Source organism: Lytechinus pictus, chromosome 16 (genome assembly GCF_037042905.1).
Source record: "Lytechinus pictus isolate F3 Inbred chromosome 16, Lp3.0, whole genome shotgun sequence".
Classification (NCBI taxonomy): Eukaryota; Metazoa; Echinodermata; class Echinoidea; order Temnopleuroida; family Toxopneustidae; genus Lytechinus; species Lytechinus pictus.
This window is the reverse complement of record NC_087260.1, coordinates 5,131,451-5,275,629: the sequence shown is the minus strand read 5'-3', so window position 1 is coordinate 5,275,629 and position 144,179 is coordinate 5,131,451. Positions and strand designations below refer to the sequence as shown.

At 36.1% G+C, this 144,179-nt stretch overlaps 5 protein-coding genes and 1 long non-coding RNA gene across 6 annotated transcripts in view; 4 read left to right on the top strand and 2 right to left on the bottom strand.

Annotated features, from left to right (window-relative positions):
* Positions 1-1,924, top strand: part of LOC129278965 (uncharacterized) — a 4,735-nt gene extending 2,811 nt beyond the window's left edge. The window contains exon 2 of the mRNA XM_064111227.1: positions 1-1,924. This exon is cut by the window's left edge and continues 674 nt beyond it. Coding sequence (XP_063967297.1) covers positions 1-1,023 — 1,023 coding nt within the window. The 3' untranslated portion in view covers positions 1,024-1,924.
* A 13,285-nt stretch (positions 1,925-15,209) lies between these two features.
* Positions 15,210-21,113, bottom strand: LOC135157051 (uncharacterized). Its single transcript, XR_010296132.1, has 3 exons — positions 20,912-21,113; positions 16,844-16,960; positions 15,210-16,308 (listed from the first exon to the last, which is right to left on the bottom strand). It is a non-coding gene; the product is annotated as an uncharacterized LOC135157051 (long non-coding RNA).
* A 12,505-nt stretch (positions 21,114-33,618) lies between these two features.
* On the top strand, positions 33,619-40,171 carry LOC135157046 (uncharacterized). The gene is made up of 2 exons (XM_064111482.1): positions 33,619-36,864; positions 38,580-40,171. The coding sequence occupies exon 1, from the start codon at positions 33,859-33,861 to the stop codon at positions 34,903-34,905; it is 1,047 nt and encodes a 348-aa protein (XP_063967552.1). The 5' UTR covers positions 33,619-33,858; the 3' UTR covers positions 34,906-36,864; positions 38,580-40,171.
* A 9,938-nt stretch (positions 40,172-50,109) lies between these two features.
* On the top strand, positions 50,110-53,063 carry LOC129279254 (uncharacterized). Its single transcript, XM_064111017.1, has 2 exons — positions 50,110-51,497; positions 52,790-53,063. Exons 1-2 carry the CDS (start codon positions 50,110-50,112, stop codon positions 53,061-53,063), a joined length of 1,662 nt encoding a protein of 553 aa, XP_063967087.1.
* Positions 53,064-63,742: 10,679 nt separating this feature from the next.
* On the top strand, positions 63,743-74,668 carry LOC129279144 (uncharacterized). The gene is made up of 2 exons (XM_064111405.1): positions 63,743-64,065; positions 69,585-74,668. The coding sequence occupies exon 2, from the start codon at positions 69,617-69,619 to the stop codon at positions 71,291-71,293; it is 1,677 nt and encodes a 558-aa protein (XP_063967475.1). The 5' UTR covers positions 63,743-64,065; positions 69,585-69,616; the 3' UTR covers positions 71,294-74,668.
* Positions 74,669-80,060: 5,392 nt separating this feature from the next.
* LOC129278970 (DNA polymerase alpha catalytic subunit-like) lies at positions 80,061-141,194 on the bottom strand. Its single transcript, XM_064111648.1, has 38 exons — positions 140,902-141,194; positions 135,829-135,950; positions 133,044-133,140; positions 132,612-132,695; positions 131,516-131,556; positions 130,393-130,533; positions 129,149-129,204; positions 128,626-128,873; positions 126,977-127,115; positions 125,213-125,400; positions 124,427-124,539; positions 123,512-123,625; positions 122,877-122,951; positions 121,571-121,709; positions 120,629-120,783; positions 120,066-120,150; positions 119,117-119,178; positions 118,455-118,544; positions 117,628-117,744; positions 115,428-115,615; positions 114,736-114,865; positions 112,810-112,929; positions 112,138-112,225; positions 111,067-111,176; positions 109,593-109,745; positions 108,234-108,356; positions 106,496-106,528; positions 98,168-98,260; positions 97,520-97,608; positions 96,907-97,023; positions 95,212-95,344; positions 93,769-93,903; positions 93,055-93,229; positions 91,999-92,177; positions 90,288-90,416; positions 88,569-88,685; positions 82,744-82,831; positions 80,061-81,185 (listed from the first exon to the last, which is right to left on the bottom strand). The coding sequence occupies exons 1-38, from the start codon at positions 140,930-140,932 to the stop codon at positions 81,043-81,045; spliced, it is 4,440 nt and encodes a 1,479-aa protein (XP_063967718.1). The 5' UTR covers positions 140,933-141,194; the 3' UTR covers positions 80,061-81,042.
* Between the last annotated feature and the right edge of the window lie 2,985 nt (positions 141,195-144,179).

Sequence of the window (144,179 nt, the reverse complement as noted above, 5' to 3'; positions counted from 1 at the left end):
ACACGTATAAACAAACATGATGAAACATTGGTGAATGAAGCTCCTCAAGTACTTGCATCTATCGATGAATATATAAGTTTGAACGTTCATCAAGATGTTAGCGTCTATCTTGACCGAATACATAGTGAAGTGGAGAGAGTGAAGTTTGTAGAGGGGGAAATAGGTGGAGAATACTATTGTAGAATTGATGGGTATATCGGGAAATGGGAACTTGTCAAGTCAATCCACATTCCATCGGTTGTTAATATGCCGTGGGTGCGTGGTTTGATCAGTGATGATGAGATATGTGTGGAAGACGCAAAGAACCATGACATGTATGTTACAAACATCAACACTCGACGCACACAGAAAGTCATTGATGGAGTTGGTAACATGGACATTACGTCATGTGCCACCATAAACAGAAACGTAATAGTATGTGGGAAGTGGATATGGGGTTGCACGGGTGATAGGCTGGATGGATTCATCAGTCTCTATGACAGACAATGGAAGATGATTAGAGACATCAGCATACCAAGGAATAAAGGCGGTAATAGGGTGCATGTTCATGTCGACATGGATGGGATGATCCTCGCTGCTCAGTTCGGTCAGTCTAACATCTACGTCATAAACCCTGATGATGACAAGGTTGTACACACTGTCACGATGCAGGATATAGTGTGTGGTGAAATGCAGGCCTTGTCATCAGGTGATATCGTTGTGAAGAAAGGTCTTAACAAATACACTGTCATCTCCCGTTCTGGAGAAAAGAAGGCTGTCATACACTGTGATGAGTGGATGAAATCAGATTGTCGCGTTGACAAACTGACAGACACAATCTACATTACTTACCTAGTCGCGGGTAAAACCTGCGCAGTTGATCAGGCGTCAGGTGATGGTATCATCCAGGCAAGGAGGATCGTGGAATACGTGAGATCAGATCGCTCTCTGTACTTCAGCCCTTGTCTTGTTACTCCTTCTGGTAACCTTGTAGGCTGGGATGGAGACAAGCTTTTTCTTTACAAGAAGACATTTATCTTGTAAATCATAAAGACTCTCAATAGCGAGTGATGATTGCTGTGTTTAAAAGGAAATTATAGACCTGTCAAATCAGTCACTTTCAATGGTGTTTATTTTCCAATTGCTCTCCAAAAGAATAATATAGCTAGTGCTTTTTTTATATCAGTATAAATCAGCAGTCATTCTCCAAATTATATTTCAGTTCAATGAATGCCCTAGATCTCAAATGTCATAGTTTTCCCGTAAACTGAATATTTAAATTTGATAACCCTTTGCCCACTAGGTAGTCCTGTATTGGATATACAGAATTCAGTAGCCAAGGCGTTTAGAATTTAAATTGTTTGAAACTTAACCCTATCGCCTAAATGCTTTCTTGTTAAAGGGGAAGTCCTCCCTGACGAAAGGTTTGGTACAAAATTAGCAGAAAAAATGAATAAAAAAAGTATTAGTGGGTGAAGGTTTGAGGAAAATAAATTTGGATTTGTGACGTCATAAACGTGCAGATGCCCCGTAAGTTATGTAACGTAAAACTCATAAATTTCATTTTTTATAATTGTTCGTGATGACTCTTTTATTTTATTTTTTTTAGGAACGTGTGTGAAAGATTTGTTTGCTAATAATACTGAATGTACAGTAAAAAAACATTTTCAATTTTCTTGAGAAAATGAAATTTTTATTGATGAAATTCTAACAAATTTTTCATTTGTTGATGGATTTTTATAATTGAAATTCTAATAACTTTTTAATTCTTTCGACAATACTTGTATTATTTTCTGCCATTTTTACAATAAACTTTTTGGGCAGGGCGAACTTCCCCTTTAAATCTCATTTGGTGATATTCTCCCATCAAGGTTAAATCGGTTATTTATTTTATGAGGTTATATTCCCCATCCCTTTATCGGGTTGAATTCATTTTTATTCTGTCAAAGAATAAAAAAATATATATATAATAATATGGGAAAGAAGAAAAGTTATGTAAAATTTAAGATTAAATGGGTCGTTGTATGTCTCGAAAGCGATTAAAAAAATCCTAAATCACAAAGCTTTGGCCAAGATTTAATGCATCAATTGTTCGTCCGGTGCAAATCTTCTGACGATCTGCTATCCTGGTCCACCAACTTTCGACAAAATAGCCTCTCAGCTCTCCATTGTGATTTGACTTACATTTTCAAAGGAACTGGCAATGCCGAATCTATGGGTTGTCAAGTAAAACAAAAGTAATGACCGACATTTTGGAGCAAACCCTGAATTACCTCGATTTGTGGTGAAGTCACTTTTTTTTTGCTTGTCAATTTATCGGTCAAACCGCATCCTTGGAAAAAAGCTAGATCCGCCCCTGATTTTGTGCGCTGTAGAGAGCAGCTCTGTAGCAAAGGCGAAAACTCTCTATTAGCGGAAGTGAAGAGAACATGGGAGGTGCATTAACAGGTAATGCATTCAATATATTACCTTGTACATTTCTAAACTAAAGTTTTAGACGAAGGCAAATGTGAGCTTTTCAGAATTGTAATCATTATTCGTACAAGAATGAAATGAGTTGAAATATTGGTGTAATGATTCATATTTTGATCATGATTGATAAATTAGAACATGTCAAGGCGTAATCCAAAAACAAAATCCATTCTTCACTACTCGACTTTATGAAATTGATTTTGTTTTGGCAAAGAATGTATAGAGTTTTGTATATTGCATAAACGAACTTTAACTCTGAATTGATTTAAAGGGATGCTCCGGGATGAAAATATATTTGTATAAATAAAAAGAATAAAATTTACAAAGCAAAATGGTGAAAATTTCATCAAAATCGGATAACAAATAACGAAGTTATTGAATTTTAAAGATTTGCATTATTCCGGTGAAACGGTTCTAGGCAGTGGCGTACCTAGGATTTTCCAAAGAAGGGGGGGGGGGCAAATTCGTCCGCCAAAAAAATGACAAGCAAAAAAAAGGTAATCAACCTCAAATAAAGGACATTTCGCACCAGAAAAAAAAAATGAAAATGAGGGGGGCCACTCTTGACTCGTCAGGGGGGGGGGGCAGGGATACGTCCCTTGCATGTGTTGTGACTCGTCAGGGGGGGGGGGCAGTCTGCCCCCTGCCCCCCCCCCCTTAGGCACGCTAATGGTTCTAGGTATGTCTTCACGAATATTCATTAGGTGGGCTGATGATGTCACATCGCCATTTTCTTTTTTCTTATGTTATTACATGAAATCACAATCGTTTCATGTCTTCATAAATGTGTAAATGACGGGTCTCCATTAATATGAAATAAGTTGCAGCAAGAAATAACTAATTCACTTCATCAGATGTTTTAGATCTTGGTAGAACAAAATTAATAAACCTAATTCCATGTAATAAAACACGAAAGAACAAGTGGGGATATGACATCACTGGCCCACTTAATGAATATGCATGAACACATGCCGAGAGAGGTTTCACGGGAATATGCAAATTTTTAAAATTCAATAACTTCGTTATTTGTTACGTTATCCGATTTGATCAAATTTTCAGCATTGTGCTTGGAGAATTTTACTGTATTCATTGATATATAAATAAGTTCAGCCCGGAGCATCCCTTTAATCATGTATATTCCTTACAGTGTACATAGCGTATCATAACTCATGTATAACATATAGTATTAGCAATATAAGAATCTCTTTAAAATGCTTCATGGCGTTGTTTATGAAACTGATGTTTTAGGTGTTTTTTGTATAGGAATATATTAATGATAATAATCATCAAGTCAAAGAAATCTATAAGATTTATTGTTACAATGTTCAGCATTGTACAGCTTCATGTCTTGTTCTTTGAACTATTTGGTCGCTCATTATTTTGTATAGTTGGGGGAAAAAAATCGGATTTACTCACTTACTTGTAATTTATGTTACTCGCTTCTTCAGGCCCATCACAGCTAATCCTATTTTTTTCTATTTCCTTTCATTAGCCCTATATTGTACAAAGCGTATTATTATAATTATTATCAATAATTTGTGATGTTGCCAATCATATTATATCCACGTTATCTTTTCTCTTAATATATTTCATTCCGTTGTGTTTAAAATTGTAGTGCCTGAGGTATTTTGTAGTGTTATGGTCGTAAGGAATATATTGTAGATAATAATAATCAAGTTTGCAGAGAATCACGACTATTAGATGTATTGTTACAATCATCTGCATTTTGCAGATTCATTTCAGCTTAGGTTTAAGTCTATTATTCTTTGAGCTATCCGATCGCATATTATTTTCTATAGTACTATGTAAAGGATTCAAAACCCTCTACTGAAAGGAAACACCCAGCTGTGTTTCTTCACTTTTTTTTTTCAATATTTTGTTTGATCTTGTATACATTTGTATGGCTACAGCTATCCAAAGCTTTCTTCATGGAAATAGATATGTATATATACACAGGTAATCTGATGGAATTATGTTATAATGTTCATTTGGTGGATTGGAATGAATGTAATGTCATATTAATTACATTTTCGTTTTAGAGATTAATATTGCAAGATGAGTAAATAATTTACTTTGGATTTTTTAAACAATATCTGTCTTCGTTAGGTATTTTATTCATGCATTTTCCTTATATTCTTTGCAAAATATGTAACCACTTGCTCTTGAATATACAGGGTGTTTCTAAAAAAAAATAACCGAATATGCATATACAGTACAATATATATATATATATATATATATATATATATATATACAATATATATATATATATATATACATATATATATATCGTTTTCATTATATGCTGTGCAAAAATGCGTAACCGCTTGCTCTTGAATACACGGTATGTAAACAAAATGTTGTTGATCTATTTCAAATAAGTCGAAAGGAATTTAAATCTACTTGAGAGTAGAAGGCATTTACGTAAAAAATACGAAGGAGGGAAACGTTTATCTGGGTCCCGTCTTACAAAGAATCTGATCCGATATATCTGTAGTATGCATAATGTCTGTTCAAGATGATTCATTAATATGACATTGTCTTGAACAAATCGGCGTGTTCCTCTTTGTTTCCTAGGAGGTTATGACGCTAAGAGATGTCCATAGTCTATTCTGATCGAATCAATTAAATTCTCTGTAAGAGGGGACCCAGGATTGCCTTACACAGATTTAATGCGAAAGATTTATCAACCAATTCGTAGTTGTATACACACAGCTAATCTAAATACCCTCCATTATTCAATCTGAATTGATGTTATTGTTTAATGTAGTTCAGTAATCTTAAAGGGGAATGAAACCTTTGGAACAAATAGGCTTGTGTCAAAACAGAAAAATCAAAGAATAAGAAAAAGAAAGATTGAGAAAATTCGGACAAATAATGAGAAAGTAATGAGCATTTGATTATTGCAATCATTAATGTTATGGAGATCCTCCTATTGGCAATGCGACAAGGATGTGTGATGTCACATGTGAACAACTTTTCCCGGCAACTTTCCCTTTGATGGAATCTAAAATACCCCCAAAATGTCTCTGTTTGCTTTTTCTTAAGGTGATACAAACTCTTTATCCATGATGTATCTTTTTTAAATCTGTATTACATGCCCTCCTATAGAAAGAACACATAATCTACTGATAGATGTGATAAAAGAGGCAGTTTAAGTGAAATATATATTAAAGTAATGGGGACAGTTGTTCACAAGTGACATCACACATCATTGTCCCATCGCCAATGTGAGGATCTCCATAGCATTAGTGATCACAATATTCAAATGCTCATAACTTTCTCATTATTCATAAACTTTTCTTAAACTTTCGTTGATCTGTTTCTTTGATTTTTCTGTTTTCACACAAGCTATCTTGTTCCAAAGGTTTCATTCTCCTTTAATTGTAGCAAAGTGAAATTTGTAGCTAAGTTCAATGTGTGAGTGACCGGGTCAGTGATTATGGTGACGGGGAATGTTTTTTTTTTAATGTACACGGAATATTAATGGGATCTATATTTGAGTATTTTTTCAGCATATGGAAAATTAAATTAGAAGCTAAAATATCATCATGGTTTTATCTGCAGTTCTCATTTTTTATCTAAAAGTAATCAGAATTCATTGAAATAAATTTCATGATGGGGGAAAGATTGAAAACGAAGATGAAAGAAATGAAGTGGAGAAGAAGAAAGAGAAGGAGGAGAAGAAGAAGAAGAAGAAGGAGGAGGAGGAAAAGAAAAAGGATGAGGAGAAGAAGGAGAAGAAGAAAAAGAAGAAGAAGAAGAAGGAAAGGAAAAGAAGGAGAAGAAAAAGAAGGAGGAGGAGAAGAATATAAAGAAGAAGAAGAAGAAGGAGGAGGAGGAGGAGGAGAAGAAGAAGAAGAAGAAGGAAAAGAAGAAGGAGAAAAAAAAGAAGGAGTAGGGGAAGAAGAAAAAGAAGGAGGAAAAGAAGATAAAGAGGAAGAAAAGGAAGAAGAAGAATACACTTAAGACACATTGTGAACACACTGAAGTTGAACACAATACGGACACATTGTGAACACACTGCAGACTAACTGGACACAATATGGACACACTGGGAATACATTGAAGACAGTGTGAACACACTGTGAACTCACTGTGTACACACTACAATTGGGACCCACTCTGTATACACTGCGGATACACTGAAAACACTGAACACATTGCAAACACGCACTGGAAGACATTGTGAACACTCAGCGTACACAATGCTGACACACTGAATATACTGTGGACATACTGTGTACGCACAGCGGGCACACTGTGAACACGTTCTGCGATACCGTGTTTTCTTCAGGAGGGAATTAAGCTAGACAACGAGGAAGAGGGAGAAATAGCGAGAAAAAGGGGAAGAGAAAAATACAGAAAATAGGTGATAGGATCGAGAGGGTTGGAGAGACGGGAGCGAACCCATCACAATAAGTTATTAAAAATTAACATATCAATGTGGTTTCATCTGCAGTTCTAGCTCTTAATCTATATGATCAAAATTCGTTTAAATAAATAGAATGGTGAATGGTTGAATAAAAAGATGAAAGATTTGGAGAAAAAGAAGGAGTAGACGGGAGGAGGAGCAGAAAAGAAGGAGGAGAAGAGAAGGAGAAAGAAGAAGAAGAATATGGTGATGAAGAGGAAGAAGAATGTGTAGAAGGAGGAGTAGGAGAAGAATTAGATATATTTTAAATAAGGGCAAAGAAAATGCGGAAGAGGAAGGAGTAGAGGTAGGAGGAGGGAAATAAGATAATGATGAAAATGAAGGAGATGAAGAAGAAGATGAGGAGGAGGATGAATAGGAGAGAGTAGAGGGAAGGGGAGAAGAAGGTATTGAAGGTATTGAAGCAGAAGATAATTAGGAAGATGAAGAAGCAGTAGAGAGAGGAGAATAACTATAAAAAGATGATGAAGAGGAGGATGAAGGGGTAAGGGGAGAAGAAGGAAATCAATAAGGGAGAGAGTACACGATGCTGGAAAGAAAACGGCGTCCCGCAATGCGTCTCACAGTGCGTTCACAGTGCGTTCACAGTGTGTTCAGAGTGTATTCAGAATGTATCCCTCAGTGCATTCATAGTTTGTCCCACACGGTGTTCACAGAGTGGAACATATTGTGTAATCATCTTCAAAACACACTTTTTTTTTCTTTTTTGTGTGTGTGATAGCCCTGTTTTATTTTTTAGGTGATACGCCATCAGCGTATCACCTCTTGTGATTGTCAGAATCTTTATTTATTTATTCTTTATTCTTCTTTCTTTCTTCCTGATTTTGTTCGCCCACTTTCGTTAAGTTTTCATCATTCAATTAACATGAAAATTTCCATGATCAATGACATTCATCAGAAGAATCGACGTCAAGCTTTTCATGATAATCAGTATTGCATGACGTCACGTAGGCGCCATTTTGTTTTTTTCACCTTGAGTCATGTAATTGACCATATCTTCCTAACTAAACGTCATTTTTGAAATTCTTTCGGTAGGCATTAAATTCAGGTTAATATCTACCGCCGAGTTGCATTCATGACCGCGTGCGCGTCAAAATTAAAAAATGCTCAAAATTCAACTTTGATCAAACGAGAGTACATTTCAGACAATTTTGAGCATTTTGAAAATTCCGTGCGTGCGCGTCCGCGCGCGCGTAGCGCGTGCGGAACGCAGAAACCTCGTTTTTCTTACATTTTTGGAATCCTGATACTTTTTTTAACAAGTTGCAAAAATTTTCAACTGAAAGTGACTTTCCATTATGTCACAGGCGCGCGTCAAAGTGTAAAAATCCGCGCGCGCGTCTATGGCCAATAACACACAAAATCATGCCTATCTTAATTCCGCCATAGCTCCTCAAAACGCCAAGATACCCCCAAATTTTATTACATATTCTAAAAGCCTATGAGTTGTAGATATGAATTCATGCATCATTTGGGCTGATCGGACATTGTGACGTCATCATATCATCTTCTAATAAAAAAAACGAATTTTTAAATTTTGACGTCACGAATTTCAAATTCATTTGCGGTTATCTCGCTTATTGTTGGTCGATTCTCTCCAAATGTTGATATGTTATAAGCTCAATTAATTCTCCTATGAAATACTTTGTCAGATTTTCGTTTAGAGGACGTCTTCATGGTCAAATTTTCAATTAAAGACCAAGTGTCAAAATTTTCACTATTTGCGTGTTAAGTCTATGGAAGGTGAACTTTTTTCAAAACAGGAATCAAAGGACAAACTCTTCCTGCTGTAGTAGTCTCATCTCCAGACTTGACGTGGCTAATGAATTAAAGTACTATACTAAGGTCATCTTTGGTATTTAAATGATGGTCAAATTTCAGATCTCTCTTTATTTTGTGTCTTAGAAACCATATGTCCAAATGAGCCAAAAATTTGCACGGATATAGAACATAACCAGACAATCATATCTCATAATTTCATAGAAGGCCGTCTTGGGTATGGAAATGAGTATCAAAATTCAAATACTAGTATCGCATTGTTTTCTAGCTCACAAATCATTAGTCTGCGTCTGGCGCTGATGGCGTATCACCTAACTTGTCTCAGTGACAAGTTCAGTTCTAGTTTATCTTCCTCTCTCTCTTCTGCCTTGTATAATGATTATTGCTACCATAACGGATGTATGGAATGCTCCATTGTTGATGCCATTTGTTGTGCCTTTGCTCATATAAGCAAGTCTCTATTTAAAGCTATATTTTAATGTTAATGGAAATTCACCTACTCAGTTTTATTGTATGATTGCTTTTTGTTTGTAATCAATTTCTTATGTCTTTGTAATTTACTTTTTATGTACATTTCAACCTGCCTTGAACCAGTATAGGTTCATGGACCTGGTTTCGCTTGTTACTCTTTCATTGTTTCACTTTGTTTATTTGTATGCTGCTTTTCTTTGAAATAAAGAAATGGTTACAATCATAATGTGAATCACATCTTCAATAGTCCACATTGTGAACACACCGTAGACACACTGAACACATTATAAACTTACTTTGAACACACTACGGATAAAATGTGACACACTGTGAATATAATGTGGACGAATGATGAACACAGTGCGGACCCACAGTGAATGCACTGTGAATTAACTGCAAATACAGTGCGGACACACATTTGACAGACAGCAGACACACTGAATACGCTATGCAATACTGCGGTCTATTCAGGAGGAAGGTTAGACAAGGGGGAAACAGAGAGAGGAAGAAAAAGGGGAGAAGAGAGGAAGAAAGAAAGACAAAGGATGCCGAGAGAGAAAGAGGAGAGAGAGAGTAAGAAAGAAAGAGAAGGGGAGAGAGAGGGAGAGCAAGAGGTCGATGTTTTGCACAAGTTATTATATCCGGTGAATAATAAAATATTTTTCCGGGGAATGGCCTCATCGGGTAATGGCAAATTAAGTAATGAATACCCTTAACTTTAAAACATGACCAAAGCCTCAATATCAGCACCGCAATATGTCTTGATGAAATATAAGGCCTATCATCATCATTACCATAAGTATCACCATTATCGTCATTATCATCATCATCGCCATCTCCATCATCATTATAACTATCATCACCATCATCGACACAATTATCAACACAATCACCAAATGCAAAGTAAACATTCTTATGTTTAAAACTTGTATTTATTGGAGAATACATCAATTTCATTCCAGAATCATTAATGATAATAATACCAACATGCTTATACAGTGCGTATCAAAAAAGTTTACACTTTGAAAAAATCCTGTAAAATTATACATTTGTAATATCCTGACGATTTTTCCACATTTTAACATTGGTACAAATCCATTTAAGCAAATGACGATATAACTGTGGAAAAATATTTCCGCTTGAGTGAGCACCACTTACTTTTGAAAATTTAGTGAAAAATGATTTGCGCAGAACTTTGAAATAGTTATGCAAATAAAGGTAGACCTTAATCATGAAGAAAACGTGGAATTTAGCTAGTAAAATTGATTTGAAGATATTTTTACCTTTTTAAACTTTTTCCCTTGCCCAAAACACTTCGAAGAGTGCATTACGCCCCACCCCACTCCCCCACACACCGAGGCCATCGTGACGATATTTGCTTTACACTGAGCTGTGATTTACATGAAATGGCTTAGGCTTGATTTTGATTTTGTTAATCATTGTCAAGCTTGGGAAAAGTGTGTAAAAACAAGTATTACATGAAAAATGAAATGTAAACCCACTTTAAATGATAAAAACTCAGTGAAAAAATGATGGAGATGTCTGATATAAACTTTTGTTCAGATTCAGTTATGTCCTCAGATCCAGCTGGCACAACAACGGTAAAGATTGTGCTTACTAAATGTTGACATTTCAATTTGGGTGGCAAAATTGTTACAAAATGCTTGAATGTATCCGTTTTATATCAATTGACTATAAGTGCGAGGGAAATGTATGAGAAATGTTTCGCAGGGTAAGTTTGATTTCGCCCTTTCCCATTGATACAGCTTTCGTCATGTTTTGATACAGCGTGAAAACAAGTATTTCTGCGAGCTTTACAAAAATGGACAGTGCTCACTCAAATGTAACATTATGTCAAAACTTTTACTTTCATTGGATAGATGAGACCCAAACCCAAGATTATATGTGAAAAAATTACCCACATGTTGTATATATTTGAATTTGTCCTCAGATGTTCGTTATATTACCTTTCAGTTGTGTAAATTATTTGTTTTTGCAATCCTACAACAGTAAGGTACAGATTCTGCGTGCATTATGAATTGTCATTAATGAGTCCAAAGTATTACAAATCAAAAGGGTTATCGAAGTGATCTTCTCTGATACACATTGTATTTACATTAATGATAATATATTACCTCAGTCAATAGAATATCGTTAATACTAGTAAACATAATTGTATTAACTAAACAAATCCGCGCTTAGCACCATTGACTTGTTTCAAGAAACGCAACGTCTATAGCTTCATTTGTCTTCAGAGAACAAGACTTCAAACAGGTAAGTTGAATTGTTTCAGTACATTCAATATGGTCACGTTATGTGTTACAATTATGTGTGTACATGTATTGGGGCATGTGGAGTTGAGTGTGAGTGAGTGAGTGTGTGTGTCTGTGAGTGAGATAGAGAGAGGGAGGGTGGGGGGGTTCAATAAAAGAAATTTATATACATTTCAAATTGATACAAATGCCAATTCCAATTTCCCCGTCGAATATCCAAGGCCCGGATCTAGGGCAAACATCTATTAGCAGGTCTGCAGCGTAGGTAGGCTTATTTTAATATAGTGAATAACTTGAATCAATTTAGTTAATAGAAGACATTTTATTACATCAAAAAGGGCCATGGAACAGTTCGGAGAGTGCGGGTCAGCCGGGGGGGGGGGGTCATGCGAAAATTCAGGTAGAGATAGTCTTCATTCGACTGATGCGTTTTTGAATTTTACACATGTTTATTGAAAAAAAAAACAGTTTGTGTGTGGGGAGGGGGGGGGGGGGCTAAGATTTCCTATCCCCTCCGGGTTCCGCTGCCCCTACCATGATAAAAAACCATCACAATTTAAATCATCATCTTTAAACCGAAGTTGCATTTTTATTTGCCTTGTTTTATTTCAGTATAAATCACTTAAAGAATTATACACTGTTTCTTCGTTAATTATGTTTAAAATAAAACATCAGGGATGACATTATACTCTATCAAGCTGGCGATACGCATTATTTTATTTCTGTTGTCTAATTTTTCCATGTTTTCCATAGGTTATCAGTGAGGGCTCCGTAGGTGGTGAGGAAATTTTCATTTGCAAATATATATCATTACCGCACAAGTCCGATACAAATTGTGCAGACATAAGCATTCGTTAATATACAGACACAGCTCCAATGCTTAATTTTCGTTTTGATTTTAAAAGTTAGCTTGCTTAGATTTTCTAAAGGTCCGGTAAAAGCTATACATTCTCTGTCCTCGCCATGGCGTCTAAGTTCCCAACAAAAGAGAAAGGAAATGCCAAACTTCGTACAAGAAAAGGTCATGACATGACATGGTCATGTGACAAGCATGGTGAGCCAATCACATTTTATTGTAAACAACACAAAATTCCTATCTGTCATAAATGTGCGACCAAAGATCACCAGAAACCATGTGAGCTAGAAGACATCGAGGATGTCATCTTTGAAAGGCGGGGAAATCTGGAGGAGAAACAGCCCTTGATAGAGGAAACGAAATTACTACTTCAGAAGGTCCAATCTAACATAAATGCCGCTTCTTCTTCTTCAAGGAAGCATCTTGAGACAGTCAACAATAAACTCCAAGAGACATTCGAAGACAAGTTAAACCCTTATAAAAAAAATTGAATGGTATACCATTGAAATACCATACACCATACACCATTGAAACACCATTGATATACCATTGGAATACCATTCGCACAGCACCCATCATACACCAATGGTATACCATTCAAGCCCCAATGGTATACCATTCAAACTAATTTAAATAATTGGGACGTTACTATTACCATATTCATGAGCACCATTTACCATTCATATACCATTGATCAAACACCATTCACCATTGATCTACCATGGCCACTATAGACAGGTTTACCATTGACCACCATTCAGCCACCATTCACTGGCCTACCATTTACCATTCAGCCACCGTTCACTGGACACCATTGGTCTACCATTCACCTTACACCATTCACCATACACCGTTGACCTACCATTCACCGTACACCATTCGCGTACCATTCACCGTACACCATTCACGTACCATTCACCATACACCATTCGCCTACCATTCACCGTACACCATTCGCGTACCATTCACCGTACACCATTCGCGTACCATTCACCATAAACCATTCGCCTACCATTCACCATACACCGTACACCTACCATTCACCGTACACCATTCGCGTACCATTCATCGTACACCATTCACCTACCATTCACCATACACCGTTCACCATTGCCCTACCATTCACCATACACCATTGACCTACCAATCACCGTACACCATTGGCTTACCATACACCGTTGACCTACCATTTACCGTACACCATTGGCCTACCGTTCACTGTACACCATTGTCATACCATACACTCTATACCATTGGTCAACCATTCAATTTACACCATTGGCCATACATTATAGACCACAAGTGTACTGTGAATGGTAGACCAATGGTTTACACTGAATGATAGACAGTAGACCAAAGGTGTACAATGTATAGTAGGCCAATAAAGTACAGTGAATGGTAGACCAATGGTGAACAGCATATATAGCTTGGGTTAATGGTAGGTTTGGTAATGGATTAAGTATGCACAAGAAAAAAATGATGAAAACAGTTATTTCAAGAACGTCAAATGTTTTTACTATAAGAAGTTTAAGTACAGCATAAATGGAACACAGCATTCACAAGTATAGACTTTATAATTAAAGCACATAAGTTATGAATATATATGACTTTGCTCCTCGTTGACATCTATACTCTGTCAATCTTGGTATCTAAAATAAACATGTATCAAGACAGAATTTAATTGAAAAACACAACATATGAATAACATTTCCAAGAATAAACATGTTCTCTCTGATGGCTTTTTACGTGGATTGAGTACTTGGCAAAACCACTGTTCTGCAAACAAACCTGATACTTGTAATACAATAACCTTGATTTTAAATCTGTTGTGTGTAATTGCTTTCACACAGCTACTTCAATGACATTAATAAAATATTTTTTTTACTAATAAGTTCAAGTACAAAAGAGTGGAACCCAGTATTGACAAGTACATGTATGGCATAAAAGCACCAGCATTATGAATACATGTGACTGCACGACTCTACAAGAGGTCAATGATTGCACTCCACATAGATATTATGTTAATCTTCCTATAAACAAATCTAAATGTAAGACAGAGTTTGGACAACAAACTGATGAACACCAAATTTCGAAGATTAAACTCAAAATGTGTGATAGCCTTCACATGGCCAAATGATTAAAGGTAAAGAGTACCAAACTTAGAGGAAATAAATATCCCCAAAAGGGGGGAAAATAGTACCCCCATAAAAATAGAACCTCCTAATATTTCTCTATTTTCTTTTCACCTAAAAGATATATCAAATGGCGTGTTTCTACATAGAATCGTTAAAAGGTATTACCCGCGTAAGTATCCAGAATCCCGGAAAACTTTCCTGTAGAATTTTGTAGAAACAGACGCGATGCGGTTTATTGATAAACTGCTTCAAGCAAAATATGGTTTCTCATAACCATCTCTGAGAGGTGGTTATTGCCATGTTAATCCGTTTAACTTTTCTGTAAAAACACACGGCAAAATAGCGTATCGTGTCTGGCGGAAGTGCTTAATCCCAAAAGTGCAATTTCGCAGTACATAAATTTGCACATTCTGGCCTTTTCGATCTCACCAGCTGATCGTGCAACACGTATACCTGCTACATTGAGTGAGATCTACCACAAATTTGGAATATTTTCCTAAGAAGATGCAATTTTGGACATATGTACAATGCAACGTGAGGTTATAGGTTGAATTTTCCGATATCCGCCGTATTTGCAACGCGAAAAGCGAGTTAATCAGATTAATTGGTTTGTAGAAGCAGGTTGGTTTAAGGGCGATAAGGTTTTTCGAGTCCGGAAAAGATAAATCCTTTTTTAATGATTTTCTGTAGAAACATGCCAAAAGTTTATCATAAATACATTAAAGATACTTAAAGGAATAAATAATATCTATATAAAAAATAGAATATATAGAATAATAGAATAATAAAGAATATATCATGAAAATAGAAAAAAAAACAAGAAAAATAGCGACATCTTTTTTTAATATTTTGCAAATCATATAGAAAATAATTCTTAGTAGCACATCTATTTTTTAACTATTTCCCATAGTTCAAATATACAAGATTCCCACTTATTTATTTTTTGTCTATTTTTGTTGTGTTGAATCAGATGAATAACTCAACTATGTGTGAGAAATAATATAATTTTTGTCTTACACAGTATATCAGTAGTCAATCGTAATTTTTTACAACCTAGCTTGGACAAAATTTGAATTCATATAATACAAAAAAATATATAAATTGGGATCTTGTATATTCATGAGGACTTGCAGAGAACAGTTTTATAAAAAAATAACAACTTTAATTCGTCATAATTTTGTTAATCCTCATTCAATTTTGATGAAATTTTCAGTGTTTTTTTTTGTCTGATGTACTCTTTGAATTTAAATCACATAACTTTCAGTCTAGAGTACCTAGCCCTTCAATCAAATGGGTTGGACGACCGGTTACATTTTACATATAACATAGTTATAAGGAGAATGAAGGGTCCATAGAAAGAAAGCATGAGGAAAGGGAAGATTTAGGTAGGAAGAGAATTAATCAGAAAAGCATAATGTTGACAATTTCGTTAAAATCTGATAACAAAGTCTTTGATTTGAAGGTTTAGCAACATTTTGGGAAAAATTACTGGAATGTGCACATGATCGTCAGGAATATGTGTTAGGCTTATGTTATAAAATGAAATCATAATAATTTCATATTTTCGTACACGTGTGTATGATATGTCCCACGTAGCATAAAATGATTTCAAGCAATGCATGTGTTTACATTAAATAAATCTTCACTCCACTTTTTAGTTCTTGGAGGTCAAAATATGAATAAACATGACTTCTTGTTATAAAATACAAAAGAACAAGTGGGAGTATGACATCAGCTTGTTAACTGTGGGTGCGTCGTGGTCTAGTGGTTCTGACTCTCACCTTTCAACAGAGTGTCGTGGGTTTGAATCCTAGCAATGGTGTTTTCCTTCAGCAACACATTTATCCACTGTGCTGCACTCGACCAAGGTGAAGTGAATGCGTACCCGGCAAGATTAATATCTTGCAGCTGTAATAAGGAATATGGGATGAAAACAATGCAAAGGACAGTATGTCAGCTACGGGTTCAAAACATCAATGCTCGTGCGTGCAAGCTTTCTTGAGAAATTGATATATTTTTCTAAAATATCGAGAAATTTGCATAATACACTACCCTTCAATTGAATAGTACCAATTAGCAAATATCAACAAAACATTTTGTACAATATGATAAAGAAATTCATGTTTAACCATAGATTAGCAGAAAATAACCCGTTATATTAATGGGAGGTTGCCCAAATGATGACAAATACCATACCACATGCATACCTGGGGCCAAAGTGTCCAATCCCCCCCCCCCGCCAGCATATTGATTTTTTTCCAGGGGGGGGGGGGTGTTAGAAAGGACGTGTAATCCTATAAATGGGGATGACATTTGGTCTTTTTCAGTATTTTTACCATTCCTCACAATTTTTTTTCCAGCTATGACACTGCAGGAGTACAATCTGTTTTATTTAATGAAGCTTTGCAATTTTTTCCACTGAAGTGAATTCTTACACAATTACCTTTCACAAACTCCAGTTGTTTTCTTGTAAACGGTTTTCTGTGTTCAACACCTGTAGTTTCCTTCCCAGATAATCCTGGACCATCTATATTATCATCCAGTGTATCCGTCGTCCAATCTTAAATGAAATAAAATCAATTTAAGTGTTGGAAAATATGCATGTGCAGATAAAAACAAAAATATAATACTAATATAGTAAAACTTTCTTTAAGCTCCAAAATGCAATGATTCACTCATATACAGCATAATGATAATTTTTATTTCAACATATGCAGCAAATTCACTTGAAAATATGTTTGAAATTGATGTCACAGAAATAAAATTCCCCCACCAAAGATTTTCTGTGTGTGCATGCTGGAAATATATAGATCAATATAACACAGTTACTCTGCTGCGTAACGTGTTTTGATCAGCAATCATGTAGATATGCAAGAGAAAATTATCTAATAGAAAAAGAATGATCTGAAGTCATATTTCCAGAGCAGCAGTTTTCAAAAGGTAGGCCTAATCAATTAATTGATAACATTCAATATGATTTTCTTTTCTTGGTATTGACAATCACAGTAACGGATCCAGATGGGCCCAATTGACCTGTGCCCCCCCCCCCCCTTGAGAACAATAGTCAATGGCCCGAATTCAAAAAGGTGGTTTTGAAAACCCCGGTTGAGTCTATGTTTTATGGAGATTTCCTGTATAAATTAAGCTTATTTACAGCGTATATCAAAATATGTCCAATGTTGATGCGCGCTTTTGTCACAGTGCGCCAAATTGACGCCTGTTGCCGTGGTTATCCACGCTATTTTAATCACGATTCCACTGTTTTGAATTAATGGCCCGAATTCACAAAGGTGGTTTTGAAAACCCACGGTTGAATCCATGGTTTATGTAGATTTCCTATATAAATTACGCTAATTTAGCGCGTATCGGGCGCGTGTATAACAAATGTCCAATGCTGATGCGCGCTTTTGTCACAATGCGCCAAATTGACGCTTGTTACCATGGTAAGATACGCTATTTTATTCATGAGTCCAGTGTTTGAAGAGTGGACTCATTATTCAAAACAGTGGACTCATGAATAAAATAGCGTGGATAACCACGGCAACAGGCGTCGATTTGGCGCACTGTGACAAAAGCGCGCATCAGCATTGGACATTTTTTAATATACGCAGTAAATAAGCGTAATTTATACAGAAAATCTGCATAAACCATGGACTCAACCGTGGGTTTTCAAAACCACCTTTGTGAATTCGGGCCAATGAGTCCACTCTTCAAACAGTGGACTCATGAATAAAATAGCATATCTAACCATGGTAACAGGCGTCAATTTGGCGCACTGCGACAAAAGCGTGCATCAGAATTGGACATTTTTTATACACGCGCCAGATACGTGCTAAATTAAGCGTAATTTATACAGGAAATCTGCATACACCATGGACTCAACCATGGGTTTTCAAAACCACCTTTGTGAATTCGGGCCTATGTGTTTAATGTAAATATGGATTCTTTACACAAGTGTGTCCCTCCTTTTGAAAAATACAGCAAATATTTCTAACGGAAATATATACCGTGTTTACACTTAATCGGCTTTTTCATAGCGTGTAAAACACGATTAACTTGCATCGGCTCGCGGTTCAGAATCAGCAATTTGCACCACCAAAGTAGTAGGTTCAGAACCGCGAGCCGATGCAGAATCGGCTTTTTTACTACGTGTAAACAGAAAGCCGATTCTGCATCGGCAATTGGTGCGCATTTCATTCACTTTACCATTGTGACATAATTGTAAGCGCACGGATCCAGCGTTGTCTTTATTATGGCGTATTTTGTTGGTCAATACACAGGTCAATACACAGTATGCCCACCATTTTTCCGAACATCACGATCGGGAACGGCGGTATTTTGGCTCCATTCCCGATATTATTGTAATGGTGGGAGCCATGCCGGGGTGGAATTCAGACACCAGTGAGTTGGGGGGATTTTCCCCAGGCCAAGCCGGTCCGGGTTGAGAGCCAAAACAGCGAAGATCAGAAGCTGTTATGTCTCCCAAAAATACTAAATAAATACCAAGATAATGTGACCATTTACCACTATTCATGAACCAAGCTCATCTATTTTCTCGAATAATCTAACTTAATTCATCCTTTACATGAATTTCAGCCACTTTGAGCAGTGGAAACAGCATTATTTTAGCTTTGATCTCGACGTCTTAGTTAAAATTCTTAGTCAAATTTTGCCAAACGAACGCAGAGGGCAGAAACACTGTTGACTTCGTGTTTGCGCGTTGTAATCGCTAACTTCAGCAAATATCCAAATAAATATACGGTGGAGTGAGACCCTACATCTGATAACTCGAATGATGAAATCATGGTGGAAGCTGGAATAAAGATGTTCCTGATGCTCAGTGAATTGATTCGGACAAATATTTAGGTTAAATTAGTTTGCTAACATCGCAGGGTACGAAAGTGCATTAGGGATTAGCGGGGCCAGGTTTTTCTTAGGGCTGCAGCAGCATTGTTGAGCGGTGGCTCTGAGTTCCGGGCCGATCCAGGACCCATAATTTTTTTTGCTAAACCTTCCGGTCCGGGCTCAAGCCAGATTATCTTTGCAGGCCCCAACATTAAACATTACGTTATCGTTCAAATTCTCAGTCAGACATCACTTTGCTTGGCTTTGCCATTATTTATAAGGACTGAAGTTAGCGACCAAAAGATTTGCCTGCGGCAGTTTGCATGATTTGGTTACGAACTTCAGTCCATATCAAAATTACGGCAAAGCAACGCATGAGGATTCAAACAATGACGTAGAGATCGAAGCCGATATACAGCTGTTCCCGATATTCGGAAAAGCGGTGGGCATATGGACATTCAAATGCAATTCAGACTTGATATGACATTTGAGAACAACATTTGGTGGTGAATTTTGCTCGAAGTTGGTTGGTGCGAAATTAGCGCCCAATCCCACGGAAAAATCCCAAGGAAAAAATTCAGAAATTGTGATTTTAGTCAGCTGGCATGGCTGAGTTCAGATTAGTATAGGCCCTTTTTGGGGGGGATACATTTACATATACTATGTAAACTACGAATTTTGTTTACAAACGTCAAAAACTATGCCAATTTTTATATTTGAACAAATTATATCGTATTCATATGTAATAAATATTCTAAAAAACCTTAGGCCTAACCAAGAAGAAAATATCACATAACTCACTAATACCAAAATCCCGCCATGTTTTCAGAACACTTCTTGATTTATCATGGAATATTTCTCTGCCTCGATTTCTAAAATATGTTAATTCCAAACAGTTGTAGGTTTTCTCTGAATAATTATTGCAGTCTCTCTAGAAAAATTGAATAGGAATCGTTTGTCACTCTCTCCAGTCACAGTTCCGCACACAAAGTGCACATTTTACCATTGAAATTGCATGCACAATAAGTGGTGCGTAGCTTTTTAGGGCCTGCGTAGCCTTTAATGCTTTATTTTATGTTTTAAAATTTAGGACACCTTACCATGTTTCACCTTAATACTACCATGTCCATGTCATCTTAATTTACCAACATTATCTACCAACAACAACAAATTATAGGCCTCATTCCAGAGCAATATTTTTCGGCAAGGTTTCCATTTCAGTGAAACAATGTCAATGTTGTGCAGTAACCAATGGCCTAATTGACACTTTTACAGTCAATGTCATGACAGTACTGCACTGTACAGCATTAATTTAACAAGTCATTCATTCATAAATTCATACCGCCGGTATTCAGAGATGGTTTTGTAAAACATTGAAAATAGATATCAGGCCATACGAGCGAATTACTACTCAATGACAATAATGCTCGGCTCAGCTCACCTCAGCCTATACAAAGTCAAAGCATATTAACGCACCCCATAATCCATTTCGCCAGAGACAGGCGTGTCCCGGCCCGCGCCAACGGGGCAGTGGCGGTACGGTGGCAGTGAAACCCCGTGGCAGTACAACGACATCTAACAGTAACACTAACAGTAACATTCTAGAAAATCAGGCCGAGCCACTAACTACGAAAACAATATCAAAGAAAATTGTTATCTAACTTACTGTTTAGCGTATTCTGCGAATGAATTTGAAGTCGTTGTCCGAATCTGACCTGTGTTCCTTTAGTTTATGATGAATTATAGACGGACTTCTGAACAGCAAAACAGTGGTTGATCGGGTTCTTTTTTCAAATATTGCAATTGGCGGTTACATGCGTACGTGCGCGCGCGCGTGCGAGAACAACACTTACATACTAGAGCGAGCTAGCTAGCAGCGCAGCCAACACATCCCGATATTGGGGGGGGGGGTAAATCAAGACCAAATCAGGGGGAGGGGGCTTCTTAGCCAAGATACATCCCGATATGGGGGAGGAGTGAATTGCATGTAAGACCAAATCAGGGGTGTCTTTTTCTTGATTGGTTCTGGGTTGGCAATTATCCATGCAGTCAATTTTTGCCACTGCTTATCCTTTGAAAGGATCTATGAAAAAAATAATTTTGCTCAATTTTTTCTGTTCTATAATTCCATGTCTTTCTTTTTTTTCTTTCCATTGTCTTTTTTTCTTTTTCCTTCTTTTTTTCTGTTCAGTCTTTCTTCTTTTCTTTGTCTTAGTCTTTTTCTTTTCTTTTTTTAAATTTATTTTTCTGTTTTTCGATATATATATTTTTTACTTATTTCTTTTTTCCTTTTCTCTCTTTGTTTAATTTCGCTTTTGTTTTTATTGCAATTGAGAATTTCGTTCATTAGATTTTTTTCTGTTACATATTGTACTAGCCTGGCGGCAGGGAATTTTTATACTGGGGGGGGGGGGCAAGACAATAACAGACAAATCATTTCAATTAAGCAAGTAATGGTCGGCCTAGAATAGCTCTCCTCTTTATAAACACCATCCATGAGTGAGAAAAAATAATTAAAACACAATTTGTAAAGAAAAAAAAAGAGGAACGGTTTATGATCAAAAGCAGTAGTAGCGATATATAAATTGGCCGGGAGGGGGCTTTGGTCGTTGCAGACCAAAATCAGGGTTTGCCGATGGGAATTTCAATAGGGGTTGGGGGAGGAAGACAACCAACAGTGAATTCTTTTTAAGCAAAATAATGACCTATGGGACATTGCAAGAAACTTGCAATTGAACGCAGGTCAATTTCAAACTCCAAAATCAATTGAAAGTCTTACTTTTCATTGCAAACTTGCAACTGATTTATTGTTTCTTCCATCAATAAATCTATAAATTGGTTTACTTTAGATGAAATTAGTCTATCACTTGTAAATTTGCAACCGAATTTTGGGCTTGACTGCAAATATTTCCTTGCAACACCCCATAGCTCTCTTTATAAAAAGTGGCCATAATTAAATAAGAAAATTAATTTAAAAATAGAACAAAACTTTCAAGAAGGGGGGGGGGGGCGTTACATAAAAAAAACTGTATACCGTACAGATAGGAGAGGTGGTGTGCCGTTCAAATTATACCAAGAAACAAAAAGAGAAAAGAAAGGATGGTGAAATGTACAATTTTTTTATTTAGTACGATACACATCTTGTTCATGCTCTTTAAAACTTGCATGTTTTAATTTCAAGATTTTAACGGTAAATGATGATTATATTCTTCCCTTTCGGGAGCGGCTGTGAAATAATTTGTCCGTTGATATTAAGGTACAATAAAATCCTTTTTATCAAATAAGATTTCATTGACTCCTTTTATTTTTGCACTCAATGCATCAGATATAAATTTAGAAGGTAATATGTACAATTGTAAAATATAACAAATTAATAGTATTGTATTTTAAGCACTGGTTCAATGATATTTAAACACATATAGGCCTTTTACTGAATAAAGACAAAGACAATTTAAAAGAATGCAACAGACCATGTTTGCCATCATGAGCGAATGGGCCTGATTTGGGGAAGCTGCTCGCATAAAAGTCACAACTCAAAAATTTTAATAATTCTAATTTTTAATCTTTGATTTTGTTTTTCTTTAAATCTTCGGAATTATGTTATTGGGTAATGCAATTGGGCATACCATTCACCATTAACATAAATAGCATTCATTAGGCACACACCACTAAGCCACAATTGTGTTACAATTATCCAACAACTATCCATTAATTATACCACTATATAGGCACATGCTACTGAGACGGTTCCATGACATTTGCTCCGGCGACAATTGCTCCGATGGAAAATCTACACATTAAGCAAAACATAAAACCTAACGTCCAAAACTAAATAAACCCTAATCGTAATCATTACAATATTCTGAACCAAAAACTCTATCACAATCCTAACTCTAATCCTATGCCTTCTGAGATATTAAGGCCGGAGCAATTGTCGCAGGAGCAGATGTCGTGTCACCACTGAGACACCATATTGGGCATATGGTATACCATTACACATATACCACTGAGACTATTGGACACCACTGAGACACCATTGGGTATATGGTATACCATTCACCATACCAATCATATCATTATAGAGGCACATACTACTGAGACACCATTGAATACGACTGAGACACCATTGGGTATATGGTATACCATTCACCATACCAATCATACCATTACTACTGAGAGTCTGAGACACCATTGTATACCACTGAGACACCATTGGGTATGGTATACCATTCATCATACCAATCATACCATTAGAGGCACATACTACTGAGACACCATTGTATACCACTGAGACACCATTGGGTATGGTATACCATTCATCATACCAATCATACCATTAGAGGCACATACTACTGAGACACCATTGTATACCACTGAGACACCATTGGTATATGGTATACCATTCACCATACAACTCATACCATTAGAGGCACATACTACTGAGACACCATTGAATACCACTGAGACACCATTGGGTATATGGTATACCATTCATCATACCAATCATACCATTAGAGGCACATACTACTGAGACACCATTGTATACCACTGAGACACCATTGGGTATGGTATACCATTCATCATACCAATCATACCATTAGACACATACCACTGAGACACCATTGGGTATATGGTATACCATTTACCATTAAATAAACTACCAATTACCATTAAGAACTTACCATTGAAACACCACTTAACCCTTTGCGTGCGGGCCCGCGAAACCGGATACCTCTCCCTGCGGCGGAGTCGTTTTTGTACATTGCTGGTTTTTGGTTCTGTGGCGGTGTTTTCCTAATCTATTGCTAATTGTGCCAAACTGAAGTATTTTCAGGATTTTTAATAAATGTAAAGATGAAAGATCAGACATTTTTCTTTCTAGAATTAAAGGTCTCGCTTCTCAAATCAACTGAATAGTTAAGAAATTTACGAGGAAAAAGTCGTGTTATTTTGTCAAATCTTCGCTTTTTCCCAAGTCAATAGGCACTGTGTACAAAAATGCGTAAGGGCAATCAGCACGCGCGGACAAGTCGGGTTCGATCGATACCGCTTTGTTGTCTGCTCTAGTGCTTTCTTCATTGCCTATTGTAACGCTACTCATGAATGGTCTCTTTACCCCCTTGTATTCAGGTCATTTGCAAAGTGTATAATTACGACGATAATCCGTTTTGGGTGAAATCACAGCATACCAAATACCTTTATTTTCCAGAATGAATAAAAAAGGGTGAATATATTCCCTTGCAAGTACGATGATGATGCTGCGCAACGAAAGTCCGAAACTATTTTGTGATTTTTGGCTTCTGGGCTTCAAGACGGTGGCCTCAATGTTTCACTAAAAATCGCCTTTGGTTTCTTCTTTTCATAAATTACAGTTTGTAATAGAAAATAATTTTGTTGCTGAAGATTGCATACCAGTGTTCGATTTGTTTTCCTGTTGCAATTTCAAAGAGCGAAGGGGGTAAATGTGACTCAAATCTGAAATAATACCTCCCAACGCTCTCCTCGTCTCGTTCTACGTTTCATTTTTCTATCTCCCTTTCCCCCCAAAATAACCATGCTACCGATTACTGTTCGTCACAATGAGAGAAAGTACATTATTTTTATCTATTGAAATTTTAGCATCTAAGTGTTTTATGTGTATCAAAATACCCCGGGAGATTTAGGGTTAAGCGCCTGCATGTTTTAAATAAGTAAACATTTACTTTTTTGATTGTTACTGTCGTAATATGAAAAGCAGTATTCCTAAGAGCTTTTTGTATCGCTAAATACGAGAAGCATTTACTAGGTCATCCTGACGAAATACACTAATCTTCCTTTTATTCAGGGTGTTGGCTATTAGTCCCCTGCTCTTTTTTTATAAGGAATTTGTTTGAGCGTCCGCCATGACTTTCTTTTGTTCATTTTTAAAAGAGCAGAGGATAAACGGTGTTCTTAATTCCTTTATTTTCTGTTTGTTTCCTTTGAAGGCAAAAATAAGAGCAATATCGGATGAGAGAACGAGAGAAAGCGGGGGGGGGGGGGGGTTCAAAAGTTTTCCAGGGGCCCGTTTTATATAAAATTTGTTTACAAATTTTCAATAACACTTGAAAGCTATATCATTCTATTTGACTGGCGGATGGTAAATTTGTTTAAATTATTGCGCATTTTTCAATATAACATGTGCATGTATAATGTATTTATAAAACGGTACCAATTAGGGATTTCCTCGTTTTCCCTTTCTCTGGTTTCTAACCTGTAACTGAATGTATTATCTACCGCTTTCATTCCCTTATATCTGTCGTCTTTCTATATCCCCTCCTTTCTACACCTTTTTTCTCTGAGTTCTTCTCATTTGAATTATATCTGTATCGTCTTCTTTCTTCCCGATTTGGATTACGAGGTATATACCCGCCCCCACCCCCCCCCCTCAATCCTTTCTTTCTGATTTTTTCTTCTCAGTACCTGTCATTTTACATTACATCTAACATCTCCCCCCCCTCTCTTTTCATCGGTAACGGTTCCGAAAGAATGCCTCGTTTTTGCCAACTTGTATTGATCGGAGGTGGTTGCATTTGTGGGCATCTCGTCCTATTGCATCGTGGTCATCATGTCGAAAATTTTGGTGTTTTTTCCCCGTTTCTCAAATAATGTCCCGAAAAGCCTTCTAAAATTACTATTGTAACTGTCATTTCACAATAAACTCTATATCATCTTCCATTTTCTATATTGATAACGTGGGTAGATATCTTTCGCAAAAGTCAATATGATGATGATGATCATCATCATCGCATAAAAATGCACGACTAAACTATTTTCTTGTGAACCTGGGGCTTAGGGTTATGGCAAGACAGAGGCCCAATCTTTCATTAAAAGTAATTTTCTTTTTTAGATTTTTTCATAAATTATATGTTTCATTTAATTCGATTTCCCACGCAGATATTATAGTAATAAAATAATTTTGTTCCTGAAGTTTGCGCATCGGTATTCGATTTGTAATATCCTGAAATTATTTCAAAGAGTTAAACGAATAAAAGTGACTAAAATTGTAAGTCTGAAATCGTACCTCCCAACTCTCTTCTTGTCACTTTCTACGTTTCTTTATCTTACTATTCCCTCAAAAAGAGCAAAGCAATTACTGAAAGTAAAAGGAAGTATTTTTTCTTGAATAAATTATAGCATCCACAATCATAAGTGTTTTTTTTTATTTGTTCTTTCGTTTTGTTCTATTGTCTCCTTCATTTCACAACCGATAATAAATCATTAAAAAAACATTCACAATAGTTAGAATTCATTATTGTCTCTATCGTTTTAATCGTTCAATCTAATAGTACAGAGGCGGCAGAGTTGGTAGGAAGTTTCAGTCCTCACCGTCCTCACCCCTTTCAGCAAACATGTACAAAAAATCCAAAGTCTATATAAATTTCTGATTTTTTTTTCGGCCGGTCCACTCCCTCCCACATTCAGTCACGGAAACAATTTTTTTCCCTCTATGAATATTTTCTACCACGCTTTCGCCAGTTAAAAAAATGAGAAAGAAATTGGCAAAAAAGTAGGAAAATCAATAAAATTTGGGTTTTTTTTTTGGGGGGGGTTGTAGGTTACACATGAATAAAAGTTTGTAGGATTGAGAGGATTATATCGGGTGACACGCCATACAAACGCGTTTTCTTTATAGGGGGTGCATTCTAGCGTAATTTATCATCCTGTATCATTCTATTTCCTCCATTTCGCGCGAGCAAACTTTTAGTTCATTATTGGTTTTATCATTTGAAGTAATTATGTTTCCGTCAACTTTTCAATGCAAAAGCTTTCATCTGGGTGAGAAAAGGAAATAAGATGAAGAGCTTCTAAAACCTATCCTATTATAAATTCATTCTGTAAAATGACATGAATTAACAAATTGTATTTTTTTTAGCCGCTTCATCCCCGTCTCACAGCTCAACACCTGCACCATAAAAAAACATTGCTGTCCCTGTATAACATCTTTTTCCAAACATTTTGGTTTAGATGCTAACCATGGTAAGCGCCCAAAATGCGATTTTTTTTGTCGTAACGGGGGAAAAAAGGGCCCCCCTTTTTTTTTTAAAACAGAAAATCGGAGGAGACAAACAAGCAACATGAGAGTGTAGGTCAGAACATTTCCATCGGGGGGGGGGGGGGGGGGGGGTCAAACAAGAACGATGATAAAAGTCATCAGTTTGGCAAGGGTCTGAGGACCGAGTTGCAACAAACAAACATTGTGGGATTTTTTTTAAAGTAATCTAACCAAAAAATAAGTCATATTGTAATTCGTTTAAGTAGATATTCATGGAATTTTAGCAAAAGCGCACTTGTCTGTTCCCCATTTATCTCTGTCTCTCATTCTCTCTCGTCCTCCCTGACATTTGCACATATTTTTTTCGATAATTTCCCTAAATAATTATTCATTCATCCTTATATGCATCATCACCCAGGGGAAGCACCTTTTTGCAATATGAATCACTGACGGATGTCATAAGCACCTGTGTTGTCGGTAATGAGACATTTTTTTTTAGATACGGTATGTTGGTCGAAAAAAAGGATTCATAAAAGCTTTTTGTATTGCTAAGTACGAAAAGCGTTCAATGGGTCATCCTGCCGATAAACAGTAATCTTCCTTTTGTTCGGGGCGTTGACCATCTGTATCCTGCTCTTTTCAGAAGGAATTTGTTTGAGTGGCCGCCCAGACATTCTTTTGTTCGGGTAGTGCCAATATCATGAACTACATGGACGTTCCCCTTTTGAAAAGAGCAGAAGATGAATGGTGTGCTAAACTGCTTTCTTTTCTCCTTTTTTTCAGAATAGTAGACAAAAATAATGAGAAGAAGAGGGATGATGGGGAGGGAAAAAGTTCAAAAGTGCACCGAGATAAGCTCAAAGTACTAAGACGTTACAAGCTTTTTGCTTTTCTGAAAATGCAATCGATCGATGAAACCAAGGAGATATCATTCTATCTAGAGTGATATCTTCTTGATTAAACAAATAAGACGGAAATGGTGAATAAACGCGTAGCTTATTACGTGTCGATCTTGCAGAAAAGATGTTAGCGTATATCTATCAGAACAACAATATGGATCAAATCACGTGATCAGAACAAATCACGTGATCAGGCCTTATGCGCGCGCGTACGTGCTCGTCACAAAATTTGTCCTCCCCGTCCGACTCCAACGAAAAAATCGGGTAAAGTTGAAATGATTTCCTATTTTCGGGATTTTTCCCCACGTAGCTGTATATTTTTTTCAATCTGTTATCGAAATAGGTTTATGAAGGAAATAGTGGCAGAGGTTTTAGTACATAACAATTACGAAAAAGCTGAAAAACTTAATTGAATTAAACCAAACATTTCTCGGCTTCTGTAGAAGCCCGTCGTAGCTAAGTGAACGACTCGCTGGGCTTCTGTGGAAGCCCGTCGCACGCAAAGGGTTAAATACCATTCGCGTACCATTTACCATTCAGATCACCATTCAACTACCATAAACTACCACTTACCATTAATAGTGGAGCGGTTATGTGACAAAAAATGGCCAAGATGCTCGGATCTTGCAGAAAGTGTGAAATTTGGGATACATGGGTATTTTTGGGCGCTGATTTCAAAAATTGCCGGCCCCAAGCGATTGGACCATCGGGTCGGCCGCCATTTTGAAATCCAAGATGGCCGCCATGAAATATCATTAAATGTCAATTTCTGGAGTTTTACATGGCATGTGACACTGAAATTTGGCATATAGGGGTATTTTGAGGCACTGATTTCAAATATTGCCGCCCATCAGCAATTTGACCATTTGGTCGGCGGCAAAATGGCCGCCATCTTGAAATCCAAGATGGCCGCCATGATATATTATTGCAATCATTTTCTCGAGTTTTATATGAACTGCGGTATTGAAATTTGGCATATGGGCTTAATTTGGGGTGCTGATTTCAAATATTGCCGGCCCCAAGTGATTTGACCATCGGGTCAGCCGCCATTTTGAAATCCAAGATGGCCGCTATTTTGAAATCATTAATGTCATTTTCTTGAGTTTTACATGACGTGTGACACTGAAATTTGGTATGTTGGGGTATATTTAGGCACTAATTTCAAATATTGCCGGCCCCCAGCAATTTGACCACTTGGTCAGCGGCTAAATGGCCGCCATTTTGAAATCCAAGATGGCCGCCATGAAAAATCATTAAATGTCATTTTCTTGAGTTTTACATGATATGTGACACTGAAATTTGGTATGTTGGGGTATTTTTAGGCACTGATTTCAAATATTACCGGCCCCCTCCCAGCAATTTGACCACTTGGTCAGTGGCTAAAGGGCCGCCATTTTGAAATCCAAGATGGCCGCCATGAAAAATTATTAAATGTCATTTTCTTGAGTTTTACATGATATGTGACACTGAAATTTGGCATAAAGGCTTAATTCGGGATGCTGATTTCAAATATAGCCGGCCTCAAGCGATTTGACCATCGGGTCAGCCGCCATTTGAAATTAAAATGGCCGCCATGAAAAATCATTGAACTCATTTTCTTGAATAATATGTGCCCCTGAAATTTGTAGCATATCGGTATCTTGGTGAGTTCATTTAAAAAATTGCTGGCTCCAAGCAATCTGACAATTGGTCGGCGGAAAAATGGCCCACATCTTGAATTCTAAGCTGGCTGCCTTAGAAATATTGCAATTATTTCGTTGAGTTTTATATGATCTGCGGTATTGCACTTTGACAAATAGAAGTAGTGTGGGGAGCTTATTTTAGATATTGCTGGCCCTCAGCGATCTGATCCCCCGAGTCAGGGTTATACGGGCCAAAGATATTCATTCGAGCCAAGCCATTTAATTCTCAGTTTTTATTTTTTGATATTGCCGATTGACAAAAATGAATGAATATGATTGATAATCTAACACTGATTCTAGGGAGGGTAACTTTGCTGAACTTCCTTTTTTTTAATTGGGAAGATATATCACCACTTTGGAACTATCTTTATACTGGCGGGAGAAGTATTGCCATTTTACTGTATCAAGTGATGAATTTGATCCTGTCAGGTGTAGTCTTCATAAATGCCGATTTATTTTTAAAATGAGCTGGTCGAGGTACCCTTTTCTGGTCAGATATGGAATGCCAGACATATATCCTATCCACTGGACAGGTAGTAAACATTCAATTCTCGAATTTCATCCTTATTTTTTTTAGAGCGCCTATGGGAAATGTTTTAGGCCGTGATACCTCAGCTGCAAAATGGCAGCCATCTTGAAATCCAAGATGGCTGCCATAAAAAAAATCAAAAAAAAAAATCAAGTATCATAATTATAACGTAGGTATTATTTTGAAATTTGGCATCTTGGGGTATTGAAATTTCCCCCCGGTAATCTGTCCAATAGATATGCTGCAAAATGGCCACCATCTTGAAATCTAGAGAGGATCGACTGTCATGAAAATTCATTAAAATAATTTTCTTGAGTTTTAAATAATTTGAGGCACTGCATTTTAGACATACAGGCAGGTTTTGGCCTGCTGGTTTTAGAATATTGCTGCCCCAGTGATTGATCCACCGGGTCAGCTGAAAATGACCGCCACTTTGAAATCTAAGGTGGGTAATACGAAATATCTTTCAAAAATGTTTTCCTGAATTCTACATTACCTGTGACACTGTAGATTGGTATGAAGCAAAAACTTGTATTGTATGTTAATTTCAAATATGGATAGATAATGAACATATAACACATCTGCCATTTTAAATTCCCATATGACCCATCATGACACAAAGGACATGATTACCTAGCTTAGTTCTAAATATTGATTATTGTGGGGGAAAATAAGTACAATATGATAGCACGAATCAAAATTCATGTATGGTATAACTGATGGTAATCCATTTATTATTGATATCAATCATTTATATGCTAGGCGGTTGAAAGTGAATCTTACAGATCTCCAGGAATTACTTTTGAACGATTCAATTGAAAACCATCGCGTGTTTGACAATCTGACAATGGGAGCATGTTCGCCTCACAATCGGGAGATCAAGCTCCGAAATCATCAGACCAAACGATGTTAAAAGAGGGGAGTTGCTTCTACCCTGTTTGGCGGTCAACGAATTAAAGGGGAAGGTCACCCTGACAAAAAGTTTATTGAAACAATAACAGAATAAATAATGAAAAAAATATTGAAGGTTTGAGGAAATTAATTCCATCAAATATTTAAAAAGCTATTGGAATTTTATTTAGTGTATTTGTGACGTGAGATGCAAGCAGTTCCCCCATGTTTCTTATAGTACAAAAATCAATGAAATGTAGCCTCCTAAAAAATTGAAAGTGTTTTTCATTGAACCCTCAGTATATCAACAAACAAATGATTTCACACCCGCTCCAGAAAGAAAAAAAATTACCCATGATGAACCATTTATGCATTTTATATCACACAACATAATGGGGCAGCTGCTCGTACAGTATATGACGTCACAAATCAAAAACTTAAAATTCTGATATCTTAAATGGATTTTTTATATCATATTTTCTTGTGTTTTTACAACAAACTTTTATCCGGGGTGAACTTCCCTTTTTAAGGAATAGAGCAATGTCCGATGTGGCACTGCTAAGTTGCTGCCGGGCTCACGATCTACAAGGTATGGGCAAAATAAATTTTCGGAGCATTTCTGTTACTGAATTCTATTTTGAACAATAAAATATGTATTATTATCATCCATCATTAACATTAATTTCATCATCATCATCATACCACTATATAACCATCAGTACTTCAAGTCTGGAGCAGTTTTCTTCATGTCGATTTGTAATAAAATATCACAATTATTGGAGCAATATTCTGAAACCAGCAGGCCAAAAACCTGCCTGTATGTCTAAAATGCAGTGCCTCAAATTATTTAAAACCAAGAAAATGATTTTAATGAATTTTCATGACAGTCGATCCTCTCTAGATTTCAAGATGGTGGCCATTTTGCAGTATATCTATTGGACAGATTACTGGGGGCAATTTCAATATCCCTAGATGCCAAATTTTAAAATAATACATTACGTGATACTAGATAAAGTGATTTTTTTCAATGATCTTTTTTAATGGCAGCCATCTTGGATTTCAAGATGGCTGACATTTTGCTTCTGACTCAGGGGATCAGATCGCTGAGGGCCAGCAATATTTGAAATAAGCACCCCGCACTCCGTCAATATGTCAAAGTGCAATACTGCAGATCATATAAAACTCAAAGAAATAATTTACAGCCTCTCAACAGAAAATGATTGTTCCGGATGGTTATTATTCAACCAAAGCCACTTCAAATGTGTAACTGCAGAAGAAGCTAGCTGGTTTGTGTATTCATGGTGCTTCATACTTACGTAACATCTATATCAGCAATTAAGGGTGCCAAAGTATTATAATCCTTGCATCGGACAAAGATGTGGTTGTGTTGGATTTGTTTTCAGTGCCAATACAATGGGTTTTACTCACCATTATAATGTTGTACATCATTCAAACTTGGTAACCATATTGGAATTCAAAATGGCATCTATTTATTATGTTTTTTTTCATTGATCAAAGATGCAAAGATCAAGTGTTTCTCCAAATTCAAAGTGTTAAAGGCCATACGTAAGACTTGAGCAAATTATCTTTCATGGCGGCCATCTTGAATTTTAAAATGGCGGCCGACGCGATGGTCAAATCACTTGGAGCCGGCAATATTTGAAATCAGCACCCCAAATTAAGCCTATATGCCAAATTTCAGTGTCACATATCATGTAAAACTCATGAAAATGACATTTAATGATTTTTCATGGCGGCCATCTTGGATTTCAAAATGGCGGCCATTTAGCCGCTGACCAAGTGGTCAAATTGCTGGGGGCCGGCAATATTTGAAATCAGTGCCTAAATATACCCCAACATACCAAATTTCAGTGTCACACGTCATGTAAAACTCAAGAAAATGACATTAATGATTTCAAAATGGCGGCCATCTTGGATTTCAAAATGGCGGCCGACCCGATGGTCAAATCACTTGGGGCCGGCAATATTTGAAATCAGTGCCTCAAAATACCCCTATATGCCAAATTTCAGTGTCACATGTCATGTAAAACTCAAGAAATTGACATTTAATTATTTATCATGGCGGCCATCTTGGATTTCAAAATGGCGGCCGACCCGATGGTCAAATCGCTTGGGGCCGGCAATTTTTGAAATCAGCGCCCAAAAATACCCCTGTATGCCAACTTTCACACTTTCTGCCAGATTCGAGCATCTTTTTCACATATCTACTGGACTATAAGAACTTACCATTGAAACACCACTGAGATACCATTCGCGTACCATTTACCAATCAGATCACCATTCAACTACCATTCGCCACCATTCAAATACCATTGGCGATTTTTATAAGGGAAGGATGTGAAAGAAAGAGAAGCAAACTTGATTAGGGTGATTAACGAGGAGGCGGATGAAGAAATACGGAAAATAAATGAGAAGAGAGAAAAACGCATCAAGGATTGCAACATCGATATCGAAAAGGAACAAACTACCATCAAAGAGAGAGAAACAAGACTTTTAGCAGATACAAAGACAATCAATGACGTAGTTACTAAGAAGATTAACGATCTTACTAATAAGAATAAGCATGCGCTTAACACTATGAAGAATATTAAATCAACCATCACACGTATAAAGCAACAAGATGAAACATTGGTGAATGAAGCTCCTCAAGTACTTGCATCTATCGATGAAAATGTGAGTTTGAACTTTCATCAAGATGTTAGCGACTGTCTTGACCGAATACAGAGTGAAGTGGAGAGAGTGACATTTGAAGAGGGGGAAGCAGGTGGAGAATACTATTGTAGAATTGATATCGGCAAATGGGAACTTGTCAAGTCAATCCACATTCCATCGGTTGTTAATGAACCGTGGGTGCCTGGTTTGATAAGTGATGATAAGATATGTGTGGAAAACCAAAGGAGCAATGATATGTATATTACATGCATCAGCACTGCACACACACAGAAAGTCATTGATGGAGTTACAAACATGGACATTACGTCATGTGCCCCCATAAACAGTAACGTAATAGTATGTGGGAAGTGGAGATGTGATTGGAAGGGTGACAGGTTGGATGGATTCATCACTCTTTATGACAGACAATGGAAGAAGATTAGAGACATCAGCATACCAAGGAATGGAGGCGGTAATAGTGTGTATGTTGATGTCGACAGGGATGGGATGATCCTCGCTGCTGAGTGCAGTCAGTCTAACATCTACGTCATAAACCCTGATGATGGTAAGATTGTACACACTATTACGATGCAGGGTAAGAGGGTGTTTTGTGAGATACAAGCCTTGTCATCAGGTGATATCGTGCATGTGAAGACAAGTTTTAACAAATACACTGTCATCTCACGATCAGGAGAAGAGAAGGCTGTCATACACTGTGATGACTGGGAGGAATCAAAATGTGGCATTGACAAACTGACAGACACACTGTACATCACTTATCGAGTCGCGGGTAATTCCTACGCAGTTGATCAGGTGTCACGTGATGGTATCATCCAGGCAAAGAGGATCGTGGAATACGTGAGATCAGATCGCTCTCTCTACTTCAGCCCTTGTCTTGTTACTCCTTATGGTAACCTTGTAGGCTGTGATGGAGACAAGCTTCTTCTATACAAGAAGACATTTATCTTGTAACTCATCAAGACACTCAACGATCGAGTGATGTTTGATGTGTATAGAAAATTATAGGCCTGTCATTGACCACCAGCAGTGAAAATAATAATATAAAATTGTTATTTCATCTGATGAAAAGGCTTGTATTTCATTTAACCCCATCAACACCACCTTATATAAATATTACGAGTTAAAATGTAATGTTAAGGCCAGAAAACTACAGACATTAAGAGTTATACTAATTTTTTTGTATACTGTAATATGTAAGGGGGTGTAGTACTGCACACGGGATGTATAATAATGTTCGTACATTAACACAATACAAAATATCTAAAAAGTTAGAACGAATGAGGGAGAGAAAATGAAGAGAAACTCATAATACCGACTGGAGAGGAATAGATAAAGGAAGAATAGAGGAATAAGAATAGATCAAAAATGAAGAAGGGGGAGAAAGCAATGTGATGCATTAACAGGTAGTACATTAAATTCAATTCAAAGCAATTCAATTCGATTCAATTCAATCATGTTTTTTTTTGTATAAAAACAATACATGTTACACAGCCAGAAGGCTGAAATCAGCATGTTTACAATAACATGTTCACAAGTCATACATGGATAAAATGAACAATTACAATTTAAACAGGTACATGTAAGGATTTGTAATGTACATAGATAATAAATATTTTTTAAAGAGCTGGTGTACATAAAAATTCATTAAATATAATAAAATAGAATAGAAAAAAAACTATGTAATATGTAAATTCAATATTAAAAAGTGATGAATATTAGACAATTAAAAATTCAAATATTAATTGGATTGAAATTGAGACTAAAACAATGGCAAAAATTTGAGTTGATTTCAAGGCTATGAAAGTAAAAAATTATTCATAAGTTAGTAAATCAATGAAATATGGTATTGCACTTTTTCTAAAACGATCTGTTTTGCAATTTATCTGATCAAAGCTTGAAACACTTTTTAATGAGATTTTAACGTTCTTCTTTTTTGGTAGCCAATTATTACAGTGAGGATTTTTAAAGAGAGATTTAGCAATCTCCATACAATGATAAACATTTCTTAACTCAAGTTTAAACGAAGGCTAATATGTTCGAAGTTGTAATCCTCCTTCATCATGTTCATACAAGAATGCTAAAGGAGATGAATCTTTGTAGCGTCTTTTTTTTTTAAATCTTGTATTTATATCCTCAGGTTGACAAAGATTGATTCATATTTTGATCATGATTGATGACAAGGCGGAATCCAGAAACAAAATTAATTATACACAACTTTATGAAATTTATTTTCATTTTGCAAATGATTTTTATAGTAACATGTACGCTCAACAACATCTCGCTATTACTGATTCACATTGTAGCACTGTGATTTGTAGTTTTCTCTTTCTTTATTTAAAAAAAAAGATTCACCGATCACCATTTAGTCCTGCAGTGTATTGTAGCGTATCATAGTTTGTAACACTTTTCAATGGCAAGCATAATTATATCCACGTTAAATGTCTCATTACATTGTATATAAAACTGTATCCCCAGAGTTATCTAGTGTTATCTTCACAGGAAATGTAATATTGATGATAACATTCAAGTTATCGAAAAACTCCTATTGGATTTACTGTTACAGTCATTAGCATTTTACAGATTCATTTTAACTGAGGTTAATGTATATTGATTGTTGACTATTCGATTGCTAATTATTTTCATAATTATTTTATTTGTTATAAAATTTCTTTACTGGAACAAAAATCAGCTTTATTTGCTTACTGGTATTTATTTCAATATTTTTTTTTTGCTATCGTCTTCTTCACATATTCATACTCGAAGCTAATCGAATTTTCATTCTATTCATTACATTAGTTCAGCATTGTACAAAGCGTATCTTAGATATTATTATCAATAATTGTTTATGTTGGCAAGCATAATTACATCCATGTATTCATTTAAATGTTTCATTTCATCAAACTGTATTGCCTAGGGCAGTTTATAATCACTCGCGTCGCGTGCGGGCTCGTAATCACTCGCGTTTGGAATTTTTGGCGATTTTTTTTATTTCGGTGCGATTTTTTTTTAACGGTGTCTTCAATGGGACAGACATGCAGGGAAAATAAAATGAAATTGAAATTCGAGTTTCGTTTTAAGCCGGCAATTAAGTGCCTTAAAATAAAATGTACTCGACTACTGTTTTAACATAACAAACAAGCAAATCAGCCATGTGGCTCAACTAACTTAGAATAGATCCGGACTTCTACTGTGTCTTATATACGAGGACTCCGAGTCGGAACTTGCCATATCTGCCACATCGATATAGGCGGCCGGACCCGGCCGCGGTCGGACACGACGTGCATCGGTAGCATGGAGCAAGCTAACGTGAGTCGAGCTGAGTTAGATCCCACGTTATATATGAGGCGCCGATTGTACCAATATTATATAGAACAATTATTTGTTATATAATCATTATTCATTAAATAATAACTATTATATAAAATAACATTTCTAATTATTTATATATAATTCCAAGTAATACTTCATTACTTGTAAATAATAATAGTTCGACATTCCATTATCTATAAATAATGATTATTTGTTTTTCATTATCTATAAATAATAATTTTTGTGTTTCATTATTTATAAATAATGACACTGCATACTTCATTATTTATGAATAATTGCAATTCGTTTTTTTATTATTTATAAATAAGTTTGTCGAGTTTTCTATTATTTGTAAATGATAATTATCTATTAACAATGCCAGTGCACATTTCTTTATTTATAAATAATTTGTTGAGTTTCCCATTATTTATAAATAATGAAAATTCATTGTGTTTCATTATTTATAAATAACATTTTTGTTTGAATATCCCATTATTTATAAATAATCATTATTCATAAACGATTTTTACAGTTTGCCATTATATACAAATAATCGTTATTCATATACAAATAACCATTATTTATAAATAATGAAAAACAAATAATCATTATTTATAAATAATGAAAAACAAATAATCATTATTTATAAATAATGAAAAACAAATTATCATTATTCATAAATAATGAAAAACAAATAATCATTATTTATAAATAATGGAATGTCGAACTATTATTATTTACAAGTAATGAAGTATTACTTGGAATTATATATAAATAATTAGAAATGTTATTTTATATAATAGTTATTATTTAATGAATAATGATTATATAACAAATAATTGTTCTATATAATATTGGTACAATCGGCGCCTCATATATAACGTGGGATCTAACCCAGCTCGACTCACGTTAGCTTGCTCCATGCTACCGATGCACGTCGTGTCCGACCGCGGCCGGGTCCGGCCGCCTATATCGATGTGGCAGATATGGCAAGTTCCGACTCGGAGTCCTCGTATATAAGACACAGTAGAAGTCCGGATCTATTCTAAGTTAGTTGAGCCACATGGCTGATTTGCTTGTTTGTTATGTTAAAACAGTAGTCGAGTACATCTTATTTAAGGCACTTAATTGCCGGCTTAAAACAAAACTCGAATTTCAATTTCATTTTATTTTCCCAGCGTGTTTGTCCCATTGAAGACACCGTTAGAAAAAAAATCGCACCGAAATGAAAAAAAAATCGCCAAAAATAAAAAACGCGTGTGATTACCAACGCGACGCGAGTGATTACGAACGCGAGTGAATATAATAAGCCTTGCCTAGGGTATCTTGTGTTATGGTCACAAGAAATATTTTGTATATAATATCTTTCAAGTTATCAAAGACTTCTATTGGATTTATTGTTACAATCATCAGCATTTCACAGATTCATATCAGCTGAGATTTGTATGTATTGTTCTTTGAGCTATTCGGTTACTCATTATTTTCTGTAGTACACATGATTCAAACGTCTTTACTGAAAAGAAATAAACAGCTTTGTTTCCATGCTTGTGTTTTCAAGATTTTTGTTCATTCTTCTTCACATTTGTATGCCTACAGCTATTCAAAAGTTGCTTCATAAATATGCATGTATGTACAGATAATCTGATCAAATTCTTCTATAATGCTTGAATAATGCTCATGTTGATGAGTATGAATGTAATGATCCACTTTACATGTTCGTTTTTAGATGTCAATATTACAAAATAAGAAGATAATGTACTTCAGGTTTTTTTTTAAATCTGTCTTAGTTATGTCTTTAGTATATTTTTTTCATTATACTCTGTTCAAAATATGTAACCATTTGCTCATGAATATATATAACGCGTGAAAAAAAAAGACACCTCACAAATTCCCATTTCAAGGGAAATATATTTCATGAACACATACATGTAATTATCTTATATGGCCTGAAATAGTATCTTCTCCTAAATAATTCCATACCCTATTTATGTGGTATGTCTTCACACTGGATAATCAGGAGGTATAATTTACTGTGATATAAAGTTAGATTTGCGCCAAAATAAGGCATGGCTGCAAAGAATAAATCCAGACGCCAAAATGATGTCACTGTCCTAAATGGGTTAGTAAATACATTTGAAAATCCATTCTCAATTAAATTTACTAGTGAATTAATTCTAAAAAGTTTTTGTTGAACGATTCTAATTTTAATTATTGAAAAAAAAGTCTTTTGCAATTGTTTTAATGTAACCCTATTGGCCTTGTAGGATAATGACATCTGGATTCATTAATTGCAGTCATGCCTTACTTTGGCGCAATTTAAAAGTTACATACCAACTGATTAACCAAAGCAATATTGTATCAAATTATTTGGGAGAAGATAAACTCTTTCCGGACTAATGTAACGATTATGTATTCATGATATATCTAAATCGGGGATTTGAGAGGCGTCAGTTTTTTGTTTACTCACACGTAATTAAGAAAATGCTTGTTGATATATAGATTTTAAAAAACGTCAAACGGAATTTAAATCTACCTGTGAGTAGAAAGCAGTCGTGTAAAAAAATAAGAAGGATGGAATTGTATATCTGGGGACTAATCTTATAAAGAGTTGCGATTGATCCGATCATTCACAACTATGGGAAGCCAGCAACCCGAACATCAAATATTCATATGTCTGTCCAAAGTGCTTTTGATATGAATATGACGTATATTTATGGATCCATCATTATCTTAACAAATCAGTGCAGTCCTCTTTATTTCCAACGGGAGGTTTTGTAATTTTCCTGTATGAACAGTTATGACACTGATGGCTTTCCATAGTTGATACTGATCTGATCAATCACAACTTTTTTTTAAGGTGGATAACCTGTCACGAAAGTTAACAATAAACGCGAAAGATTTCTTAATCTACAACTGTTCCATTTGTGTTGGTTTCATTTTTTATTGGTCTAATTCAAATTTGTCCAATTACCAACTCGTCTACTATCATTTGGCCTATCATCAATTCGTCCACCTTCCACATGGTGTAATTGCCATTACGTCCACTCACCATTTCGTCTAATAATCAGTTGGTTTGCAATAGCCATTCAGTCGATATGTCGTTTGGGCTAGTAAGACTAGTTAGTTTGGCGAAATGCATGAAAATAAAATGGATATTGTACCAACATGATCATGATACGAATTAGTAATTGAGTAATGACTGGGCCAAATGGTTATTGGACCAAATTGTTGTAAGACGAAATGTTGACGTAATGAATGGCATTGAACCTAGTGAAGGTACACCTTGTAATGAGTGGACGTGTGGGTAGTAGACGAATGGGCAATTTACCTCAGTATGCACTTTAATGAAATACCGTTCATTAACCAAATAAAGTAATGAGAAGAAGAAAAAAGAGAATAAAGGATGCGAGTGAGAGTGCGTATGTAAGAGACAGAAAGGACGGATATCCCTGCCGGAAATAACAACGTGTCCAACAATGTGTCTTACAGTGTGTACCACAGTGTGTTTCCTTATGATCGGGCAAATTCACTATCTTATTATGATGAAAGATTACACAGCTTAGAACTCCCACCATTGTATAACAGACTGGTCTACCTATCTACTGCCTTTGTTGTAAAATCGTTGTTTAGAACTTACGACATACCTACTCATATCTTACTCAGGCCAAGAACTATGAACTCTCACAAGTTACTCTTCATCCATGAATTTGCACGATGTAATGCCCTGAAATTGTCGTTTCTTTACTTTCCCCAGATTCTGGGAATCTATCCCTTCAGAGATCAGAGATCTTTGCCTTGGTGTATCTGTCTCTCCTTTCCTTAATGCTCTACGTGAACACTTATTCTCCATGCCTCCAATTGAAAATGCGTTTTAATGAGACATGCAGAGTATTGTTTTCGTCTTGTCTCCGTTTAGACCTCTAATTTCTCTATCTTTCCCCTTCTTCATTCGTCTTACTTTTCTCAGTTTTTCTCACTCTGTGCAGGCTAAAGGGCTATGTATTTAGCCTTATATTCTTAGCTTAAATATTGTGCCCTTTGTTATGCATTTTGTTAATTACCGTACTGTTATGCAGTTATTTGGTCTTGTACTGTTCATAATGTTTATTCCTGTATGCTAGTTTATCAACTGTATTCATGGTAGTAGAATTTGCATTTTTGTATGTCATGATTCGTCTCTTTTATTGCCCCTCTCTCTTTCTTTTCATTCTACCCCAGTTCTCTAAACTCTTTGTTCCCCATTCTCCTCCTCCTCCTCTTCTTCTTCTTCTTTTCTTTCTTCTTCTTCTCTCTCCCTCCCCACTTCTCTCTCTTTCTCTCTCTCTCTCTCTCTGAGTATTGTATACATGCATATGACAATTATTTTGATACTATATACTGTTGTGTTACTTTGTAGCATGATCATTGTTGTCACGTTCGACTATATTGCTTATTGCTTATTCTCTGCTTATGTAACATTGAAGTTCTCACAATATATGCAACTCCATCTCCATAGGCTTGACTATCTGATAATATCATAAAGTTGTTTATTTAAATACATTAACACTTCATATTGACTGGATATTATAATTGCACATGGAAACAAGCACTATTTATTAATAAGTTCTTTGTTTTAATAAGTAATGCATCTAAACATATATTGCCATTTTATCTGATTTTATTTTTGTATATTTGTAAACCGACTAGTGAGGAGAGCTTCATAACAGAAACTAGTTTTTCTTTTAGTCATCCTCAGGCACTAGTCGGTGGTAATTTATTCCTTTTGTATATATTCTTATTGTCTTTTGCCTGGAAATAAAATAAATAAAATAAATACAGTGTGCCTCTGTCACGTGGGAAGTTACTTTTTTTTAATTATTTATCTACTGCTGCTTGACGCCAAATAAGGAATACGTAAAACTGAGGATTACAGTTAGTAGAAGATTTAATCATATCTCTTCAATCTTTCTGATGTTCTCTTTTGATGGTTTTACAATAATTTGTACATGAAAATATACATGGATAAAACAAAATACAACTTAACTTAACGGTAATCGTTGACTCTAGCCCCCATCATCTCATCTGGCCTGACATGCCCCACTCGGCCCTGGTGGTCGGTCCAGTTCCTGGCCTCCGCAGCTAGCGATGTCTCTTCCACTCGGCCTCGGCCTCCGCAGACTGTGTTGCCCCTCGATGAGTAACCCCCAGATTAGAGAGATGTGGCTTCAACGAATTAGTGGACGAGATCGAGCCCCCAATGATGACATGAGTTTTGACGAATCATGTCGGTGGAGAACCGATGGGAGCTGGGGTCGTTATCTCGTCACCGACGTAGTCCCTCAGTTTTAACTTAGACTGCCTATACGAACATCTGTGGTCTATGCTAGCTGAGGTGGTTCTCCCTGAATTACTGAAACTAACCTCCTAATATACCCTACCGTTACTAGGAATAACTGTACAATTTATATAACGTAATTCAAAGAATTTCAATAGCAGATGAGTGAATAAAGCAACACATTCTTAATAACAAAAGGCTTCCTGTGCATCTGTACATCTACATTCTTCAATGCTAAAGCACAGTATTAACTATTTATGACACCTGTATGAAGATGCTTAGCTAGTACGAAATATTTTGAACACTTGAACAAAATATGGCATCCACCTGATCTTGTACTGGGGGGGGGGGGGGGGTATCAAACGTTTTCAACGCTTGCTTTTGAAACATTCAAAACATGTGTCCATATACAATTGTCTATAGGCCTACCATAAGCTGGACCGAGTAAATATTTTAAACACATGTCTGAACTCAACTGAAATACTCTATAATTAAATTTCTTTCCTGACAGCCTCATAGTGTGTCAGTGTGTCACAGTGAGTTTAAATTGTGTTCACAGTTACCTTGTGTCTCACAGTGACAGTGTGTACCACAGTGTGTTTACAGTGTGTCTCATAGTATGTCAGTGTGTCACAGTGAGTTTACACTGTGTTCACAGCTAACTTGTGCGTCACAGTGACAGCGTGATTACACGGTGTGTTCACAGTGTGGAACAGATTGTTTCTTGGTGTGTCTCACAGTACATTAGAATTCTACCTCACAGTGTGTTGGAAGTGTGTATGACAGTGTGTTCACAATATGTTTAGTGTGTCTTGCAGTGTATTAACAGTGCAAAATCATATTCATTATCACATTGTTAAATTTGAGCATTATAACAGTGTGAATCAAATCACATCTTCGCATAATTATTTTACAATGTGTGATACTCCTCTTCTCAGCAGGTTGCGCCATGGAGCTACTGATAGTCCTTTGGTTAGACAAGGGTGATATAGAAAGAGTGAGAGCAAAGTGTTCGGGTGGGTGAGGGAGAAGCTTGATGTTAGGGTCAAATAGTTTGTGCGAGAGCTTTTTATTGCTTTTAAATTTACGTGTTTCGGACTTACGAACCTTCGGAATTACGAAGTGTAACCATAATTCAAGGCATGTTTTTTTTTTTAACTTACATAAATTTTCTAATGACTTCATAATATAGTTACACCCTGGTTAAATCAAGACTTACGCATAAAAAAATAACTCGACACCTCAAAATACCCAAACTTTTCAACGACCAATATTTTGACAAAATCATTTTTGCTGCCATTTGCCAACTTCTTTGTGATAACGAAATTTTGTTAAGTTTTAATGCAAAAATGATATTCCAAACTTGGGATCAGTATAAACTCTGATTTAAAGTTAGGTTTATGTAGCAAAATGTGACACAAGACTTTAAGAATATAGGTTAAATTTATCAGCGTACTTTGCACTTCAAATCATGAAAATTATGTGAGAATAACAACTTAAATAGTTTCTTTGTCATTAAGCCATGGGGAATATGAATGTCATAAACATAATAAGATGGCATGCAAAAGGAATGTTGTCATTTTTGGCTTCTTATTTTAGCACTGACTTAAAGCATGGTTTATACTCTATATTAAATCGGACGTTCAGAATACGGTTCAAAAATAGAAACATTCCGGAAAGTAAATGTGAAGTTACGAGAAGAGAAACAGACCATGGAATCGCTTGAAGAGTGAAATACTATATATCATTCTAATAATGGCCACGATCAATCGCAAATCAGACAATCATTTCGAAAAAAAACTTTCACTAGCTCTCTTTACTCGCTCATGACTTATAAAAAAATTTCCCTATAATCTCTACTCCCGGGAAATTTGGGCTCATACGTCGCTACTGTCACACACAATAATATTTTCCGTTCATTTTCTCCCTTTCATGTTTGCCGTTGAGAGATACACGTTAAATAGACCTGCTGTGGGCGTAAACAAATAATACTCCTACAGTCCTACTGCCTTGTTTGAATGTATCACTAAATCAGATCTGTCATAGAAATGAACATGTAACTGACTTGACTGTATTCATGATCACGCACTTAACACTATTTTGAAGTATCAACAACTCAATTTTAATTAACAGGATAAAAACACCAGCAAATTTAAGACACGATAACCAACAATACAAATGAAATATGTTTTATTTTTTTCACCATATTTTGTATTTTCATTTGTTGTGCAAATTTTTTCCTAATACATTTTTTATTGTACAGAATCTATCTTTTTCGTCCAGTTGTAAAAAAAAAACATGACATAAAACCCAGCACAGTCCCCAAACAATAACAAAAGGAGCTCCTTGATATTATATGTGCTTTCGGACCAGACGAATAATTGCAAATAATTATGTGGTTTGTCCAGACTCCAGAACGAAACTGTTGTTTTCCTGTTTTGCCATTGAAGAAATTTTGACAAAAGATTATCTGTGTTATAGAAAGCGTCTGCGATTATGAAAATGTCGTAGAAACATCACACTCTAGTTAGTTTCTCTTTTGGTTTCGATTCCTTTTTTTTTTGTCTGTCGCGATGCTCATTCTTTATGCACTGCCACGCCCCCTCTCACGGGTGTACAAACATGACGTCACTCTATTCAAGGGTGATGACCCCCTCCCTTGAAAAATCTGTTCGCTGCTAAAAAAAAAATTCTGCATATTCTAACGTTATAGTAAGTCTTAATGTACTGTACTTTTTTTCAGCCCTTTTCTCTCTTTCTTTTATATCTTGCTCTACTCCACTTATTTCTCCACATTTTTTTCAAACATTAAAAAATCAACGGTCAACAGCCAAAAGTACATATTTTGTACAAAGTCCAAAGCCAAAATTATCATAAATTGTTATTACAAATAAAAAACGATATAATTCAAAAGATTTAGCATGAATATAAATAAAAATCAATCTCGTTAATCATCCAGAACCATCAAGCAGTCAGTGCTTCGCACCGTAGCGTCTGTGTATAGCTGTGCATGGGATACACCCGTTTGGCCTTAATACAACCTGTAGCTTCATTTGTCTTCAGAGAAAGGGTTTGAAGGTATGTATAATTTTATCCGTTTATTCAGTAAAATGGTAATATAATGAGATAAATAAGGGGGAAGATAACATTCAAAGAAATGTACATTTCGAATTGATATTAAAATCCCCCCGTCGGACGTTACGTGCCTAAAAGCCCCCTCACACCTGACAGAATGTAGGCGAACAAAGGGTGACGAACAGGGGCGTCGATCCATTTTTCAGATTGGGGGGGGGGGGGCAAAATCATGAATCAACGTTCCAAAGGCACTCGATCACACAAAATAAACAAACTCAAGCACACACACTCACTCACACCCTCACATAGGCCTGTAAGTGTGTGACTCATGAGAAAGAGACTTATATCTCACCAACAATTTAATGTGAGCGCGAATTGCGAGCTCAAATTTTGTAGAATACTGACCTGAAAACAGGAAAAAGGTAGGCTCTACCTGTTTAAGACTGTTTGTAGTGATTCATGAGGAGGATACATATCTCACTACACTGTTAAAAAATCCCGATTTTACAGAAAAAAGAAGATTTTGCAGAAAGCAAAAACAGAATCAGTCTGTAAATTCATAAAACAGGAAGTTTTCTGCAATTTAACAGAACATGTCTGTTTTAAAAGGGGGAAAAGGGTGTTTTCTTTAAGGAAATTTGTAAGGTTACATACACCAAAACCAATTTCCTGTAATATTATGCAATCTGGTAAGATTACAGGTGTTCTCGAGACTGCAGGAACATCTTTTATTTTAAGGATATTTTTTTCTCAAAGAATTTAACCATTTTCTCCTTGAGTAAAATTGATTATTTTTGTACCATAGGAAAGAGTAAACGTTACTCTTTTATATTGGTTATTTATTTTGAATAAAATATTTTGATAAATAGGTGAATTACAGGCCTGAAAAGAGGCCTCAAACAGAGTTTTCTGTTTTCTCTTGCAAATTGTGCAAAATTTGGTCTTTTTGGCACAAACATTATTTTTATCATCAGAATGCTCAAACTCTCTACTTTCGTACAATATCACTCTTAATATGAGACACCTTTCAGATGGGTCAGCAGCCAGCTTTTTCCATCAAGATGCAAGACGAGATTTCCGAAATTTCTGAGTAGCATCAAATCCAGAGTTCTGATTGGCTGAATAATGTTTTCAAAACAACAGGCGCGGGTAATTTGAAGAGATTACCACATGGTGAGTGTGACCTTCAGAGGCCCAGTGTGGGGAACATTGGAATTTGCGTGGGTGTGTGGTCTATATGACCAATCAGAGCGCAGTATTCTTGTTTTTAGCTGCTAAATGTACTTGGCCTATGAAAAGCTGGCTGCTGACCCCATCTAAATACCTCTTCTTCATATAAAAATTTATTATATTAAAGCTTAGATCTTTAGCTTTTACGTAATTTAAAAATCATTTGTGCTCAAGCAGAAATTAAGGGTAAAAACAACAACTTTTGTTGCATGAAAATAATTATTCTGATTCATGTTTTAGATCAAAATCTTTCCCTATATTACAACATCTTTTTAAAAAATTCAAACATATGACCTGAAAGAATGACTTTTTTAAAAATAAAGATACCAAAAACATGAAATTTTGTTAATATTTAGAGCAGCAATGGCCGAATGAGGTGTTTTGGTCAGCACCAAGCTCATTAACAATGCAAAAACACTCTAGTCATGAATATCACTTGGATAAAAGAAGCCACTTTTTGAGGGCTTGCCGACTGACTGATTGGGTTATACCAACCCTTCGTTCGCCTTCGGCTGCAGTTTACTCAAATAAGTGAACCGAAAAATCGATATCCTTCGCACGTCATATTCATCCTTCGCTTACCGTTCATTAAAAGGGATGGTCCGGCCTGAAGATATTTATATTTTAATACATAGGGTAGAATTCACTGAGCAAAATTCTGAAAATTTCATCAAAATCAGATAACAAATAATGAAGTTATTGAAGTTTAAAGTTTAGCAATATTTTGTGAAAACAGTCGTCATGAATATTCATTAGGTGGGCTGATGATGTCACATCTCCACTTTCAGTTTTCCTATGTTATTACATAAAATCGTATTTTTTTTCATTATTACCGTTCATATTTTGTGAATAAAATATCTCCCTTATAATGAAATAAGTTGCAGCAATAAGTATCTAATGCACTAAATTAGTTGTCAATCCAATATTTCTAGTTCATAGAGGAAAAAATTTGAATAAACCTAATTTCATATAATAAAATAAGAACAAGTGGAGATGTGACATCATCAGCCCACCTAATGAATATTCATGATGACTATTTTCACAAAATATTGCTAAACTTTGTTATCCGATTTTCAAAAAAATTTCGGCATTTTACTCAGTGAATTCTACACTATTTATTAAGCTATACATAATTTCAGCTTGCACCATCCCTTTAACATTTGACAATAGTTACTGATTGCATGATTTGACGGAAATTTTATTTGAATATGTTGAATTCGCGTGCATTTCGTGCATTTTCCCCATTCGTCACCCTTCGTCCGCCTATATTCGGTCAGGTGTGAGAGGGCCTTAAAGCCCTCAAGGGCCAAAATCCTGAAAGGTTTCAGGTGTATGATATATATTATATTGAAAATAACTTTTATCATTTAAGTAAAGAGAATAAAGATTTGAATACGGAAATAAATTTCAGTACAGAAAATAAGATATTTTTTAGGGGAGGGTGACCTTGCTAAACATTACAATAAGATGGTCATTTTTAAAATGTCTTTGTACATGTTGTTTGAAAGAAATGTCTGTGTGGGGGGGGGGGGGGTGGCTTGTTCGGCGGCCCGAGATCAATAATCACAATTGGTTTACTCATATTTCGACTCATTTCAAAAGAATACATTTAAAAACTACTGTTATTTATCATTATCATGTTGGTGTCTTTGTTATACAGTGCGTATCAAAATAAGTTTACACTTTAGTTTAACACTACACTAACATTTTACACTAAGTTTACATCTTTCCGCTTGAGTGAGCACCACGTAATTTTGATAAGTTCGTGAAAAATGATTTGCGCAGAGCTGAAAATAGTTATGTGAATAAAAGTAAACATTAATCATAAAGAACACATGAAGATCGATTTGAATATATACATTTTTAACTTGTTTCCTTGCCCAAAACACTTCATAGAGCGCCATCGCCCCCCCCCCCTCCCCACACACCGGGGTCATCGTGATAATATCTGCTTTACACGGAGTTGTGATATACTGTACATGAAATGGCTTAGGCTTGATTTTAAGTTTGTTGATCATTGTCACGCTTAGGAAAAGTGTGGAGAAACAAGTGTTAAATGAGCTATGAAATGTGGTCCCACTTTAAATGATAAAAACTTAGTGAAATAATTCTAGAGATGTCTGAAATAAACTTTTGTTTACATTCAGCTAGGTCCTTAGATCCAGCTAGCACAAAAAACGAGTAAATGCTTGTGCTTAACTAGGGTTAAAAATTCGATTTGGGTGGCAAAGTTGTTAAAAAATATCTAAATATATCTTTTTATTTCAATTCGCTAAAACGAAAAAGGAAATGTATGAGAAATGTACCACACGGTCAGTTTGTTTTTGCCTCTTTTTCCTTGACATAGCGTCAAAATGAGCATTTCTGCGCGAACCAATTTCTGCGAGCTTTACAAAAATGGACAGTGTTCACTCAAGTGTATTTTTACTTACATTCGATAGATGAGACCCAAACCCAGGAATACATGCGAAAAAAAGTATCACCATGTTGTATATTTTTCAATTCCCAGGACTTTTTCGAAGAGTAAACTTTTTATTTATACGCACTGTATATGAAATGAATAATGGCGTATTGATTGTATTGTAGGCGTCTATTTATTATTGGATTACCAGGTAAAAAATTAAGAAGAGAAAAATCTGCCTACCTTTCAAGACCTATTGGCCTATCATAAATATAGAGAAAACACATTCAAAGAAATATTCTAGGATTTCATATTAAGAACGTTGTTTCCTGTTTAAACCGCTGAGAAAGGAATACACTTTCCAGATTTCATTGATTACGACATAATCTCCCAAGAATGTTGAATGAAACCCTTAAAACATATGAAACAGTGATATTATATCTACACTGTTTAAGGCATCATTTAGTCATTCTTTACAGCGTACTAAATTAATATGGAGTTTCGCAATATTCAAGGTGCCTACCAGGGGAATTTGCGTGTATGCATGTACTTACAAAAATAAACAACACAATATACACATTATACACACATACACCACAAGAACACAATATACCGTAGAAAGTAACTATAGACCTGTATGACATTTAACATAAACCTACATGATTAACGACACGCCAGAAGTCAAATATGCTACAAATTACACAAACATAATTATGTCGGCTTTTTTTATTAGAAATAAACCTCCAGTGTTCTTTCTCGCTGTAATATAACTAACTTGTTTATACATTCTAAAGGTCTGGTAAGGGCTACATTGTCTGTCTTCGTCATGGCGTCGAAGTTTCCAACAAAAGAGGATAAGGACAAGCTTCGTACAAGAAAAGGTCATGACATGACATGGTCATGTGACAACCTCCAACATGGTGAGCCAATCACATTTTATTGTAAGCAACACAAAATTCCTATATGTCATAAATGTGCGACCAAAGATCACCAGAAACCATGTGAGCTAGACGACATCGGGGATATCATTATAGAAAGGCGAGGAATTCTGGAGGAGAAACAGCCCTTGATAGAGGAAACGAAATTACTACTTCAGGAGATCCAATCTAAAATAGATACCGTTTCTACTATCTCAAGTAAACATCTTCAGACTATCAACGACAATCTGCAAGAGACATCCGACGACAAGTTAAAGAATGTGAAAGAAAGGGAAGTAAACTTGATTAGGGTGATTAACGAGGAGGCGGACGAGGAAATACGGGAAATAAATGAGAAGAGAGAAAAACGCATCAAGGATTGCAACATCGATATCGAAAAGGAACAAATTACCATCAAAGCGAGAGAAACAAGACTTTTATCAGATACAAAGACAATCAGTGACGAAGTTACTAAGAAGATTAACGATCTAACTAATAAGATTCAGCATGCGCTTAACACTATGAAGAATATTGAATCAACCATCACACGTATAAACCAACAAGATGAAACATTGGTGAATGAAGCTCCTCAAGTACTTGCATCTATTGATGAAAATTTAAGTTTGAATGCTCATCAAGATGTTAGCGTCTGTCTTGACCGAGTGCAGGATAAAGTTGATAAAGTTAAGTTTGTAGAGGGAGAAGTAGAAGGAGAATACTATTGTAGAATTGATTGGTATATCGGTAAATGGGAACTTGTCAAGTCAATTAATATTCCATCGGGTGTAGATATGCCGCGCGTGCGTGGTTTGATCAGTGATGATGAGATATGTGTGGAAGACATAGATAATCATGACATGTATATTACATGCATCAGCACTGAACACACACAGAAAGTCATTGATGGAGTTAGTAACATGGACATTACGTCATGTGCCTCCATAAACAGAAACGTAATAGTATGTGGGAAGTGGAGATGGGGTTGCACGGGTGATAGGCTGGATGGATTCATCACTCTCTATGACAGACAATGGAAGATGATTAGAGACATCAGCATACCAAGGAATGAAGGAGGTAATATTGTGTATGTTGATGTTGACAGGGATGGGATGATCCTCGCTGCTCAGTCAGGTCAGTCTAACACCTACGTCATAAACCCTGATGATGGCAAGGTTGTACACACTGTCACGATGCAGGGTAAGGAGGTGTTTGGTGAAATACAAGCCTTGTCATCAGGTGATATCGTTGTCAATACAAATTCCAATGAATTCTCTCTCATCTCACGATCAGGAGAAGAGAACCCAGAAGGAAAAACCAGTAAGACCAGTGAGAATTTTTACTGGTTTCCAGTAAAATTTTACTGGTTTCCAGTATATTTTTACTTGGCCAGTTGAATTTTTACTGGACCAGTAAAAATCAACTGGAGACCAGTTCAAACAATTGCATTCCAGTTGAAGCAATTAGTAATACCAGTTAAATTGTTTTTCATCAAACTGGTGTTTCTGGTCCAATAAATGGTTTCCAGTAGATTTTTACTGGTTTCCAGTATATGTTTACTGGACCAGTTGATTTTTAACTGGACCAGTAAAAATCAACTGGAGACAATTGCGATCCAGTTGAAGCAAAACTGGTGTTACTGGTCTAATAAATAATGACTTTATTTCAAGTCAGATAATTTGACGAACTATGGAAAATGAATCTTGCAATTCAGAGAAAGTTATTATCGTTATCATTGTTATCATCATTGCATTCTTCTTATAATTATCATAATTATTATGATCATTGTTGTTATCATTCTTATTACTGTTATCATTGTTATCGATATTGTAATTATTATTATTAATATTATCATAATTATCAAGTATTAACATTATCATTAAAATAATTATTTCCTTCAATTATGATTAAGATCAAAGCAAGATATATTCCTCTGATATAGTCAACTGGTCTAAAGTAATTCATTGTTTGACATTGAACTGGTCAAGACCAGTAATACCAGTAATTCTGATGATGCTGATCACGTGGTTTACCTCATTTGCATATTTCCTATTTTAAAACGAAAATTCAGGATTTAGAATGGAATATCCTTGCAATGGCACTCATTTTTGTTTAAAAACTTTCCAAATAAGTGTGTGAACTAATTCACAATGAAAAAGTTTAATTTCATATATCACATTTAAAATAACAGCAGAAAGATTAATTTACTAACCATCTTTTCCATCACGTTTCACTGACCATGGTATATAACAAACCAAATTCATGTAATAAATTGATCCAGTAAGACCAGTACGAGGACCAGTTCAACCAGTTCGAGGACAAGTTCGACCAGTTTCGAGGACCAGTCGGACCAGTAGAAAATACCAGTAAAGACCAGTGAGACCAGTAACAACCACCTGCAACAACCACCAAAAACAAGACCAGTATAAATTCCAGTAATTCAAGACCAGTTTAATTTTTAACTGGACCAGTAAATTTTTAACTGGACCAGTATGACCAGTTAGACCAGTAAACCAATGTTCCAATTTCCAGAGTTACCAGTTAAAATTCTACTGGTCTAACTGGTCCAGTGGAACTGGTTTTTCCTTCTGGGAAGGCTGTCATACACTGTGATGAGTGGAGGGAATTAGAATATTGCGTTGACAAACTGACAGACACACTCTACATCACTTACCGAGTCGCGGGTAAAACCTGCGCAGTTGATCAGGTATCAGGTGATGGTATCATCCAGGCAAAGAGGATCGTGGAATACGTGGAAACAGATCGCTTTCTCTACTTCAGCCCTTGTCTTGTTACTCCTTCTGGTAACCTTGTAGTCTGTGATGGAGAGAAGCTTATTCTTTACAAGAAGAAATTTAGTTTGTAGATAATCAAGACACTCAACAAACGATAATTGATTTAAAAGATAATCATGAACCTTTTCATTTGTCACTTTCATCGATCGGTGTTTGTTTTTTATTTGCTTTCCAAAAAGTGAGGATGGATATAAACCTATTTATTTTCGATTTTGCCATCATTCCTCCGTCGAGAATTAAGTTTTAATAAATGCCCTTATATTCAATAAAAGCCCCTACATTAGATATGGGCCTAATTTTCCTGTAAACCGAATGCTAGCCCGCCTCCCCCCCCCCCCTCCCGAAACATAACGCTTAGCCTTTGATCATACACAATAAGTGATGCAATCAATAGTAGAAGTCAGCCCTTAGATCAATTGATAAGCTTCAGCTGCCCCGTTGCCTACTGGGATCAGGTGATCTCTGACTTCCTGTTAAAAGCCCATAGTATGTGATATATAGAATCATTTAAGTAGTACATAGTTCATTATCTTTTAATTTATTGTGTGAAACTGATCCTGATCTAAGGTCTACAATTATTGCCTGCTGGTTAAATCTTATTTAACAAGTGATTATTACCTCGATCCTTTTTTTATAGATAAAATAGCAGACAACAACTGCACGAGTAAGAATCGAAGTACTACTTCATTGTCAACTAACAGGGAATATGTTCTGTCAAATTGTAATTCCAAGCAATATCGATATTACCCAGTATATTCTAAGTTAAAATGTGTTAACTTCAGTACAATTTAGACCAATTAAGAGTTAAATACTGAACACTTTTGGACCTAACGTCAGTCTTCTACACAGTTGATCACGATGTATGTTCTCCTTTCCAGGCTAAAAACACTAGGTCCTTTTCAAACTCTGCGCCAACGTCTGTAGAATTCTCGTCCAGCTTCCCTTCCTTCTACCTCCAATATCACATTGTTCGGATCCTAATTAAAGACTTATCTCATGAAAAAAAAACATATTCAACATAGTTCCATTTACAATGACCTTAAAATATATGTATATTTTTGGCTATATGATATTTCTAATTCACTTTTGTTTGTATATTTCAGTTTCTCAACATTGTAAAGCGCGATGTGAGACTAAGTTATTGTTTTAAAATTATTACTTACCGCACACAGTATATATGGTAAAAAAATGGTACGTGTGACAACGGAGATGGCTATATGATATTTCTAATTCACTTTTGTTTGTATATTTCAGTTTCTCAACATTGTAAAGCGCGATGTGAGACTAAGTTATTGTTTTAAAATTATTACTTACCGCACACAGTATATATGGTAAAAAAATGGTACGTGTGACAACGGAGATGGACGGAAGTAAATTTGATACCCACACTATACAAAATATCAAAATTTGAACGAATGAGGGATTTAAAACATCAAGAAAAACTGATAATACCAACTAGAGAGGATAGAAAAGAAAGAATAGAGGAACAGTAATAGGCAAATAAAGAAGAAGAAGAGAGAGAACGCGATGTGGTCCGTAATGCATTTAATGATAATCTTCTTCATTTCTTAACACATGTAATCCAAACGAAGGCTAATATCATAGTGTTCAGAATTGCAATCCTTCTTGATACAAGAATGTTAAAAAATGAAATCTTGTAACATGTTTCCTACTTTCTTCTCTTGCATTCATATCCTCAGGTTGTCATTAATTGATCCAAAGTTTTATCATGATTGGTGAATTAGAACATGACAAGGCGTAATTCAGAAACAAAATCAATACACAACTTTTATTGTGAAATTTATTATTTTAATTAAAAAAAAAGAATTTATGGCAGCATGTTCACTCGACAAAATCGACCAGTTTGTTACTTCATGGATAATTTTGGTCAAATGACCTTTCATTTTTTTTTCATTATGATGGGCAGATTTCAAAGCAAGATATTACGTAAGCATGCCTTACATAGCAGGATGAAGAAATAGAATTTTATGATATTGTATATTTGTACAATCGAATGAATTTCCATATTTACTTAATTCTTATTGCTTTGCTTTTTCTCAAATTGCTTAATATAAATTATTTATTCAACTTCCTATAGGGGATCCACGCTCTACAAGCAATGCTTTTTAGTGGATCCCCTCATTTCCATATACGCTTTTTTTGCTATTTCATATACAAGCCTTTGTTGTATAATTATGCTAAGTTAAAATGATTTTGTACTCGTACTTTGATTTGTATCTGTATTTAATTTATATTTGTTATGGAAATGAAATAAACTTCTTGAATATTGAATCTTGAAAAAATAGACCAGGTGACTAGAATAGCACATCAATGAACACTCTATGAAGGTATTTGTTGCGTTTCTACTTTGAGTGCATATTAGAGCATGTGGTACAATGTACTTGGCAAACTGTGAAATACCGGTCATTCGTGGACGCATTGTTTTTTGTGGATGTAAATGAAAAATACATTTCAAAAGAATATATGAATAATCAAGACATCAAATTTGGTGCTTATCTCATTTAAATTTGAAACCAGCATGTCACTTTCGTACCAATGACCTTCCTCTGATCATGCGCAGAATCTTCCGATCATGCGCAGAGTGGAACTACGATCTGGCTTATTGAAGGCAATCTTCTGAGTACCAATGCTTCTTACTTTAGTGCTATGATTAAATATCTTCCTCTCTCTCTTCAAATTAAATAGGATTCAGAAATCACGTGATATACATTGTACACATTGTATTATAGTTTGCATGACACATTTCGTTAGCACACATGTAACCATGTTATCATTTCTCTGTAAATGTTTAATTAAGTTGTGTATAGTACTGCAATGCAAAAACATTTTATTATGGTTATAATGAATATATTATGTGATAATCATAATCATGTTATCAAATATTCCTATCGCGCTTAATGTAACAGTCATCAGCAGTGGGTGTATATCTTCATTTTCGTTGGGGGTTTTGTAAAATGTGCTTCGAGCTATTCATTGCCTGTTATTGTAATCATACATTTTTTAAATAAATCAATGAACCCCCAGCTTTGTATGCTTGCTTTTTTCAAAAGTTTTATACTCGAGCTCCTTCTCATTTGCAAGCTCACAGCTATTCAAAATTTTCTAAATGAAAATAGATATGTATCTATGCATGTAATCTGATGAAATTATCATTATAATAATGTTCGTGTTGTAGATAATAGCATGGTTGTATTATACATGTTGGTTTTTAAGGATTTATATCACAAGATGAGTAGAAAATGTAAAGTTATTTTCCAAACTTTGTATCGTTAAGTCACTTAAACAAATTGTTTCTCTATACTTTGTGCAAAATATATTACAACTTACTCTTGCTTGAATAGCAAAAGAAAAAAAAAGACAAAAACAAAACCAAAACAATACAAATGTTCGTTGATCTATAGATTTTAAACAAGATAAACAAAGTAAAACCTGTGAACTTGAGAGCAGAAAATAGGCATGTCAATTACCTGACACGAAAATTAGTGATAAACGCGAAAGATTTTTCAATCATTTAATAGTTCCATGTATATTGTTATTATCTAAATACCAGCTATCAACCAATCTGACTAATGTTTGATAAATTTATTTGATGGAAAGTGTAACAAGGTGAAATCTGTAAACAAGTTGAATGTGTCGGTCTTACGGTGATGGGGAATGTGAGATTTTTAATTATGTATACGGAATACTGATCGGATCGGTATTTGAGTATTTTTTCAGCATAAAGCACATTAAATTAAATGAGCAACTTATATATCAACACGCTTTTATTTGTAGTTCTAATAATTCTTATATACAAATAATCAAAATTCGAACTTGAAATAAGTAGAATGATGTTGAAAGATTGAATACGAAGATGGAATAAGCGGAGAAGAAGATGAAGAGGAAGAGAAAGAAGGAGGGGAGACGGAGGATGGGAAGGAGGAGGAGAAGGAGAAGAAGAAAAAAAGATGAAGAAGAGAAGGAGAATAAGAACAAGTAGAAGAAGAAGATGAAGAAGAAGAGAAGAAGGAGAAGAAGAAAATGAGAATTAGCATAAAAGGATGAAGAAGGAGGAAGGGGAAAAATAATAAGATGACGAAGAAGTTTAAGATGAAAAAAATGAGTAGAGGGAGGGGAGAAGGAGAATAAGAATAAAACTAGATGGTGAGAAAGAAAGGAGCAAGGAGAGAAGAAGTAGAAAGAGAAGGAGAAGGAAATTGAAGCGAAATTGAACACATGGGGTACAGGATATACAATGCTGAAAAGAAAACAAGTTCCTTCAATGTGTCTCACAGTGCGTTCACATTGTGTTCAACACTGTATTCATAGTTTGTTCCACAGTGTGTTCACAGGGAAACATTGTGTAATCATCTTCAACACAATCAAATATTCAATTTTCCACACTGCGAACACGCTGTGAGCAAAATATGAATTTACTCTGGACACACTGCTGATGCATCGTGACACACTGTGCATACACTATGGACAAACTGTGTACACAGTGCAGACCCACAATGAATGCACTGTGGATTAAGTGTGACACACTGTGCATACACTGTGGACAAACTGAACACAGCGCGGACCTACAATGACTACACTGTTGATGAACTATGACACACTGTGAATACACTGTGGACAAACTGTGTACACAGTGCAGACCCACACTGAATGCACTGTGGATTAACTGTGAACACACTGTGAATACACTGTGGACACAGTGTAGACCCACATTGACTACACTATTGATGAACTATGACTCACTGTGAATACACTTGGTGATTTCAAGTACGGTGTTCGTTGTTGGTGTTGAGAACTTGAAAGGACTGCTGAACCGAGCTCCAACACCGAACTGGGTTCAGAGGAGTGATACTGATCGCGTTATGGATAGCCTATGACGTCGCGCCTCTGCGCTGCGTTGCTGGTCATTTCAACTTTACGCGAGAAATTATCGACGACGAAAGTGAAATCGGGGAGAAATTGCAACAAAATCTTATCGTTTAGAATGCAAAGTTTAGATCGCCGCAAGAGTCAGAAAGCGTAAATATTATTTTTCATTAAAATGTATAAAACTCTAATGATTTGCGCTCATCACAATTGTAAACGATAATTTTACGGGGATGTTTCATCGTGTTTATCGCCTGTTCGTGAGCTACTGTTCTTCAAAGTCAACATCGATCTTGAAATCACGATTTTCCCAATCCATGGGGGTTGGTGTTGCTGAATGGGGAAATTGTACGTAGATCATCAACACCAGCCGCAGTGCTGGGTTCAGCAGACGACATTCAACACCAGCCTTCAACACGAACTGCCGGAAAGGCGTCATATATTCCATCACCAGCCTGATTTCAAGTACGGTGTTCTGGTGTTGTCACAACACCAACACTTGATTTCAACACCGTACTTGAAATCACCCAATGTGGGCAAACTGTGTACACAGTGCAGACCCAAAATGAATGCACTGTGGATTAACTGTGAACACACTGTGAAAACAGTGCAGACACACTTTGAACAGACAGCACACTGTGAATACACTACCCAATACTGTGTTTTATTCAGGAGGGAAGTAAAACAAGGGGGCAAAGAGAGAGACAAAGAGAGATAGAGAAAAGGCGGAGAAGAGGGAAAGGAAGAGAGAAAGAGGAGAGGTAGTAAGAGAAAAAGAAAAGAGGGGAGGTTTTCCACAAGTTATAATTTCCAGTGAATGATAAAAGATTTTTCTCCAGGGTGTGGCCTCATCGGTAATAGTTTAAGTTATGAATTCCTTTAATATCAAAACATAAATGAAGCCTTAATTTTAGTACCTCGATTTGTCTTGATAAAATTATAAGGCCTATCATCATCATCATCATCACCATCATCACAATCACAATCATCACCATCGTCATCATCATCATTACCCTGGGCGAGGACACAACAATAGATCCCCCATGAAGAAAGGAAAATCCTCTGCTCCGCCACCCTTGATTATTATTACCATCATCATCATCATCATTATCATCACCATCTTCATCAAAATCATCAACACAATCTAAAATCACCAAATGCAAGGTAAACATTTTTATATTCAAAACTTGTATTTATTAGGGAATATATGAATTTCATTCAAGAATCATTAGTATAATATACAAATTCTATCTCTTTAAAAATATTAGTTTGTTTGGGATCAAGAAATTGCTTTCGCTCTCTTCACAATGGAGTTAATAACTCCTCCTTATATGGTACATCTTTCCCCTGGTACAAAGCACTAATAACGATGATAATAATAATAATAACAATAATGATAATAATGATAATAATAATAATTAATAGTAATAGTAATGATAATCATAATCATAATAATGATAATAATCATCAATTTTAATGTAGCACTTCATATAAAGTTCATACTTTATGAATTAAATGGAACTCTATCTCTTTGTGAAACAGAACAGTATTAGGGTATGACAATATTCATGATATAATGAGGTAATTTTTTTAGGTCTTGGTTATTTACTAATCATATTTTAAACTATGTATTAGGGTATGAAATATAACAAGATAAATTTAAATTGTCCTAAGATGTCAATTGTATTCCGTTGTGTAAACTTAATTGTATGAACTTTTGTTACCATCTTCTAATAACCTAGTCATAAGAGAATGATACAAAAGTTAATAAATATATATCTTACACTATTTTTTTCAGTTTACAGGTCATGCACAATAATCTGGGAAATACTAGGAAAATAAAGACTGGTTTACTCTTCATTAGTAAAATATAAAACCAACAATATGCATGAATAATGGACCTAACAGTAAACCCTTTTTCTTCATAACAACGTCCTATAATATATTCAACCTTTACAAATAATACAAGACATGACTCAACAGATATTATGATTCATCCAGCAATCTTAAAACACGAGACAGTCTTGAATCTTTTACTTGAAATGGTGAAAATTGAAAAATCTCACAGGTGATGAACTTCCCGGCCCGGGCAACCAACTGACGCTACAGTCTACTGACTTGGCTGCAAGTCGCTTGACAAGACGTACCCGGTGTTTAATAATAATAATAATATGTCCATTTATATAGAGCAGTTACTATGTGCATATACTCAACTGCGCTTTGATACTTGGTATCATATTATTACCCCGGCTGTAGCTAAGCCGCCATATTGATAGGCACTAAAGCGTTCAAGGAATAAATCATACCGGGTACCCATTCACCTCACCTGGGTCGAGTGCAGCACCATTTGGATAAATTTCTTGATGAAGGAAGTTACGCCATGGCTGGGATTCGAACCCACGACCCTCTGTTTCAAAGTCCGAAGACTAATTCGCTGGGCGACAATGCTCCACATTGCCTGATGATGTCAACAGTTGTTACCGAAACGTTTTTCAACTTAACTACTTTTCACCATTTCTAATAAAATAGACAAAAATTAACTAATCAGACAAGACATAGTTTATAATTTACAAGAATTTCTTAATGACTTTATATTATAGTTACACCTTTTTTAAACCAAACACAAAACGCAAAAAGTGACTTTGCACCTTTTCCAAATATCCAAACTTTTCAACTACCCATATTTTAGGAAAAGTTATTTCACAGGCATTTTGCTGTTCTCGTTATGATTGGCTTACTATTTGGTGATTACAAAATTTGGTAAAGTTGTACTGTAAGAATGAGCATATATTAAAGACAAAAATGTCACTTTTCAGAAGCCACAAGACGCACATTTGGGATTTGCGATCATAAATATAAACATGCTTGTTGGGGCTGTGTAATCAAATGCTGTCATCTATCGTATGACACACTGGTACTTGGTTTTGTCAACAAATTCAAGAGTGATTGGAATCTATCGCATATCTATATTGGATGTGCCCAGATGTGGAAAACAGGTTTCATGAAATAAGGCCCTGTGCAGCCTGATGGAAGAGGGCGCTGTTTCTGAAGGTAGATGGAAACCGCTCATGAGATTATATCCAGAGACCCGTATTCTGAACTCATCGGCCTGCTTTCTGAAGTCGGGTTTAACTTAAACTCAGGTTTAAAGTTGTGGTTTAAGTATGGGAAGCCAAAAGTATCAATTTTTTTTATTAAGTTGTATGTTTCTTATGTATCTGTGCTCTCTTCTGATTCATCGATGGTGAAGACAATCATCTATTTATACTTCCTACACAATTATGAATGATTTGAGAGCCGAATGAGCTGAAGTTTGATATCTCTACTGTTACTGAGTATGTAACTATTGGCTGTCCATACTTAAACTACAACTTTAAACCTGATTTTAAGTTAAACCCGACTTCAGAATATGGGCCATCCAATCTCAACTCTAGTCTAAGGTTTTTCTTTAACTATGGGTAGTCAAATGTGACACAACTATCTAAGAATATTGCAGACCTGCCAACATTTGAAAACGAAAAAAAAGGAGTCCAAATCGCACGGCACAATTTTTTTCTGCTGGATGTCAGGTGTGTCTCCTTCCCTTTTTTAAACTAAGGCATGTTAAGGATTCTTATATTTTAACAATTGAGGAATTTCAAGAACTAGCACTAAAAAACTATATTACTCTTACACCTTTACACACACATCCATACTCCACCACACAAATACATATATGGGCTGATTTATTTTTTATATCAAATAAATGGAAAAACAGATTTCTCCTCTTTTTGGTTGCTAAAACTTCTTAACCCCAAATAGACTGGGCTATTTCGACGCCTAAGAGACTGAGAGGGGGAGGGGGGCTGATTCAGCCCCCTTATGATCTCGACGTTCGATCGTGCGATCGCGACGTAAATTGGCACGCGCGTTCCCCATGGAATTATTTACAAAACTATAATATCAAATTTGGGCGAAAAATATCCTTGCTCATTAATTATACTAATTTATGCGTAAAATCATAAGTTTGCTCTAGTTAACAAAATAGCGCCCCTAAAATGCAAATTTTTGTTTCACATACTCTTTATAGGCATCTGATCAATTTTTTTTAAATGTCAACATCACATTAATTTGTTTTTGTATTTTATTATATTCTAAATTTCTTTTTTTTCAATGGAATGTGTCAGAAACTTTATTTTGACCATAAAAAGATACAATTGAGTGATTTTAAGCAGTAAAAGGAAAAATAATTATACATTTTATGAATTTCGGATAAAGACACTATTTGCATTGGATTTGTAAACAAATTCATGTTTTTGAGCAATTTTGGGTCTGCATGCACTTACGAAATGCTGCGAAATGCTGCGGAACCGCGTACCCAAGGGTCACAATTTTGGTCTCAAAAGTTGCGCGAGACTTGAAAGTAAGAAGTCAGCGAGTGACGCGGTCAACAGATTTAGTGCGGCGGATTTATCAAGAAAAATGTCGGGGGGGGGGGCTGAATCAGCCACCCAGTCTTCTTAGGGTTAAAAACGGGCAACTCTTGGGAAAAATGAGTAGTTGACAGGCCTGACATTGGTTGAAATTATCAGCAATAAACAAAAGATGAAGTGTACACAACATTTTGACATTTTTAACTTCTCATTATCTTAGCACAGATTTGAACTAATGGTGTAAGTTAAGCTGGGCCCCGTCTTACAAAGAGTTGCGATTGATCCGATCGATCGCGACTATGGACGGCCAGCAATGTCAACATCTATTATGCATGTTTGTTCAAAATATTTTCTAGGTATGATGTATATACATGTCCATGGGCATTCATCGTTGTCTTGAAAATTCACTGTGCTTCTCTTTGTTTGCAAAGGACATTGTGCACACGTCCTGTAGAAAATTTTATGACACTGATGGCTTTCCCTTGAGTTATGATTGATTGGATCAATCGTAACTCTTTGTAACACGGGGCCCTGGACTTCGGAATACAGGTCAGGATGAAATATGAGAGACGAAGTATGGAAAGTAAAACGTAACGTTACTTCATGAGAAAGAGACCATGGAATAGCTTGGAGAGGTCCACTTCTGAGTAGGCGTTAGCAGCGAGTCGTTGATCAATGACCTGCTTCAGTGTTTGATATGCAGACCTCACAGAAGCTTGCTCTTGACTTCTTGATTTAGCTGCATTTCAAAAAGACAAAGACAAAAGGGTTGAGAGAAATATCAAAGACAAATCTAAAGCTGGAAATGTCTTTAACAATTCCATATACTTGCATCATAGACATCACCATATGTGATCGTCTACCCCCAAACCACCAATAGGTCGCCAGGTAAGGTTCTCTGTAAATCGCCAAAATAGTAATTAAGTGTCCACCCCCCCCCCCCCCAAAAAAAAAGAAGCTTTTCTTTTTTGAAAGAGGAAATCTTCTTCATACTGTAAAAGAATTGAAGTCGTGGAGTTGAATAAAAGGAAAGATACGATAGTGGAGTTCTCCTCTTTTGGAATATAAAGACCATCAGCCTTACACCAGGAACCCGGAACAACACCTTTCCTCTGAACTACCTTGAGAACACACCACAAGAACTTCCTCAAACTCAACAATTCGTTGAGTTGATTTGCACTGCCATATACCTTTTCATTCGAGTCCCGCTTTTGTTCCGTGAGTCGTGTTCGTAGCAACGCGGCGTGACGTCACTTTTGTTGAAACCCCTAGCAATTACTGTCTGAAGGCAAGAAAGGGTTCAAGCACAAGCAAAGGGTTATGTATACGAAATAATTGCTAAGGCATGATCTTTTGCTTGGCTAGTAACTGCTTGTGCTTGAAGCAATTTCTTGCAAGCTATTACTATTTTTTTGCATCTGACGGGTTAGATTCTATTTACCTTTGTTCTCTCAGTCTCTTTACCCCACTCCTCTTTTTTATATCATGTTGAGAGACAAACATTAAAATCAACGTTCTAAATAATTTACAGCCAAAAGTACAAAGTCCATATTATCAAAATTTTGCATAAGAAAAACATTTTTTAGTGAATAGATTTATCATGAATACAAAAAGCAGTCTCCTTTACCAGTCATCCATAATCGTATCACGCAGTCAGTGCATTGCACCGTGGCGTTTGTGAAGTAGTGCACAGGACACACCCGTTTGGCTTTAACGCAAGAAACACAACCTGTAGCTTCCTTCAATTGTCTTTAGATCTACATGTAGGAGTTCAACGGTAAGTATCTTAATCACTTTAAAGCAGCACTTATTCTGGAAGAAGTAAGAAACAAGTTGTTTCTTTCTTCTTAAGAAGGAGAAGAAGTAGAATTTTATCAGATTATTTAGTAATATGGCAACGTAATGAGCAAGTATACGGAGGGGGGGGGGGGTGGAACATTCAAAGAAATTTACATTTTAATTTCCCAGGTCAATCCTATTAAGTATTAAAATATAGTATATATACATGATATATATATAGTAGTATAGATATATGTAGTATATCAAGTATTAAAGATATGAAGTGAATAAAGAAAAAAAATTCAGAACAGGAATTGATAGACCTAACATGGGGCGCGCAACGGTTTTGAAAGTGTTGGCCGGACCGGGGGGGGGGGGGGCTTGTCATGCAAAACATCACAATCAGATGGTCAATTTTATGTTTTTGTACACGTTTTTAAGATATGTGTGTGTATATATATTTACATATATTGTATGTATATGAATGTGTCACATGGGAACAACCAAATAAACACAATACTCACATCAGCCATGCCTTTCAATCATATTCTTTAGTTTTAAAGCATACTATGCTTTATCTCTCTCCAAATAACAATATTCTTCCAACAATTCCCCCACTGCATATTAAACCATATAACTGCCGCTAAGGTTCTGCACAAAACAGATCCTGGTTTGACCTGATCATGACCTCTCTAAATCTACTCCTTATCCAATACTAACACATTTACTTATTATCCAAATAACTTTAAACACATCATTCTGAACCATTTCCTTATCTGCTTAAGTAAGACGCACTCGCTCTACGATACTTAACAAAAAATATGCGCCTATAATTGTTCTCAAAATCCAATCACGCTCATTGTCTCAATTCCATACGTCACCAGTCTTTGATGAGTAGTTCATACTTCGAAGAAGAATCAATGCTTTAAATCGACAAAGTCTGAGTCCTGTTGTCGCCCACCTCGCTAAACAGCACTCCATCGGCGTCCAAGTCATGTACGTCGAAGTTAAGGAAGGGAAGGGGGTGCATCCTGCCCCTGACTACGTGCCATCTAAAATCAAATAACGGCCAAAAAAACCCTCTCTACTATATGGTTCAGATTCTATGAATAGTAATTCATAATTAAAGCACTAAAGCATCATACTAAGTAATTACTAAATAATTCAGAATCTATGACATCCTTCCATATTCCATTTAAAGTCCAATGACTCCCCTATAAATATGCAATCCGTCTTGAAATGCTGACATATATGAGTTTTATAAAAGTTCAAACAAAAGGATAAAAATCAAACAATTCTATTATAGGGTTTACTCACATACTTTATAAGTAGGCCATAAAGAAACATCCATTTACTATAATAAAGTATCCTTTATCATAAGTCAGTATTGTTTCTTTCACATAGATTATTTCTTTTACTTTCTAAACATACAAAAGCTCATAAGTCAACTCACCGGTGGTGCTGGATTAACTACGTGGATACAGAATCGATAAAATACCCTGTCAAAACAGGTTCTTCTCCTGTTCTCAAACTTGGAGAATTAGAAGACTAAACAAGAAATTATTGATGAAATTAAATAAACAAAATCTCCTGAGGATCCATGCCCAGGCTTGGCATGTCCTCCTCTAACTGGCTGGGTGTGTCTGCCCCAAGTGTACTTTTCTACATGTTCAGTACAAGGAACATGTCCAAACACAACACAAAAGCCTATCCTGGGCTGAATAATATAAGGCATGCAGCTCAATAAACTCTTGCATTAAAGATTCTATAGACTAGACCCTTTCACACTAAGAAATTAAAACTCTTTTAGCAAATCTACTCACAGACATTTCAATGACCTCTGGCCTATTAGGACCTCTTTCACATTAGAAAATTAATTCTCAATGTCATCACTAATCTCATCACTATTCTCATTTAATCATCTTTCTCTATCATTCACCACAATTCACCACCAATGGCACAAAAGGCACGTTCTTACATTCTCTATTTTACCTCTCTCTTGATCTGTATTATTTATACAGATACACACAAGTAAATGCAATTCTTAATCCACTGTGACAGAATGTAAGAAATATATATATATAAAGCACATGAATGTTAATTGGTAAATTATGCTATTTACATAAATGTCACTGCATAAAAAGGAAAATCATTGTCAAAAATGAATTCCTCGTAATAGAAAACCATAGAAGATCTGTATTATTTATGTTTTTAGGCTTTCTAGTTTACAAAATTGCAAAGAAATCTTGATATTGCACACTTGTGCTAATTAGCGTTTTATATGGTAATTATGGTGATTATGAGTAATACATTGATTAAAAAGGAAGGTTAATGTCAATGAATTCCTCGTCAGAGAAAAACCTAGAAGAGCTGCATTTTTCATGTTTTATGCTTTCTACATGATTATGATATAACACAGAAATCCTTGTTTATAACATACTTATGTTAATTAATTATACTAATTATGCAGATTACGACAGAAAATTGCTTAAAATGGAAAGCCATTATCATAAATTAATTTTGTGTCATATTAAACTTTAGAATTAGGTCTAACGGTGATATCATTGGAGATCCTGAAAATATAGCTAATGTTTTTAATGATTATTTTTCATCTATAGGAATTAACCTAGCTAGAGACATCCCCCTTCAACAAAACATTTTTATGATTATCTAGGTACACCTAATTCTAGTTCAATATTTTTCACTCCCGTAGTCAAAAAAGATATTACTGATATTGTATCTAATTTGAATAATAAAAAAAGTCCTGGTTATGATGATGTCAATAACTTCATTTTAAAAGGTATAATATCTGAAATTGTTGATCCTTTGACATATATTTTTAACCTTTCTCTAACCTCTGGTCAAGTCCCTGATCACATGAAAATTGCCAAAGTCATTCCATTGTACAAAAAGGGTGACAAGTTAAGTATCAGTAACTATCGCCCAATTTCTTTATTATCGTCCTTGTCCAAAATTTTAGAAAAAGTGGTTTATAGCAAAACAATTGATTTTTTAAAATCTCACAATATTTTTTCTAACTTTCAGTTTGGATTTAGAGAAAAACATAACACAGAACATGCATTATTGAATTTCGTTGATAAAGTGGCCCACGCTTTTGATAATTGCTCACATCTAGTCGGCATTTTTCTGGACTTCCCCAAGGCCTTCGACACCATTAACCATGATATTTTATTACATAAACTTTCTCATTATGGGGTGCGCGGGAAGGCCTTGGAGTGGTTCAGAAGTTACTTGTCTGATAGACGTCAATTTGTATCTTTGAATGGTCATGCATCCAACATGCAATCTGTTTTGGAGTCCCGCAAGGCAGTTTGTTAAGCCCGTTATTATTTATCATCTATATTAATGACTTTTGTAAATCATCTGATGTCCTTTCGTTTATACTCTTTGCAGACGATTCCAATATATTTTTTCCCATAAAAATCCATATACCTTAGTAAATACTATTAATAATGAACTTTTAAAAGTCACAGAATGGATAAGATCCAACAAATTGTCTCTTAATCTACTTAAAACTATATGCTATTTAGCAATTCCATTGATACACTTCCGATGGACATTGTTTTAGATGACACTAATTTAGAAAGTGTCACATTCATAAAATTTCTCGGTGTTACCGTTGATAATAGGCTTTCCTGGAAATACCACATAGATTGTACTTGTAAGATTATTTCGCGAAATATTGGCATTATCAATAAATTGAAATATCATTTTTCGTCGTCATCACTGTTAATGCTATTTTCTTCTTTGATCCTACCTTACTTGAATTGTGGGATACTTGCCTGGGGCAGCACACACCAAACCATTTTAGATAGACTGTTATTACTGCAAAAGAAGTCCTTTCGTATTATTCATAATTCAGCTTTTCGTTCACACACTGACCCACTATTTTTTGACAGCAAATTGCTGAAGATAAGCGACCTATACTTATTTCATTTAGGGCAATTTATGTTTAAATTTAACAAAAATATCCTTCCACGTGTATTTGATTCTATGTTTCCTCTTAATCGGTCTTTTCATTATTACCCTACGAGGCAATCTAACGAATTTCATTTACCCCGTTTTAGAACTTTATTGGCAAAGAGTACATTTATGTTCGATGGCCCTAGTTTTTGGAACGCCCTCGACAATAACATAAAAAACAGCCCTTCCATACATTATTTTAAAAGAAAACTGAAAAACTTCTTACTTAAATCCTACCGAGGTCTTCATTACTAATTCCCGCTCGTTACCACCCCCTCTCAGATATCTAGTTATTTTTATTAGTCTTTTTAATCTTGTTTTATTCTCTAATTTCGGTCGCAATTCGTCCTGTTTCTATTTAAGTTTACTTCTCCTTTTGTCGTCCTGTTCTTGTTTTTTTTTTCTTCGTGGTATTTTACTCTTTATTAGTTTTGTCTTGTTCTGTGTGTTATCTTGTTCTTTTTAATCTATTCAGTAAGTCTCCGTAGGCAAATAGCAACCATTGCGTCTCTCCCCCCTCTTTCTTTCTCTCTCTCCTCTTTTCTCTTCTTTGAGGGAGGTTCACATTATACAAGCTTTGATTTTGAGTGAATCTCCTATTTCCACAGATACCTTTTTTTTCTATTTGAATTATATTTTATAATTTGTCTACGAAATGCACCACATTTTGTATCTATCTTTATATGTTAATTATCATGAATGTTTCTGACTATGATTATAATGATAATGATTAGTATCGCAAATATTTGTTACAATGTATGAAAATGATTTGTATCAATATTTATATTATTTCTGCAGGAAATAAAAATCTGAATCTGAATAGCTGTATTATTCATGTTTTCAGGTTTTGTGGATATAAAATGACAAATAAAATATATATTGCACATGTATGTTATGCTAATTATGCTAATTGCGTAAATGTGACTGCATAAAAAAGGAAATCATTGTCATAACTTAATTCCTCTTCGTAGAAACCCATAGAAGAGCTGTTTTGGTGTTCTCAGTCATGTTCATTTACCAAAGGGTTTATAATATTACTTCTGCTGAAAAGCTCATTTTGCTAATTGCTTTAATTACAATGTCTTCTTTTCTTGAAAATAAAAATGGTCATGAATGAATTCCTCATTACAGGAACCCTTAAAAAAGGGAATTTTTTGTTTTCAGTAAGAATAACAACATATTACATGTATAATTACATGATTATGCTAATAAAAAAATGTCAAAGGATGCCAGTGTGTCAATCAAGCTAAATTTACGTCAAATCCCATTTGGAACTCAAATCAACAAAAAAACAAATTTTCCAGGTAGAGAAGGTTTCTACTGGACTATATACTTGTACAAAAAAAATAAACATAATCTTCTAGTAAATGATTCACGATAGAATAAAATACTTTAATCAATACTCCTGATGGCAAATATGCTATAAATTGTGCAAACATTATCCCCATGTTTCATTATCCATATTGGTCCAAAGCTTCTTTCTGGCGTTGAATATTAAAAGTTAACTTGCTTATGTTTTCTTGTTTTCTAAAGGTCTGGTCAAGGCGACATTCTCTGTCCTCGCCATGGCGTCTAAGTTCCTAACAAAGGAGAAAGGAAATGCGAAGCTTCATACAAGAAAAGGTCATGACATGACATGGTCATGTGACAAGCATGGTGAGCCAATCACATTTTATTGTAAACAACACAAAATTCCTATCTGTCATAAATGTGGGACCAAAGCTCACCAGAAACCATGCGAGCTAGACGACATCGAGGATGTCATCTTTGAAAGGCGGGGAAATCTGGAGGAGAAACAGCCCTTGATAGAGGAAACGAAATTACTACTTCAGAAGGTCGAATCTAAAATAAATGCCGTTTCTTCTTCTTCAAGGAAGCATCTTCAGACAGTCAACGATAAACTACAAGAGACATTCAAAGACAAGTTAAAGGATGTGAAAGAAAGGGAAGTAAACTTGATTAGGGTGATTAACGAGGAGGCGGATGAAGAAATCCGGAAAATAAACGAGAAGAGAGAAAAACGCATCAAGGATTGCAACATCGATATCGAAAAGGAACAAACTACCATCAAAGAGAGAGAAACAAAACTTTTAGCAGATACAAAGACAATCAGCGACGTAGTTACTAAGAAGATTAACGATCTTACTAATAAGAATCAGCATGCGCTTAACATTATGAAGAATATTGAATCAACCATCACACGTATAAACCAACATGATGAAACATTGGTGAATGAAGCTCCTCAAGTACTTGCTTCTATTGATGAAAACTTAAGTTTGAACGTTCATCAAGATGTTAGTGTCTGTCTTGACCGAGTGCAGAATAAAGTTGATAAAGTTAAGTTTGTAGAGGGGGAAGTAGGAGGAGAATACTATTGTAGAATCGATTGGTATATCGGTAAATGGGAACTTGTCAAGTCAATACACATTCCATCGTTTGTTGATAAACCGTGGGTGTATGGTTTGATCAGTGATGATGAGATATGTGTGGAAGACGGAAAGAATGACATGTATATTACATGCATCAGCACTGAACACACACAGAAAGTCATTGATGGAGTCAGTAACATGCACTTTACGTCATGTGCCCCCATAGACAGTAACGTAATAGTATGTGGGAAGCGGAAATGGGATTCGAAGGGTGACAGGTTGGATGGAGCATGGACCTACATGGATGAAGACATCACTCTCTATGACAGACAATGGAAGATGATTAGAGACATCAGCATATCAAGGAATGAAGGCGGTAATAGTGTGTATGTTGATGTCGACAGGGATGGAATGATCCTCGCTGCTCAGACCTACCAGTCTAGTATATACGTCATAAACCCTGATGATGGTAAGATTGTTAACACTATTACGATGCAGGGTAAGAAGGTGCTTGGTGAGGTACAAGCCTTGTCATCAGGTGATATCGTTGTGCAGACAGGTCTGAACAAATACACTGTCATCTCACGATCAGGAGAAGAAAAGGTTGTCATACACTGTGATGAGTGGGTGGAATCAAAATGTCGAGTTGACAAACTGACAGACACACTCTACATCACTTACCGAGTCGCGGGTAAAACCTACGCAGTTGATCAGGTGTCACGTGATGGTATCATCATGGCAAGGAGGATCGTGGAATACGTGGAATCAGATCGCCCTTTCTGCTTTAGCCCTTGTCTTGTTACTCCTTCTGGTAACCTTGTAGTCTGTGATAGACGCAAGCTTCTTCTTTACAAGAAGAAATTTAGTTTGTAGATAATCAAGACACTCAACAAATGATAATTGATTTAAAAGGAAATTGTAGACCTTTCCATTTGTTACTTTCATCTGTGTTTGTTTTTTATTTGCTTTCCCAAAAGGGAGGATGGATATAAACCTATTTATGTCCGATTTTGCCATCATTCCTCCGTCGAGATTTAAGTTTTAATGAATGCCCTTTTATTCAATAAAAGCCCCTATATTAGATATGGGTCTAATTTTCCTGTAAACTGAATGCTAGCCCGCCTTCCCCCCTCCCGAAACATAACGCTTAGCCTTTCATCATGGTGATGATTTTTACAGTTGATCATACACAATAAGTAATGCAATCAATAGTAGAAGTCAGCCCTTAGATCAATTATTGATAAGCTTCGTGTCAAGCTGCCCTGTTGCCTACTGGGATCAGGTGATCTCTGACTTCCTGTTCAAAACCCATAGTATGTGATATATAAAATCATTTAAGTAGTAAATAGTTCATTATCTTTTAATTTATTGTGTGAAACTGATCCTGATCGTAGGCAACCAATTGCCTGCTGGTTAAATCTTTTTTTGGCGTCATTCTCTTACCATGTCATTATTACCTCGATCTTTTTAGAAAAGATAGCACAACAACTGCAGGAGGAAAAATGGAAGACAACATTTAAATTTACTTCGAAAAAACTTTGATTAAAAATAGCACAGTTTGGTCTTGTGTTTCGTATTGGTCGGATCATGTGGGTTCGTTGCCTCATTGACCCCTAGCAGGGAAAATATTCTGTCAAATTGTAATTCCAAGCAATATCGCTATTACCCAGTATATTCTAAGTCAAAATGTGTTGATATCAGTACAATTTAGACCAATTAAGAGTTAAATACTGAACACTTTTGGACCTAACATCAGTCTTCTACACAGTTGATCAAGATGTTCTCCTTTCTAGGCAAAAAACACTAGGTCCTTTTCAAACTCTGCGCCAACGTCTGTAGAATATTCGTCCAGCTTCCCTTCCTTCTACCTCCAATATCACATTGTTCGGATCCTAATTAAAGACTTATCTCATGAAAAAAAAAATATTCAACATAGTTCCATTTACAATGACCTTAAAATATATGTATATTTTTGGTTATATGATATTTCTAATTCACCTTTGTTTGTATATTTCAATTTCTCAACATTGTAAAGCGCGATGTGAGACTAAGTTATTTTTTAAAATTATTACTTACCGCACACAGTATGTATGGTAAAAAAAATGGTATGTGTGACAACGGAGATGGACGGAAGTCAATTTGATATCCACTCTATACAAAATATCAAAAGTTGAACGAATGAGGGATTTTAAACATCAAGAAAAACTGATGATACCAACGAGAGAGGATAGAAAAGAAAGCATAGAGGAACAGTAATAGGCAAATAAAGAAGAAGAGAGAGAACGCGATGTGGTCCGTAATGCATTTAATGAAAATCTTCTTCATTTCGTAAGACACGTGTAAACCAAACGAAGGCTAATATCATAGTGTTCAGAATTGCAATCCTTCTTCATACGAGAATGCTAAAAAAGATGAAATCTTGTAACCTGTTTCCTACTTTCTTCTCTTGCATTCATATCTTCAGGTTGGCATTAACTGAATCAAAGTTTTATCATGATTGGTGAATTAGAACATGACAAGGCGTAATCCAGAAACAAAAGCAATACACAACTGTTATTGTGAAATGTATTCTTTTGATTTAAAAAAAGACTTTATGGCAGTATGTACACTCGACAAGATCGACCAGTTCGTAGTTACTTCATGGATAATTTTGGTCAAATTACCTTTCATTTTTTCATTATGATGGGCAGATTTCAAAGCAGATTTCAAGATATTACGTAAGCATGCCTTATATACATGTAGCAGGATGAAGAAATAGAATAGACCAGGTGACTAGAATAGCATATCAACGAAACTCTATTAAGGTGTTTGTTGCATTTCTACTTCGAGTGCATTTTAGAGCATGTGGTACAATAATTTGGCAAACTGAAATATACCAGCCATTCGTGGACGCATTGTTTTTTATGTAAATGAAAAATACAAAGAATATATAAATAATCAAGACATCAAAGTTGGTGCTTATCTCATTTAAATTTGAAACCAGCATGTCACTTTCGTACCAATGACCTTCCTCTGATCATGCGCAGAATCTTCCGATCATGCGCAGAGTGGAACCACGATCTGGCTTATTGAAGACAATCTTCTGATTACCAATGCTTCACACTGTAGTGCTATGATTAAATACCTTCCTCTCTCTCTTCAAATTAAATAGGATTCATGAATCACTTGCTATACATTGTACATATTGTATTATAGTATGCATGACACATTTCGTTAGCAAACACGTAACCATGTTATCATTTCTCTGTAAATGTTTAATTAAGTTGTGTATAATACTGCAATGCAAAAATATTTTATTATGGTTATAATGAATATATTATGTGATAATCATAATTATGTTATCAAAGACTCATATCGCGCTTATTGTAACAGTCATCAGCAATGTATAACTTCGTTTTTGTTGGGGGGAGGGTTGTAAAAAGTGCTTCGAGTTATTCATTGCCTATTATTTTAAGCATACATTTTTAAAAAATAATTCACTGAACCCCCAGCTTTGTATGCTTGTTTTTTTTTTCATTTTTTTTTACTCGATCTTCTTCTCATTTGTAAGCTCACAGATTTTTAAAAAATTCTCCATGAATATAAATATGTATCTATGCATGTAACCAGATAAAATCATCGTTATAATGTTCATGTTGTAGGTAATAGCATGATTGTATTTTACATTTTGGTTTTAGGGATTTATATCACAAGATGAGTCGAAAATGTAATGTGATTTTCCAAACTTTGTATCGGTAGGTCTTTAAAAAAAATTGTTTCTCTATACTTTGTGCAAAATATGTAACTACGTACTCCAGTTTGATTAGCAAAACAAAAACAAAAACGAAACAGCACAAATATTGGCCGATCTGTAGATTTTAAACAAGAAGGAAATACTTAAAACTTGTATACTTGAGAGCAGAAAACAGTCATTTGAATGTCCGAAGGTGGAAAAAATATATTTTGATCATCTGACACGAAAGTAGTGATAAACGCGAAATATTTCTCAGTCATTCACTAGTTTTATGCATATTGTTATTATCCAAATAACAGCTGACTAAATCAACCAATGTGACTAATTTTTTTTCAATATAATTATTTGAGGGAAAGTGTAACAAGATGTAATCTGTAACAAGTTGAATGTGTTAGTCTTACGGTGATGGGGATTGTGAGATTTTAAAATATGTATACGGAATAATTGATCGGATGTGTAATTGAGTATTTTTCAGCATAAAGCATATTAAATTAAATGAGCAACTTATATATCAACACGCTTTTATTTGTAGTTCTAATTCTTATATACTGTCACAAGTGGATATTCAAAATTAACATTTTGTAATTTATTTTCCTCATTTAGTCTAGGGAGCTTATAATAATTTTCAAGGATTTGATTTTAGATAAGCTGTGAAATAGAGTTCTTTGCAGCGAGCGATCTGTTGTAAATATGCTTGATAGGTGATCACTGGTGTAGAACTATATTCTTTATGACCGCTTGCCCGTGGTAGCATAAATTACGCAAATGAATTTGGGGTAAAGGTCACGAGCCACACCCGTCGCATTAGGTCGGGCAAGGCTACGTACATTTTGGTTGGCGATCCGTCATTACGTTTCTTGTGTTGATTCGAAAATGTTCTGTTTCAGTTCCTGCCTGCAAGCTAAAGGAAAGCTGAGATATTTTTTGTTTGTTTGAAGCCAGTGTTTGGTAATTTCTGTTGTCGAAGATGACATAGCTAAACCTACACTTCAGTTCCAATACATTCTTTTTTTCTTGGAAAACTCACGTGCGGTGAGTTTTCGTTGGGGTTTAAAACTGCTGATAATATGACTTCAAAAGGACAGTCGAAGCATTCACCGATACATACAACGTAGACGTCAGAGGGCGCTGTCTCCAGTGGGACGCTACGGAATCGTCGAGGAGTCGTCGGTGAATCAGGACATTGCACATGCGTGACATCGATATCGTAGGACTGTTGTGTTTTGGCATGCCACATGTACATCGAGCCCATTCTCGAACTTTTTCAGGTTTTCCCCTTGTATGAATGTGTTTGATTGGGTGAGTGTTTGGGTGATTTATTTAGATGTCATTTCAGATCAACTTGGCCAAAAAGAAATTCATTGTTTAATTTGATATTACATTATTGATAATGGAATTTCACTGATTGTGTGATATCAGAGAATTGAATTCTATTTGAACTAAATGTACTCAAAATAAATTCAAAGTCTTAAAAGTCTATTATTTGGTCTCTTGTCCTAAGATTTCCTTCTCTTATTTACTGGTTCCTTAACAGGACCGTGACATTTGTGGTGGAGAACCCCCAAATGTCACGGCCCTGTTAAGGAACCAGTAAATAAGAGAAGGAGATCTTAGGACAAGAGACCAAATAATAGACTTTTAAGACTTTGAATTTATTTTGGGTACATTTAGTTCAAATAGAATTCAATTCTCTGATATCACACAATCAGTGAAATTCCATTATCAATAAAGTAATATCAAATTAAACAATGAATTTCTTTTTGGCCAAGTTGATCTGAAATGACATCTAAATAAATCACCCAAACACTCACCCAATCAAACACATTCATACAAGGGGAAAACCTGAAAAAGTTCGAGAATGGGCTCGATGTACATGTGGCATGCCAAAACACAACAGTCCTACGATATCGATGTCACGCATGTGCAATGTCCTGATCCACCGACGACTCCTCGACGATTCTGTAGCGTCCCACCGGAGACAGCGCCCTCTGACGTCTACGTTGTATGTATCGGTGAATGCTTCGACTGTCCTTTTGAAGTCATATTATCAGCAGTTTTAAACCTCAACGAAAACTCACCGCACGTGAGTTTTCCAAGAAAAAAAGAATGTATTGGAACTGAAGTGTAGGTTTAGCTATGTCATCTTCGACAACAGAAATTACCAAACACTGGCTTCAAACAAAACAAAAAATATCTCAGCTTTCCTTAAGCTTGCAGGCAGGAACTGAAACAGAACATTTTCGAATCAACACAAGAAACGTAATGACGGATCGCCAACCAAAATGTACGTAGCCTTGCCCGACCTAATGCGACGGGTGTGGCTCGTGACCTTTACCCCAAATTCATTTGCGTAATTTATGCTACCACGGGCAAGCGGTCATTAAGAATAGATTTCTACACCAGTGATCACCTATCAAGCATATTTACAACAGATCGCTCGCTGCAAAGAACTCTATTTCACAGCTTATCTAAAATAATCAAATCCTTGAAAATTATTGTAAGCTCCCTAGACTAAATGAGGAAAATAAATTACAAAATGTTAATTTTGAATATCCACTTGTGACATATACAAATAATCAAAATTCGAACTTGAAATAAGTTAAAAGATGTTGAAAGATTGGATGCGAAGATGGAATAAGCGGAGAAGATGAAGAGGAAGAGAGAAAAGGAGGAGGAGACGGATGATGGGAAGAGGAGGAGGAGAAGAAGAAAAAAAGATGAAGAAGAAGAGAAGAAGGAGAATAAGAACAAGGAGAAGAAGAAGGAGGAGGAGAAGAAGAAAAATGAGAATTAGCATAAAAGAATGAAAAAAAAGGAGGAAGGGGGATATAAGATGACGAAGAAGATTAAAATTAAGATGAAAAAGAATGAGTAGAGGGAGGGGAGGATGAGAATAAGAAGAAAACTAGATAGTGAAAAGTAAGGAGCAAGGAGAGGAGAAAGAGAAGGGAAATGAAATTGAAGAGAAATTGAACACATGGGGTACAGGATATACAATGCTGAAAAGAAAACAAGGTTCTTCAATGTGTCTCACAGTGCGTTCACATGGTGTTCAACACTGTATTCATAGTTTGTTCCAAAGTGTGTTCACAGAGAAAACATTGTGTAATCATTTTTAACACAATCACATATTCAATTTTCCACACTGCGAACACACTGTGAGCAAACTATGAACTTACTCTGCACACACTCCGAATACATTGTGACACACTGTGTATACACTGTGGACAAACTGTGTACACAGTGCAGACCCACAATGAATGCACTGTGGATTGACTATGACACACTGTGGATACACTGTGGACAACCTGTGTACACAGTTCGGACCCACAGTGACTACACTACTGATAAACTATGACACACTGTGGATACAATGTGGACAAACTGTGTACACAGTTCGGACCCACAGTAAATGCACTGTGGATTAACTGTGAACACACTGTGAAAACAGTGCAGACGCACTTTGAAAAGACAGCACATACACTACGCAATACTGTGTTCTATTCAGGAGGGAAGTAAAACAAGGGGGCGAAGAGAGAGACAAAGAACGATAGAGAAAAGGCGGAGAAGAGAGAAAGAAAGGAAGAGAGGAAGAGGAGAGATAGTAAGAGAAAAGAGAGGTTTTTCCACAAGTTATTATGTCCAGTGAATTAGGAAATATTTTTTTCCAGGGTGTGGCCTCATCGGTAATAGTTCAATTAAAATATGAAATCCTTTAATATCAAAACATAAATGAAGCCTTAATTTTAGTACCTCGATTTGTCTTGATAAAATTATAAGGCCTATCATCATCATCATCATCTTCATCATCACCATCATCATCACCATCATCGCCATCATCATCACCATCATCGTAATCATCACCATCATAATCACCATCATCATCACCATCATCTCCATCATCATCACCATCATCATCATCATCTTCATCACCATCGTCATCATCATCATTACCATGGGCGAGGACACAACAAGAGATCCATCCCCCCATGAAGAAAGGAAAATCCTCTGCTCTGCCACCCATGATTATTACTACCATCATCATGATCATCATCATCAACCACCATCATTATCATCACCATCATCATCACTGCCATCATCACTATCATCATCATTATCTCCATCATCATCATCATCATCATTATCATCACCATCTTCATCAAAATCATCAACACAATCTAAAATCACCAAATGCAAAGTAAACATTTTTATATTCAAAACTTGTATTTATTACAGAATATATGAATTTCATTCAAGAATCATTAGTATAATATACAAATTCTATCTCTTTAAAAATACTAGTTTTTTGGGGGATCAAGAAATTGTTGTCGCTCACTTTACGGTGGAGTAAATAACTTCTCCTTCTTATATGGTACATCTTTCCCCTGGTACAAAGCACTAATAAGAGTGATAATAATAATAACTATCGTAATGACAATAACAATAATGATAATAATAATAGTAATAATAATAATGATAATAATACTAACAATAATGATAATAATAATAATAGCAATGATAATCATAATAATAATAATGATGATAATAATCATCAGTTTTAATGTAGCACTTCACATAAATTTCATACTTAATGAATTAAAGGTAACTCTTTAAGTCACACTTAAACTCTTTGTGAAAAAAATAGAATTGGTGTATGATGATATTCATGATAAATCAAGGTATTTTTTGTGGTCTTGGTTATTTACTATTCATATTTTAAACTTTATGTATTAGGGTATGAAATATAACAAGATAAATTTAAATTGTCTTAAGATGTTGTTGTATTGCGTTGTGTGAACTTTTGTTACAAAATTCCAATAGCCTAGTTATAAGAGAATGATACAAAAGCTAATAAATATATATCTTACACTATTTTTGGTATACAGGTCAAACACAAATAATCTGGGAAATACTAGGAAAATGAAGATTGGTTTACTCTTCATTAGTTAAATATGAAACCAACAATATGCATGAATAATGGACCTAACAGTGAACCATTTTTCTTCATAACAACGTCCTATAATATATTCAACCTATACAAATAATACACGAAATTAATTAACGGATATTATGATTCATACAGCAATCTTGAAACACATGGGACAGACTTGGATGTTTTACTTGAAATGGTGAAAATTGAAAATCTCACAGGTGATGATCTTCCCGGCCCGGGCAACCAATTGACGCTACAGTCTACTGACTTGGCAGCAAGTCGCTTGACAAGGTGTTTACTACTAATAATAATATGTCCATTTATATAGAGCAGTTACTATGTGCATATACTCAACTGCGCTTTGATATTTGGTATCATATTATTACCCCAGCTGTAGCTAAGCCGCCATATTAATAGGCACTAAAGCGTTCAAGGAATAAATCCTACCGGGTACCCATTCACCTCACCTGGGTCGAGTGCAGCACAATGTGGATAAATTTCTTGCTGAAGTAAACTACGCCATGGCTGGGATTCAAACCCACGACCCTCTGTTTCAAAGTCTGGCGACTAATCCACTGGGCCACAACGCTCCACATTGCCTGATGAAGTCAACAGTTGTTACCGGAACATTTTTCAACTTAAATACATTTCACCATTTCTAGTAAAAGATATAAAACTGACTAATAATACAAGACATAGTTTATAATCTACAAGAATTTTCTCATGACTTTATATTATAGTTACACCTTGTTTAAATCAAACACAAAAAGTAACATTACACCTTTTCCAAATATCCAAACTTTTCAACTACCCATATTTTAGGAAAAGTTATTTCACAGGCATTTTTCTGTTCTCGTTATGATTGGCTTACTACTTGGTGATTACAAAATTTGGTAAAGTTGTACTGTAAGAATGAGCACATATCAAATGCAAAAAACGTCACTCTTCAAAAGCCACAAGACGCTCATTTGTGATTTGCGATCATAAATATCAATATGCTTGTTGGGGCTGTGTAATCAAATGCTGTCATCTATCATATGACACACTGGTACTTGGTTTTGTCAACAAATTCAAGAGTGATTGGAATCTATCGCATATTTCTATTGGATGTGTGCAGATGTGGAAAACAGGTGATGAAAGAGGGCGCTGTTTGTAAAGGTAGATGGAAACCGTTCATGAGATTATACCCAGAGACCCGTATTCTGAACTCACATCCAATCTAAACTCTGGTCTAAAGTTGTGGTTTAACTATGTCAGGTTGGCCTCCCACACTTTTTATATCAAGACATGTTTAGTATTCTTATATTTAAACATTGAGGAATTTCAAGTACTGAAAAACTTTATTTCCCGTACACCTACATGTATATACACAACCATACCCCACCACATATGGGCTGATTTATTCTTATACTTAATAAATGGAAAAACGGAGTGCTCCTCTTTTTGGTTGATAAAACATCTTAAAAACAGGGCAACTCTTGGAAAAAAGGAGTAGTTGACAGGCCTGACATTGGTTGAAATTATCAGCAATAAACAAAAGATGAAATGTATACAAAATTTTTACATGTTTAAACTTCTCATTATCTTAGCACAGATTTGAACCAATGGTGTAAGTTATGATGGGCCCCATCTTACAAAGAGTTGCAATTGATCCGATCGATCGCAACTATGGACGGCCAGCAATGTCAACATCTATTATGCATGTTTGTTCAAAATGTTTTCTAGCTATGATGTATATTAACGCATTCATCGTTGTCTTGAAAATTCACTGTGTTTCCCTTTGTTACAAAGGACATTGTGCACATTTCCTGTAGAAAACATTATGACACTGATGGCATTCCATAGAGTTACAATTGATTGGATCAATCGTAACTCTTTGTAAGACAGGGCCCTGGACTTCGGAATACAGGTCAGGGGTGAATATGAGAGACAAAGCATGGAAAGTACAATGTAAAATTACTTCATGAGAAAGAGACCATGGAATAGCTTGGAGAGGTCCACTTCTGAGTAGGCGTTAGCAGCGAGTCGTTGATCAATAACCTGCTTTAGTGTTTGATATGCAGACCTCACAGAAGCTTGCTCTTGACTTCTTGATTTAGCTACAATTCAAAAAGACAATTAAATGGACAGGGTTGAGAGAACTATCAAAGACAACTATAAAGCTGGAAATGTCTTTAAAGGACAAATCCACCCCAACAAAAACTTGATTTGAATAAAAAGAGAAAAATCCAACAAGCATAACGCTGAAAATTTCATCAAAATCGGATGTATAATAAGAAAGTTATGACATTTTAAAGTTCATTTCACAAAACAGTTATATGCACATCTCGGTCGGTATGCAAATGAGGGAACTGATGACATCACTCACTCACTATTTCTTTTGTATTTTATTATATGAAATATGAAATATTTTGATTTTCTCGTCATTGTAATGTGAATTCAAGTTATATTCCTCCCTGAACACGTGGAATTCCATTATTTCAACATTTTCTGGCTCAGGCAAGGAGGTCCTAATTGTCAAATTCGTAAAAATTGAAATATTGTATAATTCAAACAATAAAAAACAAAAGAAATAGTGAGTGAGTGACATCATCGACTCTCTAATTTGGATATAACTGACTCGTTCATATAACTATTTTGTGAAAAATAAGTGAAACTTTGAAATGTCATAACTTTCTTATTTTACATCCAATTTTGATGAAATTTTCAGCATTGTGCTTGTCTGATTTTTCTCTATTGATTCATATCAACATTTTTCTGAGGTGAACTTGACCCTTAACAATAAGCCTGTTCACGGTTGTAAACTGCGCACAAGCAGTAAAAGGTCATTTGAGATAAACCATGAAGTTGGTTTTCAAATTCACTGACATAGGCATTAATTGTGATTTGATGATTATTCAGGTATTCCTTTTAAAATATTCTTTTCATCACATCCAAGCTGAAGAGTAATAAAGTCTTCTCAATCACTGATGTTTGACAGTAGCCCAAACTATAGTAAAAATGTTCCAGGACCAGACAACAAAACAAACAGATTTAAAAAAACTTTACCCCAGATGTACTATTCTAGTCACCTGCTCTATACAATGCCTTTCATTCTTAGAATTTGAATGCATTGCCGGCAAAACTTACGCAACATCTTCATTTGAAAATGTTAGTGCTCATCCTAATGAAAAATCGCAAACGTCATTTGAGAAAAGTTGATCATCAGCTAACAGTGAACAGGCTTATTCCATATACTTGGGTCATAAACATCACCATATGATTGCATTTGCTCACTGATTATTGAGCTGGATGGTACATGATTTTAAGTCTCTATACTGTTTTGTTTTACATTTCTGGAACTATAAAATAGAACCAACAAAAGACTTCATCCATTTTCCTGTTTGTCCAGAAACAGACTTAATCAATTTATGTATTGTTTAGAATGCAACTGCACTTTGCCAAATAATTGTTAAACTTAAAATTGCATGAATGATTTTCTGAAATAGTTGTGTACTATTTATGACACTTCTGGCTCTGTACAAATACATAAATAAAAAAGTAATATTGCATTTAATTTCATCCAAAGCTCCGTATAGCAAGGTCTGGTCAGTGTTATCAACACCCCCTAAAAAAAAATCATTGAACAAAAAAAAGGGTGGGGGGGGGGATACTTACCTTTATCAGTGTTTTCTGTGATAGCCTTCTCATAGTCGAAGATATTCTGGAAGAAACAAAGCTGAGTGTACAGCTCCTTGTCAGAGTACTGTGGAAAAAAGAAGAAGAAATCAAAATGAGGGGAGAACATGACTAAAAGATAGTCCTCATGTTTTAACTTTAACTTACCTTGGCTATTTTGCGATCTTAAAGTCCGGGAGGGGGGGGGGGGTGACTAAGATCTCGGCTGCAGATTGCGCAAACGAAAATTTGCATGGAGGTAGAGAAGGTAGAGAATGATATTTAAATTTAATTGGCATCCCTAATAACTATTGATGAAAAACTTCTGGTACCAAAAATTCTTACGTATTCTATTGTCTTTTTAAACTTTTTTTTCTTTGTTTTTTATCTGTTTATTTCATTTTTTTGGACAAAATTCATCAGGGACATTATTTCAGTCATAAGTAGCATCGAACCAAATGACTGTTGTCAACAAAAGTGAGAATAATTACTCAATGATGAATTTTAGATGAAACCGATATTGTACTGACTTTGTACATGATAATGCCTAATTTTGTAACTGTGTGCCCGTGTATCAAGTTGTGCCAGACTTGAAGGTAAGAAGTAAGCAAGCAGTTTTGTAAAAAAATCTTGCTGTCACGTGGGAAGTGACTTTTTTTTAATTATTTCAAGCAGCAGTATCTCGGTGGGACCTCCAAATTGTCACGTGGGAAGTGACTTTTTTTTAATTATTTACTTACTGCTGCTTGACACCAAAAAAGAATACGTGAAACTGATAAATACAGTTATTAAAAAGATTTAATCATATCTCTTCAATCTTTCTGATGTTCTCTTTTGATGGTTTTACAATAATTTGTACATGAAAATGTACATGGATAAAACAAAATACAACTTAACTTAACGGTAATCGTTGACTCTAGCCCCCATCGTCTCATCTGGCCTGACATGCCCCACTCGGCCCTGGTGGTCGGTCCAGTTCCTGGCCTCCGCAGCTAGCGATGTCTCTTCCACTCGGCCTCGGCCTCCGCAGACTGTGTTGCCCCTTTGATGAGTAACCCCCAGATCAGAGATGTGGCTTCAACGAATTAGTGGACGAGATCGAGCCCCCAATGATGACATGAGTTTTGACGAAAACATGTCGGTGGAGAACCACCTAAGCTAGAATAGACTACAGACGTTCGTATAGGCAGTCTAAGTTATAACTGAAGGGACTACGTCGGTGACGAGATAACGACCCCAGCTGCCACCGGTTCTCCACCGACATGTTTTCGTCAAAACTCATGTCATCATTGGGGGCTCGATCTCGTCCACTAATTCGTTGAAGCCACATCTCTGATCTGGGGGTTACTCATCAAAGGGGCAACACAGTCTGCGGAGGCCGAGGCCGAGTGGAAGAGACATCGCTAGCTGCGGAGGCCAGGAACTGGACCGACCACCAGGGCCGAGTGGGGCATGTCAGGCCAGATGAGACGATGGGGGCTAGAGTCAACGATTACCGTTAAGTTAAGTTGTATTTTGTTTTATCCATGTACATTTTCATGTACAAATTATTGTAAAACCATCAAAAGAGAACATCAGAAAGATTGAAGAGATATGATTAAATCTTTTTAATAACTGTATTTATCAGTTTCACGTATTCTTTTTTGGTGTCAAGCAGCAGTAAGTAAATAATTACAAAAAAGTCACTTCCCACGTGACACTTGCCCAGCGGATATATCGAAAAAAAGGTTGAAAATTATGAAATTAATCAAAGGACAAGTCCAACCCAACAAAAAGGTGATTTGAATAAAAAGAGAAATATCCAACAAGCATAATTCTAATTTAAATTAGAAAGTTATGACATTTTTAAGTTTCGCTTAATTAAAAAAAAACAGTTATATGCACATCCTGGTGGTATGCAAATGAGGGAACTGATGACGTCATTCACTATTTCTTTTGTATTTTACTATATGAAAACAAGAAAAGACAAAAAGTCGAAAAAAAACCAAGAAATTCTTAGGAAATTTTAATTGAAAACAATAAAATACATAAGAAAATAAATGTGATATTGAAATTTATTTCAAACAAATTTAATCAGAATCCTATAAAAACTAGATTTTAATTCGTCATGCGGACGAATTAGGTGGTCTGTCCTTATTCTCGCCAACATGATCACTATTTCCATGTTCAAGCAGATCAATATGATCTTCATGATGACAACGGAATGTTCATTATGGATGGAATACTTGTGAAAGTCGGGAGATGATAAAGAACTGTGAAAAGGGTCTCTTTGATATATGAAAATACATGTGATATGAAAAAAGTTATTATAATCTGTTTAATCTTGCTAAATTTTAACTTTCATACCTTTTAATTATCATAAAGGATCATGTACGAGGTGGTAAAAAGAAAAAAAAAATGAAAAAAAAAATCGTCTTGTTCACCCCCAGGACTCGAACCTGCGCCCCCGAGAACGCAAGTGAAGTGCGTTATCCATTGAGCCACGATATTCCCCATAGAGATTACACGTTCCCATAGAGATTACACGTAAGCAAATTTGAGAATTACAAATCCAATTTTGGAAGCGAAAAACGGGCATGATCCTGACATCTGATCGAAAAATGGAGGGCACACTTCCGATAGCTTAGAATCTCAGCTACATCATACCAAAAGCTCAGGGATAACTAACAAGAAAAAATGGAGATATAGCTCACGAAATAGAGGAATGTAGAATCTAGTTTTGAGAAAAAGTCATGTCCCATAGAGATTACACGTAAAATGAGGAAAAATGACATGCCTCTTTTCATCGCAATTTTACACCATGATGCGTTTTTCAAAATGAAAATTCATGCTAACTGACGAGAAAGAGTACATTCTAAACTACAACATATTGAAATCTGGGCGACAAATGATTAATATTCACGGAGTTATGATCAAATTTGCATAAATTTGATGACGTCATTTTTGAAAAAATGAAATTTTCAGTTTAGGCGCAATTTTGATGACGTCATGATCAAATTGAGGGACAATGGTGACATGAAATCAAATTTACAACTCATACTCTATCGATATATGAAAAAAAAATTGGGGTCAACGGACTATTTAAAGAGCTACAGTGAATTTTCAATAGACATGTTTTTGCCCATATATGGCCTGTAGTGAGAGCTCGCGCGCACACGTGCTGCAAAGTATAACGGGTGATAATTTCGTTATTACTTGTCGTAGAAGGTTGATCAAGGTATCAAATTGTTCAGAATTATATTATCGGTGCATTGATATAAAAAAAATTGGCGATTCTATGTTGGAAGATGCAATTACGCGCGAAAACGCGCGCGCATGTGCGTGCGCGTTTTTTTTGCAAAATGCTTAAAATGGCCTAAAACGTATGGAAAATTAATTTGGAACGAATTTGAGCATTTTAAAATTTTAATGCGCGCGTACGTGCGCGTCGAGGTGCGCGCGCGGAATTTGATGAAATTTTTAGTTGACCGTTCACCTGAAGTTGATGTATACCAAATATAGTTGATTTTTGATGACTCGTTATCGAGATATGATAATGACCTGATTTTCACAAAATGGCGCCTGGATGACGTCACGATGACCTAATGACTTTGAAAAAAGGAGGGCACACTTCCGAAAGCTTAGAATCTCAGCTACAACATACCAAAAGCTCAGGGATAACTAACAAGAAAAAATGGAGATATAGCTCACGAAATAGAGGAATGTAGAATCTAGTTTTGAGAAAAAGTCATGTCCCATAGAGATTACACGTAAAATGAGGAAAAATGACATGCCTCTTTTCATCGCAATTTTACACCATGATGCGTTTTTCAAAATGAAAATTCATGTTAACTGACGAGAAAAAATACATTCTAAACTACAACATATCGAAATCTGGGCGAAAAATGATTAATATTCACGGAGTTATGATCAAATTTGCATAAATTTGATGACGTCATTTTTGAAAAAATGAAATTTTCAGTTTACGCGCAATTTTGATGACGTCATGATCAAATTGAGGGACAATGGTGACATGAAATCAAATCTACAACTTATACTCTATCGATATATGAAAAAAAATTGGGGGTCAACGGACTATTTAAAGAGCTACAGTGAATTTTTAATAGGCATGTTTTTTCCCATATATGGCCTATAGTAAGAGCTCGCGCGCACACGTGCTGCAAACTTTAACGGGTGTTAATTTCGTTATTAATGGTCGTAGAAGGTTGATCAAGGTATCAAATTGCTCAGAATTATATTATCAATGCAATGATATAGAAAAAACGGCGTTTCTGCGTTGCGTTGAAGGCGTTACGCGCGGAAACGCGCGCGCATACGTGTGCGCGCGCAAATTTTTGAAATGCTTAAAATGACCTGAAACGTACTTTACTTTGGTCAAAAAGTGATTTTGAGCATTTTAAATTTTTGACGAGCGCGTACGCGCGCGTCGTGACCTCCAGGTGACCTTTGATGACATGACCTGTTGACCCTTGACCTGAAGTTGATGTGATGTTAATTTGATTGATTTTTGATAATTGATAATGGAGATATGATCGACAATGTGATTTTACAAAATGGCGTCTGGATGACGTCACGATGACGTGATGACCTTGAAAAAGTTAATTTCACTAGAAATCATAGAGCTTTATGACTGACAGAAATTTGAAGGAAATTGACCATGTCGATTTCGAATGAACGCGTGTACAAAAAAGTGTACGGAAGAAATAAAAATAAATAAAGAATAAATAAAGAAAGAAAATTCTAGCGAAATCAATAGGTGATCTGTCGTTGACAGACCACCTAATTAGCATTTTAGGAGCATCATTTATTCAATTAGAGCAAACTTTTGTTTTTACACATAAATTAGCGTATATGTCATTAATTAGCAATGAGATTTTTCGCAGAATAGTTTTGTAGAAAATGCCATGGGTAACATGTGTGCCAATTTCTATGGCAATCTTTATATATTTATACTATTCATCACACTTCTGGCTCTGTACAATTACATAAGTAACAAAGGAATATTTCATTTAATTATATTCAGAGCTCCCTATAGCAAGGTATGGTCAGTGTTATCAACACCCCCTAAAAAAATCATAAAACCAAAAAATCTCATTGCTAATTAATAACATATGCTAATTTATGTGCAAAATCAAAAGTTTGCTCTAATGGAATAAATAATACTCCTAAAATGCTAATTTGCCATGGGAAGCCTGTGTGCCAATCTTCTTCGCAATCATGTGATCAACAGTTGAGATCATAAGGGGGGTGGAATCAGCCACCCACCAGTCTTCTGAGGCATTAAAATAGCCCAGTCTATTTATCTCATCTCATCATGTATACAACATCCTTTGGGAGAGATGATCAGATGACAAGATCTTGGATCTCACATCCCGTGGGAGAGATGATCAGATGGCAAGATCTCGCATCCTAGATCTTGCCATCTGATCATCTCTTCTTAAAGATATAGACATGCCGAGATCCAAGATCTTGTCATCTGATCATCTCTCACACGGGATGTAGACATGACGAGATCTAAGATTTTGTCATCGGATCATCTCTCACACGGGATGTAGAAATGACGAGATCTAAGATCTTGTCATTTGATCACCTCTCCCACATGACGAGATCCGAGATCTCATCATCTTATCCTTTTCCCTAAGAGATGTAGACATGACGAGATGATTATATTAACATCTGGGTGGCACTTTTAAGCTTCCATAGACAAACAAAACACTAAAAATTTCATCAAATTTGGACAAGCAATAACAAAGTTTTTAAAGTTTTGCATTATGTTGGCAAATTAGTTTTATGCATAGAAAAATATCTGAAGTTGACAAGCTTACCTCTGGTTTTAGAACAGCTCTTTGACATACAGGACAGGCAAACCCCTGTCTATGGGGATTAAGTGGTACTCTGCGTGTCCGATGTGCACATGAGGTATCCTCACATAGCAACCAACCCTGTCATTAGAGAAGTAATACAAGACAAAATAAATAATAGAGCGTCCGTCTCACAACCGGGAGGTCGGGGGTTCAAACCCCGGCCGCGTCAGACCAAAAGACGTTAAAAGATGGGAGTTGCTGCTACCCTGTTTGGCGTTCAACGATTAAAGGGATAGAGCCTCGTCGATCTGGCGCTGCACAGTGGCTGCCGGGCCTACGATCAATTGGGCAAAGCAAATTTTCGGGATGTATCATTTCATGTCTATTTCAAACAATTAATTATGGATTTTCATTTTCATTCATTTCATTTTTTCATTTTCATAATAACTTTTTCAGTCAGTCATACTCTCTTCTCCATATTCTGCAAGAATACTGTAGTTGGTGGGGGTGATTTTTTTTTCTAACCTACCAGAAGACTGAAGGCTTAGGCTCGTATTCTGAAGTCAGGTTTAACTTAGACCATGGTCTAACTCTGTGCTAAAATTTTAGGAAGCCAAAAGTGTCACAATTTTTATTAAGTTGTACGCCATGGCGTAATTTCCTTCAGCAAGAAACTGATCCACAATGTGCTGCACTCAACCCAGGTGAGGTAAATGGGTACCGGTAGGAAGTAATTCCTTAAAAAGCTGTGTGCGCTATGAACGCCTATATTATGTTTCTTATGTTTGCTGTGCTCTTTGCTGATTCATCGATGGTGAAGACAATCATCTTTTAATACTTCCTAGACAATTATGAGTGATTTGAGAGCCAAATGAGCTGAAATATGATATCTCTACTGTTGGTGATTTATGTAACAATTGGCTAACCATACTGAAACCACAACTTTAAACCTGAGTTTAATTTAAACCCGACTTCAGAATACGGGTCCTCTCAAAGGGACCTGTTAATAATGGCCAATGGTTTACCAAAGGGCAATAGCACACCAAGCAGGAATCAAAGCCGGGTCCCCGGAATCCCACACACATGCAGTATCAACTGTGCTATCATTTCTCCTTGAAAATTAAAATTGAACTCTTATACTTGAAACTGACCCCCTTCAATGGCATGTGAAGAAAATACCATCCCGTATTTTCACCACTGGTCAACATTTTCTAACTTTCTGTGGCTTTATTGAAATCAATTTAAAATTACAGTAATTCCAAAGATCGGTGATTGAAGAGTTGCTATAACTAAGAACAGAGAAGGGATTTCGCATCAAATTTACAGTGATTCATCGAAAAATAGTTCAGGCTCCTGCAGGTTCACAATAATAATAATTATAATAATTATAATGATAATAATAGGCATTTACATGGTGCCATCTAGAAATATTCTATTCCAAGGCGCATGAGAAAAAGAAAGAATAAGAGAGTTAGGATGGTGTCAAAGTGTCAAGAACTATTACTGTCAGAAAAGATAAGACTTCAGTTCAGATTTGAAAGTCTCTACATGTATTGATGATATATTTCTTATTTATTCAATAGCAAATTATTCCAAAGACCAGGGTAATAATAAGATAATCATCGTCATTATTATCTAAATCTCATAACTGATAGAACACTTAGTCGGAGCTTCAACTATATATATTTCACATACACAAACACCTGAGCTACCACTACTTTTTTTGCACATGAAACTTACAGCATAGTATTTCTGTATGTAGGTGCGGATGAGAAGGCGGAGCTTGTTCCCAAGCATGGTCATGTGATCAGCTGGTACCGTTCCACAGCGACTATCACAGTAACTCAGACGAGCCTCAGCCAGCGAACCCTGCCAGGGAATAGAGTTCAATGAGCAACATGATTGCAACCTTGAATAGTAATCTTCTTAATTCTATGAAAATTAATGGCTTTTACATAGAAACAAGCAGTACCGGCCATACAGAGATGTTGTTAGTCTAACAGAGTGCTAGCAGTAAGACAAGTCACATCTCGCGGATTGTGAAGTCAAAACATTTATTTCAATGTGTAAGTAACGCATTGTTGTAACATTAGGTATCGCTACCACATAACCGGTTGTAGCAGGGCCTCTATTAGCGCATTGTTAGCGCCAACAACGTTTCTGTGCGGTCAGTACAGGAAAGTGACAAGCGGTCAGATCTGACAACTTCCCTTGATTTTCATTGGCTGAGAAGTACTGCTTTTAGGGTAACTGTCTAATAAAACAGGGCTTGTCGGATAAAACATGCGATAAGTCCTTTCATAAAACCCTCCCCAATTAAAGGTTTCAAAAAAGGACCAGAACATTCCGACAAAGCATTATTTATTTGGCAGTTACTTTAGGAACTTTACTTCTCTGGTAAATTAAAAGACTAAAAAGTTGTCAGATTTTGACAACTTTTAGGAAAAAATATTGATGAAATGCTGTCCAGGGGCCAGTCACACAAAGCTAAGCAATGATCATAGAACATTTTTCTACAACTGATTACTTTGACTATAGTGAATCGCTAACCTTTGTGTTATAGGACCCAGGTGGGTGTTTCATAAAGCTGTTTGCAAAGTTATGCACAACTACACCGAGATGCGAGGTCAACTACACAGGGAAATATCATTTAGCCTAAGAAAGGATCACCAGTCGTAACTTGAACAGCTTCATGACCCCCACCAGGTAATTGTTTCATGAAAGTTGTCCGCACTGACAAGTTGTCTTTCTCTGATAGTTACCCTAATGACGGTCATTCTCTAACAGTTACCATAGTAACAGCTTCTCGGCCAGTACTGCCCTTGAGAACTCGAAACTTTAAAGTCACTCCTTAATGATAACTCTCATGAAACATCCCAAATCCCTTTCGTTAATATTATCTCACTGACCCTATTTCTGTGTCAAGGTGCAAAAATATAATTACAAGAATGCCAAACCAGGGACGGGTGGACTAGTTGTTAGAGCGTTGGACACCTGATTGTGAGGTTGTGAGTTCCAACCCCACTCTGCCATTGTCTCCTTTTCAATAAAAAGGCCTAAGAGTAATTTCTGGGGTTTAAGAGGTCGGCCACTATGACTGATTAACTTAGTTCTAGAATTTTCCTAATGTAATTGGAATATTAGCTTGTCATTACGTAGCAGGAAGCTGTCTTGCCGAGTTCCTATGGGAGTTACAGAAGTTTTAAAAAAACCCAGAAAATAATAAGTCACTCAGATCCTAAAAACAACTTGGTTACCATATTATGCCCAGCTTCTGGTCAATAAAGTACCCACTGGGCTATTTATAAAACCATCATAATCAATCAGTCAATTCCTATCAACATTACATGTATGCCATATCAGATCTTTTCATTTTTAGATTACTTAATATCCAACATAAAATCCCATAGATTTTGTGATACTGACGAACAAATATGAATTGCAAACTAACCGTGCCAGTGAATACACAGTCAACGATGTTCTCCCTCTTGCAAGCTTCGTTAGGGCAGATGAACTTGAATCGGTCGGCATCTTTGAACCTCTCCTCGTCGTCTTCTTGGGCTCCGAGAAGTGCATCATTCTCGTCTTCGTAATGACGGACAGAGTGGCGATATCCAGACGCATCAAGCCCTTTATGTCATGAATAATAATGTGAAACATTTATAAAGCGCTTAATACGTTTTTAAGCACTGCATTTCATTACCCTGGCTTTAGCACGGCTACCCTGATTGGACACTTGGGCATTCAAGGAATTTCTTCCTAACCGTTTACGCATTTATTACACCTGGGTGGAGAATGACAAATGTACAGAAACGCCTTGTCCAAGGGCAGGAGTGCTTCATTGGAATTCGAACCCTAGACCTTGTGGTTCAAAGTCTGGTGACTAATCCACTGAGCCACAACACCTTTAAATATTTTATTTGTAACAAGACATTCTTTGGGATGCATATTTGTGATCAAACCTAAAAATCTGTATAGTTTGTTTCATAAGAGAAGTTTGTGTCTACAACATCCTCTTTCAAATCAATTTAAAAAAGACAAACAAATGAAATGCATCTGGCAATCTTGCCAGCATTACGTAATTCAATATAACAGCAGTGCTGACTTGGAAAACAAATAACATGAATATTTATTCACACAAAAAACACTATTCATATGATAATAAAATAATTCATTGACCCTAAATGACCTTGATCATGAAACCTGAATCTCATGCTTTGCCCTATGTCCAGGTTTCATGGTAAAGGTCAATATGCTTCATATAAAATAATGATGACAGCTCAAACTCAAACTTGGTTAAGATTTTAATTCAATTTGTACATTTTTGTTTATCATTTAGCATGAATCATCTTGCATATATTCTGCATCTGCGCCCTCAATGGGACTACAAAGACAGGATACGACAGAATGGACCTACGTGTTTTATATTGCAATATCACAAGGTTGGGTTCTTGCAGTGCAATAGTAAAACTTATTGCACGGTTGTAATCATGGTATATATACTTACCAAGACACTCTGCGATATGGGCAGCATCTGTACCCTCAATGGGATTACAAAGACGGGATACGACAGGATGGACCTGCTGGGCTAGATAGTACTTGGTATCGACCTTGAGGTGTTCTTGCTTCTTAAGCTCATCTGGATGGTAGGCTCTTTGACCAGCTGGGAGATTGGATCCATCCTGAATATCCAGAAAACAAAATAAAGTGTTTATTTATCATGGGATGTGGCTCAGTGGATAAGTCTCTTGACTTTGAGCCGCAGGATCTGTGGTTCCACTCCAATGACAGCATTCACGTCCTTTGGCAAGGCATTATATACATTTGCCATTATCGCCACTTTTAATATCTCGGTCATGGATTGCGCGATCAGGACGAAAATCTGCTTGATGGTAGAGAATGACGTAATCTATGCGGCTGGGCAACTACATTTCACCACATTGATATATTTCATTTTATTTGAAACATAACAATACAGAATTTGCATAGAGGTACATGTAGTTTGAGTCTGACATGCATTTATATAATAATGCACAAATTTGTAGCAGAGCACTCGACCATTGCAAAGTTGGTCTCAAATGTAGTGAGAGATTTGCGAGGAAATAGTAATGAAATAAGTGATGCAAACCACCAACATCAATGATTTACCATATTAAGAAAGTGTCTCTGGACATAATGCCCCCCTTCCCCGGGACTATGAGGGTTAATTTGCAACACTTACCACACAGACTATATAGGATACTGTATCACCAGCTCCTATTGGCTTTCCTCCACCTTGACTGTTGAGACGTAGTGCTACATTGACATGAGGAAGACTCTTCTTATCTGGGTAGTCCTGGGGTGCTTTCGTTAAACTCTATCATAAGAGAAATATTCATTCAAAGAGCCTTATGTAATCTGAACTTGTGAACTTTAAAATATACTGGGTAGCTTTAGCATGCCTAAATAATACTTTCCAAGAGCCAAGCAGAATATCAAAGAGTTTCTTTGTTAATAACTTCCCACCAATTATAAGATGAGTGTCATTATTTTTATACATTTCTGGGATTGATTGTCCTTTGTTGAATACTTTCAATGGGATATTTTTATGAAAATTCCTACATCTCTTATCATACAGATTGGAGCTAGTAAATTTGATTGTATGATCATTACAGCAGCTAGAGACTTTGTCCAGAATTCACATCACCTACATGTATTTTGGTGATCAGAGCTGCAGTTAGTGAGATACATGTACCATACTATGAAGAATTCTCCCAGTTTGCATACATGTAGCTCAGGGCCCCATCTTACAAAGAGTAATCAATCGTAACTCTATGGAAATCCATCAGTGTCATTATTTCTTTTACAGGAAATTTGTAAAATGTCCTTTCAAGGAGAACACACCAAATTGTCAAGAAATCAATGAATTTATGGATATACATTCATATCTAGAATTTTTTTTAAACAAACAAGCATTTTATATGTTGACGTTGCTGGCCGTCCATAGTTGCTATTGATCGGATCAATCGCAAGTCTTCTCTAAATGTAGCATGTAGCTTCTCCACGCCACAAACATTTGCTGCAAGCGATGCACTCTAAGCACTGTGTAAGCTGAACCTTAATTGGAGGAATCTTTTTATAAAGTAGTTGTAGTTTTCATTTCATCAGATATCTGATTAAACAAGATACAGTGTGGTGTACCCATCATTCCGGCAGAAGAAATTCTGACAAAGTTATTTCATCTCTTGAAATATACACCGCAAGCTGTTACCATCAAAGTGGTATTTCTTTTAAACAAATAAGACTACTGACATAAATATTTTTTTGGAAAATGTGTCTTTAGAGCATGCAACAAAGAGCAAATGTCTTTTAGGGGGAAAAATCAGCACTGGTGGTGTTTCCAGCTTTCATGAAGCTGTTCATAAGTTACCGGTATGCATGACCTTATGCTCAACTGTAACATGTTCTCAGGTGTTGAGTCAGCTACACAGGGAAATATCATATACAACAAGAAAGGGTCACCAGTCGGGCAAATAGTCGCACAAAAACTTATGAATAGCTTTAGGAAACGATAAAGCCGTTTGTACGTTACATTATAACATGTGGAACTCCATGGGGTTTTAACGCGTTGAACAACATGGAGTCATAATACTACATGTCTTCAAATGAATTAAATGGAACAAACCTTGTGGATCTCATATTGGTCTAGTGGAATGGTCCCCGCAGCAACCTTCTCCCCGAGCTCAATCAGATGAGAGTGAATGTTGTCAACGATCAACTCCCTCGAGTCAGCAGACAGAATCTGATCGATTGCATAACTGGAAAGAAAAAATGTCCGGCATAAATCCAGTGATCACTCAGAACTTGCAGAGTAAAATGAATTGAAACGAGTTGGGTTCTTGACTGCATGCAGTTTAAAGGAGAATGAAACTCTTGGAGCAAGTTAGCTTTTGTGAAAGCAGAAAAATCAAAGAATAAGATCAACAAAAGTTTGAGTAAAATAGGACTAGCAATAGAAGAGTTATGAGCATTTGAATGTCGAGATCACTAATGCTATGGAGATCCTCCCGTTGGCAATGCGACCAAGATCTATGATGTCACAGATGAACAACTCTCCCCTTTTGGACACTGAAAATATACCCCAAAACATCTCTTTTTGCTCATTCTAATCATATGACAAACGATTCATCAATGATATAATGTTGTGAAACCTCTGTACTTGTCCTCTCATAAAGAGATCACCTCACCTTGTGATAAACTCTATAAAAGTGAGAATATAAGTGAAATAAGTACTAAAGTAATGAGGTAGTTGTACGTGTGTGACATCACAGATCTTGGTCGCATTGCCAATTGGAGGATCTACATGGCATTAGTGATCTCGACATTCAAATGCTCATAACTTTCTTATTATTCATTCAATCTTCCTCAAACTTTCAACAATATGTTTCTTTGATTTTTCTCTTTGATATGGATTCAGCTGGTTTCTAGGGTTTCATTCTCCTTTAAATTCATTAATCCACCATTCTGGGGTTCGTTGCATAAAACTCTGCCATGCAATGGCAATTTCCATTGAATCCTTGATTTCAATTGGCTGTTGATCAACGTAACCATGGTAATCACCAGTGGATGGCAAAGTTACCGTAATAGTAACTTTTGTGCAATAGGGCCCAGATATATACTACACACATTTACAATCTATGAGATTAAAACAGTGACCTCTGCAACCTTTAATACTGACCCTAAAATCTACTCAGACTATCAATACTCATATACTGTATGCATACATCAGCTAAGTTTGAATAGATACCTCAAGAAGTATGTTCTTTAATTATCACTGGAATTCAATGCATATAATACCTGTGACAATTGACCTACATTGTACAACCCCAAATCTTATAACACCATTGTCACTCAAAAATGCATACATGAGCACAAGTTTTAGACTAAACCCTAAAAAGGTTCTTTAGTTTTCACATGTGAATCTGCACATACTCCCATTTCGAGGTTAGTGAAAGAAACTTAAAGAATACAAAAATATATGCTAATAAGCCATTCCTTTTTTATGCAAGGCCATCGCATTCTTATGAAATCTTTACCCATCTTTTCTGCGCAACTTGAGTCGAAACTGAACTTTAAAACTCTTTTTGGTCATCTATGCGTATTCAAATTTGGTATCACAATGAAGCAAAACTGAATTTAGGATTAAGTGAATGTAAGACCTTAAATTGTTTGCTTTGTTGCAAAATGTAATTGGGAATCCCAGTTTCCTTTTTTTGTGGGACGCACTGTATATGGATTTAAAAAAATATTCAACCACCTCCTTATCATCTTCATCACCATCATCATCATCATCATCACCACCATCATCATTAAAGATTACCTTCCAACTTTCTTAGCCAAGTCACACCAGTCTCTCCTTACTATGTCCAAACCCTTCATCTCCTTGGAAGTTTTCAGAGTGCCGTCTGGCAAACGTTCGACTGTGAGGGCAGCATACCTGACAAGGATATGGGGGAAGAAAAGCATTGTTTGTTTGTTGAATGAAAACAAAATCAGCAACATTTGTAATCTGTACCTACATGCAATTCCTATCCTAGAAATTAGTGATAGACCTTATGCATGTGACATCATACTCTAACAGCGCCCTCCCTCAGAGGATATAGGAATATGTGTAAATGGAGTTGTCAGAGATGCGCCAGCTGCAGATCACCAATGCACGCAAGGCAATGGCTTCTGCATCTACGATTGCATCAATGCATAACGTCTATAATTCATAAAGAGCATAGGTTTTGTGTCTGGGTCATCTATCAATACTGTCCTATATTGATAAAAAGAAAGCAAGAAACACAAGTCTAGTTTCCTGCATAAGAGCAAAATATATCTGTAACTTACATAGATGTTGATGCACATCAGTGTTTTGCTATGAAATTTTGCACAGTAGAAAACAATTTGTAAATGTAAACACATTATCAAAGTATTAGAAGGAATCTTACTTCTTCTTCTTGAGAAGCAGCATCGACTGGAAGACACCATCGATGTCAATCTCCAGCAAACGGTAAAGTTTGTTGACCTCGGTCTTGACCTGAAAAGACACAAAATAAGCAAGGATGAAAAAGATATTTTTTCAGTTAAACTCTGATATTTCCTCTTTCATTTTTATTTATTATTAATCAGTAGCAGTTAATATGAAATCCTGTGGGATAATCATGATAAACTTAAATATTTCTTTTCCCTTTTATATTTTTTTTTGGGGGGAGGGTGGAGGCTAACTTGTCAGTTCGGGTTGGTAAATCTTTGTACCATTTTTTTTTCGCCACTGGGCAGCCATTTTGAATTTCTCATTTCAAAATGGCCAAGATAAAAAGCTGCATGAGGACTATAGTTTCATATTATAGACAAAAAATTTCAAATTTCTATTCATGATCAAATGCCTAATCATAGATGATTATTGTACCTGTGAAGTCAACAAAAGGGGGAAGATAATTCAGAATTAGAAAATGCAAGTACATATCGACAATTTATGGAAAGAGGGGGACATTGCCAAGCGTTTTGGCACCCATCGACATCGTCGACCCATTTGGGAATGTGACAGGAAAATGAGGAAAATGTTTAGAGTGTTGTAGAAAAGGAAATCATTTTACCCTATTGCCGAGTTTGAAGACAGTATCATGGTCCGTCGAGTTGGTGTTGATCATTATAGAATCAGTGTCTCCATAGATGACATCAAGATTCATCTGAAATCAAAGAGAGAAAGCACCAATATCACTTAAAGGCAAAGACTAACGTTGTAAACATGTTATTTAAAAAAAATCAAGTGAGAGATGAAATATGTATATGAATGCCTTTCTATCAACCTAAAAACTCTGAAACCAACAAAAACATCGAAAGAAATGCTTTTGATAGGTTATAATTGAAGATTTTGTATAATTTCTATCGTGCCGATAATAATTCAAAACAGTTGCAACGGCCGAGTTCAAAAAAACGTTGTCTGCCTCCCTCTGTGATAAGAGACCGTGTAGGTCTGCCAATCAAACTCGCAGTTCCATCCATATATGGGCATGCATGATACATGCGATTGCTCTGTGTGAATCAACTGCAGCACATGTATGCAGATTACGCAACTTTACTACCACGTTTATACCGGCCATACAGCGGATGCGCTGTGCGTGTACGTGTAGAGTCTACGTGTGATGCGCTATACGGTAGTTGGTTCTTTGGTTTGCCGCAGTGTTTTGTGCTCAACTCGAAAAGTAAAAAGTTAGACGAAAAAAAACCTGAAATGGACGAAGGTAGGGAGATGAAAAGTGTCGCACAGATACTTACAATAATGCACTTCAGAGATAACCTTCCTTATGTAAGCATGGCTTTCCAAAAGCCGCATGTTTCGCACTTTTGGACTGATAGGTATGCAAATTAGGGATGCACATAATCCCTCCAATCCACTAACCCTACCATACGCGCCGCGTTTCGGGGGGGGGGGGGTTTACAATATATGCCTACTACAATCGGCAATCTGGCTTTATTTGTCGATCGAACGAAATCGTGAAACAATTATATTTCTTCAAAAGTATATTTACAAGTTATGTTATAATTTCGGCCTCTGTTACAGCATTGTTTCCCTATAGGCCTATATATTTTTGTGATTTTTGTTCTGTAAACATTCATGATATAACTGCCTGATACTTGCAATCTGCAATTGTAATGCGTTTTTTAAAGGGGTACTTAAATCTGAAATTAATATGATTTGAACACATAAAGGAAAATCAGAAAAACAAAACAGTGAAAATCTGATCAAAATCGGCCCGGACAAGGGATAACATAGTTACGACATTTTAAAGATTGCATTATCTGGTGAAACATATCTTCATAAATATTCAATGGGCAACTGATGTCATATCCTCACTCATTTATTTTGTATTTTATTACCTGGTTTATTCACCTTTATTCCTCCAAGAACTAAAAAAAATGGATTGTCAACTGATTTAGTAGGCCATCATAAGAAAAGAGCAAGTGGGGATCTGACATCATGAGACCACCTAATCAGGGGGGGATCCAGCCTTCGCCGATAGGGGGGGGGGGGGGGGGGCCCAGGATTTTTTTCCAGCCATATTTTCCCCGATCGGCCGCTCGAAGATGATTTTTGTTTTATTCCTTTGAAGGGGCAGTCCTCATAGTAACTTCCTAGCTTTATTCTTAAATAAATCAACATGAATATACAATATCATAATCCTTATTCGTATAATGCGAGCGCGAAGCGCGAGCAAAAATTTTTTTTTTTAATTTTAATGTATTTTTCCTAAAATTTGAACATTCTGGGCAATGTTTGTTATCCTGAAAAAGAAGTATATGCAACTAAATAATTACTACGAACGCGAAATGCGAGCAGAAATGAACTGATGGAAAAGGTATCTGTAACAGACTTCTTGCAGTTAGCCATGAAGACGTTACATTTTTCAACAATTAAATAATGCGAGCTGACATTGTTTTACATTTTGACCTAAAGAATAGAAATTCTAAGCACTTTTTGAAACTTTAAAAGAATAGGTATATATATATATATAAACATTTGATGCGAGCGCGTAGTGCGAGTGGAAAATTTCGAGATTTAGACCTACAAACGAGACACTCTATTCATGTTTTGTAAATCATGAAAAGGATGAGTAATTGGGGGTCTTCCTTACATTAATAATGCGAGCGCAAAACGCAGGCAGAAAATGTTTATACACGTTTTGAACTGATTGAAAAGGTACCCGTTAAGGACTGCTTGCACTTATAGCCATGAAGACCTTACATATTTCAACAATCAAATAATGCGAGCGCGAAGCGCGAGCTGAAAATTTTTGACATTTCTACACAAAGAATTTAAAATTTAAATCAATTTTTGTAATCTTGAACAGGATAGCTATATAACTAAACAATTGATGCGAGCGAAAAAAATCGAGACTTAGACCTAAAATCGGGACACTCTGCTCATGTTTTGTAAATCATGAAAAGGATGAGTAATAGGGGATCTTCCTACATAAATGATGCGAGCGCAAAGCGCGAGCATAAAATTTTTATATTGTGCTCTGAAACTGGATAATGATTTACATACATGTATAGAGAACAAGTTGAGTATCTGAATAAACATGCGCGCGCGTTTCAGATTTAGCCCGAGGCATTCTAAATACATCTTTTATCATGAAAATCAAAGCGAGCGCGAAGCGCGAGCTTAAACTATTTCATATTTCCGATCTGAAAAAGTCAATTTCAGCTCTATATTTCAAGCAGTTGAAGGAAAATTGTGAGGTGGATATGGCTCGAACTTAATAAAGAGCTGACATTTTTCATTATCATTACTTCAAGTTTTGACATTGGACCGGGACATCCTTAGGACCTATCATCATATGAAAATGATGACTATCTTCATATTCCTCTTGCTAAGCGCAAGATGAAACAAAAGAGACAGTGTAATTATTAAATCTTATTTATTAATGCCTAATGAGAGTGAGAAATCTGATGAAATTATGGCCTGAAAACTGGACATTTCAAGCACTTTTGTAATTAGGAATACGATGCATCAGTTAATCTATTTTTAACCATTAATGCGAGCGCAAAGCGCGAGCCAAAATTTTTGATAAACTGTATTGAAAAGAAGATTTTAAGTAGTTTGTTGTATAATAAATATTGAGACATACATAACTCGCCAATCAAAATGCGAGCATTTATCGCTATCTGATACGTTTTGACAATTAGACCTGAAAAAGGGATATTTTGAAAACTAAATGGAATACACGAAAATGATAGGTACCTGATAAATCAAAATTTGCGAGCGCGCAGCGCGAGCCTAAATTTTAATATTCAGACCATAAAACTTTCATTTTTAAAGAGCACTTTTTAAAAATTGATTTGGAAACCACACAAAATAATGAAAGTTCGATTTCCGAGGTGAAATATATATTGACTTCCAAACTTGATATTTAAGCTCCATATTGAAAGAGATATGTAAATCACCTAACAGGGAATGCGAGCGCGAAGCGCGATCGAAAATTTTAGTGACATGAAAGATTCTTTTTATTTTCCAAGTCTTCCCCTCATCTTATTTTATTCACTCGTCTTCCTTCTCTTCTTTTTTTCCCTCTCTTTTCCCTCTTTTTTTTTCTTTCTTTCCTTTTTTCCTTCTTTTTTGCTCCGCCAATAGGGGGGGGGGGGGCGGGCCCCCCCTGGATCCGCCTATGCCTAACGAATATTCATGACGACTAGTTTCACAAAATATTGCTAAACTTTCAAATTTAATAATTTTGCTGTTATCAGAATTTGATAAAATTTTAGTGAATTCTACTTTAGACATTTTCAGCCCGGTGTAACGTCTGCGGCCATAAAACTAATATCTATATCTGGTCGTAGCCGCGTTTTCCTCCTTTTGACAAGCTCTTTTTGGCACAAAGCATATAAAGCCTTTTTTGGAATATATGGTTTCATAAATTCGTTCAGTGACGGGGTCTGGTCATTAGGTGATGTAAGAATTTTCTCCTTTAAAAATAAATAAAAACTCTTCGGTTGTGAAATCAATATATTATAGGCTGGGCCTGTAAATCATGTCAAGTGCGCTGGGCAAGATTATGCCTACCTGAAAGGTCAAGTCCACCCCAGAAAAAAAATTTGTTTGATAGAGAAAATCAAACAAACAAAAATAACGCTGAAAACTTCATCAAAATCGGATGTAAAATAAGAAAGTTATGACATTTTAAAGTTTCGCTGATTTTTAAAAAACAGTTATATGCTCAATACTATGATATGCAAAATAAGAGTCAATGATGTCACTCACTAATTATTTTTGTTTTGTTTTTATTGCTTGAATTATATATCATTTCAGCTTTTACAGATTTGAAAATTAGGACCCTATATTGTCTGAACCAGATAATGTTAAAACAATTTAATTATACATCTTCGGGTAGGAATGCAACTTTATTTCACATGACAATGGGGAGAAAATGAGAATATTTCATATTTCATAATAATAAAGTACAACAAAATAGTGATTGGGTTATGTCATCAGTCATCCCATTTGCATGCCAACTAAGATGTGCATATAACTGTTTTGTGAAATTTAGCGAAACTTTAAAATGTCATAATATTCTTATTTTAGTTCCGATTTTGATGAAATTTTCAGTGGTATGCTTGTTTGATTTTTCTCTTTCTATTCAATCAGCTTTTTGTTTGGGTGGACTTGTTCTTGAACGGTGCATGGCTCAGGGGAAGTTGTGCAATGAATTCAGAAAAAAAAAAAATCAGTGGCTACATGATCCATGACGGGGGCGCAATGCCGCTCCATACCGGGCCCTCTGCATAGGTAATTTGCACACTTGGGATACTTACATTTACAATTTTGAGGGTGTTGTACGTTGTTATAGGGGTGCATGGGCATGGGCAGGATGTGCCCCCTTGATCCGCCAGTGATTCGTAAGCTCCCACCACAATATAATAAATCACACACAAACCAGAATAGGGGTACAAAATTTAATCAACATTATAGGCCTACACGATTCATAAAATGAAAGATGTAATCCAAGGCTATAATGAATACTATTGTAGACTTATAAGTATTTTTCCTGTAAGCCCATGAATATATATCAACTTGAAATGGATCAGTTAAAACTACCGCGTCTTGTCTTAGTATAAGCGAAACAAAAATTATAAGCATAAAACAAAGTCATAATTACAAACATTACAACTGTTTGGACAATAAAAGGCCTAGGCATAGGCTACAAACTATAACAGTCCCGTTGAGTATCGTGATGTTGTTGAAACAAATTCAATTGCAAATTTTACACTACGTTCTAACATGCAGGGGCCGCGGAACCGAGGTGGCGTCATCATCAGCCCCCCCCCCCTTTTTCCAAAACCGTGTACACTGATACGTAAAAATAACCATATGATTTTGATTTTTAGCTGATGATGGTCAGCCCCCCACAAGTTGTCTCAGCTAGCCACCCCCCCCCCCACTTTGAAAAACGTTCCGCGGCCCCTGGTACTTTGATTGTTGCAAAAATACTTGGGGGATTAAACTTTAAACAATCATTTCGGTCTTATTATAAGCTACAAACCCATAAAACAAAACAAACATAATCATGAAAACAAAGTCATAATTATAAAAAAAAGCTGTTTGTTTTAAATAAATTTACAGTTGCGATACTAGAAATGACCATGACCGTTTGTAATTTTGAAGAATAATACTCGGGAGCAAACCAAGGAACTCACAGACCTACAAACTATAACAGAGTCCCGTTGAGTATCGTGATGATGTTGAAACAGATTCAATTGCAAATTGACTACGTTCTAGCATGCAGGGGCCGCGGAACCGAGGTGGCTCATCATCAGCCCCCCCTTTCCAAAACCGTGTACAAATACGTAAAAATTACCATATGATTGTGATTTTTAGCCGATGATGGTCAGCCCCCCCCCCCCACTTTGAAAAAGTTCCGCGGCCCCTGTTACTTTGATTGTTGCAAAAATACTTTGGGGATTTAAAATTCAAACAATCATTTTGTCTTATTATAAGCTACAAACCCATAAAACAAAACAAACATAATCATGATGGTCTTATTATAAGCTACAAACCCATAAAACATATGCTAACATAATCATGAAAACAAAGTCATAATTATTAACAAGTGCTGTTTGTTTTACATAAATTTACAGTTGCGATACTAAAAAATGACCGTTACCGTTTGTAACAATTTTGGAGCAAACCAAGGAACTCACACACCGCACCGCACCGCACCCACCCCTTCCCCCCCCCCCCTCATCAGTTTGAGAATTGCCAAACACAGAGAGAGTAGATAGCAATTACGATAGGCCTACATGGAGCAGGGATATGCGTATGCCTGGTTCGAACATGCAGGCATCAATCCAAGTGGTGTTGGGATTTCTATAAATAGTCACACAGACGCACTAGACTGGCCTTTGACCTCTTACGACCACATGAGACCGTATCATAAACACAATCAGCGCTCGCAATCAGTGCGAGGACATGGCGGCAGTGGAAACGTGGGGATTCTTTGTAAACACAGACACGCTGAGCGGCCGAACTGCAATGGCACCTCGCAAACGCCGATGTGTATATGGGAACGTACTTCCTAGAAGGCAAAACACTTGTTCCTCGTCGCTCGTTGCCCCGCCTCCACACATCAGAGCACCAATCAACGATCATCTATGAGCATTGCACACTCTCATCGGAAGAGGGCGCTACTAATAAATACATGGCACAATTTTGAAATGCAACAAACTTTCTGTCACAACGGACTCCTGCAACTGAAAGAGGGTCACTTATATTTCATATTTTTATAAATATATCCAATGATTTTTGTGATGTGAGATTTTCATGACGGCATTTTGATATTGTAACTGTTATACCCATACTATTTTCAGGTATCAACATTGATTTTTTTTAAACAGGGAGCGATGTTATATTTTGCCTTTAACGGTGACCCGACACCTCTTCCTGTGTTCTTATGTCTAAAGCGCAGTGTGCATATGCGATCACATGTGACGCGATTTTTTAAATCGCATTTTGCATTAAATGTGAAAGTCGCAATAAGTGAAATTATTTCATTTTTAGTTCGGCATAATGTTAGGAATAATAAATTCATAATTTTACTTTGCGACAAGCCCTGTAGTCGGAGTAAAGACCAAATCGGCTTCCAGGTGCAGCCAATGATGACGTCATTACGATTTGGAATTGAATTTGCTTTTATTCCTACAGGGTGGCACGGTCTAGTCTAAATTTCGATTTCAGTAGTCCTTACATTATCCTGAACTCTGATCGCTAAGATTTTATTGGTTGGAATGTTCATATCAAATGTTATTATAATTTCTTTGAAATTCGTATCGCAAAAATTCACACAGTATGCGCTGGGTTTTAGGGCATACATGTGTGGTTAAAGCTAAACTAAAGAAGTTGCAGCAATCAAGGAACTAAGAGAAACTAATAAATGAAAATTTAACGTTAAGATTAGTTGCCATTTTATCATACCTTAATATTTGGTGAGAACCAAACTTTGAGAAATCATGAAATCTTAGCTGGAAAATGATCATACCGACTATTGCCAACACGGATAAGCACATGTGGGACCAGAACCGACAAATGGCTGAAATGCAATTTGCTATTTGCTTCATCTCGCAGCAATTTCTCATTTCATACCAGAATCAATTGGCACATGCATTTGATTTATTATAGATATAAATACTTGAGTAGACATTTCACTAGACTCTTTTCAAAATCATGGTTTAGATTGTTACCGCAACTGGCATTTATGGTTATATTTACGGTGGTGAGAAGGTGTTTGGTTGAGAATACCTTAACGAAAAGTAGTAATAATAATAATAATAATATAGAGTATTTATAAAGCGCCGAATCCACATTGATTATGTGCTCAAAGCGCTGAAATATACTTGGTATATTATTATTACCCCGGCTGTAGCTGAGCGGCCATATAGGCGCTAAAGCATTCAAGGAATAAATCCTACCGGGTACCCATTCACCTCACCTGGGTCGAGTGCAGCACAATGTGGATAAATTTCTTGCCGAAGGAAATTACGCCATGGCTGGGATTCGAACCCACGACCTTCTGTTTCAAAGTCTGAAGACTAATCCACTGGGCCACAACGCTCCAGTAAGATAGAGATAAGGATGGGGTAATTTTTTAACTTTGCATCTACTATTCAAATATATCATCCGATAAATCATTGCTTACTTTGACGCAGATGGTCGATGATATAAATCAATGAACATCCCCAAAACAATAAATTCACATTAAGTGTAGCGCACAATCTGAATACCGTAACATGCTTTACAATCCCTTTCACTATCATAATACAATTTGCTTGGACGATTGTTTTTTCATCAAATTTGAGACACTATTAAATTCTCCAAAACTTATTCCACAAGTTTAAGCATGTTTTCATATATATTGATAGGGAAATATTACCTTTTGAACTAGCTCTTTGGTATGCATCAAGATCTGGAAATGAAAAAAAAAAAGGATAATACATACACAAATTCTTTATCAAATAAATTCAACCATATCAGAGCATTATACATGATTGAACTAGCAGCCTTGAAAAATCATCATCTCAAGTCCTTGACTACTCGAATCTGGCAAGGTTGCTACCCTAAGGTGCAACATTCTGATCAATGTAGTCTCGTAATAAAGGCCAACTTGGACGATAACGCACCATCTCATTACTCCATACATTCATATCGAAATAGTAAATATTCCTCTCTAAACATTTTGGTTCCTCAATGCAAATAATAATAATAATATGCAACATTTATATAGCGCTTAATACAAATGTTTCTAAGCGCTGCATACTATTACCCCGGCTTTAGCACGGCTACCCTGATCGGGCGCATCGAGCATTCAAGGAATTTCTTCCTACCGGGTACCCATTTACTACACCTGGGTCGAGAGTGGCAAATGTAGATAAACGCCTTGCCAAAGGACGCTAGTGCTGCGGTGGGATTTGAACCCCAGACCTTGTTGTTTCCAGTCCGGAGACTTATCCACTGAGCCACAACACCTCTACATCAAATAGAATTACAGGCTAATCTATTCTCTGTAAATTATAGTAGTTATCTCAAAAGCTATTATCATAACACTAGCAAAGCACAGAGAGACAACACAACGTTGGTCAGTATGCTGCAGGCACGGCCAAAGCCTTTACTGATCAATAAACTTAAAATAACCCTTTTGTACGTCCGAACTCCAGTTATCTCCAATTTTCCTTCACAAAGTCCTCATGCCATGATAATTTGAGATTACAAATTTCATATGAATTAGAAAACAGACATCGATCTTGATTGAGGAACGCCCTGGTTAACAGGTTGTACATACATGTACATACTTCATAGGATTGCAGTGCTTGGAAACATTTGTATTAAGCGCTGTATAATGTTGCTTACTACTCCTATTAATTATCATCCTCATCATCAGTGCTCTAGCTAGACCCAGTTTAGTGGTGGTCGCTATTTCACAGCATTACAAAGTTTTTTTCAGGACGAGTGAGTGATCCTAAAGCCGAAAGTGAAGGAACATCAATCTGACATTTATGGCAAATCTTTAAAATAAACTAATATTTATCAAACATAAGAATGTTTAATGTAAATTATCCAAATAAAACAAGATTACAGATGGACATGAACGCAAGCTCAATTCCTCTTTGCAAGGAATTAGTTTTGAAACACTTTTCATTTGAAATTAGTGGTGGGTGGAAGTAGCTCTAAATTCCACGCACTAAACGAATGACCAATTTCAACCTTGGATTTAACCCTTAACCTGCCATGAACACATATCTGTGCATCCACAAAACATTTTCGTGCAATGGTCATACAGCTATTGTTATGCCTATAGCATTTTGAAGAGTGCATTGCATGCATGAGTGATTCCATTGTTCAGTTCAGCTTATGGTTAAGAGGTTTAACATTATTGTCTCAGGAGTGATTCCCTTTTTTGATAAATAAAACAATTGAATATAGACTCTCTGAAAAAAATGACACTCGCTGATTACAGTGAATGGCACAGAGTTGACAATATACCCTAACCTAAACCCAACATAAAACCCTATTGCAACCCTAGCTCTACACCTACATGTACATCTTAGAGATGAAATTAAGCTCAAAGCGATTGTCGCTTGAGCAAATGTCATGTCACCCAGAAGGATACCTACCTCTCTTCCTTTACTAGTGACCAACGCAGCGAGGGGTTTAGCATAGAACCTCGAGTGGCTGAACCCCAGACACCCATACATACTGTTAGCTGTCAGCTTCAGAGCTTTCTGACGGATATCATACTGAAACAAGAAAAGAAAATGAAAAGTGAAAATCCATATTTTATGGTTCGAAATAGAAATACTCAGAAAATTTACTTTGCCTTAATTGATCATGGGCCCGGCAGCCACTGTGCAGCCCCAGATCGACATAGTTCTATCCCTTACAACATTGAATGCCAAACAGGGTAGCAGCAACTTCCATCTTTTAAAGTCTTTTGGTCCGATGCGGCCAGGGCTTGAACTCCCGACCTCCCGGTTGTGAGACCAAATGAGTGAACACACCGGTCTGAGATGGCAAAGATAGTAGTTAAAATTGGTGAAAGAGCCCAGAGATGACCTAAAATTAGATCAACTTGAGAACAAAGCTTAAAATATAGTTTAATAAATGGCCTGAAGATGGGCATCTGCGAAAAGCCGTTTTATACATTATCAATAATAATAATACACAGTTCTTGTATAGCGCATATCCCAATTATGAATGTCTCTATGCGCTTCCAAAGGACTTGGATATTATTACCCCAGCTGTAGCTTGGCAGCTGTAATTACTAAGATTACAGCACACATGCATTTCAAGGAATAAATTCCTGCCAGGTACCCATTCACCTCACCTGGGTTGAGTGCAGCACAATGTGGATAAATTTCTTGCCGAAGGAAATTACGTCATGGCTGGGATTCGAACCCACGACCCTCTGTTTCAAAGTCCTGAGACTAATCCACTGGGCCACAACGCTCCTATCCCTATTTATGATAAACAACCTCTTTCAACAGACGAAAAAGTCATGGAAGGTCTCACATGTCTGTTTCTTTCATTCTTTTCAGGGAGAAGTAAGATTGTGGTCCCATCATAGTTTCATTTTTTGGGGAAATGAGTTTATCAACGAAATACAACTTGTAAAATTTGACAGGTAGCTGGATTAAAGAGATTGGAGTTCTATGCTGAAGTTCTTACCAAAGAAATTGGGTTTAGTTTTAGAATCATTCACTCCTGACACCTCTAAAAATAAGGTAATTTCAAGTCCAGTTGGCGGTGATGTTGGCATTGGAAGCACAATATAAATTGCCTCAGATAATTCCAACACCCGGCAACACAAGCTTATATTTACAAAAAATAGTTCAAAAAGCTCAACAACTATTGAGATTCATCCCAGGAACAAAACTCATTTCTAATTCAGTGCTGTGCTGATATCAGCCTGACACCGACACCAAAAGATCAACACCGAACTTGAAATCAACCAATAAGTTCTTGTAGTGTCCTACCTGTAATCTGATATCAGGATGAAGGTCGGGCTGCTTCATAAGACCTTTGACCTGACGACGTCGTTCGACCAGCTTGCGGATCTCGGTCGGTAAGATGCCATCGGTCAAGTCGCTGTCTGGCACCTCGGGCATCCAGTCATCATTAGATCCATCCTAAGAAAAAAAAAGGCAGAAAAAGTTTGTGAAATTAATTATCAAATTTGATACCAGATCAAAATGTGTTAAAGTGAAGGCCGTGTTAGTGGCCACCTCCATATAGCGACCAATTAAACCGATTCCCATGCAGGCAAATTATGACGATCAGACCCAGCCAAATTTTGCTAATGCCCTACTGATTAACCTACCCCAATCTGTACTGACCGCACAGATTCGTTAGCGCTACCAATGCGCTAACAGAGGCCCTGTCACAACCGGTAATGTGGCAGCGATGCCCAATATTACAACATTGCACTACTTACGCATTGAAATAAATGTTTTGACCTCACAATCCGAAAAATGTGACTGACCTTACTGTTAGGCTAACAACGTTTCTGTACGGTCAGCACTGAACTTGTATGTTCACAGAAATTGCAGAATGCAGCTGCTCGTATAGTAACCCTCTGCAACAAATCTAATCACACCTGTCCTCAAAACTCTGCACTGGTTGCCAATAAATGAATGTGTCATATTCAAACTTCTTCAGCTTGTATATCATCGTGTCCATGGCTCTGCCCCAGATTACAATATTACTATAATTAACAGATATACATGTACCCATCTAGAACTTAACGCTCCCAATTTTTTTTTTGTTCCAAAAAGAAAAACGAAACGTGGGGGAGAGCTTTTGTGCTTGAATAAATTGGTTGGAATCCACAAAATTTATAGACCACAAATATTCTAGCATTTACAGTAATATTAAAGGAAACCAAAACCCAATATAAGACGCAATGTTATTGGAAAGAATAAAATAAGAGGAACAATTTAAAACAAGTTTCATCAAAATTGGTTGTGAAATAAGCAAGTTATGGATGTTTAAAAAGTCTTGTACTTTCTATGGGGATCCTCAAATTGGCAAACATGCTTCAAAATGGTTGATTTTGTGGACAACTCTCCATTTGTTTTGTACAAAATTTTTCAGATTTCCCTTATTATCTTTAAAATTGCATATTGCCTCATTCTGAGCATAACATGTCATTGGTAATAATTATTCACACCACATACTTCAAGGTCAGGAATCGATGATATGAAATATGTAAATGGGGAAAATTTGTGTACGAAACAAATGAAGGGTTGTCCACAAAATCAGCCATTTTGAAGCACATTTGCCAATTTGAGGATCCCATAGAAAGTACAAGACCTTTTTAAACGTCCATGACTTGCCTTTTTCAAAACCGATTTTGATGAAACTTGTTTTAAATTGTTCCTCTTATTTCACTCTTTCCAATATGATTGCTTCTATTCTTGGGTTTTGGTTTCCTTTAAAAGCAAAACATACCTCCTGCGAGGGTGTCTGAGCGACCGTCGTGAAGCAGATGTTATACTCCTGAATGATTGATGGGTAGAGACTGTTGAAATCCAGTAAAAGAATGAACTTATCATAGAAACCTGTGAAATAATAGACAAATTTTTTTTTTTTTAGGATTGGGAAGGGTATTCGTTGGAGCGTAACAGGTGTAGCTTACCAACTTTAGGATTAGGAAGGGCATTCGTTGGAGCATAACAGGTGTAGCTTACCAACTTCAGGATTAGGAGGGGTATTCGTTGGAGCGTAACAGATGAAGCTTACCAACTTCAGGATTAGGAAGGGTATTAGTTGGAGCATAACTGGTGTAGCCTACCTACTTTAGGATTAGGAGGGGTATTCGTTGGAGCATAACTGGTGTAGCTTACCAACTTCAGGATTAGGAGGGGTATTCGTTGGAGCATAACTGGTGTAGCTTACCAACTTTAGGATTGGGAAGGGTATTCGTTGGAGCGTAACAGGTGTAGCTTACCAACTTTAGGATTAGGAAGGGTATTAGTTGGAGCGTAACAGGTGTAGCTTACCAACTTTAGGATTAGGAAGGGCATTCGTTGGAGCATAACAGGTGTAGCTTACCAACTTCAGGATTAGGAGGGGTATTCGTTGGAGCGTAACAGATGTAGCTTACCAACTTCAGGATTAGGAGGGGTATTCGTTGGAGCATAACTGGTGTAGCTTACCAACTTTAGGATTAGGAGGGGTATTAGTTGGAGCGTAACAGCTATAGCTTACCAACTTTAGGATTAGGAAGGGCATTAGTTGGAGCAATACAGGTGTAGCTTACCAACTTTAGGATTAGGAAGGGTATTAGTTGGAGCATAACAGGTGTAGCTTACCAACTTTAGGATTAGGAAGGGTATTAGTTGGAGCGCAACAGGTGTAGCTTACCAACTTTAGGATTAGGAGGGGTATTAGTTGGAGCGCAACAGGTGTAGCTTACCAACTTTAGGATTAGGAAGGGTATTAGTTGGAGCGCAACAGGTGTAGCTTACCAACTTCAGGATTAGGAAGGGTATTAGTTGGAGCGCAACAGGTGTAGCTTACCAACTTTAGGATCAAGGACCAGACCTCCAGCATAGGATGGTTTGTTCTTAGATCTTGTTGGTCGTTCCTGGTCCTCATCTCCTTCCACCTATGGAAAAAAAATTGATTAAGGATTGTTATTTCCTTTGCAGGGAGTATGGACAGAGCCTTTTTAACTTTTTAACTAATTATAATATCTATCTCGTTAGAGATGCTCGAGGCAAACAATTGAAAGGAAGAGGAGCAAACAAAATAAAGAAGGCACAGAAATCGTTGATAAAAGGGGTTATAGAGGAAAGTTTTTAGCTTAATCTTAAATGTTTTGACACATTTTCTATTACAGACCTCTTTTTTTGCCAAGGAAAGATAAAATATGATTATGAATTTTTTTTTTTTTATTGAAAAATCAAATTAAACAGATGGTGTATTTGCAGTGATAAAAACTATGTTACTGATCCTAAAAGGACGAATTTTGACAACGATACTGTTATTGTATTTGGAAATGATATTGACCCTGTCAGAAATGATGTATATTAAGAATGATGGCGATATTGACCTCATCAATAATGATGAATTTTTACAATGATAATGATATCAATCTTTCCAATAGTGATGCATTTTGATGATAATACTTAATTTATCAACAATGATTTATCTTAGCAATGTTAATTTCTCTTTGAATGAATAACTTACATTGACAGCCTGCGTTCTCTTCTTATATTCCTTGTCAGGGCAGAGGAAATTCTTCTCGTTGAAGGCATGAAGCAGAAGATGTTCATTACGTTCAGAGCGCCCTCCCATCAGAGTACGAGACTAAAACAAAAGGAACACAAACATAATATCCGTGTTTAGCTTTCATTCATCTTCCTATTTAAAAAAATCCCTAAGCTTCCATATAAATTTGGGCAACATGTTTTACAAAATTGATTGATACAATATTATCGCCAAATTTTACGCATCAAATGCAGAAATCTTTGCCAGTATCATTTCCTATGTGCAGGCGGTATTTATATGCATATTGCTAAATTGCATGCATTTGCATGCTCATTGCCGTAGCATGTATATACATTCATATAGCCATAGCGTGATGTAACTGCATCAGTCGTGGTGATTTGAGAATTCATCTTGCTCTTTCCTGCACGTAATTTCAAGAAATGACGAAGTGGAGTTTATATTTTGGTGCTGCACTTTTAAATTGGATTTCTTGCACCAATATGGAGAGAGATCTGCACAAATCTTTTTTTTTTCCTTCATGAAGGGTAACATGATTTATCCATGCGCAATATAAGACGAAAAGCAGAAGGAAGAGTGGTAGATATTAATAATAGAAAATTACTTGATGTACAATTATGCCATTGGTAAATCATAGTGGCACAAACAGTGACAATCAATGTAGATTCTTGTACACGCAGTTCCTTGAACCATAAACCCTTTCAGCAGCTCCAAAGCTATCAAAGTATGAACAAAATATATTTATTTATTTCAAATATTCAAAAGAAGGGTAGCCCAATCAGCAACAAGCTGGTTTTCGTTGGGGCCCTTCATAAACAAACACAAATATCAAACATGGTGACATACTCAAATAATATATATGTATCAGTATGAGATGCCACGGTAAAGTGCTGGTAAAGTGAAATTAACTTTTATATAATAAAAGGGAGTGTAAACTGTGCAAGAAAATATGTCTCTTGGTTTCCAGCGAAAGAGACCCAAACAGGAGGCTGCATCACATGGATGAATAATAATGATAATAATAAAAATGGATATTTAGAGGCGCTAAAAACAAAAAGGACCATAGCGCGTACAATGTATGAATAATTTAACATGAATAATAATTTAATAACTACAATATTCAAGATAAAAAGGGAAATTAATTATTGAGGAAAAAGGTATGTCTTAAGGGAAGATTTGAAGCCAAGAACACTGGAAGCATTTCTTATAGAAAGAGGGATAGCATTCCAAGTCTTGGCAGCTGCTACAGCAAAACGTTTTTCGGCAGAGGAGAGTTTTGACAAGGGAATGCAAAGTCTGCATGTGTCAGTGATTGAACGAAGATTACGAGAGGGTGTGTATAATTTGATGGTATTATTAAGATATTCAGGTGCCAATTGATTTAGAGTTTTGTACACATATAAACAGACTTTAAACTGAATACGTTGGAATAGAGGTAGCCAGTGGAGTTCCTTAAATAGGGGTGTAGTATGAGTTCGGGATCCAAAGCCAAAAATTAATCGAGCGGCACGATTCTCAATAACCTTGAGAATGGCAATGTGGCCTCTCTAAAACAGTTGGGTTTACTCCTATTACAAAGATCCTGGTAAATGTGTGTTCTTGAATTAACAGGAAATGGATTCGACCACAATTTGTGTTGAATTCTGGGTAATCAAGCATGTTGGCAGCATAGCGATTTGCACAAATTTATCATAATTGTTGTTGTTATTTGTTTGGCGTCACCTGTGCATGGGAGGCGAAAAGCGAACTGAATCACTGTGACCCGCAGGTTTCTCCACCCGATATATCCGATTGGGGAGTGCAGGTGGACCACTACACTAAGGTTTCCCCTACTCTTGTACGAATAGTGCAGTGGGTTCTAAACGCATTTGATCAATGTTTCATTACCATAACATTTCCACAGATAGTAGTGAGCTGCAGCGCTAGAGGTAGAACGTTCAGTTCACACATGAGACGGAGAATAAAGAAAGCATCCTTCCACGTCATCTCAACAAGGTATGTCAGCTCACGAGAGGTCCTGTCAAACATATGAATAAAAAGTCACTCTGAGCTGCACTTTAAAATGTGTCTTTTATCTACTATCTACGTTTTTATAATCTTATTCTGGGATTGGCCTTGATAAGTGTTTTTGGCAATTCTTGTTTACATGTTTTGTTACTTTTGTTGATCTTTGTATTTTTGTAGTTTTTTATATAGTTTTTTCTTTTCTTTTTGCTATTAATCAATCAACTCTTGTTTGTATTATTTATCATGTTTTTATATTGTTCTTTTTCATTACAGCAATCAATGAATCGAATTGAATCTATCAATACCTACATAGCAAGTAAATAATGAGGTATTAAGTATGAGACTCCTGGGGCCCCGTAACACAAAGGTTAGCAATGATTGTAGAACATTTTTCTAAGATTGATTTCATTGACTATAATGTACAATCAATCGTAAAAATCAAGCGTACAATTAATTGCTAACCTTTGTGTTACGGGACCCAGGTCATAATTTATCTAAATTTGCCACTAAAGAGTCAACCTAATGCTTTGTGTGAACATAACTTGAAAGTTTCATACAGATGTGATACTTACGTGTACATATCCTTGATGCGTTCATACGGGATCTCCACCCTCTTCTCGTGAATAATCTGACTTGAGAGCTCGGTGAGATCGTAGCTCTTAAACCTCATCAGTTCTTTTGCCGAGATCTTCACGTCACACACCATGCGACCGCATGTCGCATTCTTCTCAGTGAATGTGCTCCCTCTCCCTGTACCACCCTATAAAAAAAAAATATATAATCTCTCCAATTCCAATATCCTCTTTCGTTTGTGATCAAATCAATTTATCGAACATTTTCCAAATGTTGAAATACTGCATCCCTTTGCTGACTGGAATAGTTTTCAATTGAATAAAAAAAATATCATTTCAAATATATACGAGATAAAAGGAATCATTGAGCACAATTTTATCGGCAGCTCTACTGGAAGAGCAGAGTTCATGTAACCTTGCGAAAAGGGTTTCAAACTAAAGCCCAGAACACATTATGCAATGCGACTGAACAAAATTCGATTGTGACAAGTTGGCAATCACATCACAGGCCAGCACACACCTTGCAACAACTCTGCAAAGTGCTGAATATCTATGACACCTCCTTTTTTACGTACATGTTGTCTGCACCACAGCAGCTCAGCAAATTAGTTGTGAAGTCATAGTCTGAAACAAATCTGATTGGCTGAAATTATCAAAATTCCATGAGAAACGCAAGAAGATTTGACATGTCAAAATATCTGACATATCGAAGCGAAGCTTACCCTAGTAAATATCACAACAAACCTAGCTTCCTACATGCAGAAAACAAAATCTACACAAACACATACTAGTAACATATCTTGACAGAGATTGGAACATCAAATAAATCAAACATTTGTGATCTACACTCCAAAAATACCTAGTTTGAGAATTTAAAGGAGAATGAAACCCTTGAAACCAGCTGAATCCATATCAAAGAGAAAAATCAAAGAAACATATTGTTGAAAGTTTGAGGAAGATTGAATGAATAATAAGAAAGTTATGAGCATTTGAATATTGAGATCACTAATGCCATGTAGATCCTCCTATTGGCAATGCAACCAAGATCTGTGATGTCACACACGTACAACTCCCTCATTACTTTAGTACTTATTTCACTTATATTCTCACTTTTATAGAGTCTATCACAAGGTGATGTGTTCTCTTTATGAGAGGACAAGTACAGAGGTTTCACAACATTATATCATTGATGAATCGTTTGTCATATGATTAGAATGAGCAAAAAGAGATGTTTTGGGGTATATTTTCAGCGTCCAAAAGAGGAGAGTTGTTCATCTGTGACATCATAGATCTTGGTCGCATTGCCAATGGGAGGATCTCCATAGCATTAGTGATCGACATTCAAATGCTCATAACTCTTCTATTGCTAGTCCTATTTTACTCAAACTTTTGTTGATCTTATTCTTTGATTTTTCTGCTTTCACAAAAGCTAACTTGCTCCAAGAGTTTCATTCTCCTTTAAGGAATATCTCATCTCATTGGTTATACAAATGATTTAGCTTAATGAAAAAAATACATATTTTCAATACGATGGTGCAGTACAAATTTGAAGAAAAAATAGGAAAACCTCATTGCAGCTGGAGCTTGGAGTGGGCAGAATTTTGGAGCCCTGTTGAATAAATCCATTATCGTAGCTTTGCCACCCAATGGTAACTTAACTGATTTTGATTGGCTGTTCAGCATTGTTACCCTGACCTGCCAACCTCTGGGAATGAAAAATTGTATTCTGTGATACAATGAACTGTATTTTCCCCCAATAAACTGTATTTCATAATAAAATGCATGGCGCACGCGCTCATCACAGCACTCACGCTGCATGCCAGCTACATGTAAAATGCGCACTGCTCTTGCAGATGAAAAAAAAACCCATTGGAACATGTGCATATCTCACCCTGGTTTTAACAAAATGATTGAAAAATGACTGAAAATTACATTGATCCAATAACCATATTTGTGAAAGTTTTATGAAATAGAGACATATAGGGATGATTTTTCTCAATAAATTACGATTTTGTAAAAAAGAAAAAAAAAATCGTATTTTTTAAAGAAAAAACATACTGTCGTATTTTGGTTGCAAAAACGTATTAAATACGCAAAAAACGTACTGGTTGGCAGCTCTGGTTACCATGGTAGTTACAGTAATTACATAATTCAAAATGGTCATGAAACCTTGTAATACAACTGGAAGTCTTCAACTTACACTAAGTTTAGGCATAGTTCCACGCTTTAGTCTTCCTAGTTTAGACCAGTGAGGAGTCTTGGTGGCACCGATTCGATGAAGGAGAACGTCAAGGTCAAACCCGTAGATGTCATGACCCTAGGATATGAACACAATGACCAGTGAATTTCCACAAATGGGATCAAGAAAATGTAAACTTACAACTCTTTAATATTAAGTTAAATGTATTCGAATTATTACAGCAAACTTTAAGAAGTATATTTCGAGAAATGCCACAGCAGGGAGTGTTAATCAATCTAGAGGCTCCATGTTTTCTTTGGTGGGAATATAATATGTTTGGTCATGAAAAGAAATTGAAAGCTATCCTGCTTGGTGCTTCCAAGATATTCATTTTGTAGAATGGTTTGCTATAATAATAATCATAATCATAATAATAGCAATAATAATAATAATAATAAAAATAATGATGACAATATTTATAATAATAACAATAATAACAATAACAATAATAATAATACTAATAATGATAATAATAATTATAATAAAAATACATATGATTTATATAGTATACTTCCCATCTTTATTAGATAAATGTGCTTGAAAGTAAATGAGGGAAAGAAAAAGAATATACACCAAAGGTTCAAACTAAAACAAACAAATAAATAAATGGATATCTGTCAAAAGGCACTCTTACACAGGTATATCTTCAGGTTGGCCCTGAACATAAAAAAAAGTCAATTCCAGGAGCCGGAAAAAATAATGGACTGCCTCTTATGTCCATGCATGCATACATGTAGGTAAGAGAATTTAAATAAATGATTTTAAGAGAACAAACATCAATTTCTTACCACTATGACATCAGGATCGACCGTGTGGACCTTGGCCAAGAACAGACCCAAGAGGGCTCTCTCCGACGGTAAGATCTCAACCTTCATGTTCTAGAGAGAACAAAGACCGACAGAATATACATCATCCTTACTTATCAATAGGGTTGTCCCTAGTGATATTTTAGTAATGAAAACTTCATTGCCCGACATCTCAACACAAGGATCAGGGAGATGAAACCCAGTCAATATTCAGGGCTTGAACACTGAAACATCATATTCATGAGTCTGTGGTGAAATTAGTGCCAGTCCGGCGGATGAGATATTGAATTGAGAAAGAGTCAGAAATTTTGAGTGGTGGAAAGTTTTGACTGGCGCCGACATCCGTAGTAAAATTCCTGGTCCTATTATTAATTTTGTAATCTATGAACTATATACATGTACATGTACATCCATGATTCACACTGTATGTACATGAAAATAAAATTGGGGGCCTGTTTCTCCCTTCATGGTAAATCTCAATCAATTAGAAATACATATTTGATAACCATGTCTTTCTCATCTTTTTGCCAATATTCTACTTTATACTTATCGATTTCTATCAGATAATTAGAAAAATATTGGAAATGTAAAACAAACCACAAACTGCAATTCTAGAATTACTTCTCTTGAAAGCCTGAATTTACCTTTTTTCTTATAGCATCTTTGAAGTCATAAGGGAATATACAGTCAACTGGCTTGCTCAAGGCTGTATTATTGACAGAAATGTAAAAAGAAAAACATGAAAATATAATTAATATCAAATGGCATAATAAGGTAAAAATAAAAATGTACTTTCATAGACAGTTGCATAATTGATGAATTTATTCAATGATAAATTAATCAAATTATTCAAATAATAAATTATTTCATTGATTCATTAATCAAATTATTCATGATTAATTCTTGCCTTTGAACATCATTACAATAAGACACAAGAGAACAATTGGGGCTGATCATACCCACCCCCATCTCCACAGACACAACCTTAGACATTTCATAGCATTTAAGAATTTTCATGATTTACAAATTCATATCATAAACTATGAAGACCTCACCAAAATGTAAAGATTTACAGAGAAAAGATGCAACTACTACTTCTTCTACTACATGTAGTGGAAGTGTCATGGTGTAGCGGTTCTGACACTCGCCTTGTAATCAGAGGGTTGTGTGTTCGAATCTCACTATTGCCTAGCATCCTTTGGCAAGGCTCCAATCCACACTTTGCCACTCTCCACCTAGGTGTTAAAGTGGGATTTGAAAGCCTTTGTAGTATGCGGGCATGCAACGATCCGATGACCGGGGTAATAATAATTACAACGTAAAGCGCATAGAAACATGTACTTAGCGCTTGAAAAATGTAACTAATATTATCATCACTCCAGCTGGTCTGCAATTAATATGGTCCTACCGCTTTTTGGTCTTGACGTCACATAGCCTAATACCTGGGCTATAATTCTCACATGATCCTCGGGATATCATAGAAAGCAGGATATTTTTTTTTTCAGCTTATTTTTCTCATGGGTTATCCACTTTATTTTGTCATCAGTCCCACATTATTAAAATGCTGTTGGGTAAATCATGAATGTTTCTTACCACAGAAGTGTTGCTGGAAGGGTGGTTTGGGTGGCGCCTTATCTAATGGGAACCTGTGGTGAACAAGGGCTGCCACAGCAACAATCTAAAGGTGAAAAAATTAAAAATACATATTTGTTTGGTTGTTTGATTCGTTTTATTTTTGCATGCACGGGCATCAGATACAAAAGTATTATCTAACAAATCAATAGTCTGTAAATCATAATGAAGTATCATATACTATATCCTACATAAATTAAGTCCTGATTGGTTTAAATAGCATCATGTGACCAAACATATTCTCACTATTTTGTAATGATGATGAAAATGAACGCCAACCGAAGAATATTTACTATTCCAACCTCGGACAAATAATTCCCACTATACTTAATCAAAGACTGGTATATTTGTATATTGTATAAATCTTTTTATCAGCAGTTTATTCTTTGTGAAAAATTTAATTGTACATTGAAGGATGTTTGGCGCCATCTCTCAGTAATGAAACCTTCGCATTTATGAAATTTAATGTGTTCATACAAAAGTTAAAAAATCATACGCTGTGATGAATTGGAAACCAGTATTACCTCATTGCGATGCGTCTTCTGATTCAGCACTGTGCGGAGGTTGATCGTCATAACAACCAGAGGGGGTGGGGTTAGATCCTTGACAACGGTGATGAAGTCGGGTTTGGTGATGAAAGTCTCAACTTTACACCAGCTGATGGGCTGTATTGGTAGCTCTGTTCATTAAATACCAAATAGAATAAAAGTTTCATGATTTGTATCTTTGTAACATCTGCGTGTACCTATTCATTAATATTCAGACCTGAAAAATTGTATTCTGTGATAAAAAAAGTGTATTTTTCCCCAAAAAAGTGTATTTCATAATAAAATGCATGGCGCACTTGCTCATCGCGGCGCTCAAGCTGCATGCAAGCTAAAATGCGCACTGCTCTTGCAGATGAAAAAAAAAAAACATTTAAACATGTGTACATATCTCACCCTGGTTTTAACAAAATAATTGAAAAAAACCAAGTTACCTGAAATTACATTAATCTAATAACCATATTTGTGTAAGTTCTATGAAATAAATTACGAATTTGTAAAAAAAAAAAAACTGTTTTTTTCTCAATATTTCAGAGATATGACAGAATCTGTATTCCGGTGGAAGTCACAACTTGTGTCTCTTCTCTTTAGATGTAGTTTCATAAACACGCATAATCCCAATACAAAGCAAAATATAGGATTAAAATTTATGACAGGGTCTCGCAGTCATAAATTTCTAAATTTCTTTTGGTACCATTATATCCTGATACTGCATTGACTAAATGCCGAGCACACAGAATTGTTTAGATCAGATTGTTGTATTAGTTTCACTCATCATCCCTGACTATTTTTAAAAAATATTTATTTATGCCACAAGTAGTATAATTCCACAAGTACATTGTAGTATTGTCCCGCTTTATTCTGCAGGAAAATCATTTTCAAATTTCCCTGGGAATATAAAAAGTTTCCACGACAACTTACGAGGGAACTTGATGTCAATCCAGCTGGGTCCCTTGAGCTTCCTATCCAAGAGAAGTAGCTCCAGACAGGATGTGTTTGCTCCAAAGATATGACTGAAGGTTTCTCCATGTAAATCACTGGGTAGCTGAGGGATATCAGCCTGAAAACAACCAATGAGAACAGAGTATTCAGAATAAATGGACTTAGGTTATTAAAAAAAATATAAAGTTCATGTATCAAGAACTGACTGCTCTGGTTTTAACCTCGAGAGTACTCATGTAAAAAATTATTTTCATGTAAATAAAATCAAGAAATTAAAGGACAAGTCCACCCAGACAAGAAGATGTTTGAATAAAAAGAGAAAAATCCAACAAGCGTAGCACTGAAAATTTCATCAAAATTGGATGTAAAATAAGAAAGTTATGACATTTTAAAGTTTTGCTTAATTTCACAAAACAGTTATATGCACATCCTGGTCGGTATGCAAATGAGGAGACTGATGACGTCATCCACTCACTATTTCTTCTGTATTTTATTATATGAAATATTCTAATATTCTCCTTATTGTCAAGTGAAACGACGATTAATTCCTCCCTGAACATGTGGATTTAGCTTTTTTTATTACTATATGGTTCAGTTAAGTTGGTCCTTAATGTCAAATCTGTAAAAAATTAAATATTGTTATTTGCAAACAATAAAAAACAAAAGAAATAGTGAGTGATGGACATCATCGAAAGACTCAGTTGCATATCACTGTTTTGTGAAAAATAAGCAAAACTTTAAAATATCATAACTTTCTTATTTTACATCCGATTTTGATGAAATTTTCAGCGTTATGCTAGTTTGCTTTTTCTCTATTTATTAAAATCAACATTTTTCTTGGGTGGACTTAACCTTTATGTTCTTACTTTTAATGATGATTATTCATTTGTTAATTTGCTTCCTGACTGTGGATCAATACTTTTTTTATTCATGTACTGTATGTGACACAATTTGTCAAATTGTCAGTGTTGGCAGTCTGCCCCCTACTAAAAGGAACCTGCAGACATTACAAGCTCTGCTTTTTATGCAGGTTCCTTCATATTTCACTTTATTTACTGCCATTATACATGTTATATTTTGTATTTTGTATGTAATCAAATGTATTTCTCAATTGTATTATGTTATTATTTTGCTATCTTGTGAAGTATGAAAATAAATTCAATTCAATTCAATTCAAAAGCTATCAAGATTAAAAAAAAAAAAAAAACACTGAATAAAATGCCCGAATATTCATCAGGAAGGAAATATGCAACTACTTCGAAATTGAAAGCGAGAGAATAATTACCCCATATCTTATCTCCAGGTATTCTGATTCTGCCGGAACTTCAGACTTCTCAAAGCAGTACTGCTTGGTGACTTTCTGCAGGTCAAGAGAAAGGATGTCATGTAAAACTGAAAACCTGCTTGAGAATTCTCTGAATAAAATACATCCCACACTTCTAACAGTGAACATCTCTTGGGGAGTTTCCTTTCTTAAACACAGATTGATTCTTTGGGTTAAAATGATTTGTTTCTTTACCAAAATGATCACTGTTCATGTGCATGTTTATTTAGGTTTTGGGGTAAAGCATTTTACACTCAGTCATTTGATAGCTACCACTATTAAACAATCATATATCTACCATTTTTAAAAGTCAAGAATTTTTTTAATTGCAAAATTACAATGACATGTGGCTGAAGTAAATCAAGTGAGTACAAATAAAAATAAAAAAAAACTAGCAGTATGGACCATGTTGAATCAAATCTTGTTTAAATCAGGCATCTATTATGTATTCTACAGCTCACACAAAAGGAATTAAAAGGAATAGTAACTTTTTCCAGCCTTTAAAAATTTTCGCAAAAAAAAAAGAAGTAATATGAGAGGTTTTGAAAACAAAGAGAGATCAACATCTTGTCATGAGGTTTACACCAACCACTGACCTTTGACCTGAATTTCATGATCTTGTATTTGGTTGTCATGGCGTCAAACTCTTGATAGACGTCCATCATGGAGACCTCCTTGTCAGTATCAATGCCCTTCTTCAGGTTCCTCTTCTACAGAGCGTGGAAACAAAAAATAAATCAGGATTAATAATGATAATAATGATAATGATAATAATGATAATAATAATAATAACAATAATAAGAGTGTAGAAACAAAAATAAATCCGGATTAATAATAATAATATGGTCCATTTATATAGCGCAGGTACTAGAATTGCATATACTCTACTGCGCTTGATACTTGGTATCATATTATAACCCTGGCTGTAGCTGAGCCGCCATATAGGCGATAAAGCAACTCAAGGAAACAATCCTACCGTGTACCCATTCACCACACCTGGGTGGAGTGCAGCACAATGTGGGGAAATATCTGGCTGAAGGAAATTACACCATGGCTGTGATTCGAACTCACATCTCTCTGATTAAAAGATGTTAGTTGTAACCACTAGACTATTAAAGGAGACTACTGTAAATTACAACTTGGGGCCAATTATACAACAGGATACCAATATTTTAAAAAAGTGTGCCTTTAAACTTATCAGCCTAACCCCTCAATTTTTTCCATGATAAATCTATAACATCAGAGGTTTTAAAAACAATAAAATACAATGAAAAATAAAACATTCAGATAACAAGTTTATTACGATAAATCTAATCATGATGCCCTAAAGAGTCTGAAAAAAAAAAAGTATTTCAGGTGCTTTATTTTTTAATTTCCTTGGCGCTAGAAGATTTAGAGGTTCCCCTCTCTGTGTTAAAAAAAACAGTTGAAGTGTATGGTATTATCTGGTTTCACTTTAACCCCCCCCCCCCATTAAACATATTTCTGAAATCTTGAATGCTATCACAAACCTTTTCCCTTGGTAATAGAAAGACCTTCCTTTCTATGTTTTTAACAGAAACACAGCAACTGACATGGGTCTTTGCATCCTCAATGTAGACTTTACCAAAGAGAAACACCGTTCCTGAAATGAAAGAAAAATAAATTGTTTCAATAAAAATGACCATAATTTACCCCCCAAAATTACATGAGGGCAAAGAGAGACTTGTGTCCAAACTCACAATGCTAGCCCTAAATTGTTTCGAGAGACCTGTAAATTGGTACTGAGGACTTGACTTCAATACAAAACAAGGTGGTTCGTGAACCACAAGTCTCATCTGATTTTGTGATCGATGAAATATGCAATATGATCTCTTGACCCCTATATGACCTTTGACCTTATCACCCTCATGAACACACATGTGAAATTACCCAAGGACCATTTGTACAAAGTGTAAACATAATTGATACAGAAATAAAGAAATGAGAATGAGAGCGAGTTGAACAAAACTTTAACATTTTTTAACAGACCAAAGCAGGCTAACAAACCAACAGGAAAAGCGATTACTAGATCTCTGCCAAACTTCGTTCAGGCAAGACAAAAAAAGTTGTTTAAAATGAAGTACAAAAGAAGCCCCTCTTCAGAAAATATTAATGTTTCACAAATTGACTTGGATTTATGAATTTCAGTCTAGGTATTGCAGATGTATAGTTTGTAATGATGGCGTGTTATTATTTGATTATAAACATGCAGATATGCCTAAGTGCAGACTTCATTATATTCAATAATTGATAAATTCCCAGAATTGAAATAGCACCTGGTTGTTTGTAGGGATCCTCGTAAGCATCTAGCCAGTACATCCTCAATACCTTCTCTCCTTCGTCATTGGTTGTCAGGGGCAACGAGGAAGAATCCACTTTGACGTCCATCTTGACGAATCCTTCCTCCTCCACCTCTCCTTTGATGGTCTCCCATCCAGTGGTTGAACACACCTCAGGATTGATTCTGAAATTGCAAAATGAGCAAGGAGAATCGTTATGAATGTATCCCATAATGCATCAGGGCCCTGTTTAACTTGTTGCCTGTTGGATCCGCTTTAATACAATGTTTAATACAAAGTGCAGAATACTTTTACCTTGGCTTTAGCACGAATAGCACTCAAGCATCCAAGGAATTACTTCCAGGGGAGCATTTCATGAAAGGACTTGTTGGACGTTTTATCCGACAAGTCCCATTTTATACAACAGTTGCCATAGTAATATAGACCAAAAGCTTTGGTCTCTGCTATATTGGTTGTTCCGCTGAACTCCGTTTGCTCCACTCACCAATTACAGAGACCGAAGTTCTAACTTGATCTGTACAGGGACTCAATTGCCATATGTTTATGTATTGAGTTCGGATAAACCAGGGAAGTGGGAATTGCGCGACAGCCGAAGTAAGTCACTGTTTATTTTCTTTTAAGTTGATTTTTTCCGTTTTGTTGCATTTCAGGCCAAAACAGAATCATAATCTTTATTTTGGCCCAGTTTTTAAAATATATTTTTATGAAATAAAGACAAAAATTGATGAGCCCCGTCGGGGGGAACTTGCATTGTTAACCCCCTAATGGCAGCTGCACGATCGAGAGCCGTCTGTGTAAAAAAAAAATGTTAAAAAACTCCTCGAATCAGACGGCTGCCAGCTGCCTAATAGTAATAGTGCTTCTCGGCCAATCAAAATCAAGGAAAGTTGTCGGACAAAAACATTGATGAAACGCTCCCCTGGTTTCAATATTACTACACCTGGGTGGAGTGTGGCAAAACTGTAGATAAATGCTTATGGGGATTGCAGAGTTCAGTAGCCACTTCTTCTCACTGACAGTTGCCCGCAGGTGCGAACGCAATTCTGATTTGCACGCCAAAAAGCCTTGAACATGCTCAAAACTTTGCAGGCGAGTTGCGGGCAATCACCCACAACTCACCTGCATGACTTGCATGGAACGATATGACAGGGCCCTTACGTCTGACAAGCTGTTGGTTCTGCCACCTTTCCTTGCTTTTTATTGGCCGACAAGTACAGTTCCTATGGTAACTGTCCCATAAAAAAAGACTAGTTGAATAAAACATCCAGCAAGTGCTTTCATGAAACTAGCCCCTCTGGGGGTTGCTTCACAAAGATTTAAGTTTGTAAACATAACTGGGCCCCGTTGCATAAAACCTACTACCATGGTAACAATGCCTAATCAGCCAATCAGGATCAAGGATTCCAGGAAAGTTACTATAACAGTATACAAATGATGCACATATGCGAATAGGTTTTGTAAGCATAAGGTACATGTAACTATGGAACTGTTACGCTCACTAGTCCTACCGATGCAAGAACAAACCTGTGTATCCTTTGTTTTATAGAGTGGTGGAATTTTTGGCTAAAAATCAATTTTTTTACAACCATGCATAAGTAATAACCAACGCATGGCTAGCGATGCATCCAGTAAATTTGTCATGCATAAGTAATTACCGGACGCATGGCAAATTTACCGGATGCATGGCTGGCAATGTGTCAGTAATTACTTACGCATGATACCCATTTCTCAACTACATACTCTGTCTTGATTTGTGGTTTCTCTTCTTCCTCTTCCTCTTCCATCTCCTCTTCTTTCACTTCCTCCGCCTTGATATTCTCCTTCTTAACGTTCATGTCATCATCGACGTCAAAGTCTGTGTCATCCACATCAACCATACCTATAATAAAAGGATGAAAAGTTAGGAAAGACAATGTCCACCAATAAGTATACGCATTTGTTGTCCTTCATTAAGATCAAAGGGGAGGGGGCAACTGGCCAACACTGTACATTGTCTCCGATTGACCATGTATCATAAATGGCTACTTTTGAAATATACCTTTCTAATAACTAAAAGGGATAAATAAACAGCTAATTTCATTTGTATATAGAAACGTTTATGTTTTTGACTGGAGAGGTACCTGTTTTGGTACTTGGAAACATAATTATTGTCATATGTATGTACTGTAGTGAGCAGAGAATTTTCGTGATATCATTCAAGTGGGCCTATATCACAAGACTACATTGCTAAGAACAATGCATTATGGGTAATGATCATGGCCAGATATGAGCAGTTGAGGATTTGAGATGGGGCTATTTAGGTTGCTGGTTTGTATGTCCTTTAAAGGAAATTCATTTTCTACTGATTACGTGACAACATGATGCATATAAAAAGCATACAAATCAGGGAATGAAACAATGTGAATATAAAATACAGGCAAGGAAATTGGAAAATGATTACAAATAAGTAACAAGTGGAATGCCTCTGGCCGTCTCACCTGCATCACGCGATTCAATATAGCAGCAGTGCTGATTTTGAAAACTACTATAACTCGCACAAGATGTTCAGTGATACTTGGTTACTCTTATTTCCACGTTTTATGAACTAGACCAATACACTTATAGAGATATGATGGCAATTCAACAAATACCCCCAACGTGGCCAAAGTTCTTTGACCTTACATGACCTTTGACCTTGATCATGTGACCTGAAACTCGCACAGGATGTTCAGTGATACTTGATTACTATTATGTCCAAGTTTTATGAACTAGACCAACACACTTTCAAATTTATGGCTGTAATTCAACAAATACCCCAATTCGGCCAAAGTTCATTGACCCTAAATGACCTTTGACCTTGGTCATGTGATGTGAAACTCATGCAGGATGTTCAGTGATACTTGATTAACCTTATGTATAAGTTTCATGAACTAGGTCCATATATTTTCTAAGTTATGATGACATTTCAAAAACTTAACCTTAGGTTAAGATTTTGATGTTGATTCCCCCAACATGGTCTAAGTTCATTGACCCTAAATGACCTTTGACCTTGGTCATGTGACATGAAACTCAGGCAGGATGTTCAGTAATACTTGATTAACCTTATGGCCAAGTTTCATGAACTAGGTCCATATACTTTCTAAGTTATGCTGTCATTTCAAAAACTTAACCTCAGGTTAAGATTTGGTGTTGACGCCGCCGCCGCCGTCGCCGCCGCCGTCGGAAAAGCGGCGCCTATAGTCTCACTCTGCTATGCAGGTGAGACAAAAACTAGTAAATGAGCAATCTCCAAAAGTTGCCTTTATTTCGGTATAAGGTATTTTCGGAAAAAGTTTATCCTTTGAAGTAGCCTTTTTATACAGGAACATACAGAAGAAAGCTACATTTTTAAAGTCTGTTCAACTTCTTACCGTCAAGATCATCAAACTCCTCTACCGGCTCTGTTTTGATGACCACGCTCCTTGCCCTCTTGCTAAGCTGCGAATCGCCCCCTTCGTTTACTGCTTCTCTCTTCACTTGTTTGGAGGTTGTGATGCGTTGCCTCGGCGCCATGATGGGTGCCGACCTCTCGGATGTGATGGTACGAGGGGTCATGGACTTTGGCCCTGGACGGGTGGGTGTCTTGCTGCTAAAGGGATTCCGGTTGGCTGGAGAAGATCTAGGAATCATATAAGCATAACCATATATAATTAATACAATTCTTCTCTCCACAACACTTTATTGCATATATATGTTAAGGAGAAATGCCAGTTGTGGTCATGATTTCAAAATGTGATAAAAGCAAAAGGCATTTATATTGTGCCATCTATTCAAGATACCTTCAATTCTGACACCCTCCCCCCAAACTGACAAGACAAAAAAGAATACCCGGGACTATTGGGTTTAATTGTCAAATGCTGGAAAGATTCTTTGGAAACGTGTGATATGACTTACCCTGGAACCTTGATCTTTTTCTTGATAGCGAGTGGTTTCAAAATAGGAGCCGAGGACTGAAAAAAAAAATACCAAGAAAGGATACATGTAATAGAAATACACATTTACAGTGATAATAGCAAGCATAAAAAAGGTGACAGGAAGAACATACATTTCAAAGAAAAGAAAGAAAAAAGACTGGCCAGCCACCGCAGATTATCTAGCAGATAATCTAGGAGACCCAACACTGACTTTCACTTGAATAAAAGACTCAGCACCGACCTGCAATCATCAGGACCCATTATTTTACGCTTGTTATTATAACTGCTGTTATTACCTTTTTTCCATTAATTGTACCAATATGCTAATATTTTGATTATATTTGTGATTGCCAAACCAACAAAACACATAACAATAAAAAAATACATATTTGCAAATTGTGCAGAGGCATTCAACTTACGCAGACCAATAAAAAATAAAAACTTTTATATTCTAAAAAGCTCTTTGTTAATATTAACATTTACCACAGAAGATAAGAAAATGGAACAAAGCAGCATAGGAAATACATGAAGGCTACGGGCGATTCTGCTCTCATGATAGCCAAAATCGCCCCTATACTTCCCCCAAAATGCACGCTTTAGGGCAAACATTCCTTCTAGAGTCGCCCTATGGTCACAAACAATATTCAAGATTATTTAGAAAATCATTATTCTGTATGGCAGTATAATGTAATTTGTTTTTACTGCATAATTGCTTGTATTGTAATCCCTAATAAGTAGCCATTAAAATGAAATAAATAGCCCCCAAATTCTGCAATTGCCCCAGCGTGGAAAAAAATTATTTCCGACCCTGAAACAAAGAGTTCAAAATTTAAAAGATATAAAATTTTACAAGAATTTGTTAAGATATCTCAAGCTTTGAACAAAAGGTGAAAAATATATGATCTGATCAATAGAAAGTCATATATTTGTTAATCATATATTTAAAAAAAAAATGTATTTCAATATCAATTAAAATGTAGTAGAAACTATATGAATCAGGGGTCGATTATGTGAATAAACCATGTAATTACAAAAAAAACAATAATAGTTCAATATCAATTTCTAAAATCTAAAATAAACTACATGATGTATTTGTTGGATTATGCAAGCAATTCTCCCTTGACAACGGCATATCAATTGTACACAAGTTTTCCAATGACAAGCCAACTCTCATGACAAACTGAAATTGGTGTTAAGTACAAGAAAAGGTCAAAGGTCGTTTACCTCACTGTGCATCTCATTCAGGATGTCACCTAAGAGTTCATCTCCAGCAACGCTAGCATCCTTCTCAGATTTCTTCTTCTGCTTGGCCGCGTTCAAGAAGAGACTTCTGATGTCCCCTTTCGGCTTGCTCGGTTTCTTGGACTAATACAAGAAACGAAAAACAATTTCAACTGACATCAAATATAAAGTCAATATAAATTTGCATATCAAAATTACCTTGACGAAATTACCAAATCCCCCTTAAGTTACATGTATACAACATTTGAAAGGGAATTTCATGGGCAATACAATTTTGGTAAGTAAATAATTGTATGGGCAAAGAGAAAAGAAAACATGGAGGTCTGAAAAAGTGTATTGAGGGTCCTGAAAAGTCCAACATTTTTACTCATACAACTATCAGCAGTTCACCCTACATGTACCTCACTTTTAATGCCATTTTTGGAATCCTCATGAAACTTACTTTCAGAATAAGTTTACTACAATTCTCCACATTTTGCAGTTAATAAACTAAAATGCATGTGAATCACACAATTAATAAAACAAACAAATATACATATCATTGATTACAATTTATAATACACTGTCCATGTTTAAGTGTATACTACATTTGGATATAGTCTAAATACTTTTGAACATTATGTAAGCAGTCTTTCAGTGAAGTTGGGGCACAAATTGTAATTTCAGCATAACTCAATAATAACTACACTATACATTTGTTTGTAGGCTTTACATGTGTATTAAGACCAAATATTAAGACCAAAGATCATGTTATAATCGTTATATTACTGTATCAAACAGTAATATAAGAATGTATTATGATTGTAATGTATAATGTACTCTGATTTATGTATCACGTAATAATGTAAATTTAACCTGCCGGCCAACCTGATAGGTTGCCGGGCCTGGTTTTTGTTATGCTTGATCTTTAATAAAGACATGATGTACTACTATGGCAAGCTCGTGTTATTTACATGTAGACTGATTATTTATGAAGTTGAGCTGAACAGTGTATACTGCTGTTACATGGACGCAGAGTCCACGTTGCACTGTGATATTTACGTTTGTAAATGCACAGAGTAACAGAGTGAACATTTTCAGATGAAATAAAACAATGTTTATATACCTCTTTATCCTTCTTTGGACCAGATCTGCTATTCTTTTTACCTGTACACATAAAGGGGAAAAGCAGCATGAACTACGTCAGTACATTATACATTAATAAACTATAAAGAACATGAAAAATGAAGAATATGGGATTCACATTTGTTATTTGATTGAAATAAGCAGACACATACTTTGCTTCTCCATTTCTTTGTTTTAAATGTGATGAACTAATGTTCAGAAGGAAAGAAATCAACATACCAAATTTAGTCCCTCTGAAAGGATTTAGTGCCTTACATCCTCTGGCTTCTTATGCTATTAAGAAAGGTATGCAGCTATAAATCTATCCAACAGCAAATTAATGAAAAAAAAGTCTTGGTTTGATAAATAGGAAACTTTTATTGAATAAGTTTCAATAATGGCAATATCTCGTGTTAAAGGAGTAAAACCCCATAATTCAAATTACATGTATGTAACTTTTCCTGATATAGCAATTTAGGCCCAATAAATGTTTTTAAAAAAATCACAAAAAACCTAGAGAAGAGTTGTAGATTTCCATCCATTTGAGCACTGAATAATTGTTAGTGTGATTTTCCTCTACATATTGAAAAACTAATAATTAATTCAGAATCTGAAGAAGAAAAAAAATACGAAAATATGAAATCCCACAAACCTCCTGACGTATAGTGTGACGTACATAATTCAGGCCATTAACAAGCTCTAAAAAGCCTATGGTAGAGACCTGCTTATTTGAGTTTTTCTTAAGCAAAATACTTGGCTGTCAAAAAACTTCTGTGATTTACTATGTAGCTTGTATCTTTCCAGTTTGTCAATTACACTTAGAGCTCCGGGCTAGGTCTAAGACAGTGACATTTGCTCCGGCAATGATTGTTTCAGGCATTACTTCATCTTAGATATAGGGTTAGGGTTGCAATAGGGTTTCATGTTAGGGTTAGGTTTAGGATAGGGTATAGTGTTAAATCAAGGGCTAAGTTGGTCATTTATGTTTAGAATTTAAAGTGGAGCAATTGTCGCTGGAGCAAATGTCATGGAACCCTTTAACAGCCATTCTAAGACCATACAGGTCATACATACAGTATATAAAGGGTAAACAATACCTGCACCATCCCCCTCCGTATCGGGATCACCACGAAGATCTTCATCAAATATCTCTCTCCCGTCTTCTACATATCCTCCTCCATCTGGAAAAAAACAACCAAAAAAGATTAAAAATCATCATTGGTCAGGAATAAAAAATTTAAAAATCAAATAAAGTAGACATTTTCCAATTTGGGTTCATTTCAAACTACATTTAGGAACCCATCTTGATGTCTTTTTTTTTATTTCGTAATTGTTTTCAGCCTTTGTGTAAATATTAAATTGATATACTCCTTTTTCCAAGGGTGCCATGCCTGCTAATAATAACCTAAAGTAACCTAAAGTATGAACAAACGGTTGCGAAAGTATTAACATCAGAACATACACTCTATTCTGATTAAGTATTTATTTTATTATTGTTATCATTAGAAATTGAGATCAACATTTTCTACCATCATCCACGATCCAATCGTCGTCTTGCCTGTCTCGAACAATCTTGGAGTATTCGTCTTCATCAACGACATCGTAAATATTGCTCATATCTTCTTCCTGCATTGATAAATAATATGAAAAAATACATGACTATGATGAGAAACTTTCTTTTTTACAATTGGGAAGTTTGACCTGTGGGTCAGATTTATTTAAACTCGCAATGCTGCAAGCTTCATCAGAACATTGTCGTAGACAAACATGGCCCTGAAAAGCGGAGGTAGTGGGGGCACTTCAGATCCTCCCAAAATTTCCTTGGGGGTGCTCCGTGTATTATTCTCCATAGGCAGCACCCCCGGGTATTGTGGAAGATGTGTGAAAATGGACAAATGTAGCAAAAACCCAGGTAGTGAAACCCTTTTTTTTTGCTTTCCAACTTTCTCAGGACCAATTTGACTGTCATTTTGTAGTGAAACCATTTTTTTTTTTTGCTTTTCAAATTTTTCAAGACCAATTGGACTTCCATTTTGTAGTGAAAACCCTTTTTTTTTGCTTTTCATATTTACATCAGCACCCAACCCCCACTTTAAAAAATTGTTCCCAGGGCCCTTGTGGCTGACGCAGCACAAAATACATGTATAGTCCTCTTCATGTTTTCTGATACCTGCCCTACTATATCAAGGGTCAAAGGTCATACTGAGATGTTTTGGTTTTATTGATCCTACTCTGCACTTTAACCATCAATACCATGGGCGCGTCGTGGTCTAGTAGTTCTGTCTCTCGCCTTTCAAACAGAGGGTCGTGGGTTCGATTCCTAGCCATGGCATGTTTTCCTTCAGCAAGAAATTTACCCACAGTGTGCTGCACTCAACCCAGGTGAGGTAAATGGGTACCGGCAGGAAATAATTCCTCAAAAAAGCTGTGTGCACCTGAATCTGTAGCCTAGCTTAGCCGGGATATAATAATATCAGGGCCCGCTGGGAGAACAGTTTTCGGACAGGAGGTGGCTACCCTGGGTAAATATGCCATTATCATTATTATCATAATACTCCTATCATAATTAGGACCGTACAATATAATGATACTGTTCATAAGTTATACCAATGAAACTTCAATAAAAAAGACAGTAAAGGGTCAAGAATATAACTCATACAGTACTCATAATGTAAAAGAAAATTTGGTTGTTATATTTTGACGGGAAATCTGCTTTCAATGCCATGAATCTCTCAAATAAGTCATTTGTATTTATTTTGTGAGTATTTCCCTCTCATGTATTTATTTTTTTCTCATTTGATTATCTGTATTTATACTTTGTTATTTTGTTATTTGTTGTGTTATCTAGTTTTTGAGGGGCCCACATTGTACAAGCATTGCTTTTTAGTGGGTCCCCCCATTTCCATCTGAATTTAATTTCTATTGAAAAATAGTATACATATTTAAAACCTACAATGTGTTGCCCAAATTGTCTAAGTGTTTTTTCACAACATATGTATCATTAATTTTTTTTGCAACGGATACAAATATTTATGTTTATATATGGTATACAATTTGTTTTTGTTTGATGGAAGTGAAATAAATAAATTTGAATTTGAATTTGAAAATTTGCCCCGTTACCAATAATCATCCTGCCAAGGCCCAGGGTCATCAAAACGGCAACCTCTCTTTTCAGCAATGCGACTGTGTGATACGTTTCTTTGGGAGAATGTGAATACTTACATGAGGGATTTACATGTCAAGGTATTTCAACTGATTATCAAATACCCAAATAAGGAAAAATAATTGTACAGCCATTATCGGAATACTTTCATTCTTTAAAGTGGAAGTTCACCCTGATGAAAAGTTTGTTGTAAAAATAGCAGACAAAATATTCTTAAAATATTGGTGAAGGTTTGAGGAAAATCCATCAAAGATTAAGTTATTAGAATTTTAGGTTTTTGATTTGTGACGTCGTATACAAGCCCCATATGGTATGCAATATAAAATGGAATAAATGCAACTTTTTTATGGTGCATGATGACTAAAAAAAAGCTTCTTACAGGAGCAAGTGTGAAATAATTTTTTTCTTCCTTTGCCTCCCTTTTTCCACTCTTATAATTTCTACTTTAAAATTGATCATTATGATCATTATCATTACAATCATTATCTAAGGTACTTTCCATTTTTTGTTGTCGCTTATTCACTCTATTTTGGTATTTTGTAAATTACGTAATTTGTTTTCCGTCCGTCTCTTGGATATAGGTTATGTTCATAAGTATTGGAACTAAGTTTAAGGACTTGCATTTTTTACAAGCTCTGCTTTTCTTGGCAAGTCCCTCATTCAGTAAATTTATCTTCAATATTTCTTATGAAATGTCATTAAACTGACCTGTACGTATTATTTTGAACATGTATTTACACTGTTACTTCAATTATATCTTTTTTTTTAATGGAAATAAATAAATCTAAATCTAAAAAAAAATCTACTGAAGGTACAAGAAAACCCATTTACAAATTTTGAAAAAACACATATCACTGATTTTTTTAAATCATGATACATAGGAAGCTGCTCGGATATGGCGTCATAAACTAAAAACTTAGAATTCTAATAACTTAAAATTTTGGATAGATTTCCCCTCAAACCTTCACCAATATTTTTTATTATTTGTTCTATTTCACAACAAACTATTTTGTCAGGGTGAACTTCCCCTTTCACATATAAAACACCCCCCCCAAAAAAAAAAAAAAACCCAAAGATTAATAAAGAAATTATACAATAAGATAACACTGTTCATTCTCCCGGTTCAGAATTTTCGGAAATTTTTTGTTTACCTCTTCATAAAATCTTTTCCCACTTTGCTTGGCATTTTTAAGTTTTTCCAGAGCCGACATGCGCCCTGCCTTCTTTTTGCCGACCTCACGTCTGGAACGTCTTGATAAACCAGCATCTTGATCTGTAAGGGATAATACGCAGAATATTCAGAAATTAAATTCAGATTTTTCTAAGGAAAATAACTAGGTCCTGTTAATGGGCATCGGCGCAGATGATTATCCTTTGTTAATGGGGGGCTGGGGGAACCATTGTAGAATCCCCCTCACCCAAATATAAAAAATAACCCTCTACTCCGAAGCCCATGGTCCTGTAAAAAAAAAAATGTTCTTATAAATTCTGTATGTAACATCAACCCATATTATAATTACCAAATGACCTCTGATGTCATCCCCCCCTGACTGCTCAATCAACTGGACATTATGTTTAAACGATAGAATTCACACTGTACCGCATACCTTTGTATAATCTTCTGTAACAACATTCTTGAAATTTACATGTACTTGATATCAAAACAAAAAGTAATAAAACAAAACAATGACTGTCTAACTACTCTTCAGGCAAACAAAAATGTATTTTTTATGAAAAAATAATTCTTCTTAGCCAAATAACCGAACGTTATTTCTACTTCAAAAATTTACTGTCTATATCACTTTTTTTTTTTTTATTATCTTGATATCATCCACACACAAATCAAATGGGCTTCAGAAAGCAGCGAGACAAAATTTTGGTATGGAATAATTACCTTCTTGGTGGTGTTGTTTTTTTTTAAATCTTTTTGCAAATCAAGTCTCAAATATTGGGGATTGTCTCCCAGTTTCATATTGGAGAGTCTCAATATCTGCTGTACGTGTGCATCTTACTCTCTATACTGTCTAACGTTAGTCTCAAGACAATTGAATATGATCCAAGACCAAGGCTGAGGCAAGACTTAGAAAACTAGGATGACGCTCAGTTTGGACCAGTACCACATGTTAATAGGCCTAAGGGCCAACTCTCATCTAACGTGCAAACGCATTTATAGTTTGCCATCAGCAATTTGTTACCACTGGCCATTCACCTGTCACTGCCAGACCAAAAGGGTTCTTGAAATCATAAGGGTGTCTTTAACCTCCATCTGATACGATAATCTTACCTTTGTCTGCGTTACTTCTTTTTTAAGGCAATGCAAAACTATTGTGTGCAAAATAAGGTCACACTTTTTCATGACACTTTTTCAGCTGAGCACGCACTGGTCAATTGCCATATTGAGATCGTGATACTATCTATTTTATAATTCTGTCGAGCGATTTTGACTCTTCGATCTCGCTTTTGGTATTAATGATTTTGGTTCACTTTGTATAAATTGCGAGATATTTTTGATTGAATATCAACTTCATGCTAATTTTCAAAAGTACATTGCAGAGTCAAGATCTAGATTGCTAGACCTGCTACGTGCGCAAATCACCCCATCATAGAAGATGATCAACTCATCAATGCTATCGAGTGCGATGTACTGCTAATCTCCCAAGAGCGGAGGATCAAAACCAGTAGAAGTGCCGGTCAGCAAATTGGGATCGTCCCAGTTTACAGGTACTGTCTCAGTTTTCAAAGATTTATCCACACAAGAAATCTAGGAAAGTTCATTCACCTGTCAAGTGCCGACAACAATTGAGTGCGCTAGTCAATGTAAACATATCAGGTTTCATAACAAGATTATTGGAAGACGGAGAACTGGGGGAATCCAGGTCTTTTATACACGAGAAAATGAGGGCTCTGGAAAAGTATTTCTTTGAGGAAAACGCTTCTAAAGTTGGACTTCCATTTTGCCCTTGTGATGCTTTTTCCAGCAGTTAATGTCGATTTCATTATGAAAACGGCCTTAGCAACAGTGCATAGGATATCTAGTTATCTAAAACTTCAGATTTTAATCATTTGAGAGATGATTTATAATGTTTTTCATGGGAGAAATCCAAGTTTTTTCCCAGCTCCGATAACCTTCCCGCCGCGGCTCGCGATAGTTATTTTGGTATTGTGTAATACGTACTTTCAGGGAATCAGGGGGAGTGTGGGACCGGACAAAGGAGGTATATAGCTTCGCATGGACATTCATGAAGGCGAGATTTGCTCCCGGTTTTGCTCTCATATGTTTAAAAGAGTGTAATCTGGATAAAGCGCATTTTGTTTAGAATAAGTTCTTTAAGACATGGTAAAAAAGAAATGTTCCGAGTTTGATTTACATGTATCTAATCTAATCCTTTAAGAGGCCTATCCCACACTTTGTCGATGACTTTATACCTGGAGTCACGATCAATATTATGATCTGACAGTTCATGCATTTTCTTTTAGTTTATCATCCTTGCAGTGAGAACCATAGGCACAATGGTCACGATTATTGACCAATCGGACGTTTTCCCCTATTTTCTTAACTCTTCCTTTTTTCAAACATTTTTTCACACCTTCTTTAAGATGAGCTGGTGAGCCGCCCTGTAATGCATCTTCATTAAACCAAGTTTTTACAAGAGTATTTGAGTTGGTCAAACTACACTTTCCATCAAAACACAATATAATTTTTGTCATGTCATCTTTCTACTTCTCTGCATTTTACTTCTTGTTTTTTTAAATCTTTTTTGTCCAATTTAAAAATAAAGTTATAAGTATTAAATCAAAATTTTAAAGAATCAATGTTTTAAAGAATTAGTACTGACAAATCAATTGTTTTTTGTGGATTCTACGCATGAATATTTTGTGTAAAATTTGTTTTTTATCGTGTTCTCACCCTGGATCTGCCGCCCCTTTCTTTTTCTTTTTTTCACTGAAAATACTGGAAAGAGTTCCATATGCACCCCCCACCAAAAATAACAAAAGATTGTTGAGACTTCCGGTTCGTTCACTTCAGATTTTTCTATCATTTTTTTTACTGTTGCTTACCTTAGTTGGGACTCGAACTCACCTCGTTTGATCTGCAGTCAAGACCTTTCCCGCTATGCTAGCAAGAAGCGCTGATACCGGAAGGGGTATTTTTACGATTATCAGCCGATAGTTCGACTAGTCTTGACTCGCAGACCCTTTACTGACTAAATAAACCGATGTCTATGGACAATTACACGCACAAGATCTTGCTCGAAATTTGACGGAATAAAGCCATATTTTGGTATGTATTTTCACTTCCCCATCATATACATGTATGTTCGATATTAGGGCTAGATATATTATTCTGAACCTTCTCCATGTTTTTATTTTCAATTTTAGTGGGGGGTGCATATGGAACTCTTACCAAAATACTCGTATTCACTTTAAAAACACATTTTGTAGCTCAGTTTTAAAATTGATCTCTCTTTTCAAAGTGTCATCTGGTGTTTTATTCAAAACACTGGAGCGAAGTGAAAGAGCCCGAGCGTGATCAGAATAATGCTCTTTTTCCAGTGCCCTTCTAGCTTCTAGACTTTAACTTGCAATCAAATTTAAACCCAAAAGTCAACTGCCTTCTTTCACCTTCTTTTAGTGGTTGCTCTATTTATCCCTCGATCCTCACTATCCCCGACCCATGCTGATCTGGCCCATCCCTATAGAATTCGCTGACCTTAGGCTTTGTTCTGTCTTTCTCAGACCCGGAGGATGAGGGGAGGGTCAGGTCCATCGATCGCCTTTTGTCCTCGCTTTTGTATCATCTTAATGAGTCATGATTATCAAACCATTAAAACTTCTTTCAAACCTCTTAGCGTTTAACTCTTTTGTCCAGCAGGCGCTCGTTTTATCTTGATACACGCCTGGCACCTCTTTCCAAAACATGTACGCTTTTAAGTACCACCCTTGATCATGGATTTCTTGCTCAATTACTTTATTCAAATTCAATTTTTTGGTTTGAATCGTCCGAACAGTGCAGTGATCATGAATTGAACTTAAGCACACGTCATAAATTGCGTAATTTCATTGCCGAAATCACGTGATGAATGACCAATAATTAGTGAATGCATGTGTCGCTAGGGGGCGGAGCTTTATGCAGAGGGAAAATTGACGTCTAAATTAAGCTTTCCCAAACCTCGCTCGTTTTATAAACCAAAAAAAAAAATAGATCTAGATCTACTCGCAGAGAAACTGTTTTTCTGCACTTTCACTTGGCTTTGTCTTTGACTTGATCTAGGGCCTATCCCTTTTGCTAAATTACAGACCATTCTTGAACTTGAAACACGGTAGAGAGGGCCAAGATCCACAATATGAAGAAATCGAAATTTTCAAAACGTTCAAGTACTTTTTTGTACTTTGCCATTATTTATATCAACTTCTCACCACGCGACTTGTGTCTAGTTTCGAGAAGTCACATTTTTGATCACCCGATTAAAAGTGGTTGTCAAAACCACTTACAAATACAATTACATTTCATGTAACTAACCTATTAAAGACGTGAAGTGGTTTAAATCATTGAAAGACCACTTCAACCATTCATGTACAATACTAGACCAAAAGCTTCGGTCTCTGTTATGTTGGTTGTTCAGCTGAACTCCGTTGGCTTCACCCACCAAATACAGAGACCGAAGTTCTAGCGCGATCTGTACAGGGGACTCAATGGCCATATGTTTATGTACTTAAGATCGGATAAAACGGGGAAGTGAATTTGCGCGATAGCCGAGGTAAGTCACTATTTTTGTTCCTTTTAACTTGATTTTTCTCCGTTTTTTGGCAATTGATGCCAAGAGGGAATGTTAATTTGCATTTTGGTCGCGTGAATTTTCAAAATTTGTACTCATTAAAGACAAAAATTGAAGAGCCCCGACGGGGGGATTTTGCATTGCAAGTCCCCTAATGGTGGCTGCACGCTAGCGAGCCGTCTCACGTCTGTGTATGACAGTATGAGGAGAAATTAAAAAAAAAAAAATGTTAAAAAACTCCTCGAAACAGACGGCTGCCAGCTGTCTAGTACAATACATGTTTAACTAGTTTCCAGAAAACTAGATGAGTTACTACTAGTTAGTTTTACTAAGGACGGTAACGTTATGTTACTTGTTAGTGAGAACGGAGAGCGTCAATGACAAAAAAGGAGGCTTCAAAATTTTTAAAGTGTCCGGACACTCGACCCCCATCCTAACTTTTTTTACCATTTTCTCTGTCATCCATCACTGGTGCCATCCTCTGGATCTAGATCTAAATCAGCAGCAAATCAGCAGCCAGGTAAGGGGAGCGTGTGGGTAAATTGTGTCAGTCGTGAAGCATCGAATCTGCCCAGGCCCAAGTGAAGCCGAGGAAACACAAGCCTGTACTGTAGACCGGGCACCGTCGAAAGATCAGGCGGACGGACTGCCGTGATAAAATAGTGCCACTTCGCTCACCGTACCGGCGCTTCCGTCCCCGTACTTGGGGATCGACATGAACAATGGCGCGCCAGAAAAACAAACTCCGCGCGAAATTTGATTTAGACTGGTCCATTTTGTTAGATGGGTAAATATCATATTGCAAATCTAAAACTAATTTACACGAAATCCTTAAAATGGTTTAAATGTATCAGAAAAATTCAAGGATACATATTTTATTATTATTTTAAGGTTTTATCATAAGCTTATGTAAAATAGAATTGGGAATATAGATTTGAATAAAGTATTCTTTATCAGCTTTCCATTCATAATAAGTGAACTCGTCCACAACAATCTCTCTAAAATTTATAATTAATATATTTTAAAAGTTTTGAGTTATTATTTTGTTTCAATTCCTAAGTGTAGATAAATAAAATAAATATATTCAAATCATATATTTTTACCTTTTAGTTGATGATTTTATATGCATATTTAAAAAAAAATAAGTTTTTAAATGAATTAAAACAATTAAAATTGGCCTCAACTTAATCCACGTACCCGCACCCTCAGCTCGGATCCGGAGCAAGGACCAGGCTCGGGTAAATATTTTTTAAGTTGATAAAATACGTTTTGCTTTCTTTTTAGGTTTATTCAAGTATATTCCGGGGGTTTATGTCCCGAACCCTTCCCTAGTGCTGATTCAGGAAAAATCATTTACAATTATTCATGGAATTACTAATGCTTTTCCTCGCCGGAAATCCTGCCAGAGCCAGAAGCAGAGGTCCAGGCAGTGCAGAGGCAGAGCCGGGCCGAGGCAGCCGGCAGAGGGGTAACCCAGGGAACTCCCCCCCGCGCAGCGGGCGGGAGCCCAGGGGCTTACCGTGTATTTGACCATACTCACAGGACTAGCGTGATTTATGGTCTAAATATTTCTCCAAATGAATTGTGAAAACAGAAATTATGCACTTACCACGATTATATGGATGAAGGTCAAACGAGTACGAGTCAGTAGAGTACTAGAGACTAGAGTCTAGACTAAAAAATAGAGAGTAGAGTAGAGCCTAGATAGGCACGCTCACGCATCACAAGAGGGCGCTTTTTCGCGAGCTCCGTTCGCTGTACAAAAATTGCGACCGGCGGCGGCAGCGTGACGAAGCGAAATTGAGCTCCAGAGCCATGGCATGGCGTTCTTCAATCCACTCATACATGTATATATCGAATGCTAGAAAAATGATTTAGACACCATATGGCTGTGTGACGTATAGACTTACCATCTGACTCATCGGCACTTCCAGCGAACCAACGAACGACGATCGAGAGGCCTGGAAAATCACTTGTAAGTACCAAATTTGCCTGATTTTGTAGAAATCTTGACTTTTATGAATAATTATATTACTTGCACACTGATGCATCATGATTCATGATGAAGATGAAATTCTAAGCTTTAATTTAACACCGAAATTACGTGGGAAGAACTTAGCGGATGAAAGCGATTCAGCTTGATGCACAGGCCTGTTGCAGGCAAAATTGTCGCGATTTAGCGCCTTCGCGCTCTTGAATTTCGCGGGGGGGATTTGGCGTCTGCTTCATCTGCCCTGCACAGTCCCGCGTATCGCTTTCAGTGTGCACATTTGCACTCACTTATTACGTAGGTAATATTATTTTCTTCATTAGTTAGTCATGGACCAATTTAACATTTTATTCACTTTAAAAATTTGTTATATTACAATGAACTAGATGCATAACAAAGCACACAACCTATTATTTCCTGTTCATTATGAATCATGATGGATTTACATCTTATTCTCAGACTTTTGTTTTTACTTGTTTTCACTGTCTTCAGTTTATTTTTTATTTTTAGATCATGTATTGATATCGGAATATGGTATGATTTTTTAAATTTTTTTTCCTTTTATGAATATTTGATCTATTATAGACTTGGGGAAATCGATTATTTTACACACTCAGTGTTTCTATTTGTAAACTAATAAATTGTAAAATGCTACATTTTTTTTCAGAAATAAATTGGTGAAAGGGGGGGGGGGGGAGGTGCTCCGTTCTATATTATGATTTTTTTCCTTTAAATCTCTATGAAAATCACATGTATTTTTATTTTCAAAGCCCTTATTGACAATCTTTTTTACTATGATTTGATTTATTTTCTTTTATTATTATTTTTGTTTCCTTCAGGTTTCGTAATCTATTCCTGAAAACGCTAAATCGAGTCCATTATCAACTCATCATCCGCATGTCTGGCGACTGGCGAGAAAATTTCCAGGCCGATTGTGAACATCAGTCCAGGCCAAGGATGAAGCCATGAACGACCATATCTGGCTAATGCCACATGACAAGATCTCTATGCTGGATTACAGCTAGCATATGACTAGCTTGAGAAATTTAAATATTCAAGAAAGAAACATAAGATTCTTATCTATTATTTTTTTATTATTTAGAGTTCTGTTTTGTTTGAATTTTTCGTTCTATTTTTCATGTTTTGTTCTCGCAAAATTCTTGGAAAAAAATGATTTCTGTGTCATGTACTCCTAACAATTTCAGCACCATTATTGCACATATTTTTTTCTGCACTGCACTGGGAAAGGGGAGGGGGGGAGTAATTTTTCTTCCAGTATTTTATCATGAGGTGTCATGATTTTTATCTTAATGGCACTTACGTTCTCAGGAATTTTTCTTCATATATGAACTGTGGTCGAAAATCTGAATTATGGAATTGTAATAACTATTATTCAATTGTTTAAAGGGTTTTTTCAGCAAGGTTGCATCATTATTTTGCCTTCCAGATATTATTATTTGGCTTTAATATAAGATCATGGCCAAAATGTCAGAAGAGGTGGATCATCTGCTCCAGCTACCAGCTGATAGGATTACTAATGGAGTTGTCATTGATCTACTGCCAAAACTCACAAGAGGAGAGGGAATTACATGGTCACAATTTCATGAAATAGTTCAAAACAAATATGACTCTGAATGTTCTTTAAAGGCCCTTCAGACCAAGTTAACAAGGATCTATGGAAGGTACATGAAACTAAACAAAACAAAACAAACTAAAGACCAAAATGATGTGAAGG

What these genes read in the sequence shown, in the direction of transcription:
- LOC135157046 (XM_064111482.1), top strand. Translation starts at nt 33,859, where the DNA reads ATGAAGAATATTAAATCAACCATCACACGTATAAAGCAACAAGATGAA.
- LOC129279254 (XM_064111017.1), top strand. Translation starts at nt 50,110, where the DNA reads ATGGCGTCGAAGTTTCCAACAAAAGAGGATAAGGACAAGCTTCGTACA. An exon ending in ATCTCACGATCAGGAGAAGA is followed by an intron (nt 51,498 to 52,789) that starts GAACCCAGAAGG and finishes TTTTCCTTCTGG; the next exon opens with GAAGGCTGTCATACACTGTG.
- LOC129279144 (XM_064111405.1), top strand. Translation starts at nt 69,617, where the DNA reads ATGGCGTCTAAGTTCCTAACAAAGGAGAAAGGAAATGCGAAGCTTCAT.
- LOC129278970 (XM_064111648.1), bottom strand. Translation starts at nt 140,932, where the DNA reads ATGGCACCAGTGATGGATGACAGAGAAAATG. An exon ending in GATTGACATCAAGTTCCCTC is followed by an intron (nt 120,784 to 121,570) that starts GTAAGTTGTCGT and finishes TTTAATGAACAG; the next exon opens with AGCTACCAATACAGCCCATC. An exon ending in TCGATCCTGATGTCATAGTG is followed by an intron (nt 117,745 to 118,454) that starts GTAAGAAATTGA and finishes TTCATATCCTAG; the next exon opens with GGTCATGACATCTACGGGTT.